Source organism: Danio rerio, chromosome 3 (genome assembly GCF_049306965.1).
Source record: "Danio rerio strain Tuebingen ecotype United States chromosome 3, GRCz12tu, whole genome shotgun sequence".
Classification (NCBI taxonomy): Eukaryota; Metazoa; Chordata; class Actinopteri; order Cypriniformes; family Danionidae; genus Danio; species Danio rerio.
The window spans coordinates 3733538-3855000 of record NC_133178.1 but is presented as its reverse complement, the minus strand read 5'-3'; the positions used below and the strand labels follow the sequence as shown (position 1 = coordinate 3855000).

The 121463-nt window shown below is 39.0% G+C and overlaps 2 protein-coding genes, 3 long non-coding RNA genes and 1 other non-coding gene across 13 annotated transcripts in view; 4 read left to right on the top strand and 2 right to left on the bottom strand.

Annotated features, from left to right (window-relative positions):
- Nucleotides 1-1685, bottom strand: part of LOC141381107 (uncharacterized) — a 7140-nt gene extending 5455 nt beyond the window's left edge. The window contains exon 1 of the long non-coding RNA XR_012400727.1: nucleotides 1478-1685. This is a non-coding gene — a long non-coding RNA (uncharacterized lncRNA). The remainder of the gene's footprint in view (nucleotides 1-1477) is intronic.
- A 4275-nt stretch (nucleotides 1686-5960) lies between these two features.
- trim35-31 (tripartite motif containing 35-31) lies at nucleotides 5961-25324 on the top strand. Its single transcript, NM_001110385.2, is given in 6 exon segments — nucleotides 5961-6480; nucleotides 6663-6758; nucleotides 13041-13294; nucleotides 13377-13495; nucleotides 24255-25256; nucleotides 25283-25324. Coding segments are annotated over 5 exon segments (1368 nt in total). The 5' UTR covers nucleotides 5961-6084; the 3' UTR covers nucleotides 24758-25256; nucleotides 25283-25324.
- Nucleotides 25325-34347: 9023 nt separating this feature from the next.
- On the top strand, nucleotides 34348-38723 carry LOC101886621 (uncharacterized). Its single transcript, XR_012400716.1, has 3 exons — nucleotides 34348-35033; nucleotides 37300-37367; nucleotides 37463-38723. It is a non-coding gene; the product is annotated as an uncharacterized protein (transcript).
- A 13208-nt stretch (nucleotides 38724-51931) lies between these two features.
- LOC141381093 (uncharacterized) lies at nucleotides 51932-58195 on the top strand. 2 transcript variants are annotated; one of them, XM_073943922.1, is made up of 4 exons: nucleotides 51932-51985; nucleotides 52159-52241; nucleotides 54429-54496; nucleotides 54600-58195. In XM_073943922.1, the coding sequence occupies exon 4, from the start codon at nucleotides 54700-54702 to the stop codon at nucleotides 56029-56031; it is 1332 nt and encodes a 443-aa protein (XP_073800023.1). In that variant the 5' UTR covers nucleotides 51932-51985; nucleotides 52159-52241; nucleotides 54429-54496; nucleotides 54600-54699; the 3' UTR covers nucleotides 56032-58195. The 2 variants fall into 2 exon arrangements, with proteins under 2 accessions (XP_073800023.1, XP_073800022.1); XM_073943921.1 differs by lacking the exon at nucleotides 51932-51985 and having other exon boundaries at nucleotides 52048-52241.
- Nucleotides 58196-59177: 982 nt separating this feature from the next.
- Nucleotides 59178-108705, top strand: LOC141381096 (uncharacterized). Of its 7 annotated transcripts, XR_012400706.1 has the most exons (6): nucleotides 59178-59481; nucleotides 80657-80767; nucleotides 80845-81033; nucleotides 96222-96289; nucleotides 102379-102441; nucleotides 102543-108703. It is a non-coding gene; the product is annotated as an uncharacterized lncRNA (long non-coding RNA). The 7 variants fall into 7 exon arrangements; XR_012400707.1 differs by lacking the exon at nucleotides 80657-80767 and having other exon boundaries at nucleotides 59204-59481; XR_012400711.1 differs by lacking the exons at nucleotides 80657-80767; nucleotides 96222-96289 and having other exon boundaries at nucleotides 59413-59481; nucleotides 102543-108345.
- LOC141381102 (uncharacterized) lies at nucleotides 77806-79184 on the bottom strand. The gene is made up of 3 exons (XR_012400721.1): nucleotides 79150-79184; nucleotides 78062-78101; nucleotides 77806-77963 (listed from the first exon to the last, which is right to left on the bottom strand). It is a non-coding gene; the product is annotated as an uncharacterized lncRNA (long non-coding RNA).
- Nucleotides 108706-121463: the final 12758 nt, after the last annotated feature.

Sequence of the window (121463 nt, the reverse complement as noted above, 5' to 3'; positions counted from 1 at the left end):
TGACCCCGGATTAATAAAGGGACTAAGCCGACAAGAAAATGAATGAATTAATTTGCATTTTCAGTGTTTTGAGGCTTAACTCTGATTAGTTAATCATAGATAATTTTAGGTCAAACTATACAAATTATGTGTCTAATTTGACTTTACTTTTAGGCTAAAACACCAATTTTACTAGAAGTTGTCAAATTTGACTTTACTTTTAAATACAAAAATCCATTTTAGCTACTAAAAAAGTGTCTTGTAAACATTTACGATGTCTGTCGATGTCCCCACCCCCCCCTACACCCCCCCCCGCCCCCCCCCCCCCCCCCCCCCCGCGTATTCTGATTGGCGCAAATGATCCTGCACTTTACTTAAATGCGGTAGACTTTTGTAGTAAAAAAAATGTACAAACAAAGTTATTAGATTAATATTTTTCAAAAATAGAGCCTTAAAACCTAGAGGAAATTTTTTTTGGAATGTATATTTCGATGATATTGTGTGGAAAAAAGCTTGGTTGCTTCCTTGTCGTTTTTGCGTAGGTAACAAATACAGGGAACTACATTTAAAAATTATACATAACATTTATGTTAGTAATTAAACATTAACTACATTTACGCACACGGATGGAAACTGTTCATTCTGTTTACATCACCCAGAGACGTTGATTCATCTTTTTTATGATTGTGAATATTCAAAAAATTTTTGGGAAGATCTATCATTGTATGTCAAAAAAAAAAAAAAAATCAGGTTTTAGTTGCAATTTGACCCCCAAAGACGTTATTTTTAATTTTGTTTCAAACAATTTATCTGTGGAATTGTTATTGAATCTTTTAATTTTGTTCGGTAAATTTCATGTTCATAAATGCAGGTTAAATAACTCTAAACCTTGTTTAAAGGTTGCTGTTACAGATTTTCATTTGTATATAGAATCGCTCCAATATATTAACAGCGAAAAATGTATAAATACAATTATTGTGGCAAAGGAGCTGAAGTTAATTGATTAGTATTCTTGCTGTTAATTGATAAGTTAAAATAATATCATTGTAAAGATCTCTGTTGAATTGTCTTTTTATTTGTTTAATTTATGTAATTTATTTTTTAATTTATGTTATTAGTTACTTTTGTATTTTTTGGATGTCATGTTTAAATTGTATATATATTTGTTGTTCAATAAAAAACATACTGATTGGCGCGATCATGCATTCACAATGGTATGAACCCTTTATAGGGGTGGTTAAATGTATATTTATATTATCCTTTGATTATTAATATTATTACCTCCGATAATTATCAAAGAAAACTATTTCTCACTATTAAAGAGCTGAACCCCACTTGTTTTGTCGTCCTTCAGAGAGGATCAAGTATTAATTAGAGGTGTCAATCCCCAAAACCCCCCTGTAATTCGCAGCCTTACTGTATCCCTTCTAACAACCTCTAGTGTGCAGGTCAATCTCTGCATCCTCGCTCCCTCAGTAGTGTCCCACTGTATGTTTACCGCACTTTTCGCCTCATGCTGTCACAGAGAGCCGCCTTGTTCAGCCTCCTTCCCGCCTTTCCACCGGCAGCCCGCAAAAATCCCAGAAATCCCTGTTATTTCCGCACCTGTGTTTGTTTGGCCGCGTAAACAGATGTGAGAACTGAAGCCGAGTGTTCCACGCACAATAACCGCTTCTGTTCCGCTGCCGGTCCCGCCACACAGCGCCCCCTGCCGGACAACTGCATACACTACTGCCACCATTTATAGAGGATCAAAAAAAAAAAAAAAAAAAGGTTAATCTTTGTGTATTTTTCAAATTTACTGCATTTCGTTGTGTTGGTGGCTGCTTTTGCCCTATTTACGTCCATTATAATGACTTTTTAGTGCAAATCCATGTCAGCATATGATCATGCATTGCATTCATTCTTGATTGTTGCTGGTTTTCTCTGGAAGGCTATACAAGAGCTCAGAGTACATGCATACACGTGGGATTAAAGTAAACAATAAAGTATGTATACAGCTGAAGTCAGAATTATTAGCCCCCCTTTGAATATTCTTTTGTAAGTATTTCCTTAAGTGATGTTAAACAGAGCAAGGAAATGTTCACAGTGTGTCTGATAATATTTTTTCTTCTGGAGAAAGTCTGATTTGTTTAATTTCGACTAAAACAAAAGCAGTTTTTAATTTTTTAAACACCATTTTAAGGTCAATATTATTAGCCCCTTTAGGTTATATATTTTTTCAATAGTCTACAGAACAAACCATCATTTTACAATAACTTGCCTAATTTCCCTAACCTGCCTAGTTAAAACCTTTATTTATAAAATAGCCACCTGTCAAAATGTCCTGAGGTATTTATTGATGGTATTAATTAGCTTTAGGATATTCTTTTTGATTTATAAGAACTGTAATTTATTAAGCTGTGCTTGAGACGGTCACATCATAGCACAGTTTTGAGATTTGGCTAAAAAATGTAAAGCAAAAAAATGAAATAACAGCAGTTTTTATAATAAGAGGTCCATGGAAAATATTTTTTAACCATTTACTGCATTTAAGTAATGAGAATACTAATTATATGATTTTGACATCACGTCAACAATCCACACTAGTGGGCGCTGCTGTCGCTGTTAGTATGGAGTCAGTCCAGGGCCATATATACCTGCAACATGAACGTTTTGCAAACAAAATATAAAGTATTGAGCAAAAAACTAAAATAATACAAATCTCAAAAAATCATGCCCCAGTTCCCGACCCCTTGTCAAATCAGGGCCAGAAAGACAAATGCACACAAATGTGAAGTGCAAAAAGAAAAAAGCATAGCAAACATATAGCAAACAAAATTGAGTATTGCAATTGACTTAAGAGGTTTTGTAAGGGCAATACTAGAAAAAACATTTAGCAAATATATGTATATTTAAAAAAATGCAAATATTAAATTTATTTTTTGCACTACTTGATTTTTTTTGTTTGCAAAAAAAAAAAAAAAAAAAAATATATATATATATATATATATATATATATATATATATATATATATATATATATATATATATTGCAGTTTACTTTTTTTGTTTGCATTATTCTTTTTTGTATATTATTATTATTATTTTTTGTTTGCAAAACTTTCTTTCATGTTGCAAGTATATATGGCCCTTGATTGACTCGCAAACAGCGTAAATTCAGACATCAGTGAAATTAGATTCATAAAATACTCGCAAATACCAAACCATATATTGACAAACGTTTCATTGTTTTTTCATTGTTTAAAATAAATAAATAAATAAATAAATATATATATGTGTGTGTGTGTGTGTGTGTGTGTGTGTGTGTGTGTGTGTGTGTGTAATTAAATTCAGAATTATTAGCCCCCCTTTGAATTTTTATTTTTTTTATTTTTACCAAATGATGTTTAACAGATTCCAGAAATTTTCACAGTATGTCTGATAATATTTTTTATTCTAGAGAAAGTCTGATTTGTTTAATTTTGGCAAGAATAAAAGCAGTTTTAAATTTTTAAACGCCATTTTAAGGTCAATATTATCAGCCCCCTTTGAGCTTTATATTTTTTCAATATTCTACAGAACCAACCATCAATATACAATAACTTGCCTAATTACCCTAACCTGCCTAGTTACCCTAGTTAACCTAGTTAAGCCTTTAAATGTCACTTTAAGCTGTATAGAAGTGTCTTGAAGAATATCTAGTTTAATATTATTTACTGTCATCATGACAAAGAGAAAATAAATCAGTTATTAGAGATGAGTTATTAAAACTATTATGATTAGAAATGTGTTGAAAACATCTCTCCGTATAACAGAAATTGGGGAAAAAATAAAATGGAGGCGAATAATTCTGACTTCAACTGTGTATGTATATATATATATATGTGTGTGTGTGTGTGTATCAGCTAATGAACAGTTTCTGTATGTTGTATGTTTTGTTTCTTCCCGGTTGTGAATTGCATAATATTATGATTAAGAAATACTCTTGGCCCTATCATACACCTGGCGCAATATGGTGCAAGACGTGTTTCCACCACGTGTTGCTAGTTTCAGACCAACGCAACCCTAATTTTCCCATTTTCTGCCACTTGTTTAAATAGCTAATTCATTTGCGCCACTTTGTGTACTTATGGGTGTGCTGGTCTGGAAAGGAGGTGTGTTAAGGCGCATTGTTGACGTGTTGCAATTTTAAGGAACTAAGGCCCTGTTTACACTAGTGCGTTTTAGTTTGAAAACGCATAAGTTTTGCTGTCCAAAGACATGCAGTACAGGTGAATTGGGTAGGCCAAAATTGTCCGTAGTGTGTGAATGTGTGTGTGGATGTGTGTGTGGATGTTTCCCAGAGATGGGTTGCGGCTGGAAGGGCATCCGCTACGTAAAAACTTGCTGGATAAGTTGGCGGTTCATTCCGCTGTGGCGACCCCGGATTAATAAAGGGACTAAGCCGACAAGAAAATGAATGAATGAATGCTGCAGTTTATTACAAGGTGTTTGTAGTGTTCATAAAAGACACTTTTAAAACTTTAAGGTTAAAGTTGTTGGAAGAAAGATCAAGATCCCAAAATGCAATTCAAAAGCAGAAATAAATGAGGAAAAATAATAACATGAGTCACAAAATATGGAAAACTGCTAATTTAGGGATATTTTTAACAGTGTACACAGTTGCTCTGCTTCTCTGAATGTATATTTCAATAAATAATGGCTCAATTCATAATGTTCAATCATTCTGATAAATGTGACCTTCTGTAGCTAATATTTTTCAGCAAAACAAATTTGTATAACAAACAAATCTGTTTACTCTGCTCCTCTGGAGTGATTTATGCAGAACTGTTAAATTTCTACACAGTGTTTAAGGCAAGTAGGTTATGAGTAACTGATTAAATTGTCTGGAATGTGAATGAGGGTGGGAGGAAAGTCCTTACCCCAGGTGGAGGAGTTTAAGTATCTTGGGGTTATGTTCATGAGTGGGGGAAGGATGGAGCTTGAGATTGACAGGCGGATCGGTGCCGTAGCAGCAGTAATGCGGTCGATGTACCGGTCCGTTGTGGTGAAAAAGGAGCTGAGCCTAAAGCCAAAGCTCTTGATTTACTGATCAATCTATGTTCCTACTCTCACCTATAGTCATGAGCTTTGGATCATGACCAAAAGGACAAGATCTCTGATACAAGCAGTCGAAATGAGTTTCCTTCGAAGGGTGGCAGGGCGCACTCTTATGGACAGGGTGAGGAGCTCTGACTCCCGGGAGGAGCTCGGAGTAGAGCCGCTGCTCCTCCACATCCAGAGAAGTCAGCTGAGGTGGCTCGAGCATCTGTTTCTGATGCCTCCTGGACGCCTACCTAGAGAGGTGTTCCAGGCATGTCCCACCGAGAGGAGGCCTCGGGGAAGGCCCAGGACACGCTGGAGGGACTATGTCTCTCGGCTGGCCTGGGAACGTCTCGGGATCTCCCCGGAGGAGCTGGAGGAAGTGTCTGGGGAGAGGGAAGTCTGGGGTTCGCTCCTAAGACTGCTGCCCTCGCGACCCGGCCCGGAAAAGGCGTCAGAAAATGAATGAATGAATGAGGGTGTATGGGTGTTTCCCTGTACCGGGTTGCAGCTTGAAGGGCATCCACTGCGTAAAACATATGCTGGAATAGTTGGCAGTTCATTCCGCTGTGGCAACATCTGAAAGAGACAAAATCGAAGGAAAATGAATGTTAAATGTTCCAGTCTTGCGGTCGTCATCAGACATTTAATTTAATAAATCGTTCATCAAGTATTGACAGCATGTGGGATTGCCTGTTATCTTTTCACACACTTTAAATTAATTTTAATCCAATTAATCAAAAGCAGCCTCGAGAAATACGGATGTTTTCTGTCTGACCTGTTTTAAGAAAGCCGCATGATAAGAAAGTACTCCACCCTGTTACAGCACTGCCCTGGGAAAGACTGACTCGCTTTCTCTCCCTTCAGATTTTCAGCAACAAACAGTTTCCGATCTGCGGAAAACACTGGGACATTTCCTGAAAGAGAGTACCTTCAGAATTGACGGCAGATCTTTGGTTTTGTTTTTTCCCCCTAGTGAATTATTTTTGGAGGCATTGTTCGGAAAGAGAAAGTTAAGCTGCTGGAGCTCAAACAGGGAGAATGGCTTCGCTTTCTGAAGAGAATTTTTCTTGTCCCATTTGTCATGAAATCTTCAAGGATCCCGTGGTTTTATCTTGCAGTCACAGTTTCTGTAGAGAGTGTCTTCAGCAGTACTGGAGAGCTGCGGATATCCAGGAGTGTCCCGTCTGCAGGAGGAGATCCTCGAGAGATGATCCTCCAAACAATCTTGTGTTAAAAAACTTGTGCGAGTCCTTCCTGAAGGAGAGAAAAGAGAAACCTTCACCAGGATCAGAGGAGATCTGCAGTTTACACGGTGAGAAACTCAAACTCTTCTGTCTGGAGGACAAGCAGCCGGTGTGTTTGGTGTGCAGAGACTCAGAACAGCACGACAATCACAAATTCAGACCCATCGGTGAAGTGGTTTCATCACACAAGGTAAGACTTATGTCATTTATTCTCATCTACAGATTAGTTAGTCATTAACACTGTTTTCTTCATGTACATGCACTTAAGCTTCTCTGAGTTTCTACTCAACTTCATATGATGCTGTATTCCCATATCAGATCATTCTTTTCACTGTAATCAGGACATTTATACATGTTTATATTTATTTCTAGGACGAGCTCAATACAGGACTCAAGTCCTTACAGGAGAAACTAAGACACAAAGAAACCATTAAAGAAGAGTTTGAGAAAACAGTTCAGCACATCACGGTGAGGAAACACATTTGAGTGTTATTTTTATTACAGATACACTGCAAAAAAAAGGCTTTATACTTAGTTTTTCTCTTGTTTCTAGTCCGAATATTCAAAAATTCTTAAATCGAGAAACATTTTCTGGTCAAGCAAAACATATTGTTTAGTGTTGAGAAATAATATGTCAAAATGAAGTGAGTTTTTCCTTAAAACAAGCAAAGAAATCTGCCAATGGGGTAAGCAAAATAATAAGGGCTCTGTTTTAATGATCTAGGCACAAAGTCTAAAGCACATGCACTGTAAGGGCGTACTCACACTATGCTATCCGAACCATGCCCAGGCCCGTTTCCCGGATCATTTGAGAAGTGTGAGTGCGCTGAATCGGGCTCAGGCACTTTTCATTTGGCCGGCCCTGGCCCGGTTGGAAGAGGTGGGCCTGAGCGCGGTTCACTTGGGCTTTGGCGCGGTACGCTTGTGTGTGAGTGCGAAACGCTCCAAAGCCCGAAACTGAAAGCGAGACGTGACTTTTAAGGGACTGTTTCATATGTACTTATTATCAATCTTACTGTTCAGTGATCGCAAACTGCTGTAGTTTATTAAAGACGCAAACCCCTCACTGCACAACTGCTGCACCTTCAGCAAACCTCCTAATTCCTGCAGCACGAGGGCTTTATGATTGTTTATGAGTGCCAAAAGTGGCGGGATCTGTTCGGCGAAATATCTGACAGCATGTCATCGCATCCCTAAGGAATGTTTGGCGAAATATTTGACAGCATGTCACTGCATATCAAAAGACTGAAACTAAATAACTAGAGAAATCTCCACTGTGCTGAGCGAGAGCGCTTACTGAACAGCGCAGCATCGATGATGTAAGCGTGCCCAAACCCAATTGTAATGTGAGTGCGGGCCGTTGGGGGAGACGGGAGGGAGGACAAGCGTGCTTTGGCCTAGTTCAAGGCAACTGTACATAGTGTGAGTACGGCCTAAATCCCAAAATGTCAAAGTAATTCAAACCATTTGAGGAAACCGATTGCAACAAACAATTTAAGTTAAAAACTAATTCTAATGAGTACTGTGAACTTACTCCATTTGAGTAAACAAAGCAATTTGAGCACAGTAAAACCCAATAAATGAAGAGAACTCAAACCAACTGAGTACTGTAAAACCCAATAAGTTAAGGCAACTCAAACCGTTTGAGGAACTCGATTGCACCCGATTCCAGTGTGGTGCAAAGGCATAAAGGGCAAATCTGAATCCACTTCCGCTATTTTAAGGAGAGAAAAATACACTCTGCTCCCTGGTGCTTGCTCTAACAGGGCTGTGTTTATTCTGTTAATGAGTTCTGGTTGTGTTTTGAGCAAAACGTGCATTAAACTAATCGGACTCTCATCTCACATCCCCTTTAAGAGTCAGTTGCGTCGCATGGCGCATTTGCTATTTACCTAGAGGACTTTGTAAGTGTAAAAACCGAGCACTAACGAGAAAACAGTTAAACAGAGCATCTGCAGCGCAAGAATAAAGAACGAGCCTCCTCCATTCAGCCTCTTTGCTTTCTCTTTACTTTACTTTTACTTTTTACTCCTTTACTTTTGTTGGAATGAGGAAACAGTGCAAACTCACTCCACTGAACACATCCATTAGCCTACATATTTAAAATCCTTTAAGTGCAAAGATTTGTGTAAACTATTTCTAAATTCAGTTCTAATCTTTAGCAAACTAATAAATGAACAGTAATAATGAAGTGTATTCAATAAGTTATGTTCAAGCACACGTCCGTTTCTCATACCCCATATGGTGATGCAGACGTCTCCAAAACCCTACAGGTCGACAAATCTAAACCTCATTCATTTTCTTGTCAGCTTAGTCCCTCTTTTAATCCGGGGTCGCCACAGCGGAATGAACCGCCAACTTATCCAGCAAGTTTTTACGCAGTGGATGCCCTTCCAGCCGCAACCCGTCTCTGGGAAACATCCACACACACACATTCACGCACACACTCATACACTATGGACAATTTAGCCTACCCAATTCACCTGTACCGCATGTCTTTGGTCTGTGGGGGAAACCAGAGCACCCGGAGGAAACCCACGCGAAGGCAGGGAGAACATGCAAACTCCACACAGAAACACCAACTGAGCCGAGGATCGAACCAGCGACCTTCTTGCTGTGAGGCGACAGCACTACCTACTGTGCCACTGCCTCGCCCCAAATCTAAACTTGTTTGTATTAAAACAAATATAAATATACATATGATAAATAATACTGCTACTAATAATAACATTATACTGATGCAGATTATCATGAATAAACTGAAAAAGCCCCCCGAGGTAAAGAAGGCATGGAGACGGTGGTGTTTATGTTGATGTGGAAAATAATAATTTTTATATCGTTTGAATCCTTAAATTGTTTTCATCTTTAAGATATTTGTGTATTGCTGTACATCCTGTCTGTATTAAGCAATGTGCATCTGTTTGGTACATAACTAGGTACGTAACTAACACGTTCTGCGCTGGATTATTATTTTTTTTTTATACATAAAATTTTTAAAAAATTTAAACATTTTACAAATTAAAACATTCAATGACAGCAGCGGTTATTTAAAACAACAACAACAACAAAACAAGTAACACTAGAAGAAAATAAAAACAAATTATATCTGTGATTACCTATATTCCTGCAACTCCTCCAGCATTCCTCTGACGGTGGACTGTTAGCATATTTTGATACCACCAATAGTGTTCCAGTCGAACTCTTTCCAGTTATGGCTATTGATCCCCTTATGAGATTCTGAACATATGTTCTCCCAAATCTCATCCTCATTTTTTTCATTAAGTTCAGATACCCATTTGCCTTAAAAGGTTGTTATCTGTTGAGTCCAGAATTAGTCTGTATACAGTTGAAGTTGTTGAATTATTAGCTCGGCTGTTTATTTTTTTCCCAATTTCTGTTTAACGGAGAGCAGATTGTTTCAACACATTTGTAAACATATTAGTTTAAATAACTCATTTCTAATAACTGATTTATTTTATCTTTGACATGATGACAGTAAATAATATTAGACTAGATATTCTTCAAGACACGTCTATACAGCTTAAAGGCTTAACTAGGTTAATTAGGTTAACTAGGCAGGTTAGGCAAGTTATTGTATAACAATGGTTTGATCTGTCAACTATCGAAAAAATACATCACTTTAAGGGGCTAATAATATTGACCTTAAAATGGTGTTTAAAAAATTAAAAACTGCTTTTTTTCAGGCCGAAATAAAACAAATAAGACTTTCTTCAGAAGAAAAAATATTATCAGACATACTGTGAAAATTTTCTGAATCTGTTAAACATCATTTGGGAAATATTTTAAAAAGAAAATAATTGTGACTTCAGCTGGGTGTGGGATGTCCTTTTTACTTTTTTATATCAATAAAAATACTGTTCCACATTAGTTGGGACTTTTTGAAAAATATTTCCTTTAATTTATGATTTGTAATATAGCTTCTTACTTGCGAGTATGGAAAGAACAACATAAATTGTTTTTAAGATCAGACATTGAGTGCACAGCGTTTTCATTAAATAACTGGACTTTAGAGCTGCTTTTAGTTGGTCAAGGCGCAGTCTATTTCAGTCAAAACGGCGCCAACAACGCGCCTTAACACACCTCCTTTATAGACCAGGGGTCCGTTCTTCGTACCTCGCTTAAATGATCTAAGATGATTTGGCAGATCCTGGATCTTTTCATCTTGATAACTGATCTCTGGCTAATTTGGTTCTTCAAACAAGTTCGCGAATCAGATTAGAATGTCTGGATAAACTGATCTGAGATCGCTGCGTGTGTTGTGAAGGACTGATCTATCGATCCTCGAAATCATGATCAGCAATGCAACGAATGGCTGACGGCACTGCAGCGTAATGACATCATCTGATTAATATTCAATTATCCATGTGAGCAAAATTACATCAAATTAGCAGTAAACGGCTTGTTAAATATGACACGCAATAAACGTCCACATATGTTGTGAGCGGCAGGCTTTACACTTTGATGTGTCAAGAGTATTCATCATGTATTTCAATGCATATCAATGTATTTAGTTCTACATTTAGAAAAGACTTTCTTTATTATAGTAGCTGTTTTTTAATCGGTGTAAAGAATAACTGGATGTTTACAAAAGCATTTTGATATTAGTAAAGGCATCTGCAACTTTTCTGAAGCATCAAATCACTGACATATTAACTATCAAAACATGTTCATAACTGCATAAATGTATTATTGCTTTTAAAAACATCACATATTGTGCATTTCTATTATACACAATTTGTACTAAAGCGATCTAAAAAGTTCATATCAATAAGTTTTCTCTTTGCACCACCTGGTGGCAGTCTTTGTACTTTCATTTCCAGGGTGCAGATTGCATAAGATTTATTAATATGTATAACTTTATTTATTTTATTAATAACTATAACTTTATATATATATATATATATATATATATATATATATATATATATATATATATATATATATATATATATATATATATAGAGTTTAAAATAGTTACTATTTTCCCAAGTGTATGTAACTACTACTGTAAGAAAATATCAGAATTCAGAACATACTTTCTGTATTATATTTGCTTGAACTGAGCCGATCTAATCCTGTTTATATGAATAGAACCTGCTCCCGATCAGGTTTGTCCTAGCAGAACTGTTGCTATGACAACAACTCTCGGATCAGCTTTGAAGAACGAAACGATCCTGGATCATGTCAAATCGTCAATATCCAAATCCAGCTAACTGAGTAATCCACGTACCAAGAACGGACCCCAGCACACCCATGAGTCCACAACACGGTGCAAATAGATTTGCTATTTAAACAGGGTGGCGCAAAACAAGAAAATTAGGGTTGCGCTGGTCTGAAAATAGCAACAAATCGAGCCAAATCTTGCGCCTTATTGCGTCGGGTGTATGATAGGGCCCATAATGTCAAAAGGAAAAACAAGATTGTTTTGTTTACCCCATTGGCAGATTATTTAGCTTTTTTTTTAAAGATTAAACTCACTTAATTTTGACATTATTTCTTAAAACAAGATGATGTCTAGAAAACACTGTCTAGAAAATGCTTTTTCATTAAAGAGTTTTTAGTAGGGGTGTCACGATTCAATTTCGATTATCGAATCAAAAAATAGAATCGTTGATGCTGCCACGCCCCCATGTCACGTCAGCTTGGCTTGCCAAGCGGGAAAAAACAGGCTTGTTGAAGTGCTTGTTAAACTGCAGAAGCAGGAGACCCGTCGACAGAGCTTAAACCCTCTCCTCTTTCAATGAAGTCGCCGGTGTGGAAGCATTTTGGACTTCCAATGAGTTATGTTGACAACGTTCGTGTTGTCGACAAAAAAAACACAGTTTTGCAAGCTCTGCTATGTACGGTTTGTCCGATAGACAACACACTCAGGCCCTGTTTACACTGTCTTTGTTTTTAAATGGCATTTTAGAACGACAACGATTTGACATCCACAGTGGCGTGTAGCATTTCTGAGCAGCCCTCCTTCCTCTCTACCTCTGAAAATGCACATCACGTGATCACACAGACACAGCCATGCGCTTGAGACAGCAGGTCCAGGCAGTCAGAGGACTGCTTCAATCTTTCACTCACTTTTACTTAGTCATTTTAGCGAACACCTCAGATACTGTTGGCTGGTTCCTGTTGGTTGTGCGTCTTTTTAACCGATGCCATTATAACGACACAGATCACTGCCTATTCACGAGTCCCGCAGAAAAAAGTGATTGACAGGTGGTAATTATGTGTGTATCTTGCCTTTATTCATTTACTGTATGATTTGTTTATGGGTAAAACGAAGACCATCCGGGTCAGGTAGTTTAAACGGTAGGCTACAAATAATTAATTGGTCATTAATTAATTATTCATAATCGAAAATCGAATCGAATCATGCCTTTAGAATCGAAAATGTAATCGAATCAGGGATTTGGAGGATCGTGACACCCTTAGTTTTTAGATATTTAGACTTTTAGACAAAACAAAAAAATTCCTCCAACTTGACAGACACACAGGTTGCAAGATTGATGACAGAATTATAATAGGCTAATCTGGCAGTGATCTGGTTATAGAGATCAAAGCAAAGGCAAACATTCCGAAATGGAACCCACATTCTAAAAGCAGAACAACTAACATCAGCATTGTATGCAGTCTATAGGGTCATTATGTATAATTACAATTGGTAAATTAGCATAAGATATTCTTGGTTTAGAATGTTAGATGTTGGGTTATTCAGGGTATCTGATTTTCTTCCAGGCTCAAGCCGACCACAGCGAGCATCAAATTAAACAAGAGTTTGAGAAGCTTCATCAATTTCTCAGAGACAGAGAAAAGGGTACAATCGCTGCACTGAAGAAAGAAGAGAAGCAGAAGATGCAGATGATGAAGGAGAAGCTGGAGGAGATCAACACACACATCTCAGCTCTTTCAGACTCAATCAGAGACACGGAGGAGATGCTGAAAGCCAATGACGTCTGCTTTCTGAAGGAGTTTCCAGGCTTAATGGAAAGGTGAGTGATCTGCTGGTGTCTCTGCTCTCTCTGCTTCTGAAGCCAAAGCCACTGCAGTTCTGACTCCTGAATGTTCTTCCAGAGTCCAGATCTCACAGCCGGATCCACAGACGCCTTCTGGAGCTTTGATTCATGTGTCTCAGTACTTGGGGAACCTGCAGTACAGAGTCTGGAGGAAGATGGAGGACATCGTCCACTACAGTAAGAGTCTACACTACAGCATCTGCTCTTATACAGACAGATTTTATGACAGTAAATGAATTCAGTTTATAGTGAAGATCATATTTAATCACGTTTCTTATTTCTTCACCTACTTAAGTCCAGAAGAGACTCAACAGGTTAAAAGTGAAAATATACTTGAGACTCCTTTAAAAATTCTTCTTACTGAAACATTCATTCATTTTCCTTAAGGCTTATACACACCGGGATGCTTTTCACTGATGTTTATTGTTGACGTTTTTCTGCACAGTTGATTTTCATCAGCGTTAAGCAGATTGAACATGCAGAATCACCCCCTGTCGTTAGATGTCTCTTACTAAAATTGCAAGTCATGAAAGAAACATGAAATGAAACTCACAAACAATCAAATGCCTCAGTGTATCTTCTTCCTCACTGAAAGATAGTGAAACTGTGTTTACCTCGACTGTTTCGCTCTTGAGTGCCTCCAGGGGGTGTTTACTGTAACTTCAGCAGCTCCAGGCAGGTGAACAAAAGTGTCATTCTGATTGGTGGAGAAGTATTTAACGCAGTGAGCATGAGGGGTTTCTTTAAAAATGATCTTTTTACTCCTGGCGTTTTGCGTGTTGGTCACGATCACATTGGCAGCCTTTGTTTAGTCACGAGGCGTTAAACTTTGTCGAAAAAAGCAAGCTAAGAACATCCTGATGTAAATGGGCCTTTAGTCCCTCATTTATCAGGGGTCACCATGGAGGATTGAACCGACAACTATCCCGGCATAGGTTTTAAACAGCAGATGCCCTTACAGCTGCAACCCTGTACTGGGCAACACCCATACACACTCATACTCTATGGCAAATTTAGTTAATCAGTTCCCCTATAGCGCATGTGTTTGGACTTGTGTGGGAAACCGGAGCACCTGGAGGAAACTCATGCCAACATGGGAGAACACGCAAACTCCACACAGAAATGCTAACCCAGTTGGGACTTGAGCCAGCAACCTTCTTGCTGTGAGGCCACAGTGCTAACCACTGAGCCATCATGCCACCCCTCTTACTGAAATATTAAATCCCAAACATTAATTTGTGAAATAAAGGAATTTGAGTTTAAATTTCGAGTTCTTCAAGACATGTGCTGTTTGTCCAAGAATCTGTTGAGAGATTCTTGAGTTCACGAGGAAATTTGACTTTGTAATCGCATAGCTGCAGCCATGTTCACGCACATTAGGAATAAAATCATTGATTTATTCTCATTTCTGCTCGGTTTTCTCATTTGTCTTGAGAAAACAAGTTCGAGTGTCCAGAATTTGTCCCTTAAATCAGCTCATTTGTAGTATTTTGACTGCTATTTTATAATAAATTGTGAAAATAACCCATCGAAAAAGTCTTTAAGACCAAGCGCTCCTGTGTTGGATGTCGGTACAGAATTTGGCAAATTCGGCATCTCAAATTCTAACTGAGGAATGTTGAATAGGCTGGCCAGTTTGTTAGTTGCCTAATAAAATAAAAAAATGTAACATCTTTATTTTTGTATTTTAAAATAAGTATTGTAGTTTTGTTGGCTTCAACGAACATGGACCTCCAGCATGCACTGGGCGGTTTGCTGCCGAGTGTGACGTGGCTGAAATGAGAATCAGCACCCTCAAAGGCCATGGTGCTCCACAGGAAAATTGCAAGAGTATCTGGATCCAGCCTTTATGATGCAAGCTGAGATTGCATTACTTAGCGATGCAATGTCAGACACAATGCACTCAAATGGAGTGAGTGACGTCACTGTGACGGGTAGGGTTAGGGGTGGGGTTAGGTGAGTCCATTAAAAAGCATTGGATGCAGCTCAGATTGCACTGCACCAGGTCTGCATCCAGAACCTTCTCGAAAATTGTGGTTTGCCATCTCCAGGTTGGAGGAAAGTCCTTGCCCCAGGTCCTCCAAGTATCTTGTTTAAGTATCTTGGGATATTGTTCACGAGTGAGGGAAGGATGGAGCGTGAGATTGACAGGCGGATTGGTGCAACAGTAATGCGGTCGATGTACCGGTCCGTTGGGGTAAAGAAGCTGAGCTGAAAGTCAAAGCTCTTGATTTACCAGTCAATCTACATTCCTACTCTCACCTATGGTCATGAGCTTTGGATTATGACAAAAAGGACAAGATCTTGGATACAATGAAATGAGTTTTCTCTGCAGGGTGGCAGGGCGCACCCTTATGGATAGGGTGAGGAGCTCTGACACCCGGGAGGAGGTCAGAGTAGAGCCGCTGCTCCTCCACATCAAGAGAACCTAGCGAGGTGTTCCAGACATGTCCCACTGAGAGGAGGCCTCGGGGAAGACTTAGGAAACGCTGGAGGGACTATGTCTCTTGACTGGCCTGGGAACGCTTTGGGATTTCCCCGGAGGAGCTGGAGAAAGTGTCTAGGGAGAGGGATGTCTGGAGTTCTCTACTAAGACTGCTGCCCCTGCGTCCCAGCCCCTGTAAAATTGGTAGAAAATGAAAGAATGAATGAATGTATTGTTTCTTTATTCAAAAGATTTAGGAAATGCTTTTGGTACATAAAAAAAGCGTGGTCACAATGACCATCCGACAAGCTTTTGTGCAAGTTTAAGAAAATAGAATTTTTAGAATGTCACTTACATGCAGTATTTAAACCTTCTAATTAAATAGAAAATTAGGCAAAAAAGGCCCACTTTTCCAGAAAACAAAAAAAGAAATACCCGTTTTACCAAGCTGGCTATGGGCCTGCTTCATGTGTCTTGGTTTCTCCAGTAATGAAACTCAATGACTCCGATCTGATCAGCTGACGTGTTTACCAGAAGAATGTCTCAGTGAACATTGTAAGCCTTAAGGATGTTGAGTCAGTGTTGTGACTCACTGCCAGGCTGTGATGTGAAACACCCAGAAGAAAAGGAAACTGATTGTTTATTGATGAAGTGGACCAGACAGGAATTTGCCCATCCCTCACCCGCTGAGAACAATCAGTCTATAATTACACTCTGCTCCATACAACTTATGCTGCGGTCACACTAGAGTTTGAGCTTGCGAAATTCTGTTGTACACACTGCGAAAAGGGATGGGAATAAACAAGATGATTAGACATTTTTAAAAGCAAGTGATTGGTCCAATATTTTACATTTCTGTCCAGAGAGGTCATGTTTTGATCTTTGAGCAGTTGAGTGATGCAATTTCGCAGGTCAGAGTTCACCAAGCTTAAACTTTTCAACGCAACGATCTGCGAAACGTGACGCACGAGCTTACGTTTCTAATCTTCTTTACAATGCGTTAAAGGCATTTTATAAGGATGAACAATATATATGACCAACAAAAGAGCATAAGAGAACAATATATTTTTTTTTGTCAAACATATTCACTATTTTAGGCAGGTAGCAGACTAGTGGTACAATACTATTGTAGTTCTAGTTTGTTTAAACATTATTCAGATCAGATTAATAAAGTTGCCACCCAGTACATTTACATGGACACCAATACTCCGCTTTTAATATCATTAAGACAATACTCTGATTAAGACTTATGGAATTAAGACATGTTGAGTATTCCTGTTTTAGTGGCATTATTGAAGTGCTGTTCAGACGCGTAAACATGGACACCAAACTATTAACATTTTGGACTACTTTTCACTACATTTTGGCGCCAAGACATGCACATGGCAGTTGTCAGGCATTTGACGGCAAATAAATGAGAGTGGCTTCAAGCAAGAGAGCAGATTTTTGGTGCAAGTTGGAAATTATGACGAGGCTGAGAATCTGAAAGAAATGGACATTAATTTAATTAAATTCAAACTATTGTTTATAGAGCACTTTAAAAAACAGATGTGAGCCAAAGCGCAGAAAGAATCAACAAAATAAGCATAATAGTACATAGAAGACAATAAATACAGGGTCAAATATCGCTAAAATACCTAGAAAAGCAAATCAATTAAAATAGCTACTTGGTAAAATCAGGTGTCAAAGACCCAGAGCTTAATTTGTGTCGTAACTTACTGGACCCGACACCTCTGAAATCAAATCTGGCACCTCATTTTACTGATCCCACTCCTCAACCGCCCTTCTCTTCCATCCGCTGTTCACTATCTTCCGTGACTCCCTAACATTCTTCACTGTTATCCGCGACACCCCCGCCCTGCTCACTTTCATCCGCGACACCTCTCCACCATCCAACACTAGGGATGTAACGGTATTGTAAATACCGTCATACCGCAATATTAATTTTTTTCGATATTACCGAAGTCGCATGACTCGGTAAAACTATAGGTCTTCTGAGAAAATTTGCTCAGGCGAATGAAGCGAACGGGAGGTAGCGAAAACTACAATCCCCATCATCCCTTGCGGTCTGTTGTCGCTACAGATCCAGTAATGCGGAAATGGAGTGTGCTGCTAGAAGCGGGGATCAAAAAGAGCTGTAAAACTCTAAGGCCCCTTTTACAAGAGTGCATTTTAGTTTTAAAACGGCGTTGTAGAATGAAAACGATCCGCGTCCACACTCGCGTTTTACCAAGCGTTTCTGAACAGCTCTCCGTCCACACCAAAACGCTGAAAACGCACATCACGTGACCACACACACACTCTCGGGCAAGCGCTCCAGCATTTCTACCCAGATGAGAGCTCTGCTTGTCGGACTGCTCATCAAGCATCTCCCGCTGGATCTAATCTCACTATATTTGCTAAACGTGATATTTCATTCATCTTGTTGTCTTTATCTAACGACATAGGCCAATTCCCTGACTTTGGTCATTGGAATCTATTAAGTTACTTGTTCACGGGTAACATGTTTTGGTTAAGCGCAAAGATAAGTTAATGATTAATCCAGATACATTGACTGATCGCTTGCCCTTATTTCCTACAATGTATAAACTTATTGTATGTTATACTTTTATAATTATCAATGATTAAAACTGATATTCAGCAAAAGAGAGGCTGTGTTTCGTATTTTCACTGAAATTGAAAGGAGGCAGTTGTTATCGGCTCCGTTTTGTTATAAATATGCACACAGTGAAGATGACGCTCATATATGCAGCACGACGCCTCAACATTTCTGCTGTCTGTTAAGTTGCTAATATTAAAAAGAAAATAGGCAGTTCCTTATATCATGTTTACATTTTATTGATGAGAAAGTGAAACAACGTAGCCAGGGTGATGTGAATGAATTTATAAAGTACACTGTTCCCTTTGAAGATTTACCCGTGTCCTCGGTATGTTTTCCATATCAAATTGAGAAGGGGGAGACTGCAGCCTTGATCAAACTTGCGAAGTCTTAACTTACAAGAAGAGGATGCAAGACTGAACTGTGTGTGGGCTACTTAATATTGAGGAAAAGCCCCAATCAGATAGGCGAACGTTTGCAGCCCCGCCTCCGTTTTCAGATGTCTCCGTCTTTCCCCATCCACACTTAGACGGAGCAGCAGCGTTTTAGAATGAAAACAGCCTCTCCAGCGTTTCCAAAAAGCTCCGTTTTCGGCGCTCAAGAAATAAGTCATATAAGTCATATCTCTCTTGTCCCAGAAACCTCAGTACCAAATGAGAGGTTTTTTTTTCTGTTGCAGGGGACATTGTAAATGCCCAGAGATACCAGCTTTTACCAGATTATATTTATATGATAATTTTCCTTTAAACCCATCTCTATCTAATTGAGTGAGTGATTAAATGTTGAATGTGAGGAGTTTTCAACAATACTAAATTAAAAACTTAAATTTTTTTTTACATGGTTTAATATTTTTTTTGTTATTAAAATTGAAGTTCCTGTTTCAAAGCTTACAGATAGATGGCTAATTTGTATGTCATTGACACTTTTGGCACTTTTTTGGAGTATTTTCATAAGTTTTGTTTTTTCCTGTAAATGATTCAATAAATACCGTACCGTGACATTGATACCGAGGTATTACCGTACCGTGAAATTCTGATACCGTTACATCCCTATCCAACACCCCCCCCCCCCCCCTCTGCTCCCCACTTTCGTGCGAGACACTTCTCCATCCTCGGGTAACATGCCAGATCTGTTACCCCGATCTGTTCCGGGACCTTGCAATTCACAAATTAAGCATTGCAAAGGCCAATGAAAAAAATAAATAAATGAAGTACTTTGACTCTGAAGCGAGTTTGTCGTGAGGGAATGAATGAAATTGGTTAATAAAATGGCAAAGGCTGCTAAAGAATTTGTATCCAACCTCATCGTCTGTTTGCACGCATATTGTAAGAAATAAACTGCAGTTGAACTTGTCTCAAAATTAAAAACAAAATGGGCAAAATCACATATGGTGCTATCATGACAAACACAAACTGTTGTTGCGTGAAACGCCAGAGGAAACTAGCGTCAAATACTAACGTAATGCATGAACATTCAGGAACATGAAAGGAACATTCAAAAAGCAACTCATGTAAACACCTTAATCATATCATCGCCTTGTGATGCCATCACAGAAAGGCTTTAAGTCACTTTCCAAACCTTTTCATACAATGTTGCCTGCTGGTTGAATAATCTTCCCAATCCCATTCCCTCACAGACTACTGATTCACTGGTATCCTTCAAATGAAATATTAAAAACCCATCTCTTCCAAGAGCACTAATGAATATAACCAAAACTAAGTATAGAAGTACTCTCTCCCTAAAAAGCTTACTCTAGCACTATATTCTGAGCACAAACAAGTTACTTTGTATATCTAGCACTTCTTGTGTGTATTGCCTCTTCTTGTTGAATCCCTGAATACCTCCTCAGTCATAAGTCACTTTGGACAAATCGCCTGGTAAATGACTGAATGACTTGTATTATTGTCATATTCAGATTAAGGCGTAATAATTAGATTTCTAATGTCCATGTAAATGTAATAACTGTTGTAGGATTATGCACTGGAGGGCAGCTCCAACTGATCACAATCAAAGCAAGCTAGACAGGCAACAGTGGCAAGAAACCAAAGCAACAATTGATGGAAATAGAGAAACAAAACTTGTGTACAAACCAGATTCAGTCAGGGGAATAGTTCTCTTCTGGTCAAATGGATAAAAGCCAGAGCTGCAGTCTAGAAAGTTGTCTGTGAAGTGCTTGCTTGGTGGACTCAAGCAGGTAGACTTGACCGTCTTTTATATTTATTCGATGTTCGCCCAAGGGCTGGTGTTTGAATCATATCATACACTAGTTCAGATGGACACGTTGTACTGTTTGATTCAAGCAAATGCACGAAAACCGAAGAGCCAAACCACAGCACAAGACCAAACATGACTCAACACAGAACAAAAAATTAAATGTTCCCAAGCAAATGTGTTGAAAACAAGCGAGGCTATGACTGGAGGAAAAACATTGTTTGAGCAACAGAATGGCTGTCATAACTCATAACAATTTGTTTAAGGGTGCTTTCACACCTAGACATGGGTTTGGGTGTTTTGGAAATTGGCATGTTTTCCCCCTTAACCCATTTCATTTGGGTATATGTGAAATATGTGGGCATATGTAATCATGCTCTTATCCATGCCAAAACAATCAGTCCTAGATCATTTAAACGAGGGCTCGGCTCGATTAAAATGACCTCTGGAGCGCTTGGGTTACAGTGAGAAAGCAACACGATCCAATGAACAAACGGCCCAGACTATATCACAGTGTATTATGGTTTAGTAATAGGCATATATACGGCTATTTTAAGAGAGAATGATGAGTAGTGATATCATTCATCAATCACAAAAGCAAAAACAGGCCCTGATTCACTGTGGTCATCAAAATCCCATGGCACTTCTTGTGAAGATTAGGGGTACACCCCGGTGTCCTGGCCAAATTCCCTCCATCATGGTCTCCCAATCATCCCCATCCACTGAATTGGCTCTATCACAGTTTCTCCATTCCACCTATGGCTGGTGTGTGATGAGTGCACTGGCGTCGTTCTCCTGTGGCTGCCGTCGCATCATCCAAGTGGAGACACCCCCCTTTGTGATTGTGAAGTGCTTTGGGTGTATGACCATACAGGATAAATAAAATGCACGCTATATAAATACACATTACATTACAAGTATTTAAAAAAAATGACTATTTCATTACGTGCCCAATGATTTGGTTGTCGTGGTCTTAACCTTTGACCACCACCTGTTCCACTATACACCGGCCTCTAATGGCTCCCCCTGCAAGTGGTAGGCCTGCAGGAGGATGGTCTCCATAAGGCTCCTTCTGGCTGAACCCAGCTAGGGTGCATTGGATAAAACCCTGGATGCCTACCTAGGGAGGTGTTCCAGGCATGTCATACTGGGAAGAGGCCTCTGGGAAGACCCAGGACACGTTGGAAGGACTCTGTCTTTCGGCTGGCCTGCAAACGCCTTGAGATCCTACTTGAGAAGCGGGAGGAAGTGTCTTGGGAAAGGGAAGGGTGGGGGAAGTCTGCCCCTGCAACCAGGCCCCGGAAAAGCATAGAAAAATAAACGAATGAATGACTCTCTTTCGTATATAGGAATACATATTTTACAACCCCTTGACAATTGAAATAACACTATGTATGAGAAATTCTCACCTTTACCTCAAAATTAAAGCACACCTTTTATCTTATAAATCTGTCATTTCTAATCTTCCTAAATTAAAATAAGAACGTATGACAGCTGAGCTGAATCCCGTGAACAAACCAAACTCTGACCTTCAAGAGTGCACACTAGGCTGATGATTGATAATAAAGCGTGTTTGGCATGCTGTCCTTGAAGAGAGCCCTGAGCTCATAAGATTCTTGAGCCCGGGGCTCCTTCCCACTTGAAAGGCAAGAGGGGAGTTTGAGCTTGGGTAGATCTCGAAAACTCTCCTGGTTTATTTAGGACCCAAGACAAATTATAGGGATTGCTATAGAGAGATAAACTGCTAAATGAAGGCACAGATAGGAGCCAGACTAAGACCTCACCTATTGTGCCAATTTGGTTTAGTCAATTCACTTATGTTGCATGTCTTTGGACTGTGGGGAAAAAAACAGGTAACCCAGGGGGAAACTCACGTGAGCACGGGGAGAACATGTAAACTCCGCACAGAAACATTGGCTGGCCTTGCAAGGAGATGAACCAGTGACATTATTGCTGTGAGGCAACAGTGCTAACCACTGAGCTGCTGTATCACTCTACCTAGGAAAAGGGAGGAGTAGGGGTGGTAGGGGGCATTCTTCAAGATGAAGATAACTAATGGCTCATTTCCACTGACTGGTACAGTACGGTTCGGGTCGCCACGGGTCACCTTTATCAGGCTTGCGTTTCCACTACCAAGGGTACCCTTTTGGTGGGCGTGGTGTATGACAAAGGTTCAGTCGACGTCATTTTCGCTAGAGAAAATGTCTACAATAAAGCTGCACAGGTCGCTTTCATATCATATGAAAAGCACGTCTCACAAAAAAGAGCCTTTACACACATAAATACTTGTGTATAAATGTTTATTACTAACTTTTCTATAACTTTTCTATAAACAGGAGTTGTTTATAACTGCAGATCAATGACGGTGCGAAATAGCCTACTGTAACGTCTGTAATTATATTAAATAAATAAATGAACATAAATGCACACATACAGACCCTTACAGTCTCCGATATGTTACCAACTACATTAGAACTACACAAAGCAGACATTTCGTCGTTAATTAGGTTCAAAACAACACAAAGTATAGCCTACAGTCAGAGTAAACCTCTCATCTGTGTCTGTAATCTTCAGCAGCACATGAAGCCTCTGTTAGAGAGTCATTCCATCATTCCCAGTTCATATTAGTCCAAAAGGTGATAATAAAGATTAAAACAAGGCAGTTTGTTCATGTTTGCTGAAGAAATAACGTGCTCCTTGACTTCGCCTTTTTTTTCGCGCTCCACTCTCGCGTTTGTCCTTTTCTTTCTGAATTTGTCACTCGCGTTTGTCAGCTTCTCACAGGATCGGGTTTCCAAAAGCTTGTAAATAACCAAGTGCATGTTATTATCATCAGCTCAAGAAGTTTGTTATTTCAGATAGAGACGCGCGGCGAGCGCAAGGAAAAAAAGCGAAACCACTCGGGCTTCAGACTGGCTCGTAAAAAACTACACGGCACAGGGTAAATCCACTCTTCTCCATGGCTTTGTGGCTGTTTATCATGACGATGACAGGGTTTGTTTGCAGGATGCATATGGCTGCATATGTATATATAATTCCGCTGTAATCTCTCGTTGTGTATTTCAAACATGGCGGGTCCTTCGTTTACATTCTGGCTTGTTGCGTCTACGAATGACGTATCTCTGTAAACCAATAGCGTTCAGCTGCGTGTAGCTCCACCTTTTGGGACTCTTTCTGCAGTTTGGGACCCTTTCGAAAGGGTCCCGAAAAAGTGGTATGGTACGGTTTGGTTCGGTACGCCTTTTGACAGTGGAAAAGGCCATAAAAGCTTACCAAACCGAACCGTACCGTACCACTCAGTGGAAACGGGCCATAAGGTAAGAAACTCTGGTTATGTATAGTGTGTTAGGAATCATCTGATTGGTGAATCATGATAGCTAATGCAGGATCAGCCATGGTCAATCATAAGCATGTGATCCTCTCGAAATTAGTTTATAAATAAACTTCACAATGTCAGGAGAGTTTTCTCGCAAGCGACTTTTGGTGTAACTATTTTTGTCCGTTGAGCAAATTTGCCATGTGAAAGTGAACCACACCAAGAACAAAAAGAAACACTAACAATTTAAATCCAATTTCCAATTTCAATTCAATTCAATTCCAATCCAATTTCAGAACAAAACGATGCATCTGCATGTGTGTAAACAGCCTAATTCCACTCTTGAGCATGAGAATAACAGCAGCTATTGATTGTGTCTCTTTAGCTCCTGTGATTCTGGACCCAAACACTGCAAATTCGCACATTGTCCTGTCTGAAGATCTGACCAGCGTGAGAGAGAGCGAGAACAAACAGTGGCTTCCTGATAACCCAGAGAGGTTTGACTATCCCTGTGTTCTGGGTTCAGTGGGGTTTTGCTCAGGAAAACACCGCTGGGATGTGGAGGTGAAGGAGAGTCGATGCTGGAGTGTCGGAGTAACCACAGCGTCAAACCAGAGGAAGAGAGATGTTTTCTTTAACACTGATGTGTGGAGTGTGTGGCACGACCCGTACGGACTAATCAAAAGTTCTTCGAATGAGTTTCATGTCGAGCAGTACCTGGAGTGTGTGCGAGTGGAGCTGGACTATGACAGAGGAACTGTGTGTTTCTCTGATCCTGTAAATAACACACATCTACACACATTCACAACCACCTTCACTGACACCGTCTTTCCTTTCTTGTGGTGTGACTTGTTCTCTTCACTAAGGATCTTACCATTTAATCGCTAGTATACATTGTACATGTTGGTCTGTGCCGAGTTGTGTAAAGCACCTTACATTTATTCCTGTAGGGCCCCGATATACTTCAAATAAAATAAAAGAGCTGAAATTAGGTCATTTTGAACAAAATCTATTTTATTATGTACAGTTTGAAACATCTGACCAAAACAAACTCTTTGCGTTAGTACATTTTAGGCCCTGTTTACACTAATACGTAGGGATGGGTACCAAAACTCAGTACTTTATTGGTATACTCTGATGTTAACGGTTCTGCTATCAGTACTGGAGAATTACTGCTGTAAAAACATTACTTACAGAAGCATAAATTAACTGACCATCCTTTTCTAATTTGTGAAATTTGATATTCGTCTGCACAGTCGGCAATCTCACATTAGAAATGCTCGTGTTTAGTGCATTAACTGCAATGCAAACTGCCTAGCTACTAACGGTAACTTTACATCATCCACATTGTTATGTCAGCAGTCAATCACCTAAATTAGTATATTAATAGTTAAATAACCACACACATTCGGTTACAATGAAAACAGTATTTTTTTTTGCGGTAGCCTAAATAAAAAAAAAAAAATTAAAAATGCTTTTATATCAGCTGTATTTACAAATATAACCTACACTGTAAAAAAATGTGTAATTGGTCCAACTTTATATTAAGTGGCCTTAACTAATATGTACTTAGCAAGGATTTAATAGTTGGTTACAATGTACTTATTGTGTAAAAACATGTATTTACTGTGTACTTATGCTTGATTAAATACCCACATGTAATTACATCTGTAAATAACTTCTGTAATTACATTTGTAAATACACTGTTGACCATTCCCTACACCTTAACCCACCCTTAAACCTACCCATGCCACCAAACCTGTCCATAACCCAAACCCCTATCCCAACTCAAGAGCACCACAAGTGTTCTCAAATACATTATAAACACAGTAAGTACATTGTATTTATTTTTTGATGCAAGTACATAGTAGTTAAGGACACTTAATATAAAGTGGGACCCTGTAATTTTATGGTTTATTTCCGGCAGCTGGGGTGCCGGAAAAAATATGTGAAATAACGGCCGTTAAATTACAGAAATTTACTAGAAATTAAAATTTGAGGAAATTTCTGTAATTTAACGTTCATTATTTTATGGTACATTTCTAAAATTTAACGCCCGTTTTTTTTTACGTTTACCATAAAATTACAGATTTTTTTTACAGTATATAAATAGCCTAATAATAAACTGTTTATTAAGATTATATTTAAAAACAGCTTATTTTTACATTGCAAAATGCTCCAAAACTGTATTAAATACACATTAACATTTAACAACATGGGTCATTTATGTGAATGCGTTAATGAAAAATCATAAACATTATCTCATTTAACTGCATTTTGCACCTCAAAGAGGGTATTTTCAACTGCAGGGAGAACAATAAACCAAGAAAGATCCCGACTTCTGCCAGAAAGTCAAACATGTTGATTTTTTTGAGTCATTTTCCTTCGAACTATTGTACATTCTTTTATAGGAATTTGTTTAATTTACTCTAAAACTTAATAATAAAATAATTTATTTTTTCATTAAAAAAAATACAAAAAGTACAGATTAAGGGAACCGTTAAAGTACTCAACTGATAAGTCGTATCGCTAGAACCTTAACCATACCCATCCCTACTAATACGTTTGTTTTAAAATGGGGTTTTAGAATAAATATAATCCACGTCATGGCGTTTCATCTAGCGTTTCTAAACAACTCTCCGTCCACACTAATATCGCTGTAAACGCACGTGAAAAAAATCACATACATATGACCATACACACACTCTTGCATTCGCTGAAAGACGCATTTTTGCGTCAGCTCCTGGCAGTCAGTTAAAGCTCTAAGCACACCTGCCCGAGAGCAGCCGACCATCAGCCAGTCCATTTTTATACACTGACATTGTGTCAGATAGCCTGACATTAGCACATATTGCCAAAACAACACAGTGGAATGTTTAATATTTTTTGCGATGAAAATGAAAGAAGGCAGTTGTTAGGCTTAGTTTTGCTATACAGTTGCATACAGAGAAGATGACAGCAAAATAAATATGTACTTATTGATGCTTTTACATTTTTGGTGGCTGTTATGTTTAAGTTTTTAATATAAAAATGAAAAGAGACAGCGCTTTGGTCATATGTTTTCATTTTATTATTAAGCCAGGGTGAATGACATTATAAATGTCCTCTGCCGTTACGCTTGAAGATTTACCCAAAGTGTCTTCACGTTCTCTGGAGTTCATTATAAACTTGCAAAGTCTAAACTTACAAGGAAAGGATGCAAATGTGCTAATTTTGCACCAGATATTGAGAAAAAAACCCAATCAGAGAGGTGAATGTCTGCAACCATGCCTCAGTTTTTAGATTTCTCATTTTCAGATTTCGTTTTCCCCCCATCCACACTAACATGAAGCAGCATTTTAAAATAAAAACGGCCTCTTTACCGTTTCCAAAATGCTCAATTTTCGGATAGCGTAACCGTGGCAAACTTGTGCGTTTTAAAACTCAAACATATTAGTGCAAACAGTGCCTTAAGGCTGATTTATAATTCTGCGTCAAGCACACGTGTATGCTACGGCGCAGCCTACGCATGAGTGCAAAAGCCCTCACCGTGGCCATCGGCGTCGATGATGCGCACCTTTTAAAAAAATGTAACTACTTGCTTGAAACGACGCATAGTGCAAGCTCTGTGATTGGTCGGCTTGGAAACGCTGACAAGTGTGGGTGGGACCGAAAGCCGCGCGAGTCCGTTGGAGCGGTTGTTTACAAGTGTTGATTGTTTACAAGGAGCTCGGTATGGAGACTGTTGCTTTGTGTTTACCTCATAGTTACAGTTGTTGCACGTCCGCCAGTTCCTGCCTCAAAATGAGCGTGTTTAAACCACTTGTACGTTAAGGAAGCATTCAGAAAAAACAAATCACCAGCGAAGAAACTCGACACAGAGGAACATAAACTCCTACTGTCAGCTAGCGTTTCGGAAATGTTATTGCAGAGCAACAAAAACAGCGCGCAGAAGTATACATGTACAGCTACACCCATTGCATGCGCTGTGGGTTACGCTGATCTCTTGACGCACAAGTATAAACCAGGTTTTAGTCCTAAATACCTTTGACCTACTATTGGTCTGTGACGATTACACAATCTGTGTTTTTAAAACACAGCTCACCTCGAGGGTGTCAGAAGATTCAGTTTAGCAACACTCTGCCTTTTCAAACTCTTTTTACCTTAAAATGAAGAGCGAAAAAGATATTAGTTTGAAGTATACTGGTGCCTTTAAATATGACATTTAGGCCCTGTCCACATGAAAATGTAGTATCAAGTGATTAAAAACGCAACATTCTGAAAACTCCGGCCAGAGTGAAGGTTTTCAGAAACTCTGAGTACAGTGTGGTCATGTGGACACTACTAGGGAAGAAACGAATATAGGTTTTGGTTGTATTACTATGTATTACTATTTATAAATAGTACTATTTACTATAACACGATTACTATGCATTCATTAGTTTCAAAGTGGGGTTTATTTTTAAACTAATTTCGAGAGGTTCACATGCTTATGATCAACACGGCTGGCTCCTCATTAGCTCCGTACTCTGCCCTATTAGATGATTACAGAAGCATTATAAATAACCAGAGTTTTTCACTCCAGTTATCTTCGTCTTGAAGTTTCCCCCCTTCCACCCCTACTTCCCATCATTTTTCCGATAGGGCGACAGGGCAGCCCAGTGGCTACCACTGTTGCCTCACAGCAAGAACACCGCCGGTCCAACCTCCTATCGGGCCGGTCGATGTTTCTGTGCAAAGTTTACACGTTCTCCCCTTGTTTGCGTGGGTTTTCCCCGGGTTCCCCGGTTTCCTCCCACCATCCAAAAACATTCACCATAGCTAATCGACTAAACCAAATTATAACCCAAGACAACCTTAGTTTACACTTCTCTGACGGCGACAAGCACGGGAGTTCTCGAGACCTACCTGAGCTCAAACTACCCTCTCGCCCTTCTATTGGGAGGGAGCCCCAGGCTCGAGGATATTACGAGCTCAGGGCTCTCTCCCGGGACAGCATGCAAATTACACTTTATTGATTATCAGCTGTAAACGCAGTGGCACAGTAGGTAGTGCTGTCGCCTCACAAAAAGAAGGTTTCTGGTTTGAGCTTCGGCTGGCGTTTCTGTGTGGAGTTTGCATGTAGGCACCCCCTCTTCCCCCAGTGGGCACTTTAATTCAATTTTGAGGGGTACTTTACAAACTGGATTGTAAATAAATCAAATTAACATTTTTATAATAGTCAATAATATCTCTGAAATTAAAATAAAATTTTTATAAATATACATATACACAAGTAAATAAATAGACTCAATGATAGGCTGGGAACCTGCGGAAATCAGCGGATTTCTGCACACGCAGATTCCGTGTGGGACTAATCATGACCAATATTTAATTCAATGTGAGGTTCAAAGTAATAGCTCTTAATGCTGAGCACAGCCTGACGTCAAATACACAATCACATTGACTAAACTCATGCAAGTAATTATTTTCCCTCTGCTGTCTTCATGTTCAGAAGTGGATGCGCACATGATTCCACATGCTTCCATATAGTTTACAGCTTCACACACTTTATATATTCTTGTGTTTGATATGTTAGATTATTGTCTGAGTGTGTTTTGAGTCTGTCCAATGTTATCCGGCCAACCCAAACAGGGTATCCTGTTCATGACACCATCTAACCATGCAAAGCCTAACCGTAGGCTGATAATCCATTGTTTGTGTTGAATGTGATAAAAGAATGGACTGGAATAACAGGAAATGTAGGAAAGTGACTCATTATGCATGTTATTTTGCACAGATTCTCAACATATTATGGGTGAAATATGTGTATATATGAAGATGCAGTTCTATTTTGACTTGTACTTTTCCGTTTTTTGGTATGCTCCGTTAGAGAAGTTAGATCTCCTATGTAGATGGAACTAAGATCAAGCCGTTTTGCTGTTTTAATAAGCCCATGGCTGCGTCTGAAACCGCCTACTACTCAGTAGGGACTGCATTTGAATTTAAACGTACTACTCGGCCGTTAGAAAAGTACGTTCTATACAGTATGAATGTGAAAAGTATGAATGGAATTCGGACGTACTACATCCGCCATTTTGTCATGGTCACGTGACCTACCTGCGTCAGTTGCGTCGCTTTACTTCCATTCATGAATTCGCTCGCGGGGCATCATGGGATAGCGCAGCATGCATGGGATGCGCATTCCAGAATCTCATCGGTAGTAGTAAGTCATCCGGGTACTTCTCGCATACTGATTTTCGAATTTTATAATCTGGACGAACCTAGTCCTTTTTGCAAAATGATTAAATACAACCATTTCACAAACTTACTGTTATAGGTGGGCCAGCATTTAGATTTCATTTCATTTTTCACACTTTTTTGTCTTTTTTATCTTCCTGTAGCAGCCCTTGATTTTCTTTAAACGAAGCAGAGAGTCTCTGACGGGTGTAAAGTGATTTATTCTGGAACCAGCATAAACACCGTGAAAACTGGAAGTAAACACACAAATTGCAAAGCAAATTTACAATAAATTACTACACATTTACAGTGCATTATCATGCATCTGCACACAGAATAACAAAGGAGCTCTGTAAAGCAACATATACACAATAATTCACTTAGTTGACAATTTCAAAACACAAAAGTTTCCAAAAATTGACCATTTAGACATTTACATCATAATTTGAAACACAAACATAAATTACACACCTCACTTCGCTCACCAAGGGATGCTAGCCTAAACAGTAGCTTCTAAGTAATGTGATGGTCATCTGGCTTAACACATGAATGTAAACATGAGATAATGCAACAAAAAACAAACAAACAGCATTATAATGCACACGATCGTGCTTAGAGAACTTGCGTTAACTTACATTTCTCACGGGAATTTAAGCAAGCTTCTGGGATCGTTTTGATGAGTGTGGCATGGTATAAGTATACAGGTTCCAGGGTTTGCTTTAAAGCCATTAACCTGAATAAAGTGAGTGACAATTAACAACCTATAGCGACCTCTTGTGGCCCTTTACACTTCCCTTTTGGACAACAGTGGCCAATATAGGTTTATGAATTTCATAGTTGTTCACAGTGGTAATATGGCATTTAAAAATATGGACTTTTTAGATACAGATGCATATTTTAAAAAGGCTTTATACAATCTCATCTCATTTTCATCTGCTTTTCGGGGGAAGGGTCACAGGCGCAGCAATCTTAAAGGGCCATGAAACCCCCTTGTTTCAGCAGGGTGTTTTCACACCTCTACTTTGGAAAAAGTCAGAAAAGTGGGCGTGTCCAGCTCTGTTTAGGGGGGAGTGTAGGAGGAACTAAAGTGGGAGGGTGTGGGAGTGTCTATTTGGGCACGCTCGAGTTTCAGTCAAAATACTCACACACATGAGAAAGGGATGGTGTTTAACCTACATGGACATCTGTAGTCGAATTATTAGCCAAATTATTAAATGTTGGACTTTAACTGCAGTTTGGCTCTTTCATTCAGGGAATTCATTCATGCCCCTCGCGACAAACGCGATATTTGATTCGAGGATCTGCTCTAAGCGTGTATTTTTCATGCAATGTTTGATACCGCACGGTGAATGAGAGAAAAGAAACCTCAGCATTTCTCGGAAACTTAGATGCACACGGCAGGTAGTGTCAGAAAGCCGCGTGTGTTATTCCGGTCACTAAATGCGGTGCTAACATTTCTGCACTCAGTGCAATAGTTAACTTAATTCGATACGAACAAACTGAATAAACAAAGAGCACTGGTCGCTCACTTACCAAATCTGTAGAGACAGAACAATCACCAGCAACTAGAGCCGCGTCTTTATTAAGAGGAGACTACAAGCAAATCCAGATTTCAGCGTTTGCAGATGAGAACAGCTCTCAGGTAAACAATAATCCTCCTTAGACACGTAAGTTATTGTTGTCGAGCGTCGCGTACACTGTTAATCCACACGTGATCCAGATAAGCTCTCACAGAGAGAAAATGAAAACGAAACTTAACGGCAGCAAACTATAAAAGCAACACTTCACGCTTGTTTTGCCAACACAACGTGGTGTGTCTGTAGTCTAAGCACTGTGACAGTAATGAATATTAATGAAGTTGCACAATAGAGCGCGCTGATTGGTTTGAACCAAGCCTTACTCATGCATTAATGCAACACACTGTAAGACGTAATAAGACTCACTCTGGCACAGACGTCCAGTCTGCACACTGGAATACACGCTATTATGTCATGACCGTGACGCAGCTTCAAAAATTCGTTTCAAACAGGAAGTACGAATTTGCTTGAAATAACGCAAAAACAACACATTTACACTTTTAAGTGAAATATAGGTGTCCTAATAGTGTTTTTAGCAGTGTGGGACACATATACGACTGTCAACAGCTCAAACACATGTGTTTTGGTGTTTCGTGACCCTTTAAAAGAGAAACCCAGATTTCCCTCTCCGCAGACACTTTCTCCAGCTCCTCAGGGAGGATCCTGAGGTGTTCCCAGGCCAGCCTAGAGACATAGTCCCTCCAGTGTGTCCTGGGTCTTCCCTGAGGCCTCCTCCCAGTGGCACATGTCTTGAACACCTCCTTAGGAATCCAGGAAGCATCTGAAACAGATGCCCGAGCCACCTCAGCTGACTTCTCTCGATGTGGAGGAGAAACTCATTTCAGTAGCTTGTATCCAAGATCTTGTCCTTTCTTTCATGACCCAAAGCTCATGGCCATAGGTGCGAGTAGGAACGTAAATTGACTGGTAAATCAAGAGCTTGGCTGATACATCGACCGCATTATTGCTGCCGCTACACCGATCCTCCTGTCAGTCTCACGCTTCATCCTTCCCTCACTGGTGAACAAAACCCCAAGATACTTGAACTCCTCCACCTGGGGTAAGGACCTTCCTCCAACCTGGAGTTGGCAAACCACCTTTTTTCAGTGGAGCAGCATGGCCTCTGACTTAGAGGTGCTGATTCTCATCCCAGTCACATCACACTCTGCAGCAAACCGCCCCAGTACATGCTGAAGATCCATGTTGGAAAAAGCCAACAGAACAGCTTTGTCTGCGAACAACAGAGATGAAATCGTGTGGATGCCAAGCCGGACCCCCTTCAGCCCAAGGCTGCACTTTGTACATGTCCATAAAAGTCATGAACAAAATTGGTGACAAAGGGCAGCCCTGCACAGAAACTTAGCACAATGTATGATAATAGACATGACTTACTGAATAGTATCTGAATAATAGACCTGTTTGGAAGTCAAGCACACATTTTGACGGTTAATATGCCGGTGATTTTGATGCTTCGCAAAAGTTGCAGATAATTTCCCATATCAAAATGTTTGTTTTATTTATTTAATTTTAACTGTTGAAAAATTGTATAAAATTGAATACTATCCTAAAGAAAATCTGCTGTTAAATGTAAAATGAAATAAATTGCTACTCTCGACACGAAAAGTGTAAAGCATGCAGTTTACAATACATGTGGAAAGTTATTGTGTATAATATTTAACAAATTGTTTACTAAGAATATCATGTAATTTTGCTTACATGGATAATTGAATATTAATCAGATGATGTCATTATGCTGCTGTGCCAGCAGCTAATTATTGCAATGCCCTTCCAGCTGCAACCCATCACTGGGAATCACCCATACACACTTGGAGCACCTGGAGGAAACCCACGGCAACATGGGGAGAACATGCAAACTCCATAAAGTAATGCCAAATGACTCAGCCGAGGCTCAAAACATTTCTCAATCAAATTGATATAATATCTGATCACTGTTGCAATGTTGTAAATGTAAACTCAGAGAGCAATGCTGTCAGACAAGGAAGACGTTTGTTTTGGTTTGCCTGAGAAGATGAAGCTGCAGCTCTCAAAGGGTTTTTCTCTGGTTTCGCTGGTGTGTGTTCTCGGAACAGGAAATGGTTGTTTGTGCTCTGTACATTTATAGAGCTTATAGAATGGAAAAGTGAGGTTTAGTTCAAGAGAAAACAAACAATGTATGCAAAGTTTTTTAAAAAGATAATTTAGACAAGAAGGATTTGAATATATATATATATATATATATATATATATATATATATATATATATATATATATATATATATATATATATATATATATATATATTTATATATATAGTTGAACTCAGAATTATTAGCTCCCCTTTGATTTTTTTTGATTTTTTAAATATTTCCTAAATAATGTTTAACAGAGCAAGGACATTTTTATTATTATTATTATTATTATTTACTGTCATCATGGCAAAGAGAAAATACATCAGTTATTAGAGATGACTTCTTAAAACTATAATGATTAGAAATGTGTTGAAAAATTCTCTTCATTAAACAGAAATTGGGGGGACAAAATAAACAGGGGGGGAAATAATTCAGGGGAGCTAATAATTCTTACTTCAACATAGCAACCAAAGTAATCCACACATTCAATGAAAACAGAACTAATTAATTTAGATGTTAAGTTGAAATAACACATTAAAAAATGAATGACACATGGACAAATTATTTAACACGTATAGCTGTATTTGAAACATTAGATGTATATTATAGAACAGTGCTCTAATAAATCTTTAGTGATTTGATTAGACAAGGTTTCCAGAAGAGACACCAAAAGAGATGAAGCAGAGGAACTGAACTGCATCTTCCCATGAGAGGATCATCTCTAACATACAGTAGTTGACACATTTACTTTAAAAGCAGGGAATAAAGAAATTAGTGTATTGATTTGAATTGTTAATGGTGAGGTTGAAGCTCTAAATGTAAAGAGGCCTCAGCACCATTTTACAAACTATACATCCCTCAAGTCAGAAAAACAGGAAGAGGCCACTATGATATGTGGCTTTCTTTTGCATGCAAAGTTGGTATAGAAACAAAATGTTTTTCTGCTTATATATCCTATGTACCCACAACAGGTATGTACTGTATGCAAGTTTTTTTTTTTTTTCAAGTTGCAGCATTAGCAAGAAAAGGGTTGAACTAGACGCATGTCCAAAAAAGGCATTCATGCTAACTAAGAAACTGTGTCCAGAAGAGTATATATAGCAAATTGTCAGAGTAATTTCTGTCTTAATAATATTTTATCTGAGCCTGAACACTTTAGTCTTATCCAGCCCTAAGAAGCAGAACCTGCCTGTAGCTGTACAGACACCACAGACATCACCCAGGGTTGCTGAATAGCTGACGACACTGTCAAGTAAAAGGTGAGAACTAATTATTTTCATGTCAATTAAAGCTTAATGCATTGTGGAGATGTTAAAGGCAAAATTATTCACCTTATTAAATTTTTTTAAAAATATTTTTATATCCATGTGTGGTTTTACAGAGAGAATAATTTTTAATGCATAGATTTTTTAAAACAAAATTACTTTTAATAACTAAATTCTTCTGCTACAATTATATAATATTACACTAGATATTTTGCAAGATTCTAGTGTTCAGCTATTGTGTGATTTAAAGGCTTAACTAGGTTAATTGGTTATATGCACAGCTAGTGGTTTTTTCCCTAAATGTCTTAAATGTCTGGTAGAAGCTTAATGTGATTATTTTCAATTTCAAAAGGTTTCTTTCTTTCCTTCTTTCAGGAGGTTTCTCTCCTGCTTTTCAAGGTTGCATTTATTTAATCAAAAATACAGTACAAATAGTAAAATTGTGAAATGTTATTGCACTATAAAATAACAGTTTAACAGTAGTTTATCATTATATTTATTTGTTTATTTCAGTGATTTTAAAGATAAATTTTCAGCTTCATTACTCCAGTCTTCAGTCACGTGATCCTTCCGAAATCACTAATATTAATTATTATTGTTGCTATTATTATTATTATTATTATTATTAATATTATTGTTAATGGTAATAGTAATAAAAGTTCAAGTTCAAGTTGGCTTAATTGTTATTTCAACAATATACAGTGCAGTATACAGTGAAACGAAACAATGTTCCTCCAGGACCAAAGTGCTACATCAAACAACATAAATTGACAACATGACACAGGACTGGGCACTACTATAAAATATCTATAGAATAAAATGAAATAAGATAATATAAAAAATAAATAAGCAAATGAAATAACTATGGATAAGAGTGCAAAGTGCGGTTTGTACAACATTTAGTGCAAATAGGACAGGACAGGAAACAGTAATGCTGAAAAGCAATAATGACTGGAGTAATAATTTAATTTGAAACTACATACAATGAGAAAGTGATTATTTACAATTTTAATAAATATTTAACAATTTAATAATTTTTTCATTTAATAAATGCCGTTCTGATGAACAGAATCATTAAAAAAAACATTTAAAAAAATGAATAAAAATGACCCCAAACTTTTGACCAGCAGTGTATGTATATAAATAAACAAATAAATAATAATTTAATTGAAAATAAAGTAGAAAACATAATAGAGAGTGTTAAAAAAGGAATATTTAAATGATTGTTGAGAGACTAAAGAACAGAAGTAATATAAATCAACAAAAGAACAATAATAAATGTTATGACTATTACCAGTTTTACCAAACACATTACACAGAACAAAAACATTTTTTTGTCATATATTTACAATTAATGAGTGAGTTTTAATTTTATTTTTACTGTATTTTGATCAAATAAATGACAGCTTTGAGTCCCTGAAAACTGCTACAGGTACTTATTAAATACTGTGAAATACAGTGTTTCCATATGCAGTAGGTAAAGCAGGTAAATTGCATTATTTTCAAAATGATATTCAGGCTTTCAGCACACCCTAAAAAATGCTTGGGTTGTCATACAGTTCATCCGGAAAGTATTAATAGCGCTTCACTTTTTCCACCTTTTTTATGTTACAGCCTTATTCCAAAATGGATTAAATTCATTGATTTCCTCAACATCCTACACAACTGGGTGCTCTGGTTTCCCCCACAGTCCAAAGACATGTGGTACAGGTGAATTGGATAGGCTTAATTGTCTGTGGTGTGTGTGTGTGTGTGAATGTGTGTGAGGATGTTTCCCAGAGATGGGTTGCCGCTGGAAGGGCATCAGCTGTGTAAAAAACTTGCTAGATAGGTTGGCGGTTCATTCCGCTGTGGCAACCCCGGATTAATAAAGAGACTAAGAAAATGAATGAATGAATATTTGACACTATAGCGCATGTGTTTGGACTGTGGGGGAAACCGGAGCACCCGGAGGAAACCCACACTAACACGGGGAGAACATGCAAACTCCACACAGAAATGCCAACTGACACAGCCGGAACTCTAACCAGCGACCTTCTTGCTGTGAGGCTACAGTGCTAACCATGAGCCACTGAGTGTTATTTATCTTTGACCTGATGTTCATATTTGACCCAACTTGGGTTATGACAGACTTTATAAATTGTATTATTGAAACTAAAGTCATACAGCGAGTGTTATAGATAATATTATTCTCCAGCCTAAAATTACTTTTAAGCCAGAAGGTTCTTTCATAACCCATATAATATGTGTGTGTTTGTAGGAGAGCAAAAGCTGGTGTAAAATCAGCACAGCAGACGTGTGTGTTCATCTGACCTTCAGTCTGTTCATGTGAGTCCATCTTTACTTCACTTCTCAACCAATCAAGGAATAAAGGAGAATTTTGACAATGTTGTTTTTTTCTGTCCTTGTGCACGTTGTTTTAGTCTGGCCGGAGGAGAAGATCCTTGAAGAAATTGAAGAAGTGAAATTATTAAGCTCCTACAAGAGCTCTTTCTGTTCCTGTAATTTGTGTCCAGATTTCCTCAAGATGGCATCAGCTAAGTGCAGTCATGGTGGATCTACAAGTTCTTCATCCATCGGCATCAAGATCCCACTCTCAGAGCTGTTTGGTAGGGAAGCCACCTCTAAACAAACTGGAACAGTCCCATCAGATTATAAATTAATTAATGGATGCCCTTCAAGAAGAGAAATAAGGAGAAAAAAATCGTACGTCATGTCATACAATAGAAACACCAAGAATGCTGAATGGGTGTATGAGATATTAAACAACGACACTTTAGCCATGAAGCAAAAAATTAGACGTGAATTAAGTGTCCATAGTAAAGTCGCAGGCTACACTCGAGGTCATCTTGCTGCGGCGGCCAATCACGGTTGGTGTCAGGAAGCCTATGATGAGACTTTTTTGTTCAGCAACATTTCACCACAGTGTGCGGAGTTAAATAAACGCATGATGAACGCTTTAGAGGAATTGTGTCGTAAAAACGTAAAAGACAAGATCCGTAACATCCACGTGTACACTGGACCAATAATAACAGCAAAATCTGATTTCCAAATATGCAGTGCCTTAGAGAAAGTAGTGCCTGATTCTTTCTTTAAGGTGATTATTAAAGAAAACCGTGATGGCACAGTGTCAAAGCCGATCGGCTATCTGATTACCAATGATGAAACTACATTAAAGGAGGATGCTATAGATAAACTAAAATATATGATGCCAATAGCTAATTTTGTGGAAAAAAAGTACAAGAAATCAGTCAGGGATATCGAGAGGATCTCTGGGCTGAAGTTCTGTGAAACGGGCGTTCAGATGGTCAATGAGGAGATGAGGAGTGTGACGTGGACAGGAGAAGATGTAATAGGGGAATCATGCAGAGCTTACATAAAAGTCAGAGTAGGAAAACAGTTACAGAGAGGATCCTGCTGAGCCTGAAGAAGAGCTTAAGATCTTCCCTCATTGGGTTTGTGTGAATGATCAGATCATCTGTAGCTGAACAGAGAAGATGAGTATCCGAGTGAATCTGCCTTGAATTCACCAGTGGCTAATAATAGAGACGAAATATGTGATTAAAAACTAATTAACATTTATTTCATATACAAGATTAACAGTAATAATTTGGGCACCGAATGTTTCGCATATATCCAGACTACATTCAATATGTGTGCTATAATAAAAGGAAGTTTAAACAGTCGTTTGCATTCATTCACATTTACTATCTACTTTATATCCTTTTACCTTTATTCATTTACATTTATTCCTGTTTATTAATGTACATTTATTTTTAATGTTTATTTACTTACACACATTCATTTACATTTATTTGTTTATTTAGATTTATTAATGATTATTCACTTATGCTTATTCAATTACATTTATTTATTTTTGTTTTATCTTTTATTTTTCTCTGTAACAAAGGAAAGATTTAATGCAATGTAGAGAACAGTGATCATGCCATGAAATGTTATATCCTCTGTTCTGCTCTCTGCCTGATTTATGGAATATATTCTCGGACAAAACTGAAATATTGTTCTCTGACATTATTCCTGTTCATCTTTGTGAATCAGCTTTCACAGTCTAAACAGTGCTGTGGAAACAAAGATGACTTGACTAAATAAACTCTTGTGCTTCTTTGTTTTGGGGGAGAATGTCTTTAAATTGAGATCCTGTGATTAAAGCTCATTTACATGTTTTATGTAGATCAGATACACAAAGGAAAAAACTACCACATACTTCTGTATACAAAACATTTACTACATTATTCTGAATTACATACATGTGTGTGTGTGTGTGTGTGTGTGTGTGTGTGTGTGTGTGTGTGTGTGTATTTATATATATATATATATATATATATATATATATATATATATATATATATATATATATATATATATATATATATATTCATTCATTTATTCATTCATCTTTTTCGGCTTAGTCCGTTTATTAATCTGGGGTCGCCACAGCGGAATGAACCGCCAACTTATCCAGTACATTTTTACGCAGCGGATGCCCTTCCAGCCACAATCCGTCGTGCCCAACTGAGTCTGGTTCTCTCAAGGTTTTTTTTCTTCACTCCTATCAGGTGAAGTTTTTTTTCCCTCTCCGCTGTTGCCACTGGCTCGCATGGTTCAGGATTGGTAGAGCTACGCATCGATGAATTTGCTCTTCAGTGTTTGAACTCTCAGTAATGATTAAATCACACTGAACTGAGCTAAACTGAACTGAACTTAAACACTAAAAACTGAACCACACTGTTCCAGTTACTATGACCATTTATGTGAAGCTGCTTTGACACAATCTACATTGTAAAAGCGCTATACAAATAAAGCTGAATTGAATTGAATTGAACCCATCTCTGGGAAACAACGGTACACATTCATTCACACACACACACACTATGGACAATTAAGCCTATCCAATTCACTTGTACCACATGTCTTTGGACTGTGGGGGAAACCAGAGCACCTGCAGGAAACCCACGCGAACGCAAAGGAAACGCTACACAGAAACACAAACTGACCCAGCCAAGGCTCGAACCAGCGACCTTCTTGCTGAGGCGACAGCACTACCTACTGCACCACTGCGTCGCCTATCTATCTATCTATCTATCTATCTATCTATCTATCTATCTATCTATCTATCTATCTATCTATCTATATATATATATATATATATATATATATATATATATATATATGGGGAGAGATTTATGCTGTTCAAAAATCCTTTGCATGATCTTTAAAAAAAACCACTTACTGCTTGTTTTTGTTATTATTTTTGCATTAACAGCAACAGGATGACTAGTATTGTCTGTTTTACACCATACATGACTCTGATCTTCTGGTTGAAGTGAGGAAAAGTCAAAGACAATGTTAGTTTTTCTTTTATCTAGAATAAACATTTCTCAGTAAAACAGTTTAATTATGCTGTTTTCACTTCAGATCATAATGGAAAATACATTTGGGCTGATTACGTTGTCAATGTTTTCCACATTATATATTGATTTGAGACACTGTTTACTTGTATAATTCCCTTTAAAAAATTCTTGATCCAATTGAACATTTTCTCCAAGTCAGATGTCAAATGTCATTTATTTCATTACGCACAGCCACTTCATATCATAGGCCTTTACCTAGTGAAAAATAATAATGCCATTACCGCCCCCTTGTTTACGTCTACTTCCTTCATCGTATTACTTCCTTTTTTAAATTCACCTTGGCAAATATTCATAACACACACACACACACACACACACATATATATATATATATATATATATATATATATATATATATATATATATATATATATATATATATATATATATATATACATACATACATGCAACAGTTCTGTCTGGATCTCAAATCTTTAAGTAATATCAGCATGCGTAAAGCCTCTTTACTCTTTGTGTATTACTTCGCCCACATACAGCCAGCAACAAGCAGACACTACTGCTGTTACACAACAAAATATACTTTTGAGACTTTTTTAGTGTGTTGTTTTTTAGAATGTAGTTGTTTAGATTGCAAATATGCAGTTAATTTGTAAGAATAGTGCCTATTTAAAAATGTTTACATTTTCTGAGAACTTGTCGGCAACGGTTGACGTTTTATTTCCGCAAGATGGCGACAGAACCGCATAATAAGCCCTTACGCTTAGAAAATATAACAATCTGATGTCTAACTATAGCAGATCAAATCAATATTAAACTGGTAAGCAATACCTGCCAACACTTCCATTTTTCATGGGAGTATCCCGTATTTCAGAGCAGTCTCCCACAAACATCCCGTTTTTATTTCTTCCTAAAAAACTCCTGTAATTTCACCCCACCCTCTCTTTGGTACAGTCTGTAAACTAAACACCCCCGGGTTTCCAACTCTGGTACAGTACCCGATCGAATCGGCCGCCCAAAACCTGCTGCATCCTGTTCTCAACCTCACCCCCGAACACCCTCTCCCCCCCGGTCTCCTGAGTTTTCAGAGACATGTTTGCAGGTTAGATGATCTCTCTCTTTTGTATGTTGTAGTGTTGTGTTTATACAGATTTGTGCGAATATCAGGAATGTGTGTTGTGTTGGCAAATTTAAATAAGCAAAGTCTGCATGTGTTTAGAGTTTTTCCTTATCACAAACACAACAGCATGCTGGTAACGTTAGTGGATTTGTTGTTTTTTCAAGGTTAATTATTGTGAAATCCCGATTGCAACAGAGAAGTACTGTAGACTGTAACACTGTAAGAAGATATCTCTGTAAATGGACTCACACACACACACACACACATATATATATATATATATATATATATATATATATATATATATATATATATATATATATATATATATATATATATATATATTTCCCAAATGATGTTTAACAGAGTAAGGAAATTTTCACAGTATTTCCGATGATATTTTTTTCTTCTCATCAAAACTATTAGCCCCTTTAAGCTTTTTTTTTTCTTTTTCTCGATAGTCTACAATACAAACCATCATTATACAATAACTTGCCTAATTACCCTAACCTGCCTAGTTACCCTAATTAACCTAGTTAAGCCTTTAAATGTCACTTTAAGCTATATAAAAGTGTCTTGAAGAATATCAAGTCAAATATTATGTGCTGTCATCATGGCAAAGATAAAATAAATCAGTTATTAGAAATGAGTTATTAAAACTATTATGATTATAAATGTGTTGACATTTTTTTTCATTTTTATTATTAATTCATTTATTTATTTAGTAAATTATGAAAATTGTACTATCTTTAGCTATATTAAATTGAAAGATCAGAAATATTAGCTGTTAGATGTCCATGTCGTTTACAGTGCGTATGCACTTTCCTTCATTCTCTTTCTCTTTGCCTGCACTGCTGATTCAGTTGGCACTAGAACTAGCAAAAACTGAGCAAAATTCAGTCAGATATCGCACAAAAAGAGCAAAACAAATTTTAACTTGTGTATAACTTCCAAATGACCATGGAATAAGCAGTATAATCAACAGCTTGCTGTGCATTATTTGATTTTAAATGCACTCTGCTTCGCGTCAGGGGTTAATTGCCTCCACATCTTGCATTTAAAATCCTTTAACACATGTTAATCTGTGGATTATCTCTTACATATCCTAATATAGGATAACTTTAATATAGTAGCTACTGTTTACATACTGTTTACATTTTTCTTTGAGTAAAATGAAGGCCAGTGATTGAGAAATCAAGCAGGTTGACACATCAGAATTTATAAAAAGCTTTGAGAAAGAGCTGAATCTGAGCTGATGAGAGTTTCTCAGTCTGTTTCTCAATCAGACTTAAATAAAATATCTGATCACTGTTGCAATGTTGTAAATGTAAACTCAGAGAGCAATGCTGTCAGACAAGGAAGACGTTTGTTTTGGTTTGCATGAGAAGATGAAGCTGCAGCTCTTCTGAGGTTTTTTATCTGGTTTTGCTGTTGGTGTTCTCGGAACAGGAGATGGTTGTTTGTGCTCTGTACATTTATAGAGCTTATAGAACGGAAAAGTGAGGTTTAGTTCAAGAGGAAACCGACAATGCAGGCAAAGTTTAGTTTTTTTCTTTTTAAATTCAAAGAGATCAGAATAACAGCAGACCTATTTTAACGCATCCCACCAGTGCTGATAAACAGACACATCGCACTTCTACGAGTGTGATATTGTGTTTATACCACAGTTCAACTGCATAATCATGTATATAAAAAAGAAAATCAAACATGGACAGTCTAAAACCCTATTGTATGAGGAACACTCAGGTTACGGAAGTAACCCTCTTTTTCCTAAAATCAAATCCACTTATAGCATTGGAGTTCCTCACCCAAAGAGGAACTACTTTCTTCCGCCATTCATTCACATCTGAAGCTGACGTCAAAACAGCAGAAACCGTTACTGCTTCACCAACGTCACTTCAGAGTTAGTGTTTGAATGATTCTCTAGCGTAATGTCTAAAGTGATGACAAAACAGGTAACTTTGCTCACAGTTTCAGATTATAAGGCTGAGCGGCATGAATCACTCTACAGACATGAGTGCTGTTACTGGCAGAATATCGAACAGCTATCAGCCAATCAGATTCAAGAACGAGACAGAATTGTTGTATGTGCACTATTGCAAAGCATTTGATTTGCAGTTCAAATCCAATCCTGCCTCCAATCTTCAGTGCTAAATTCACCCTCATGCTCCATCATAACATCACAACTCACAAGACAACTTCTCACCTCGACGATAAATCTCGCAAGATCTCGTCATACAAGATCTTGTCACATCCCTATTATATATATATATATATATATATATATATATATATATATATATATATATATATATATATATATATATATATATATATATATTAGGGATGCACGATATATCGGCAGCCATATCGTTATCGGCCGATAAATGCTATTTTTAAGATTATCGTTATCGATCCGATGTCTAAATTAGGCCGATATCTTTAAGCCGATAAATTACGTAATTGTACAGACCTGCGTGCCGCGCACGCGTGGGGGGAACTTGTTCAGACTTGCCCAGTGCACTATAATGGATCTCTCCCACACTGTTTATTCCTTCAAAGTCTGTCATTTCTTCATGTGGTATTGCTGTTCGTTAATAAGTCAGTAAGTAACCACGTTCCTTATCATTGTAGATGTGTTTGATTAAGTTTCATTGTGTATTTTGCTTTAAATCGCCTCAGGAAAAATATTACATGTGTGAACCTTTCCTGCTCTGTCTCTTTGTTGTGTAAAGATAGCAGAGGATCTTAACTTATTACTCCAGGGCCGAATAATATTAGTTTCATGGTGAATTGCCTTCTTTTTTAGTTGCAGTAGGTGAATGAACAAGGATGCATGTAACTTGGTCCAAAATATTTATTATTTTCCGTGTGGTAAAACAAATGTCACCTAAAAAAGTCTCATTGCCCAAAATCCGCTCCTCCTAGTCTCCCTCTCCGCTACACACACACACACCCCAAACTGCAGCTGGACCCGCACATTTTACAACACGTGTAAACATAGCGGTTGTTTGTAATCTGATTATTTGTTATTATCAACGCGTTGCTTGTCATGTGTTGTTGATGTAAGATGTATTCAGTTTGATCGGAATATTCATATTGATTAAGATGAGCGCGCGAGCTGTCACCGCACACACACACACACACACACACTGTAGCACGGGGGAGAGGTGAATCCAGTCATAGAGGCTCTCGACCAGCCTGTGTTTGCCATAAAGTCAGCTCAATGCAGGTTTTGTATGAAAATCTGACTCTGATGGCAACTCTGCCTCTTCAGTTAAGTGAAACTCTCAGCGGTTTATCATGAACTTTTCATCGATCATTTTCCCCGCAATTGACAGCAAGAACGAGTGCAGAATCGCTGTCTGATTGACAAGCAGCAGCTACATAATCAAAAGAATCTAAAACGCCAAATAGGATGAATCTGTGCCGCATTTTCTAAACTTACTATATATATTTAGCTGTTGGCTTGTACGGTGGCTCTGAACTGTCAAAACACATCTAAAAAGGCTTTTTCGGACATGACGTATTTGTACATGTGTACATCACTGTAACACGTTTTATTCAAGAACATTTGAGCTGGTTTCAGTCCTTAGCTCTTTCATTTTCATCTTATTTAAATATATTTTACTTGCTTGTTGATTAAATCCCATTTTGTTATTTAACCTTATTAATTTTATGCAACAGTCAAGTTGCATGTTAATTTGCTATGAAGAAAAGGAAGTTATGTATTTTTTGCATTGCTGATTTATGTGAAATCGTGAATATAAGTCTATAATCACCATGCAATTTTGAAGTTAAAGCTTTTTTGCTTTGAGAATAGACTATTCAGTTCATAAGAGCAGTTTAATCGTTTATGAAGTTTGCTGTATAAAAATATATCATGTTGAAATATTTATAAATATCGGCCTATACATATCGGCTATCGGCCTCCAAGTCTGAAGAATTATCGGTTATCGGTATCGGCCAAAAAATCCATATCGGTGCATCCCTAATATCACACACACACACACACACACACATATATATATATATATATATATATATATATATATATATATATATATATATATATATATATATATATATATATWWTTATATATTAATCTTTAGTTAGTCATCAAACACAGGATGAGTATGCAGGCATGGGTCAGAGGCAGGCGTCTAGTATCAGAGTCGGTAAGCAGGCCAGAGTTCAAAGGCAGGATCAAAGTCGGGATTCAGGCTGAAGTACAAGGCAGGTGGCAGGCTGGACTGGGTCAGTAAAGGAAGCAGGATCACAACGGGAAAGCAGGCAAGGATGAGAACGCTCAGTAGTGTTAGCCGGGGCAGAACAAGACTTCGCAATGAAGCAGCGTGTGTGTGTGTGCTGCTTATATGTGTGTGGAGGGTGATTGCTGGATGCCTGTCAGGTGTGTCTGCAATCAGTGTAAGTGGAAGACTTAATGTCAATAGTCCGGTGATGATAACCTCTGCTGGCCAGCGAGGGGAATGACTGGGACCGAGTCGGTGACACTGTGAAAATTTCATTGCTCTGTTAAACATCATTTGGTTAATATTTAAAAAAGAAGAAAAAAATCAAAGGGGGGCAAAAAATTCGAGACACTGCTCGCTGCAGAGCCATTTGAGCAGGGCTGAGCTCCAGCGAGGGGGAGCATGAGCTCTCGCTCCTCCTCCTATAAGCTGTTTTAATGAGTACACCAACCCCACCCCTAACCCTACCCCCAGTGACATCACTCGTAGAAGAAGTGCAAGAAAGGAGGAGCGATAGCTCAAGTTCCCCCTCGCTGGAGCTCAGCTCTGCCCAAATGGCTCTGCAGTGAGCACCACTTGAAAAAATCCGACTTCAACTATATATATATATATATATATATATATATATATATATATATATATATATATATATATATATATATATATATATATATATATATATATATAATTCAGACCTGTTTGTGTTTTTTTCTTTTTTGATGAACATGTAAGAAGATATTTTTGAAAAGCATAAAATGCTCCAAAATAACTTTGTTCTTGGTCTCTTGTATTCAACAACAACAACAACCTATAACCACTTTGAAACAAGCAAAGGAGTAAATAGTGGGAGCCCCTTTAACTATCTCTTTAAGCTAACTGACAATTGTTTCCTGATCCCATTGAATAGTAGCGAAAAGTAGACAGATAGCATATACTTTAACTGGCATTAGCTGTATGCTATCTTTCATAACCACGAGTGTCTGATCTGCACCATAGATCTGCATGCGCTTTTCACAGAGATAATTTAAACGCTATACTGAATGTTTGTTTATTCACAGTCTGACTGACTAACCAATGCATATTGATCTTAATATTGAGTAATTACGTAAAACATTATATTTTAGATTTTGCATAGCTTAGACAGGCCTCATGTGAACATCATGATGTGAAACTGCTTGTTTATGATTTAAAAGAAAGACATGTCATAATACAGTCAGTTCTGTACAATGAGGTGAGAAATGAATGTACGTTTGTTAAGTTTTTAATCATCCCTGAATAAATGTCATATTTTTAATAGATACTTTGTTCAAGTGATTAATTGGTGCTGAGGAAATTAAACATCTGTGGCGTGTGATGGAACAAATCTGGATGTTCAGTTTATGCTGCTGTAGACCAACATTAAAATAATTTTAAATATAACATGTACAGTATGAATACTACATTTTAAACCTAGCACAGGCTGTTTCTGTATCTGAATCTTTGTGCCAGTGTGATCTCTGTGTGTGTGTCTGTGATTCATTGATTGAAACACTGCGTTATTTGAGATGTAATTGTTTATATTGTGATTTTTCTCAAGTAAAAAAGTGGATTTATTGCGGTCGTATCAGCAGCACACACACAATTATCAAAATTTTGAGTGAATGTAAAGGCATTGAATTATATTTTCACTCCCACTTTTGTCTGAAGACTCGACTGGAAAAACCAAAGCCCTGGGACGTCCGCCTACCAGATTTTGTGAGCCATGATATATATATTATATTTCAACACATTTCTAATCATAATAGTGTTAATAACTCATTTCTAATAACTGATTTATTTTTTCTTTGTCATGATGACATTAAATAATATTAGACTAGATATTCTTCAAGACACTTCTATACAGCTTAAAGTGACATTTAAAGGCTTAACTAGGTTAATTAGGTTAACTAGGCAGGTTAGGGTAATTAGGCAAGTTATTGTATAATGATGGTTTGTTCTGTAGACTATTGACAAAATATATAGCTTAAAGGGGCTAAGACATACTGTGAAAATTTCCTGAGGTAGTTAAAAATCATTTGGAAAATATTTAAAAAAGAAAAAAAAATCAAAGGGGGGCTAATAATTCTGACTTCAACTGTAGATAGATAGATAGATAGATAGATAGATAGATAGATAGATAGATAGATAGATAGATAGATAGATAGATAGATAGATAGATAGATAGATAGATAGATAGATAGATAAGAGAGTGTTTTCAGAGAGTGCAGAAAGACTTGCAGTAGATCACCTGTTTAATGGCCTAAATCTTGATGCAAAAGGCTAAATGTAAAATCTAACACTGTAGACATTATCGCCAAAGTTAAAACTGAATCTGATGCTAATGACAAAGAACAGTACTGAGCAGGAGGTCACTGCAAGATTCCTGTAATGCACCACTCATTTATGACTCACCTGTTTTTTTCACACACACAAAAAAATGTAAATTAGCGCATAACGAGACTTAGCATTTAACATGACACAAACCAAAACCTTTAAAGAGTGGTAGAAGTGAAACTTTTCTTCCTTTCCCTTGTTACGTTCTTCTCTTGAGATGCATAATATGTTTCTATTACTGATGACCGCTTTGCAGCTTTGAATGGAATGATTTATTATAATCTTATGTTTATGTTTGTAGCAGAAATATTATTGATTAAATTGACATGCATATAAAAACAATAGTACAAAATAAATATTTCTTGCTGCAATGCTTCATTTTTGTTTGATGCAAGCCATAAACTTATTTTTTACAAAGTAACAGTAGGAATTTTTTTTTAGCAGATAACTCTGATTCAAGCACATTCAGGGCAGAATGATAATGAGAAATGTCATTCATTGTTAGTATTATTGTCATCATCAATATTTTATAGTTATTTACATTCATTTTGGAATTATTACGCAAATATCAGGTCATCACAGCATTAGTTTGTTGTTTCTGGTTTTTGTTAGTGCTGATTGACGTTGTTTTCAAATACAATAAATCTGTTCATATACAATTTGCAGTGGTACTCATTCATTGTTGGCGGGAGCTTCTAAATTTTTTAAGGTTAGGAGTACCGGTGCTACCAAGTAAAAAGGTTAATTTTGAGCCCTGGCTATGTTACTTGGTGCCATAAAAAATATTTAGTTTGTTTGTAATCAGTGGCGGTTCAAGCTTAAATGGTACCCTGAGCGAATCACCCCATACACCCCCTCCCCCAACATCACCCCCCAATTTTGTTTTAACCAGACTTTGGGTAAAATATGGACAAAACCAGAATTGAGATTATTAAAAACATTTATATTGATTATAAATAAAATTATTATTAATATTATACAATTATTATTCTAAATAAATAACAGAAAACAATCCTAAATGTAACTGGAGAACAACATAAAGACAAAACTGGAGTGATATGCAAAGACCTCGAGAATTGTTTTTCATGGATATTAATTTGACTTTTATAGAATACAAAAAATATATACTGCATGTTTTATAGAATTTTCTGTTTGTCTTAGAGCCAACTCAAGGCTGGGAATTAATGTTATTAAGTCTTACTACTCTAACTCTATCCCTCCTTTCTGCTTCATAGCCATGATTAGTCAAAATAAGATCATCATCTTATAAGCTTTAGTGTCATAAAAGTAACAGAAAAAGCCTTTAACGTTACTCCGATTTCACAGCCATGAGTGGTGTATATTTTATCGGTGTGCATGTAAACAAGAGCAGGAACAGTGTGTGAGGCGCATGGAATGGTGTGCATGCATCCGCTTGTTTTTTTCACCAGCGTTGTTTGGGTTGCACATAGAGAATAACAAACTTGTGCATACAAAAGAGGCCAATGCAAATGTACCCTAACATCCTTATTCTGGGATAACCACTCTAAATTAATACATTTACATAAAGTAAATTGTATTTCTAAAAGGATACTGGAGCACAGATGATTTTTACTGAGGCATGATTTATACTGGGGATGGTGGGTGGGGGATTTTGCACCATCTCTCGGTGCCGTCCACAGCAGCTGCTCTTATGTGCTGAAACACTTAACAATTTTCTTTACTTAAGATCATTGAATAATATGCAACATCCTTAAATGAAGGGGAATCATCTATTAAGTGTTATATAGCCTAGGGAAAAATAATATGTTTTAGGTCTCTGCATTTGGGCTGAATGTTTGAAGACGTCTATCAAAACGAGGATATTGTGAAATCTGTGTGCTTTTTATTCAATTATACGTGATGTCATTTTTAGACAATTTAAATATAAAGATAATAATAATTATATATGGTGGCGACTATTTGCTAAAAGGAAAATATAGAGTTGTCTAAGCAATATGTGCTTTTTTACAGAGAAAGAGCTACTTTTAATAGGGCATGTGCCATAAATGTTCTTTAAGCAGAGCCATGAGGTCGGAGAATATGGGTAAAGCAGGACGGCTAACATTGTAAATACAAATTAATTATATTAAGATGTCGCTAACATTTAACACCAGGTGGAAAATAACTGTTTATAGAATGTTTATTATTCTTAATATCCTTATTAAATACCCATGAGTCACTTGTGACTTTATATCTCATTTTATATATTTTATACTTTATTTCAATTTTTAAACAAAAAAATATTTCCTATCTATTAAAAAAAATGTATGTCTAATCTGATGTGTTCACCAGATGCTGGATTCGAACCGGGTTCATGATCGATCGCCTTATAGCTTGTTGTCATGCGCTTTACGAGCTAGGCCACTCACTCTGCTGTCAGTTGGGCTCTTTGGTTTTGTTGTCTCTGTTGATCAAATGGTGATGGCAAGAAGCACTTAACTACCTATTTCCAGCGAGGTGCACTATTTGCACTTAGCCTAAATAGGCACTCCAAAATTGGCATTTTAAACAGTTAAACGATATAGTATAACACACAAAGCTCCCTAAAGAATGTCATTTTTCACACCGCTTACAGGTAGTTCACACGCTCTGGCTGCTACAGTAAATCAGTTCAGTATGCCCACTATTTTACATAGCCATGTATTTCTTGTGTTAAACCATGTTTTACTGCAGTTTACTGCGGAAATGTGCAAAATAAACAAATGAATGTTTGTAATAATTTTTCAAAAATATGATAAACCAAATGGTTGATTTGGTACTTTATGGTAAACATAAGAGAGCAAAACTAATGAGAAATGAGAGTGAATGTAAAGGTTAACGTGTGTTTGCTGAGAAATATTCACTTTTGATCATTCAATAAATACGACAAAGCTTGTTATTTATTCATGAGTAAAGTGAGAGAATTTCTGAAGTATATATATATATATATATATATATATATATATATATATATATATATTCAACAGTTTTAGGATATTTTTGGAGTAAATATGAATTCTTAGAATTAATGTGTAAAAATCACAATTTTCAGAGATGATTACGTCTTAAATGGCAAATGCTGGTGTTCGAGCATCAGTACAATTGTAAGGGATTGATGATTGTTTGTTTGTTTTTTTGCAGTTATTTGATTGATGTCAGCAGTTTCTATGCTACAAGAACGCACATCCATCAGGTCCTTTTACCAGAAAATGTTTTTTTGTGAATTGTGGGGACCTTACATAGGTTACAATTGTTTTTATACTGTACAAACTATTTTCTATTGCCCTAACCCCAATCCTATCGCAATAACCCGACTCTTACAGGTACAGTATTACTTTCTGAAAAACAAGATCATTGATTGAATGTCATATATAATGTTCCCATATTTTTCAATGTTTTATATTGTTTGAAGAATGACTGTTTTTAATAATGGCTTGCACACAGCATTGATTTTGGTTTTATCGTAAAAAAAAAAACAAAAAAACAAGAACACATGTAACACTGTAAATTACTGTGTTAAATGAGAATCTGAAATATTTTATTGCATACTTCAATAAATAAAGGTGATTTAGTATTTAAAAAATGTTTCATTGTTTACCATAAACTGACATATCTACCATTTGGTAAAGACTGATATTTTAGAAATTATGGGATGCATTGAGTGTGTTAACTAGCGACATTAGGAGTTAAGAAATGCCATCCAAACATGTTTCTATTGCTTTTTTCTTGGTGGGGCAGTTAAAGGGTTAAGTTGAATACTAGTATAAGAAAAACAAGATGATGGTACTGATATGGCAAGCAAAGGTAATCTCCCTTCTTACCCACAACAGGTATGTATGCATGTTTTTCTTTTTTCTTTTCCTCAAGTTACAGCATCAGCAAGAAAAGGGCTGAACTAGACGTTTGTGTTCGTATGTACAGGGTTTGTAGAAGAGTATATATAGCGAATTGTCAGAATAATTTCTGTCTGAGCCTGAACACTTTACTCTTATCCAATCTTAAGAAGCAGAACCTGCCTGTAGCTGTACAGACACCACAGACATCACCCAGGGTTGCTGAATAGCTGACGACACTCTCAAGTAAAAGGTGAGAACTAATTATTTTCATGTCAACCAGAGCTTTATTAAAAGCAAGATTATTCACCCTCCTATTATTTTTTTATTCTTTTTCAAATACTTCACTAAGTGCTGTTTAACAGAGAGAAGATTTTTCAATACATTTTAACCATAATAGTATTAATAACTAATTACTTGCCATGATGCAGTACATCATACATTAAAATATAATTTAGCTTAAAGTGCAGTTTAAGGTTTGTGCAAGTTTAAGGCTTGGTAAGACAACAGTAGTTTGTTCAAAAAAAAATAAAATAAAAACAATCACCTAATGGGGCAAATAATATTGAACTTAGCAGTTTTTACTTTCATTTTTTAAGATTTTCTTTAGAAGAAAAATATAATAGGGGAGAGCGGGGCACAAAGTAACTCTTTTTGGTTTTGGCCAAATAATGAACAAAGTAATGGGGTTAGACAAACCATTTGTTTTTTAACAACACACAAGCCTCTCCTACAAATGAGCACTGAATGTATGAACATCAGAACTGTTGTTTCTGTGCAGTATTGCCAAAAGTGCCAGGAGTAAAAATGTTACTTTTTATCCTACCTGCGGGGCAAGTTGCAACAGACAGAGGGTTAGTTGTAACACATGCTTAAAAGGCAGATTTCACAAAGTTAATTTAACTCCAGTTTACTTAAAATAGTAGCTATAGTCCCTCAGTACTTAACTCATTTTATTTTTTATTCTACGTAGCACAACATGTTTATTTATTTATCTGATGGATAAACACATTTGGATTTATTTGGATTATTATCCATTATTATACAATGCATTTAGTAGGTCTATTAGCTTTGAAACAAAAGAAAATTGAAAAGGAAAGAGAGAGCAAAACTGGCCAGAAACATTATTACAGACCATTTGATAGAACATACAGTTGTGTATTGTATTTTCTTACATTTTCAATTATAATATATATTTTCATTATCTGTTTAATGTTCAAATAAGTTATTTTGTGTATAATATTTGTGTTTGTATGTATCAAAACTGTTGTTTTTATGAATTTTATTATTATTATTATTATTATTATTATGTAAGCCGTTTGCATTTGGAGAACATATATTTTTTTATGTGTGAAATATAAAGGATTTTATAGATACTTGTATTGAACAGTTTATTCGGCGCCCAATGTGCGCGGGCGCCGAGCGCGTTCACATGAGAGTATTTACCAGGCTGTTTGTGTGTCCAATCCGCCTGTGGAAGCGAGTTCAAGCCAAACAGTGAGAACAGCGCATACTAGGGTCATTGTATGCGATGGTCACAGAATTTTATGTAACACCTGGACCTCGCAATTCACAAATTAAGCACTGGTTACATCTTTTGGCCTAGAAGATGGTAAACACAACAATATAAGATTTTACATGCATACTTTAAAATAAAAAAAATATATAGACTATAATAAAAAAATACTTTTATGCTGCAAAAATGGTTTCTCCTGTGTTTCTCATCCAAATTTTGCCGAACTTTTTCAATAATTGGCAGAAAGACGTCTGCCAACAATGTGGTGAAAACCTTGGATGCTATGGTTAACCCTTTCCTCCGGGTGCTTCGGTTTCCCGAAGTCCAAACAACTAAATTGTCTGTAGTGTATGTGTGTGAATGAGTGTCTATGGATGTTTTCCAGTGATGGGTTGCAGCTGGAAGGGCATCCGCTGCGTAAAACATATGCTGGATAAGTTGCTGGTTCATTCTGCTGTAGTGACCCCTGATTAATAAAGGGACTAAGCCGAAAAGAAAATGAATGAATGAATTATTATATATGATTATTAACTGCATTGTATTTTAATTAAATAAATGAAGCTTGTGATGCGCAAATGATCAATTTGATCAACAAATTATCCCAAACTCTTGAGCTTTGCTTCAGATTTAATGATTTTAAAAATGTTTTGATTTCCCATATAAGATCTGACAATAGTGTAAATCCAGTAATCAAGAAATTCAGTAAAATACAGCGTTTTTAGGGGCTGTTGTAATCAGGTAAAGCACACTGGTGTCACAATAATATTCATTCTTTCAGCATTTCATTATATACATGTAGACAGAGAGATAAAGTGTGTGTGATAAATACTGTTTTAAACTCTTTATAAAACATGAACATATTTAAGTACTGAATGTGCTTTGCTTTATTAAATAGTGAATGTGTTTTTGTGTGTGTGTTTGTAGGAGAGCAAAATCTGGTGTAAAATCAGAACAGCAGACGTGTGTGTTCATCTGACCTTCAGTCTGTTCATGTGAGTCAATCTTTACCTCACTTCTCAATCAGTTACCATCCTGAATGAAGGAGACATTTGACATTAGGTTTGTTTTTTCCATCTGTCTGCACATTTGTTTTAGTCTGGTCAGAAGAGAAGATCCTTGAAGACCTCTGAGAAGTGAAACTAAATCACACAAGAGCTCTTCCTGTTCCTCAAATTTGTGTCCAGATTTCATCAAGATGGCAGCAGACTTACCTGAGGACTCTTTAGAGGACATGGCTGAGTGTTTGTTATCGTTTAAGAATACGTTTCAGTGGTTTGATGGCATTAAAGAGGAGATAGAAAAAAAATGTCATATTAAAACAGAGCATTGTTGGACATATAATGACATTAGACGAGCTTGGGAAGAAACACCGAAAATTGAAATAAATTACATAAGATACCAATGGGCGTATGTAATAACATTCCAGGAGATGAAAATGTTTGATGATGATAAACATGATTCAACAGAGTCTGATCTTACTGAATGTGAACAGGAAGAGCAGCCATGTAGCAGTGTGACAAAAAAGGATTCATCTGATAGACCGGCACAAAAAGTATCTCAGCGCATTATTGCACGCAAACGTAGTCTAGAAGAAGGTATTTCTGAAAGTAAAAAGGCACAAAACCTAGCTGGTAGTTCTCCAACCATCGGCATTAAAATTCCTCTCTCAGAGCTGTTTGGTAGTGAAGCCACCTCTAAACAAACTAAAACCGCCACATCCAAATATAAATTAATAGATGGATGCCCTTCAAGAAGAGAAATAAGGAAGAAAAAAACATACGTCATGTCATACAATAGAAACACCAAGAATGCTGAATGGGTGTATGAGATATTAAACAAGGGCACTTTAGCCATGAAGGACAAAGTAAAACTTAAATTAAGTGTCCATAGTAAAGTCTCAGACTACACTCAATGTCATCTTGCTGCGGCGGCCAATCACAGGTGGTGTCAGAAAGCCTATTATGACACTTATTTGTTCAGCAACATGTCACCAAAGCGTTCTGAGATTAATAGAGGTGTGATGAAAGCTTTGGAGAAAATGATTTATGATGACATAACAAACAATAACATCCTCAACGTCCACGTCTACACTGGACCAATAATCGATTCAAAATCTGCAACCCAAAAAAGCAAAGGCTCAAAAAAAGCAGTGCCACATTCCTTCTTTAAAGTATCTATTGTGGAGAATAAAAATGGGACAGTATCAGAGCCAAAGTGCTATCTGATTCACAATAGTGATAAGTTTAAGGCTAGAGACTATAAAGGGAGTGAGGACCCTAAGAACCCTGTTTACAAAGTAGGCACTGTGCACCTTAAGAAAATTCAGGAGTGTTTGCAGATTGTGGACATTGAGAAAATTGAGCGCCTCTCTGGGCTTAAATTCAGAAGTACTGATGTTCAGCAGTACACAGATGAGATCAGGAGTGTGACAGGAAAGGACGGAAAAGGAAAATCAGGATATAAAGTCAGAATAACCATCCCAGAAATTAAAGATAATGTTGTGACCAAGCGCAGAAAATTACTGTAAGATCTCGTTGAACCTGAAGAAGAGTTTTCTATTAATCTTCACTCTTTAGGTTTGTATTGATGATCAGATCATCTACAGCTGAACAGAGAAAAAGAGGAATTTGATTGGATCTGCAGTAAATTCACTAGCGGCTAATAATTGAGAAGGATTATCTGATTAATAACTAATTAACATTGATTTCATATAGGTTTAACTGTAATATTTTGATGACAGAATTTTTGTGATATATCTACACCAGGGGTGTCCAAACTCGGTCCTGGAGGGCCGATGTTCTGGAGAGTTTATCTCCAACTTGCTTCAACACACCTACCAGGAAGTTTCTAGTATATCTAGTAAGAGCTTAATTAGCTGGTTCAGGTGTGTTTGATTAGGGTTGGAGCTAAATTCTTCAAGACACCGGCCCTCCAGGAACGAGTTTGAACACCCCCGATCTAGACTAAAGTTAAAGGTGCAGTAGGCAATCTAATTGGTTAGCAAAATATGTTTGAAACACAATTCCTGCCATCCAAAGCAAAATCACACACGCGCACATTAAGGATAACAGAGGCCCACTAGATCTTGTCATTCGTCAGTTAGAAAACTTTATAGTATTTTATAATACTACAATTCCCAACAAAAAAACTGTATTATATCAGCACGCCTCATTTTCAGTTGTGTAGCAGCAAAACTTATATTACATAATGTGCAATATTTCATGCATGCAAGGATTGCTGGTCTCACTCTCTCACACGATTTGTCCTAAAGCCACTACTGTATGCTTAGTGGTTGGCCGGTGACATGCAGGAATTACACTTATGACTAAGTCATACTTGCATGCTATTTCAGAGCAAATATTCTGAGTAGCGGTAAACAATATCAGGAGTGTATCACAGGCTGTCATTGACCAAAAATGACCCAATGTGAATATATAAGCAACTTGAGCTCAATAAAGCAGGCTAGGCGGAATAGCGCTATTCACTGATGTTTTGTTGTTAAACTGAATATAAATTGACATTATCGATACTGTAAAAGGACCTTATGAAACTGAAAATAGTCACATCAGTCTATCGCAGAGAGATTTCAGTGGCTAAACAACACTTCTGTGCATATAACCTATTCATAACAACACAATCTATTTCAGCTTTGAGTGACTAAAATAGTTTTAAAACAGAATACCTGTCTAAGGGAAATCCTTCAGCCATGGTGTCGTCCTTCCTCCAGTGCGCAAAAGTAACCCCAATATTGATTCAGGATTTTAACAAGTTTTGATTTAGCATTTGTTTTCACCAGCAGTTAAACGGCGGATCTGTGAACAGAGGTGCGCAGTTATACAAATCTACATTTGCTGACAGACAGTTTGAGCTACTTATCAGAATTATGGGAATTATCAGCCTGACTGTATTTAACTGGATGAACATGTTTTAGTCTTCTTCCATTATCCAAAATATAAAAATACATATAAACACATTTAGATCATTTACTTTAATCAGTACTATTGGACTGTGAGGAGACTTTAAACCAGCACAACAACACGTTTCTGAAGACAATCACATACTGCACCTTTAGTACGTGTGTGTGTTATAATAAGAATGAAAAAAAGTAGTTTAGACAATCGTATGCATGAATTCATTTACACACTTAATAATTTAGTCGACATTAATTAATTGTACCTTTATTCATTTACATTTATTCACTCACGTTCATTTTATATTTGTTCAAAACGAATCATTTATGTTTATTCATGTTTATTAATTTACGTTTATTAATGTTTAGTCACTTATGCTTATTCATTTACATTTATTCACGTTTTTATTATATATATATATCCAGCTGCAACCCATCACTGGGAAATACCCATACACTTTCATTTACACTCATACACTACGAACAATTTAGCTTCTTTATCAACAAATACCTTTTTTTTCCTCAGTAACAAAGAACAGAATCAATGACATTTAAAGAAAGTTTTAAGAAAGTCATGCCTTGTAATGTGAAATGTGTATATCTATTATATCCTATATCCTCTATTCTGCTCTCTGACTGATTTATTGAATATATTGTCAGACAAAATTGAAATATTGTTCTCTGACTTTTTATTATTGTCCTGTTAATCCTTGTGAATTAGCTTTGACCATCTACAGTGTATAGAGTGCTGTAGAAATAAAGATGACTTGACTAAATAAACTCTTTGTTTTGGGGGAGAATTTCTTTAAATGGAGATCCTGTTATTAAAGCTTATTCAGATGTTTTATTTAGATCAGATACACAGAGAAAAAAAACTACCTCGTACTTCTGTATATATACTTCTTTATATAGAGAGAGATTTGTGCTGTTCAAAATACTCTGCAGGATTTCATAAAAAACACTCACTGTGTGCTTTTATTTTCTCAATCACAGCAACAGACTGAACAATAATGTCTGTTTTACACTATACATAACAGACAATCTAGTGTTCACTGCACTCCTTTACCCTTTGTTTTACATTTGCTATTGTAATATTAAATATTTCCTCTTCCTGGCATTTTTGTAATAATAATAATAATAATATTATTATTATTATTTATTATAACATTGCTTTGGCAATATTGTAAACACAATCATGACATTTTAGCAACAAACTGTTCTGGTTGAAAATACATTTGATTAAATGTAGTGAGGAAAAGCCAAAAACAATGTTAAATTGTTTTTCTTCTTCTAAGTAGAATAAACATCTCTCAGTAAACGGGTTTAATTATGCTGTTCATTAATTCAGATCGTAATAAAAAATTGGCTTATTACATTTACTTGTCATGTCCTGTTTTTTTTTATTGATTTGAGAAGACTGACACCATGTTTGCTTGTTTAATTCTCTTTAAGAAATCCTTGATCCAATTTCTCCAACTCAGACTTAATGTAATTTTTAATTAAATGTAATTTATTTAATTACACAATCTTTCTAGTTCATCCCTGCAGAAAAATCCAGCTTAAACCAGCCTAGGCTGTCTTTTTCAGTAGGGATATCATACGCCTTAGCGGAAAAAATAATAATGGCATTACTGACTCCTTGTTAACTTCTACTTCCTCTATTGTATTATTTCCTTTCCTAAATCCACCTTGGCAAGTATCCATTATATATGCAGAAGTTATGAACCTGCCTCTTTATTATGTAATAAATCTGCCCATGTAACATGCACATCCCTTCCCGTTTAGCTCTGACCATCGAGTCTGTGGCACAGTGTGAAACTACTGCTGCGTCTCAATTAGCATACTATCTATCCTAAATTGTATTCGAAAATATAACTAGTGCGTCCCAAACCTTAGTATGTTGAAATAGTATGCCAAAGGTTCCGGTCGAGTATTTCTTGTAGAAGCGTCCATATGTAATTGCCATGCATTGTACGTTGCACGTGACCTCGGGTAAAAAGTGTAAACAAAACCAATGGCGGACATGCGGGACCAACAGCAAAGAGCTTGCTCTTTGCCAACAGTCAGGTAGGGTAAAGATGTTTGAATGACTATTATTTAATATGTAGCAAACTGGAAAATATTTAAATTACATTTTCATTGTTATATGGCAACAATGTGAACTTCTATAAAGACGTGTTTGGACATTAACTTCTGATTATAATTATCTAAACACCTGAGCAGATTTATCTGCATGAAAGGCGCGTGAATGGCAGATTAACTTGCTGGTGATGAATCTACAATAATAAGATAGGAGATTAAATATGACAGAAATGTGGATGATGTGTTGAGTGGATTGACCGGTCTCGTAAGCAACATAATTGGGCTAAAGTTTGTCCCAACGTTTGCAAGTAACTACTTTTCTTCACGCAAAAAAAAAAAAAAAAAAAAAAAAAAAAAAAAAAAACAGGGGGTCGGATGGTTTCTGCATTGAGAGCACATAGTGTAAATGTCCACTAGAGGTCACTGTATGCATTTCATTCTTAGTTCATCAATAGCTTTATGAGGAGAAACCCCAGAACCTGTAGACATACAACACTTCACTCATCTCAAAACTCTTATCAGCTCTTTGATATATGTCAGTGACATACGTAAGTTAACACAAGTCACATTTCAATATTTGTCATAAGATTTATCCTGTTTCCAATTTTCTGCTCAAGCAGGTTAAATGTGACAGGACGGGTTGTGCTTTTACTGATGAATCTTTAGACCGCTCATATTCTGCCTGCTTCATTTCATGCTGGTTCTGGAGTGATGTTAGAGAATGGCTGACAAACATCCCTGAATTTAACATCAACTACTATACCGATAAACTTCCAGTGAACAGTCAATGAGACTTTTTCAATTTTATATAGTTCGTTTTACAGCATCGATGTTGTAATGTAATTTAAAATATAATCAGTTAAATAGACTTCAGTGTTCATTTAGTCGCTTAAGTGGAATACGAGATGAAAAGATGTTTACATGGCAGTCAGAAATGCATTAGAAAACAATAAATTACATGAAATACAACCTGAAGTTTCACACAGAATTTTAAGACATTTTAAGAATCGATTTGATCAAGTCGTTTTACCAGATGTCGTATTGGGCATACGAGAATAACACATGGTTTTTTGCTCCAAGGTGAAAACCCTACTCAGTGTTTGTGCTGCAAAACTCCTCTTACTGTAAAACATATTTTACAGGACTGTCCTGCTTTTACTGATTCCAGAAGGACTTTTTATGAAATGAACTCTTTTAAGGAGATTTTTGACAAAGTGAAACCAAAAAAGATTTTAGAATTTTTATCATGTATTAACACAAAAAATCTTATTTAATTTTTGTTTTATTTTGTTTGTTGATTTTTAAATTGTATATTTATTGTTGAAAGATTCCTGCCATGAAGATAGCCTTGGTTGCTGACATGGCACTAAATAAAAAAATACATTACATTACATTACATGGCAGTCAGAATTAGCAGGTAAATGCAGAAACACCTTTGAAAATACTGGAGTAACATGTACTGGAGTAAATGTTCATATTTTAAAGACATGGCGGGGGAAAATGTAATTTAATGCAGTGTATTTTGTACGATATTAGACCCACTTTTTATCGGATATCAATCAGGCAGTGAAGATCATTCATTTTTAAAGAAATCAGATCTTAAACGCACCGATTTTGTAACGGTACAGTCCACCAAAAGCACTTGACCCAGCTTACTGACAAATTAAGTCCTGCATATACCTTTTAGTCACATCGCAGGATGTTGAGTTGGGAACTTGGGATTACAATTAACTAAAAATCACAGTTTAGCACACATGATCTGTTGAGTCATTTTGAATTTCAACCATAGTCTATTGGTGTGAATTAAATGAATCATTGATTTAATGATTGAATAATTATGAAAATTGTGAGATTTAAAGGGTCCCGAAACACCAAAACACATGTGTTTGAGCTGTTGACCATCGTATATGCGTCCCACACTGCTAAAAACACTATTAGGACACCTATATTTCACTAAAAAGTGTAAATTGGTTGTTTTTGCGTTATTTCAAGCAAATTTGTACTTCCGGTTTGAAACGAATTTTTGAAGCTGCGTCACGGTCATGACATAATAGCGTGTATTCCAGCGTGCAGACTGGACGTCTGTGCCAGAGTGAGTCTTATTACGTCTTACAGTGTGATACATTAATGCATGAGTAAGGCTTGGTTCAAACCAATCAGCGTGCTCTATTGAGCAACTTCATTAATATTCATTACTGTCACAGTGTAGACGACAGAGACGCCACGTTGTGTTGGCAAAACAAGCGTGAAGTGTTGCTTTTATAGTTTGCTGCCGTTAAGTTTTGTTTTCTTTTTCTCTCCGTGAGAGCTCAGCTGGAGTCACGTGTGGATTAACAGTGTACGTGACGCTCAACAACAATAACTTACGTGTCTAAGGAGGTTTATTGTTTACCTGAGAGCTGTTCTCATCTGCAAACGCTGAGATCCAGATTAGCTTGTAGTCTCCTCTTAATAAAGACGCGGCTCTAGTTGCTGGTGATTGTTCTGTCTCTACAGATTTGGTAAGTGAGCGACCAGTGCTCTTTGTTTATTCAGTTTGTTCGTATCGAACTAAGTTAACTATTGCACCGAGTGTAAACATGTTAGCACCACAACCTTAACCTTAACAACAACTTTAACCTCGTGTAGGGTTTTTACCGCATTTTGTGACCGGAATAACACACGCGGCTTTCTGACGCTACCTGCCGTGTGCATTTAAGTTTCCGGGAAATGCGGAGTTTTTTTTTTCTCTTATTCGCTGTACGGTATCAAACATTGCAAGAAAATACACGCTTAGAGCAGTTCCTCGAATCAAATATCTTGTTTGTCGCGAGGGACATGAATGAATTCCCTGAATGAAAGAACCAAACTGCAGTTAAAGTCCACCATTTAATAATTTTGCAAATAATTTCTCCTGCGTGTGTGTGTGTGTGTGTGTGTGTGTGTGTGTGTGTGTGTGTGTGTGTGTGTGTTTGTGTGTGTGTATTTTGACTCTGAAACTTGCGCGTGCCCAAATAGACACTCCCACACCTAACAGAGCTGGACACGCCCACTTTTCTGACTTTTTCCAAAGTAGAGGTGTGAAATCACCCTGCTGAAACGAGGGGGTTTCATGGCCCTTTAAAGGGTCATGAAACACCAAAACACATTTTTTGAGCTGTTGACAGTCGTATATGTGTCCCACACTGCTAAAAACACTATTAGGACACCTATATTTCACTAAAAAGTGTAAATTGGTTGTTTTTGCGTTATTTCAAGCAAATTCGTACTTCCGGTTTGAAACAAATTTTTAAAGCTGCATCACGGTCATGACATAATAGCGTGTATTCCAGCGTGCAGACTGGACGTCTGTGCCAGAGTGTGTCTAATTACATCTTACAGTGTGATGCATTAATGCATGAGTAAGGCTTGGTTCAAACCAATCAGCGCGCTCTATTGTGCAACTTCATTAATATTCATTAGTGTCACCGTCTTTACACCACAGAGACGCCACGTTGTGTTGGCAAAACAAGCGTGAAGTGTTGCTTTAATAGTTTGCTGCAGTTAAGTTTTGTTTTCATTTTCTCTCTGTAAGAGCTCAGCTGGAGTCACGTGTGGATTAAAAGTGTACCCGACGCTCGACAACAATAACTTGCGTGTCTAAGGAGGAACATTGTTTACCTGAGAGCTGTTCTCCTCTGCAAACGCTGAAATCCGGATTCGCTTGTAGTCTTCTCTTAATAAAGACGCGGCTCTAGTTGCTAGTGATTGTCCTACAGATTTGGTAAGTGAGCGATCAGTGCTCTTTGTTTATTCAGTTTGTTCGTATCGAACTAAGTTAACTATTGCACCGAGTCACCGAGTGTAAACACGTTAGCATCACAACCAAACTTTAACCTCGTGTAGGGTTTTTAACGAATTTTGTGACCGGAATAACACACGCGGCTTTCTGACGCTATCTGTCGTGTGCATCTAAGTTTCTGGGAAATGCTGAGGTTTTTTTTCTCTCATTCGCCGTGCGGTATCAAACATTGCATGAAAAATACACGCTTAGAGCAGATCCTCGAATCAAATATCTCTTTTGTCGCGAGGGACATGAATGAATTCCCTGAATGAAAGAACCAAACTGCAGTTAAAGTCCACCATTTAATAATTTGGCAAATAATTCGACTACAGATGTCCATGTAGGTTAAACACCATCACTTTCTTCTGTGTGTGTGGGTGTGTATTTGACTCTGAAACTTGCTCGTGCACAAATAGACACTCCCACACCATCCCACTTTAGATCCTCCGACACTCCCCCTTAAATAGAGCTGGACACGCCCACTTTTCTGACTTTTTCCAAAGTAGAGGTGTGAAAACACCCTGCTGAAACGAGGGGGTTTCATGGCCCTTTAAGGTAGGCCTATAGTGCAGAGATCTGGTCGCCGCGTCAGGTCAGGGTGCACCCGTATATAGCCTTTAAAACGAAGTAGGCACACTCTAATCCAGGGGTCACCAAACTTGTTCCTGGAGGGCCGGTGTCCTAAAGATTTTAGCTACAACCCTAATCAAACACACCTGGACAAGCTAATCAAGGTCTTACTAGGTATACTTGAAATCCAGGCAGGTGTGTTGAGGCAAGTTGGAGCCAAAACCTGCAGGGACACCGGCCCTCCAGAACCGAGATTGGTGACCCCTGCTCTAAACTCACAAGGGAAAAAAACTGGACTAGTGAGTGACGTGAAGGCAAGCAGCCTAATTCATTTTATGTTTTGGTTAACTAATTCTTTAAATACAGCTCTCTTGAGCTCGAAAGAGGAAAAACCCAGAAGAAATTTGCTGTTAAATTAATTCTAGCAAAAACGCAACTGCCAGTCATTTTCACATTAGTTATTCAGTTAGAGGATAAATATGTTTAGTTCACTGCACAGTCCCACAGTAGTCTGCACTATTATTAATATTTAAATGTATTATATTCATTATTAATATTATTAAAATTAAGCTAAAATTGATAAAACGCAGAAGCCTTTTAAACGTTTGCTTTCATTTTCAAATCGCTAAAGCGCACTTTTAAGAAACATCTCGTTATGCAGCAGCATTCTCAAGTTAGGACACCTAAAAATTTCTTTGAAGTCTTAAAATGATCAGCCTTCAAAGTCAAGTTTACAGTGTTATAAATGAAATATAGTGCGTAAGTAAGTGGATTTGCTGTGGACCAACTTCTCGCATGCGCTGCAGGTAGGGTGAATAATAATCTTTCAAAAATATGCAATATAAGCTACTGCTAGTGTAACGGAGGCCAGCTAGTTGGTGCTGTGCTGGTAAACATCACTACTCTGACCTCTAAAGGCTGATTTATACTTCTGCGTCATACGCCGGCGTATGCTACGGCGCTGACGCATAGCCCTTCGCCGTGGCTGTCGGCGTCGCTGACGTGCACCTCTCAAAAAAATGTAACTACACGTCGCAACGACGCATAGCGTAAGCTCTGTGATTGGTCGGCTTGGTAGCGCTGACGAGTCTGGGCGGGACCGAGAGCCGCGTGAATGGTGCAAGCCTGATGGAGCGATTGTTTACAAGTGTGGAGTCCCATGAAGGAGCTCTGGATGGAAAGTTTTGTTTCGTTTTTACCTCATAGTTAAAGTTGTTGCACTACCGCCGGTTTCTGCCTCAAAATGAGCGAGTTTGAACCACTTGTACATCCCGGAAGTGTTCAGGAAAACAAAACAGCAGCGAAGAAACTCGACACAGAGGAACATTTACACTTCACTGCCAACTAGCGTTTCAGAAGTGCAGACCAACAGAGACAGCGTGCAGAAGTATAAATGCACAGCTGCGCGCGTTGCATGCGCCATGGGTTACGCCGGTCACTTGACGCAGAAGTATAAACCAGGCTTTAGGGTGCCCTAGTGACAAATGCTAAGGGCCATGGTCTTTAGCCTCCTTGTTAGAGCATCCGACTCCCATGTGGAAGGTGACAGGTTCGATACCAGCTCGGAGCGGGTTGGGTGGCGTAGGACTGGCGGGCTTACACTAGAAATTACACTGTAGGTCTATTTTACCAGCTAAAATACAGGTTGCATATCGATTTTATTTTGACTCGTTAGCTCATGGCCCTGAAAATGAAAATGTAGCCTAAAATAGGTTAAATAAAAAATGTAACTAGAAATGCAGAATTCTCTTCTCTTTGCTGTTTGCTGTGACATCTCTCTGTCTCACAATTCAATTAAAGTCCTTTACAGTAATCTGAGGAAACGTATAAACAGCGAGTGTAATCTGTCTGTCATCCTCTCCTGAGACATCCATATACAGTGTGCTGCACTGGAAGTAACCATGCGGGCACCTCCACGCGGAGGTGATCATGCGTAGAGTCCATTTTGAGGTGAGGTGTTGTATAACTTGCAGCGGTTGGGAGTTTGAAACCATTGTTAAGTCTGTATTTAACAGTGATGAGGCTGTTTGAGTCTGGAGTAATCATGAACAGAACAGGAGAATGGCCAATACCTTGATCATTTTAATACAACATATTAATAATGAGGGCGACGCAGTGGCACAGTAGGTAGTGCTGTCGCCTCACAGCAAGAAGGTCGCTGGTTTGAGCTTCGGCTGGCTCAGTTGGCGTTTCTGTGTGGAGTTTGCATGTTCTCCCTGCGTTCAAGTATGTTTCCTCCGGGTGCTCCGGTTTCCCCCACAGTCCAAAGACATGCGGTACCGGTGAATTGGGTAGGCTAAATTGTCTGTAGCGTATGTGTGTGAATAGATGTTTCCCAGAAATGGTTTGTAGCTGGAAGGGCATCCACTGCTTAAAACATGTCCTGGATAAGTTGGCGCTTCCGTCTGCTAAGCCGATAAGAAAATGAATAAATGAAATCAGTTAAATAGACTTAAACATTTATTTGGTTGTTAAAGCATAAAAAGAGACATAGAAGTATTTAAATGCAGGCGCCATCATTAGCCGCAGAAATTCCATAAAAAATTCTGGAGTAAAATTTATTTCCATATTTTAAAGACATTTATTGATTATATTTTAATTACATTACAACATCGATTGGTCACACTTTACAATAACGTTCATTAGTTAATGTTAATTAATGCATTTACTAACATGAACAAACAATGAACAATACATTTACTACTGTATTTGTTCATGTTAGTTAACGTTAGTTAATGAAAATACTGTAGTTCATTGTTAGTTCATGTTAACTCATGGTGCATTAACTAATGTTAACAAGAACGGACTTGGATGTTTACAATGCATTTGTAAATGTTCAATTATGATTAATAAATGCTGTACAAGTGTTGTTCATGATTAGTTCATGTTAGTAAATGCATTAACTAATGAACCTTATTGTAAAGTGTTACCCATCGATTAATAGTCACCAGAAATTCATCATTGGCTGAAAAACACTAGCTGTGCATATCGTCAATTGCTTTATTTAAATAAAAGAATGTCCAAGACAAAGCTATTAAGCTTTTATGAGTATATGTACACTATTACAGGCTGGGCCTGCATAAACCTGTTATACCCCTCCCAACAAATGCATCCTGCTTTTCTCTTAAAGCTCGCAAACATTTAGTGTCTGCAACATTTTTACCATTGATTAACTATGGGGCTGTTAATGCTTCAACCAAATGTCTTCAGCCGTTAAACTCAGTCTATCACAGTGCTCTAAGGTTTGTTACAGGCTGTCAGAGACTTACTCACCATTGTGAACTGTGTGCCGAAGCTGAGTGGCCTTCTCTGTATGTAAGAAGGTTCACCCACTGGATACCTCTGGTCTAAAAGGCTCTTCTGGGTCTGGTGCCTTCATACCTAAGTTCCCTTCTTCATAAGTCAAAAAGCCAGTATGCCCTATGTTCAAATAAATTTTATCCAATCATTATTCAAACTAAAATAAGAAAAGCGAGCCTTTAGTCATGCCGCCCCCTCATCCTGGAATACTCTTCAGTCTAAAGATATCTGAGCTCATCCCAATGACATCGTTTCGCTCTATGCTTTTTAACAACCAACAACAGTCCAATTCTCAATGTATGTGTTTTTAATATATTGTAACGGGGTATAGCTGATCAACTAAACTGTATTTTTGTATTATATAAATTTTTCTATTTATTATTAATATTATTATTTTTTTAATAGTTTTTTTTTTCATAAGTGGTGTGTTGCGGACCTCTTGGCCAGGTCACCCTTGTAAACGAAATCTTGATCTCAATGGGTTTTTACCTGGTTAAATAAAGAAACATATAAATGTAAAACTCTGCAACATCACATCAGGCAAAACCTCAAAAAAAAAAAAAATTCAACTCTGCAGTTTAATTTTAGTAATCGGAAATAATATGTGTAAGAAAATAATATCTAGAGAAATAAGAGTGTAAAATAACAGAGAATGTGCTGACAGTTATTACAGGTTATATACAACACCAACCCAAACAATATAGCACTGCAGACTATTACACATGACAATAAAAGTCACTTTTTACAACTTTTCAAGGTTGAAAGTTGATGAAAAGATCAAAATCCTGTAACATAATTCAAAAGCAGAAACTAATTGGGGGGAAATTGAAACAAGAATCATAAAATACAAAATAAAATAAAAAAAAGCTAATTTACGGATATTTTTACTGTGCACGTACATACAAGTTTTGAGCCATGTGATCACTTTCCTCACAAAAGACATTTCTCAAGGTGCCGTTCTCTTGAAATATTCTCCAGATCAACAACCAAAGTAATCTAAACATACAATGACTATGAATCATCTTTTAAGCATTAGCAAAGAGTAAATTCATTATCTATAAATCATTAACTCTACATTAATAGATGTTGGTAAGCAGTTTTTTATCTAAAGCCACAAATGCTCAGCTAAGTCGTTTCCTTTTTTCCTGTTTAGAATATAAGTGAGCCTTTACCTATCATTTATAGGGGATTTATAGTAAAGGCATAAACAGTTCTCATTTTAGATTATAGGTCACAGAACTACAGAACTAGATGAAGTTGAGTTAATAAAGCATTTATTAATATACAAATTAATTTTTACTAAATGCCTGAATAATAAGAAGTAAAAATGTTGACCTGAATAATTTTAATAATCATTTACTTAAGTGTTCTGAATAATCTTAGAAAGCTACCAACTACTCTTAAACAACTGGACTCAAAACGCAGGACTTAATTTAGAAATGAAAAAATAATCATTACCAAAGTGTGAAAACACAATCATTAAGCCCTTTATACATGTGAATAAAAGTCAAGAATGGAGCATTTGTAGCTGTATTTATAAACTGCTTACCAACATCTGTTAATGTAAAGTTAATGCTTAACAAATTATTAATTAAGTACTTGCTAATGCTTAATAGAAGGTTAGTGTGTAATTATAACGTGTCACAGAACAGTGCTTTGAACAAGTTTTACAGAATAAACACCAGAGACACTAAAAAAAGAAGAGCTGCAATTATTAGCCCCTTTGAATTTTTCCTTCTGCTTTAAATATTTCCCAAATGATGTTTAGAGCAATTAAATTTTCACAGTATGTCTAATAATATTTTGTCTTCTGGAGAAAGTCTGATTTGTTTTATTTTGGCTAGAATAAAAGAAGTTTTAAATTTTTTAAAAGCCATTTTAAGGTCATTATTATCAGCACCTTTAAGCTTTATATTTTTTGATAATCTACAGATCAAACCATCGTTATAATAACCTGCCTAATTACCCTAACCTGCCTAGTTAACCTAATTAACTTAGTTAATCCTTTAAATGTCACTTTAAGCTGTATAGAAGTGTCTTGAAGAATATCTCAACACGTTCTCACTCCCAACTCGTCATATACTGACGCTTGGTCAGGAACCCTCGGCGTAGGTTTTTTTTTTTTTTTTTTTTTTTCAGCGTCAATTTTTTTTTTTTTTTTTTTTTTTTTATTGCTTCAAGAAACTGTATAATACAATTTAGAATATAGTAAAAGATAACAGTTCTTTTACACAACAATCACATTACATACACAAGATAAGAGTAAAACTAAAACACAGTACATAAAAAAAATAAAATATAAATAAAAATAAAAAAAGACAGTATAATAAAAAAAGAAATAAATATTCAAGTAGCATGAAAGATCTCATCATATTTGCTCAAGAAAGAAGTACATTTCTTATTTTCAATTAATCTAAGAGATTTAATTAAATGTTCTATTTCACATAAAAAGTCAATAAAGATTGGATTTTTTTTAAGAAACCTCTGTTTGTGAAAATAAAATTTCCCAGCAAGTATAAGAAAGTTCACAGTGGCTTCTAACGCCTTGTTTTGGTTTTCAAAATAGCAAATAACATCCTTAAGGTACAAATTACCACTTATATTAACCTTGGAGAAACAGTATGAGCTTAAATCATCCCAAAACAGTGATGATACATCGCAAGAAAAAAATAAGTGACAAATGTCTTCACTCTCATTCTTACAAAATGTGCAAATATCAGTAACATCACAATATTTGGATAAAAGTGCATTACATGGGTAAATATTGTGCAAAATTTTAAAGTGCACCTCTTTCATTTTATTAGGAATACAGAATTTATATGGTAATAACCATGTTTTCCTCCATTGAATATTAACAATTATGGATCCCCAAAAAAACTTTCCTCTAGGAGTGATTGCGTTATGTGACTGGGACACTTGACGTATAAACTTATTATTGCATTCTTTACTAAGAATAGATTTTCCTCCTAGGAGTAACTGTGACAATTGTTTGGTACCTGCCTCATAACTAAGAGCAGCTTTCATCAGACATAATAATCCACTAGGTATAGCCTTTATAATTGACTTGAATTCCATATAGCGAATAGGGAATTGATACATGTTTATAAAACTCTCATAAGTTAAAAGATCACCGTTACTGTTAAAAAGATCAGAAACAAAAATAATGTTTTTGTTAAACCATTTATCCCAGAAAAAAGATTTATTATTTATCTTAATGTCACCATTATTCCATAGAATGGTTTTGTGGGGTGAGAAGTTGTGGCTGTAAGTCAGTTTCCAGGCTAAAAGAGCTTGTTGATGGAATTGAGCTAATTTAATAGGTAATTTACCAATGGAGTAATTGCACTTCATTAAAAAAGAAAGGCCACCAATCTTTTTAAATATATTGTTTGGAATAAAATACCACATAGAGTCTGAACCAAGCAAACATCTCTTTAGCCAATTGATTTTAAAAGTATTATTGGTGTCATCAAAATTTAGGACTTCAAGACCCCCCTCACTCCTTTTATTTGATAATAAATGTTTCTTCAATTTGTGAGGCTTATTATTCCAAATAAAATCAAGAAAAATTTTGTCAATTTTTTTAGAGGTCTGATTATCTACTGCTAAAGATAATGAGGGGTATACAAATCTAGATAACCCATCTGTTTTGGTTAAGAAGACTCTGCCTAGAATTGATAAATCTCTTTGGAGCCAACTATTAAAAATATATTTTACTTTAGATAATCTTGTTGAGAAATTTAAAAACTGTCTGCTAATTAGATTTTTTGTTATATTAATTCCTAAGTATTTTACTTCCTCTTTGATCGGTATATTTTCAATTTTTGCATCTAAGGTGTCATACAAGCAAATAATTTCACATTTTAATAAATTTAGTTTGAGTCCAGAAGCATCTGAGAATGCATTAATAATGGTTAAAACAGGAGACACTTGATCTTTATCCTTTAAAAATAGTGTAGTGTCATCTGCCAATTGTGATATGCGAATCTCTCTGTTAAAGATATTAATACCAACCAAATTATTATTGTGTAGAATATCTATAGATAGAGTTTCTACAACAAATAAAAATAAGAATGGGCTCAAGGGACAGCCCTGTCGTATACCACGAAGCACAGGAAATCTTGGTGAAGTACATGAATTTAGAATTACACAACTATTAATATCTTTGTAGAACATTTGTACCACATTAAGAAATTTTAAGGGGAATCCAAAGGCTTTCAAAGAGTCTAAAAGGAATTCATGCTTTACGGTGTCGAAAGCCTTGTAAAAATCGAGGAATAGGATAATAGCATCAGAGTCTATTTCATTTTTATAATCAATTAGATCCAGCACAAGTCGAGTATTACAACTAATATGACGCCCTTTTATAAATCCAGTCTGCGTTTCATTTATAATATAATGTAAATGTCGTTTTAATCTTTTGGCAAATATGGAAGCAAGTAATTTATAATCAAAATTTAGAAGTGTAATAGGACGCCAATTGTCAATAATAGTTGGATCTTTGTCTGGTTTGGGAATGAGAGATATCACACCTTGTTTCATAGTAGGGGTCATTGTTTCATTCTCTAAACACTCTTGAAGCATTAAAAGAAAGGGTTGCTCTAAAAATTCCCAAAAATGTATAAAAAATTCTAATGTTAGGCCATCAGAGCCAGGCGACTTCCCTTTTTTCATTAATTTCATTGCATCCCTAATTTCATTTAAAGAAATTGGAGCTTCACATAATACTTTAAACTCATTACTTATCTGAGGTATATAGTTTTCTATTTGTTGTAGGTAAGATCCGTTTTCGCTTGCATGAGAGTCAAGAGAATATAGGTTTCTATAAAAATTTGAAATAAAATTTCCAATGTCTTCCTGATTTTTTGATAAGGAATTATTTATTTGTAGAGCAGAAATACTCTTTCTTTTAAAATTTCTTTTCTCAAGTGAGAAAAAGAAGCTTGTATTTTTCTCTCCTTGCTCAATCCACTTTGCTCTGGATCTAACAAAGGCACCTTTAACAATTTCTATATACAACTGGTCTAATTCTAATTGACAGGATTTTAACTGAGTAATTTCTTGAACAGAGAGATTTTCTTTTCTAATCAAGGCATTTATATTATTTAATAAATTAGCTTCCTTACTGGCATTAACCACTCTTAAGGCTTTAGATCGGTTTATAGCTAGAGTTCTAGCTTTAAATTTAAAATAATCCCAATCAGCAGCATGTGACTTACTCACACAATTTGAGAATATTTCATTAGCTAAATGTTTAATCTGACTATTAAAAATTTTATCGTTTAACAAATTATTATTCAATTTCCAGTAACCACGTAAGGTATTCTCCTTACGATTCGTTTGCAGAACTAGTCTAATTGCTAAGTGATCAGAAAATGGAGCATACTGGTGACTTACATCAAATACAAATTGTAACAGCTGTTGAGAAACAAGGAAAAAATCTATTCTAGATTTATAAGTTTGCAGATTATTACTCCATGTGTATTCCTTCACATCAGGATGAAAATGTCGCCAAGCATCTGTTATTTGAAGATAATCACACAGAGTATAAATAATGTCATTACTGCGACTCATTTTTGGGGGATATCGGTCATATGAATTATCTAAAACCTCATTAAAGTCTCCAGCAAATATAACAAAAGCCTGATGATATTTATTCTTTAAAGCTTCAATTTTTATCTGTAGTAAAGAAATAAATGCTTTATTGACGGAAGTTAAATTGTGGCCATATATATTAACTATTATAAAGACTGCATTATCAAGTTTAGTGACAAGAATAACCCATCTACCCTCTGTAGAGGCTAGAGATTCAACAATATCTCCTTTAAATTTATTGATGAGAGTGATAACACCCGCTGAATGATTAGACCCATGACTAAAATAGGCCCTATCACCCCACTGTGATTTCCAAAAACGAACATCATTCTCACAAGAATGGGTTTCTTGTAAAAGTATTAAGTCAACATTCATTTTCCTACAATATAAAAATAAAGCCTTTCTTTTTGTAAGATCTCTCAAGCCACGGGTATTTAACAAAACAATACTCAAAGAGTTAAACTCAAAGTTTTTAACATTCATATAAAAAAATAATAATAATAACTAGAAACAGAGATAAAAGAGAAAACTAGAATAAAGTTGAATGCAAATAGAACAAGATTAACAATGCACACTTCTTGAACTTACCGCTGTAAACGAGTAACGGCAAAGAGGAGAATAAAGCTAACATGAACCTTAGCCAGTAGTGCAATTACTTATGAAGGAACAAATTACATATAAAATATAGTCATGACAGTCAATAGGGAAAAAGAAAAGTCTCAGATATACCGTTAGTTATTCTTCAATTGGAGATTGCTTAGATAACTAAAAAATTACGTTCGGCTACATATGCTCCGTAAAGTTTTTAGGGAATAAGTTCAAGTTTTTTTCCAGCAACAAAAGCATAGGGGCCATTCCACGAAACCTTTTTGCCTTCCTCACGAGCCTTCTTCACTAAAGGCCATAACTTGGCTCTAGCATCCACATCCTGTTTGATTAACGCCTCCTTGATGCGAATTCTGTTTTCCGCTAGATAGCGAGACTCTTTTGCAGCTCGCCATACAATGTCCCTGTAGGTACGCATAGTAAAACGCATCACGATGTTACGAGGTGCTCCGTCAGACCTCCTTAGCCCCAGGCGGTGAGCAACATCAATTACATCTTCCATCTTGTCTTGTATGCCAGGGACCACCTGTTTCAGGATGCTGATCGTCACACTTCTCGTGTCTTCTCCGTCGCGCTCTGGAACCCCTTGTAACTTAAGATTCCATCGCCGGGAGTAGCGCTGCATTTCGTCAAAGTTCTCTTTTAGACGTAGATTTTCTGCCCACAATTCTTTATTCTCCTTCTCAATTAGAGCTATTTTAACGCCATGCGTCTTGATCTCTTCACTCATGTGGGAGACTTTTTCAGACAATTTATCTAGTTTTTCACAGGAGACTGCGACCGTATTGTCAATGGAAATCACTTTGTCGTGCGTTTCATCCATTTTAGCGGTTAGCTTCTGAATCGCGTCAAGGAGTGTAGATAAGGATATTTCATCCGTACCTTTTGATCTCGTATGATTCTTGGATGGAGTAGAACAAATAGGCTTTGCAAAAACCTCTTCATTGGCACCAATTTCTGTCTCAAGATCGATATTTTCCAAGTTTGCAGACTCCATGTCCCCTTCTTCCACGAGGTATCCAGCCAATATAGCACTTTCCTGAAGGGACTGATTCTTTCTTTTTTTCCCCATTGTCACGTCAGAAATTAAAAATGTCCGTTAAAAATATTCAGGAACACATACACTTTCAAAATTTAAGATTCTACATGCAAAATAACCATTTTGTTAACTTTAAAACTCCTCGTAGTACCTAAGCGCTAAAAAACGTGACCATTCACTCCGCTGCCATCTTGGCTCCCTTCCACCCTCGGCGTAGGTTATTGACGCACAGGGTACCCCTTTAGCGTCATATTTAGACGTGCAGGGATTCCCTATAGAATCTGTGCCTGAGCCTGAGGCGTCATAGGGAGACGCTGGAGGCTCGTATAATTACCAATAGATGTCAACGCAATTTTTAAAACCTGATTTACGCCTATTATCGCAGTTTTTTATTTTAAAAATATGTAATTTTTATTTTGTTCATGAAAAGCGTCTGTAAACTGGGTCGAAACTACTGTATGAATAAACTTCGGTCCACGTGACATCCCTTCACGGTGAGTTTAACGCTGCTCTGCTATTGGTCAAACTGCATCAGCGGTGAGTTCTCAGATGAGTTCAACTGTCAACATTAAATATTACGTTAATGCTGCATAATATATTTTTATTGGAGATTAGTTGGTGTTTATAAATATGTTATCATTTACTTCAAATTTAATGAGTGAAATTATATTCGGTTGCCCAGTTTAGGGTAACTATGCCTAATAAAACTTTGATTCATTCATATTATTTATTGTTTTTTTACTTTAAGAAATATAAAATTTCAAGTACTAAGTTTAAAAAATGTTTTTGGCTGATCTTTTTCATTTTAAATTATTTATTGAAGTTCGGGTCATTGTATGTGGCGATCTATTTTTTACAGTCTATGGTCGCGACCCCAAGGTTCATTGCGATCCCAAGGTTCACTGCGGTTTTCCACAAGGTACAGTAAGTAAAAAGTAAACAAATAAAGACGATTTGTTGATAAAGCATGTATTGTAAACTAGAGACGTTATACATCAAGTTCATTTATTAAAAAAATACTTTTTCTTCACATATAACGTTGGTCATGCATAGCTCAAAACAATAACGTTATATACATTTTAAGATGAGGAACAGTGTTACCAGATTGTTGTTTTCCACAATAGAATTCGTGCAAAATCTATATATAATATGCAATTTACATCTCTAATAATACAAATGTATTCATAGTTGTTTCAATATTAAAGCAAATCAAGTGTTTCCAAAGGTTTAAAGGCTACATTGTAAAAACAATTATTTTCCATGCCTTAAAAGGAAAAAAGGCAGAAATTTTGCCCGTCTGAGCACATTTTATTCACTGTACAACACAAAACTAAACAAAAAAAACAGCTTAATCTACCTCACACACACACACACACACACACACACACACACACACACACACACACACACATATATATATATATATATATATATATACAGGTGTAAATTATAAGGTGTTCACTGTTCAGATATGAATATTTTCTCTTTGCTTTTTTCAGGTTCTTTAGATTACTTTAAAAATCCAATTTAGTTTTCTAATAAGCTAAAAGTAATGTCACTTTACCAATGTCTATATGTTAAATTGCACTTGTCTCTCTCTCTATCTCTGTTAACACATTTGTATTTGTTTGATTAATTCTTGTGTCTTTCAGCCTGTTTCTGCCTATCACCACGAGTGATTCCTTGATACTCAGATTTATCATCAAGATCTCAATTATAAGCTCAAGTCTTGATGACAACTTGATGATCTGCAGGAAGCACCACCATGTAAAGACGGCCAAGACCACTCTGGAATCAGTCAAGGGTTAGGGAAGTTTTTCATTCCATGTATTTTAAATATCTACATTGTTTAGGCATATATGATTGTATAAGATGAAATGCATTTATTCTTTCACTACTATTGTAATAACAGAAAGAGACGCATTAGTTTTACTATTACTATTGTTTATGAAAAACATTGTAAACTACAGTATAAGAGAGTGAGAGAATATCAGCAAGACTATTACCTATGCTATGTTTAATAAATAATGTTGGATATAATAGTCTGATATATACTGATCAAGTCAACAAAAGCTGTTTTAAAAAATACTCATTGTAAAATAACAAATTTATGCCAGGCTTTCATATATGTCATGAATATATGCAAAATTACCTTATTCAGATACTCTTTAGTTCATTAAAAATTGTATTTATTCAATTTTATTAAAAAAAGGCTTTAAACTACATTACCCACAATCCTTTGTCACTGTATAGATGGGACGGGAAAGACATGGCGGTACAAAATGTAGTTTATTGAAAGGTGTAGTTAGGGTTAAGTTTAGGGTTACGATCTTGGTTAATCGGTAACTATTTGAAACACAGCGATAACTCATTGATAAAGGACACAGTTAGTAAAGAGATCAGGATAGTGACTGCACTTCTCATTATGAACACCCTTATACTTCTCAAACATTTTTATCACCACTGATGTCCACTGCTGTATTTTTCATTGAAGGGAATGCTGACACAAATTCCAGCAAGTTTTTTTAAATAGCAGAATATGGGTATTATTGGGCCAAAACCTTAAAAAATATAAGATGCAAGATTTGAATCTTGATGAACATATTGTTAGTTTACTTCTTGCAATTTAAAACACACATCTCATGTTTGACTTATCAATTATATGAAAACTACAACAGCATACTGTGCTCCACCCTAAAAATATTTCTAAATTATAACAAGCTTATTGCTTTACAAGGCTAAACATTAATTTCATGCCTGCATGATTCACTGCTATAACTGTAACCCATTACACTCTTAACCCAAACTAGTTGACTTTATTAGAAAACTGCATAGAAACCTGTTGCCTTAAACCCTTTATGTTTTTACACAACTAAACTAAAACAGCCCTCATCAACTAAAACATTGTTTTTACAATGTAGTGAAACTAAACAGCCCTCTTTAAATTAACTTAGAACCTTTACAATCTTCTTGGACTTACAGTAATATTTTAATTCAAGTACGGCTGTTAAGTTGTACCTGAAAAGCTGAAACCATATAATAGGAAAAAACAAATACTATGGAAGTCAGTGTTTGCAGGTTTTCATCTTTCTTTAAAATATATATTTTTGTGTTTAACTGAAGAAAGCAACTCAGACATATTTGGAACAAGTGAAGTATGAGTCATTAATGACAGAATTTTCATTTTTGGATGAATCTCTTTAAGAGTATACTGAAAGAAATATCCTACTCAATGAAGCTAACTTCAGCTGGATGTGTAGCCCCATGAGTACTTATCTAGAAATCAAAACAATGATCACGTCAGTCCCATTTTAGGCCCTTTATATCATATTGACCAAAGAATGGACTACTTAGTGTTGCAATAAAATAAAAAAAAAATTATAAAACTATGACTTACCACACAATACAAGACAAACAGTGAATTTTCATCTCTGCCTTTGCTGTACACAAGATGAGGTTCCAGCTTTAAAATGGCACCATAACACTGATCATGAGTGGAGCGGTTGTGCTGCTCTGTGGGGTTGTGACTGTTCAGATGAAGTGCTGTGAAGAGTTCTTTGTTAAAAGAAAGTACATTCTTTTAAAATCTGTACATATTAACAATGAAAATACAATGATTTTAAATAATGATTAATTCTGAACAAAAACCTTACCCTTAGTCAAGATGAATTCATATGTCAAAAGTTTCTGCATCTGAAATGAATAAAAACAGATGTGACATTAGTTAAACCCACTAAACTACAAGATACATCAGTACTGCATTAAGCAGTTGTAAAGTAATGTAAGTGTAGTCCAAAATGAGCCTTAATCTGTTTAAGATAATGATTTAAAAAATGTTGCTTGTGTTGAAAACAATCCTGCCACTTGTAATACATATGATGGTCAATGGTAAATTTCTGATAAGGTGCCAGGTAATCCATGAGTTTTACCATTACCATCATGACTGACATAATATTTGACAAAGACAGCTTGTTGTGCCTCTTTACCACAATTTAGAGATGAAAGATTCTTTCTTTTATTAAATAAATTGGTAAAGGCCAAATTATACTGGTAATAGTGTATGATATTCATTGTGTGACATACATCAGCTTAAGTTACACTTGAGCTTTTGTTATGCTTCAAATACTTTTACTTGAAATGGGTAAATTTACTACTGAAATAAGGGCATAATCAATTACATGCCCAGCAGTTTTGCTTTTCTCAACAGACTTATACCATATTATAAAAAATAAATAATAAAAAAATATATACAGTTTATACAGTATATATATATATATATATATATATATATATATATATATATATATATATATATATATATATATATATATATRTGTATATGTGTGTGTGTGTGTGTGTGTGTGTGTGTGTGTGTGTGTGTGTGTGTGTGTTTGTTTTAAGGCATGGAAAATAATTGTTTTTACAATGTAGCCTTTAAACCTTTGGAAACACTTGATTTGCTTTAATATTGAAACAATTATGAATACATTTGTATTATTAGAGATGTAAATTGCATATTATATATAGATTTTGCACGAATTCTATTGTGGAAAACAACAATCTGGTAACACTGTTCCTCATCTTAAAATGTATATAACGTTATTGTTTTGAGCTATGCATGACCAACGTTATATGTGAAGAAAAAGTATTTTTTTAATAAATGAACTTGATGTATAACGTCTCTAGTTTACAATACATGCTTTATCAACAAATCGTCTTTATTTGTTTACTTTTTACTTACCTTGTGGAAAACCGCAGTGAACCTTGGGATCGCAATGAACCTTGGGGTCGCGACCATAGACTGTAAAAAATAGATCGCCACATACAATGACCCGAACTTCAATAAATAATTTAAAATGAAAAAGATCAGCCAAAAACATTTTTTAAACTTAGTACTTGAAATTTTATATTTCTTAAAGTAAAAAAACAATAAATAATATGAATGAATCAAAGTTTTATTAGGCATAGTTACCCTAAACTGGGCAACCGAATATAATTTCACTCATTAAATTTGAAGTAAATGATAACATATTTATAAACACCAACTAATCTCCAATAAAAATACATTATGCAGCATTAACACACTATTTAATGTTGACAGTTGAACTCATCTGAGAACTCACCGCTGATGCAGTTTGACCAATAGCAGAGCAGCGTTAAACTCACCGTGAAGGGATGTCACGTGGACCGAAGTTTATTCATACAGTAGTTTCGACCCAGTTTACAGACGCTTTTCATGAACAAAATAAAATTTACATATTTTTAAAATAAGAAAACTGCGATAATAGGCGTAAATCAGGTTTTAAAAATTGCGTTGACATCTATTGGTAATTATACGAGCCTCCAGCGTCTCCCTATGACGCTAAAGGGGTACCCTGTGCGTCAATAACCTACGCCGAGGGTTCCTGACCAGGCGTCAGTATATGACGAGTTGGGAGTGAGAACGTGTTGGTTTTTCTACAAACGTAACGCCTGGCATTCACTCCAAAGAGTTCAATTTGAGTCTCATCAGAGCAGAGAGTTTAGTTTCTTATGGTCTAAAGGTCCTTCAGATGCCTTTCAGCAGATTGGATTGCTGCACAGACGGTTGTCATTCTGTAAGGTTCTCCTCCCTCCACAGAAGAACGCTGGAGCTTAGACACTGTGACCATCGGGTTATTGATCACGCATCCTAGATGATTATTCAGCTCTAGCAAGAGTCCTGGTGGTCCAAACATCTGCTGCTTAGGAATGATGGAGGCCACATGTGCTGATTGGAACTTTCAGAGCAGCAGAAATGTTTCTGAAACCTTCCCCAGCCTTTTGCCTGGAGACCATCCTGTCTCGGAGGTTTACAGACAATTCCTTTGTCTTCATGCTTGGTTTGTGCTTTGACATGCACTCTCAACCCTAGGCCCTTATATAGACAGGGGTATGCCTTTTCAGATCATGTCCAATCAGCTGAATTGACCACAGGTGAACTCCAGTTGTCCCCTCCTGATGCAGGGGAGAAAGACAGTGACTACATGGATATCAGTAATCAAATTGTTTGCCTTAATCTGAAAAAGACAATAATATGATGAAGGTGTTTACATGAGTTGCCTTTTGAATGTTTCTTTCATGATCTCATTTTACATGTTATAGCACATAATTCGCTTAACATCATTGCCACGCTATTGACATTTCCTCCAGAGTTTCATGTAATTTCGGGTGTTTCGTTTTTAATTTGTGGACTTTCACTGCCGTTTGGCACTTTCACTTTCATTCAGGAACATTTGACATTGGTGTTTTGTGACCCTTCAAAGCCCTGAATGTCCTTGGCTCATCTATGAGTTTCACATCCTGCCTTTTAGAAAAACAGGAAGAAGGAAAAAAGAAAGGTAAACAGACGAGAACACAGTGTACGTGACTTTCATCTCCATGGAAAACAAGACGCTTGACTGCTCATCTCTTCTAGGTATCTGAATCAGCAACAAGCAAAGGGTCAAACTGGACTTATAACCAAAAAAGGCATTAATGCTGGAACTGAGTATATATATTTCTGGCTTAATAAGCCATTTTCAGTAGCTAAACACTTCGAGCCCCAAGAAGCTGTACAGACACCGCCCAGGGTTGAGGAATCGCAGAATACAATCTTAATTATAAGGTGAGAACTAATTATTTCAATGTAAATAATGGTGTGTGTGTGTGTTTGTGTGTGTGTGTTCATATATATATATATATAAATGTAATATGAAAACTGCAAGATTTTTCTGTGCTTTTTATATGCATAGAAGGGCAAGTCTCTCTCTCTCTCTCTCTCTCTTAGGTTTTAAAGGATAAAATAGGACTTAAATCATTTTTGTTAGAAGATTAAAGTTCTGTTATGTAAATATAAAGAAGACAAAATCAAGAATGAATAAAATAATTAATTTAAATTAGTTTTAATGTAGAAAAGATACAACAGAATCAAGATTAGACAGTGATTGTGTCAGAGGACCATTTATAAATGTGGCATATGCGCCAAACACGGATGGAAATGTGTGTATGCCACTTCCCACACAAAAGTTGTTATCTATAATAAACTGACATGAGAATGTACGCAGCTGTAAATAAACTCTAAGTAAACATATTTACTTCAATATTAACTTAATGGCATCATTTTAAATCGTCATCATGAGCCATATTGCTTAACAAATAAAAGTTATTCTGGTGTGCGTTCACTTTTAGGAAGGTCTCTATGCACATTTTATAAATCAACTCCCGAGCATTTCATTTAGAGTAGAGAAAAGAGAGAGTGTTATAAAATAGGAGTGTTGATAAAAAGAGAAATCTTTAGAGGATTCTTGAGACAGAAAAAAAAACTGAAATGACAAGTTACGCTAAACCCATTACACTGAACAAGGGTTTCACATGTGAGTGTTAAATAAGTGACTTTTTACAGTATATTAACATTGAAAGCTCTTCATAAATCCTTTATGATTACAAACTCCTCAGCTTTGTAGAGTTTTGGTTTCCCATATCAGATGTTAAATAACTTTTTTCCATATTATACAGTTGTGATAAGGCCATTAATAATAATAATAATAATAATAATAATAATAATAATAATTCCTTCCACTATTATGGCACTTTTCTGGACACTCAAAGCACTTTACACATTGGGGGAATCTCCTCATCCACCACCAGTGTGCAGCATCCAGCTGGATGACGCAACAGCAGCCATATTCAATTCAATTCAGCTTTATTTGTATAGCGCTTTTACAATGTAGATTGTGTCAAAGCAGCTCATATTGTGCCAGACCACACACCAGCTGATTGGTGGAGAGGAGACCGAGCAAAGAAGAATGATATGGGGATGGTTAGGAAGCCATGTTGGACATAGTCTAGTGGGCAAATTTGGCAAATGATGCCAGGATTATTAACAACCATATAGAGTCAGGAGCTTGGTTTAACGTCTTATCTGAAAGACGGGTAAAGTAATATGTAGTCAAAATAATATACATTTTTTGCATTTTATCCACTAATACCCTTATCCTCCAGCTCAAAAACTCTTTGCAAAGCTTTCTAAACCACCCAAAATAAGGGGCAGTTCACTCACTCAAAAGTGCAAATTTTATCACTGTTTACTCTCCCTCAAGTGTTTCCAAACCTAATACGACGTTTTATAATACATTTTATTTATAATGCGCTTTTCTAAGACCCAAAGTGCTACAATAACAGAGAAATAAAAGTAGTGGTTAGTGCTTCGACAAATGCACTCTGTTGCTCACGGTGACCCGAGTTCGATTCCCGCCTTGCAGTCCTATGCCGATCCTTCCCCTCTCTCTGCTCCTCATGCTTTCTTGTCAATTCTCTCTACTGTCCTATCCAATAAAGGTGAAAGACCCGACATTTTTTTTTAATTAATTAAACATGCAATAAAATACAACTATACATGAAAAAAAGTTCATATAAACACAGATCAGGGGCGGATTGGCCATCGGGCAATTCTGGCAAATGCTTCAAGGGCCGGACCATTTTTTAAATGTGGGCTGGTCAGTTTAAAAAAAATAATGATAAAATTTATATATATATATATATATATATATGTATGTATGTATGTATGTATGAATGTATTGTTTTTAATTGCAGGCAGCTTTTAACTCTTGCAAGATCTGAAAATATTATGATGATGATGATAATTATAGTAATAATAATAATATTAATTAAATAATTGTTAATCGCACTGGTGGGTGGTTGGTTGGGGGAATGCGTGTTTTTTATTTATTTATTTATTTATTTATTTATTCATTTATTTTTTATTAGTATTAAGTAATTATTATTTTTATGACTGTTTTTTGTTGTTGTTGTTGTTTTCAATTATTATTATATTTTATTGTTTGAATGCAAGTTTTATGTTTATGTCTACAAAACGTGTATTTCCAAGTAAATGTCAATGAAATTTTCTGATAATAAAAATATTGAAAACAAAAAAACATTATTGTTAAGCATTTGGCCCAATCAGTGACCGCCGGCTGGTTTTGAGAGGGGACCGACCCAATCAGAGGTTACGTGAACATAATCAAAATCTGGCAAAAATCTGTCTATAATTGTCAGAGATGGACCATAAAAAAAGGAAAGGCGGTGCTAAAAAGTTCCAACAAAGCAAAAAAATCAGACGCTGCAATAATTAACTGAAATAATCTCAAAAGGTTTCAATTCGGCTGCTGCATCAGGAGACAACAGCGCGCTGTTGAGGAAAAAATACTAAAAGATAAAAGTCATTATCCTAAAATATACTAAGTAATTATGACACCATTCATGCTACTTCTGACAGATTTGACAGTAACCTGCACTCTGTTTAACAGTTGTAAGCTTAGCGTAGAACTCCCGTACATTTAAAAATGTCATTATCAGCAGATAATGTGGCAAGAGGGTACACAGAATGCTGTATGCTACTGTACTAGAAATATAGTCTAACATGCAAAGCTATAGCCTGGAGGCATTTGTAGGGATACATCTAGTCTTTATAGTAAGCGTTAAATACATGCATAGGTTACAGTATGCATTTAATAGAGGCACGGAGAATGACAACGGGTTGTTTTTGTTTTGTTTTGTGTGGTAATGTGGGCTGGTCCGCCCCTGACATAGATTAATCAAGAATCTAAACATGCAGTCTTAAAAAGATGAGTTTTAGCATCTTCTTAAATCTAGCTAGTGTGGAAGCTTTTCTTACAGAGTAAGGGAGAGCATTCCAGAACCTGGGTGCAGCAACAGAGAAAGCTCTCTCCCCTATTGATTTTAGTCTACAGGGTGGTTGTTGAAGGCCGAGAGTATCAGCAGGGAGCGAGAAGGTGTATACTGAGAGACAATGTCACAGATATAGGAAGAAGCGGTACCATGTAAAGCTTTATATGCAAGTGTGAGTGTTTTTAAAATGATACGGGACTGAACTGGGAGCCAATGCAAGCTATAAAGCACAGCAGTAATGTGCTGCCGTGGTGGAGCGCGTGTGAGAATGTGTGCTGCTGAGTTTTGAATGTACTGTAGCTGTTTGATTCATTTAGCAGGTAAACCAACACAGAGCGCATTACAAGAGTTGTTGGAAAATAGGAATCTTTTTATTATTATTTTTGTCTCTTTTTCTTTTAATCAAACAGTTATTTGTATTGGTCATGTAAGGGTCATATACTTCTACTGTTGTGTGTGAGTGCTGTGCATACTAATTAGCATTTTTGCAGAAGTAGATAGAAGCGGTTCCAAAATTAAATTCAGCTCTGCAGAAGCTTCCTGTCTGAGGAGAGGTGTTAAAACTGAACACAGAGCACAGAAATTTGTATGCTTTTTTTTTGTGCAGAGGATTCGTAGAAAATAGGAAGTATGTCTGGGGTGCGGCCAATGGAGGACTGAACAATGACTGACAAATGACGAATTCCACTAAACTCCACCTGTGACTATCAGCTGCCTGTATAAGTTGAAGTCGGGGAAAGAAAGTTGTTGCGCACCTCCTTAATGTAACTTCTGCATTGCATTGAGGATAACAGAATTCTGTGAATCGAATTATTCATTCGTATCCTATATATTGTTAAGATTTTTGACATTGAAGAAAAACCTCTCCTGACCTTTTTTCTTGAACACGCATGGAATTGATTTAATATTCCAACATAGTCAATCCTGGAAGTGACAAATGCATGAATGAGTCTTTCAGCATCTGGTTGAGTAAGGTAGGACCTAATTTTCGCAATGTTTCTCAGATGATGAAAAGCAGATTTTGTAATGCTTTTGATGTGTGAGTCAAAAATGACACCAAGGTTACGTGCTTTGGTAGATGGACAGACAACAGCATTATCCAGATTCAATTTAAACTCACTGTCTTTGAGAGTGGCTGCTGGTGTGCCAATAGGGAATACCTCTGTTTTAGAACAGTTCAATTTTAGAAAATTTTAATGCATCCACATTTTAATTTCCAACACACTCTGAGGATTGAAGCAGTAACAGACAGATTGGAATTTGAGCTGATATAAATTTGGGTATCATCAGCAAAAAAGTGGTGTCTCAGTCCATATTTGCTGATGATATTCCCCAGTGGAAGCATCTAAATGCTAAAAAGTATGGGACCTATGACCGACCCCTGAGGGACACCATGGCAGACCCGTCCAACATCAGATTGATTATTTTCCATGACCACTAATTGCATACGATCACAAGAAAACCAGCCACAATATATCACAATTTTGGTAAATGAAGGGGGAAAATGCATCAAAAATGTATGATGAATTTCTTTTATAAACATGCATTTATAGAATTGCAACAATGTAAAACAAGTGCACATCTGTCAAACAAGCTTAAAAATGCTGATGTGCAGAGAGCAGTTTATGACTGAAGAGAGCACATCTCTATCACAGCAGCAGAATCTCAATTTAGTGGAATATGCATTTAAGAAAAAAAACTGCCAAAATAGTAATTTATTACTTATTATTATTTATTAAAACACTTATTACAACTTGACCAACTAATTTTATGTAAACATGGAAACGCTCTGGTTACTAAAGTAACCCTCATTTCCCGAGGAGGGGAACGGAAATGCTATTGGTGGATTTGATTCTAGGAAAATCCACGAATGGGAGGATTCGGTTCAGAAACCAATTGTCTGAAAGAGTATGGAACGGGCCAATGAATGCCAATGAATTGGCAGCGTAAGCCTGCGCACGTGTGCTTCATTGACAATTATCAACGCATATAAGCACAGGTGGAGCAAGCATTCGCTATCAGACTTAACGGCTCCCTGGCCAGGGGGGGCTGCCTGCTTCCGAGGTGCTCGATGCTCCCGCTTTGCCGGAGGCGCAGGCGGGGGCAGCACTCATTGGCGGGCGCCCTCGGCGAGGAGCAGCGGAGGTGGATGGCTCGGCGGGCGGAGCGAGCTTACAATCCCGCCGATAGATGACATTGCCCATCGAATCTGACTGCTCTCTTACCGCCTTGAATTCCTGGGTGCATTCACCGACAGTGTCGCCGAACAGGCCAGCTTGGGATATGGGGGAGTCAAGAAAGCGGACTTTGACGGCTTCGCGCATATCAGCCAGGTTTAGCCAGAGGTGGCGTTCCTGGACCACTAGTGTGGACATCGTCCTCCCCAGCGCACATGCGGCGGACTTAGTAGTCCGAAGAGCATAGTCGGTCGTGGTGCGCTGCTCGTTTAACGGGCCTGGGTTAGACCCGCCCTCGTGCAGCTCGGCCAGCACCTGCGCTTGGTAGCTCTGGTAGGTGGCCATCGCGTGCAAGGCGGAAGCAGCCTGGCCCGCAGCCTTGTAAGCTCTGGCTCCGAGGGAGGCAGATAACCTACAGGCTTTGGACAGGAGACAGGGCGGACCCCGCCAAGTAGAGGCGCCATGCGAACAAAGATTGACCGCGATAGCGTGCTCCACCGGCGGGATTGCCTCATACCCCCTGGCAGCTCCACCGTCAAGGGCGGTAAGGAGGACTGCGTGAGCCTACTGTGCACCTCCGGGAAGAAGGGTACGAGAGGCTTTGAGGGCTTCGCCTTCTGATCCTCTACATAGCACCCATCTAGTCGGTCCGGCCGCGGAGTTGGGGGATGAACCATCTCCAACCCCACGGCCGAAGCAGCCCGGGAAAGCACGGCTAACATATCCGCCTCAGGATCCATTTTGACGGCGCTCACCTGCCCTGAGGGGGCGAGCGGGTCTATATCTTCATCGGACAGTGAAAGCCCACCCTCCGATGCTGCTATAAACGTCTGATCTCCAGTGTCAGTGAGCGTGAGAGCTACCATTTGATAAGATGGATCATTCCCACTGCCCGAAGCTTGGATGGAGCGCCTGGAGGAGCAGGAGGTCTGCGAGCCCGTGGGTGGCGGATTATCTCCCGCTGAGACCCTCAGATCTGCCCGAGTGCCCGCTGCAGAGCAGGGGACAGCTGGGGTGGTTCGCTCTCCTACGAAAGCTAGCTGAGATCTTAGCTTTGCAAGGGTCATGGCATCGCAATGACGACATGGACCGCCCGCGAGTACCACATTAACATGCTGGACCCCCAAACTTGTAATGCAGTGATCGTGCCCATTATCCGGAGACAGGAAACCCCCGCATCCAGAATCGCACAGTCGGAGCGCCATCCTGAAAAGGACGTGCTGCGCGACTGTGTTGCTCTTTTAGGAAAGAAATGCAACTTAAACGCACCGCTCTGGAGGACCGAACCCAAAGAACGCCAGGCATGGGAGAATCCCAGCTCAACCGTCTGCCGCCGCGTATACCCACTCTGGACCGGGAGACACTGGTTCGCTCGGATATCGCTGTACTCAGCAAGAGGAACCCTCATCGACTCGATCAGAAAGTCTCTGAAGCGAAAAGGATAGCTAATGCTTGCTCCACCTGTGCTTATATGCGGAGATAATTGTCAATAAAGCACACGTGCGCAGGCTTATGCTGCCAATTCATTAGCATTCATTGGCCCGTTCCATACGCTTTCAGACAATTAGCTTCTGAACCGAATCCTCCCATTCGTGGATTTTCCTAGAATCATATCCACCAATAGCATTGGAGTTCCCCACCCGAAGGGGAAAATTTTATGCTTAGCCCTGGTTTATTTTTAATAAAAAAATATGTATTCCCACAATTTTTTCAACTGATCAGAATGCTCTGAGAGGTGAGCACAGACTCCTCTGACCACATATGTTTTCAGCAGTGGAGAACATTAGTTCCCCTTCGGGGGGAACTTCAGCACTATAAGTGGATTTGATTGTAAAATCCACGCATTTGGAGGTTCGGTTCAGAAGCTACTCGTCTGAAAGAGTATTGAACGGGCCAATTAAGAATGAATTGGCAGCGCAAGCCTGCGCAGGTGAGCGGCATAAGCAATCAACTGAGTATATAAGCTCACCTGGCGCAGCAGACGCTATCCTTTTCGCTTCAGAGACTTTCTGATCGAGTCGATGAGGGTTCCTCCTGCTGTGACCAGCGATTCTGAGCGAACGAGAGCATTCTCCCGGTCCAGAGTGTGTACACGCAGTGGCAGACGGTCGAGCTGGGTTTCTCCCTTGCCTGGCGTTCTTTGGGTCCGGTCCTCCAGAGCGGTGCGTATAAAGTTGCAAACTTCACAGAAAGAGCAACACAGTCGTGCAGCACGTCCTTATCAGGACGGCGCTCCGACTGTGCGTTTCTGGATGCGGTGGTTTCCTGTCCTCGGATGATGGGCGCGGGCACTGTGTTACATGTCTGGGGGTCCAGCATGTTAATGCGCTGCTCGCGGGCAGTTCATGTCGTCATTGCGATGCCATGACTGTTGCGCAAGATCGCGGTTAGCCTTTGCAAAAAGGCGAACCACCCCAGTTGTCCCCTGCTCTGCAGCGGGCACTCGGGCAGATCTGAGGGTTTCAGCGAGAGATAATCCGTCGCCCACGGGCCCGCGGACCTCCCGCTCCTCTAAGCGCTCCATCCAAGCTTCGGGCGGGGGAAGCGATCCGTCTAACAGATGGTAGCCCTTACGCCCGATGACACCGGAGACCAGATGTCCACCGCGGCATCGGAGGGTGGGCTTTCATTGTCCGATGATGATCCAGACCCGCTCGCCCCCTTCGGGCTGGTGAGCGCTGTCACTACGGATCCTGAAACGGACATGTTAGCCGTGCTTTCCCGGGCTGCTTCGGCCGTGGGTTGGAGATGGTTTATCCCCCAGCTCCGCGGCCGGACCGACTAGAGGGGCGTTCCCTTCTTCCCGGAGGTGCACAGTAGGCTCACGCGGTCTTGTAAAGCACTTTTTTCTGCTCGTGCTGCGTGTTCCTCCACCCTAACCACTCTTGACGGTGAAACAGCCAGGGGGTATGTGGCAATTCCTCAGGTTGAGTGCGCGATGGCGGTAAATCCGCGCGGCGCCTCTTCTTGGCGGGTTCGCCTCGTCTCCCATCCAAAGCCTGTAAGTTATCTACCTCCCTCGGAGCTAGAGCTTACATAGCTGCGGGCCAGGCTGCTTCCGCCTTGCATGCGATAGCCACCTACCAGCGCTACCAAGCGCAGGCGCTGGCCGAGCTGCACGAGAGTGGGTCCAACCCAGGCTTATGAGCTTCGCACCGCCGCCGACTTAGCTCTTCGGACTACTGAGTCCGCTGCGTGTGCGTTGGGGAGGACGATGTCCACATTAGTGGTCCAGGAGCGCCACCCCTGGCTGATATGCGCAAAGTCGATAAAGTCCGCTTTCTTGACTTCCCCATATCCCCAGCCAGGTTCGGCGACACTGTCTGTGAATTCACCCAGGAATTCAAGGCGGTGAGAGAGCAGTTGGTGGGTGATGTCTTATCGGCGGTCCGTAGCCCGCTCCGCCCGCCGTGCCATTCATACCTGCTCCTCGCCGAAGGCGCCCGCCTACGAGAGCTGCTCCGCCCCCGCACACGCCTCCGGCGAAGCGAGCGCGTCGGGCACCTCGGAAGCAGGCAGCCCCCCTGCCCAGAACGCCGCTAAGTCCGGCAACGGACCGCGAAGCGCCCCTGGGACAGGCCATCTGGAGAAGAGGGAACTTGCTCTTTCCCCGCTGGAGGGCGGGGCCCCATTTCCAACGGCACTTTTTACTGCCATGAAAACATTATGAAAGGGCACTTTTCACTTCCCCAGATGTGACAGCCCGAAATCTGGCAGTCTGGGACGCTATGCTTTCTAGCTTGCAGATTCGGTGCGTTTCGCCAGTGGCTCACGAGCGCTGGGAGGACGGTCTCCTTTCTCCCACCCCTCGAGCCTCCCCTCCGGAGCTCGGGTTTGGAGTGAGAGCAAATATCTCACCTCCAGCTTTTCCGTGGGACCCGCGAGCTTCCCGGATCAGCACACCCACTCCGCGCTGCCCCACTGCTGGTACGTCAGCGATTGTAGCGATGAGTCCATTAGCGAGAGCTCTGCCTGCCTGGTTAGCGCGGGCCAGCTCTTCGCGGTGGCTCATACGCACAATCAGACTCGGCTATGCGATTCAGTTCGCGAAACGGCCCCCCAAGTCACGGGTGTGTATTCACCAGGGTCAGCCCCCTGTCCGCCCCTGTCTTGCGAGAGGAGATTGCTGTCCTCCTGGCGAAGGATGCAATCGAGCCGCTCCCTCCAGCCGAGATGGAGAGCGGGTTTTACAGCCCACGCTTCATCGTGCCCAAAAAGAGCGGTGGGTCACGGCCAATCCTAGATCTGCGCGTTTTGAACCGCTGCCTGCACAAGCTGCCGTTCAGAATGCTCACGCAGAAGCGCATCCTCAGGTGCGTTCGTCCTCTGGGTTGGTCTGCAGCATTAGACCTGATGGACGCGTATTTCCATGTCTCCACTCTTCCTCGCCACCGACAGTTTCTGCGGTTTGCGTTGAAGGTCGAGCTTGGCAATACAAAGCCCTCCCCTTCGGGCTCTCTCTGTCTCCGCGGGTCCTCACCAAGCCCGCGGAGGGTGCCTCAGCGCCCCTTCGGCTCGCGGGCATCTGCATACTCAATTTCTTTACGACTGGCTGAATTGCCCTCTCTTTTGATTATGCACAGAGTTGATTATGCACAGAGACAAAGTGCTCTGGCACTTCCACCTGTGGGGGTTTCAGGTCAACCGAGAAAAGAGCAAACTCGCCCCCGTGCAGAGGATCTCTTCTCTCGGGCTGGAGCTGGACTCGGTCACCATGGCAGCGCGCCTCTCCGGAGAGCGCGCTCAGCTGATGCTGTACTGTCTGAGAGAGCTCGACAGTAAAATAGTGGTCCCACTGAAACTATTTCAGAGGCTCCTGGGGCATATGGCATCCGCAGCCGCTTCATGCCGCTCGGATTATTCTATATGAGACCACTTCAGCACTGGCTTCACGATCGAGTCCCCAGACGCGCATGGCACGCGCGCGCACACCGAGTCTCTGTTACTGCGCTGTGTCGCCGCGCCCTCAGCCCTTGGAGCGACCCCTCGTTCCTACAGGCCTGGGTGTCTCTAGAACAGGCGTCCAGTCTTGTTGGCGTTTCAGCAGACGCTTCCAACACGGGCTGGGGGGCTGTGCGTTGCGGGCATGCGGCTGCGGACCTGTGGAAAGGTACCCAGTTGCATTGGCATATCGCCTGGAGCTGTTGGCAGTGTTCCCCGCTCCCCACCGTTTTTTTCCGGTGTTGGAGCGGCAACACGTGCTGGTCAGGACGGACAGTACGGCGGCGGTGGCGTATATCAGCCGTATAGGGGGTATGCGCTCTCGCCGCATGTCTCAGCTCGCCCGCCGTCTGCTCCTCTGGAGTCATCCGCGGCTGAAATTGCTGCACGCCATTCATATTCAGGCAAGCTCAACCGTGCAGCCGATGCGCTCTCACGGCAGCCTTGCGTCCTGGAGAATGGAAACTCCACCCCGAGTCTGTTCAGCTGATATGGGCGCGATTCGGGGAAGCCCAGATCGATCTGTTGCTTCCCCCGAGATCGCTCATTGCCAGTTGTTCTTTCCCTGACCGAGTGCTCTCGGCACGGATGCACTGGCTTACAGCTGGCCTCGGGGCACGCGCAATACGCGTTTCCCCCAGTGAGCCTGCTCGCGCAGTTACTGTGCATGGTCAGGGAGGACGAGGAACAGGTTGCTGGTTGCGCCCCTCTGGCTCAACCGGACCTGGATGTCAGAGCTCTCCCTCGCGATAGCCCTCCCCTGGCAGTCCCTTCGAGAGAGCACCTACTCTCTCAGGGACAGGGCACCACCTGGCACCCTCGCCGATCTTTGAAGAGATTTTTAGACGCGAGGAAGACTTAGGTAACCTCCGATTGCGGTGGCTAATACCGTCACTCGGGCTAGAGCCCCCTCCCCGAGCGCGCCTATGCCCTGACGTGGAGTCTATTCACTGAATGGTGTGTCTCTCGCTGAGAAGACCCCCGTAATTTGCCAGATCAGCGTTGTGCTTTCTTTACGCCGAGAGAAGTTGGAGAGCAGGCTGTCGCCCTCCACACTCAAGGTTACGTGGCTGCCATCTCCGCTCTTATAACGCGGTGGCTGGCAGCACCGTGGGAACGCATAACCTCATCATCCGGTTCCTCAGGGGCGTTAAGCGAATTAATCCACCCCGCCCCCTCTCATGCCCTCTTAGGATCTCGCCCTCGCTACACAAGCCGCGTCAGATCCCTTCGATCCTCGACTCAGTATATTTCTGTCCCTGAAGACAGCTCTGCTGGTCGCGTTGATATCGATTAGAGGGTCGGGGACCCGGAGGCATTTTTCGGTCAGTGACTCGTGCCTGTAATTGGGCTGGCTTCTCTCACGTATGAGACCCCGCCCGCGATATGTGCCCAAGGTTCCTACCACTCCGTTTTAATACGAGGTAGTGAGCCTGCAAGCGCTGCCCTCGGAGGAGGCAGACCCAGCCCTTATTTATTGTCCAGTTCGCGTTTTGCGTATTATCCGGACCGCACTCAGAGTTTAGATTATCTGAGCAGCTCTTCGTCTGTTATAGCGGTCGGCAGCAGGGAAGTGCCGTACCGAAATAAGTTCCCACTAGATTGTGGATGCCTTTCTTTCACTATCAGAGCCGAGATGAGCCGCGTCCCCCGAGAGCGCGTGCGCACTCCACTCGGAGCTTCGCATCCTCTCGAGCGCGCGCACGCGGCGCCCCTCTAACAGACATCTGTAGAGCTGCGGGCTGGGTGACACCCAACACATTTGCAAGGTTTTACAATCTGCGAGTGGAGCCGGTTTCCTCAAGGGTATTAGGTAACCCTTGGTGATTGAGGAAACAATTCGGTAGGGTGTTGAAACACGCTTGCTGCGCCATTTTCCCTAACACGGAGATACGTGCGCCTTTTTATCTGTCAGTAAAGTTCCCCATCAGGTGAGCCCTGCAGATTCCTCCGTGGCCCCCAGCACTGACTCAGCGGAGGAGTCACTTGCTGGCCCACTACGTTGTAGGTCTGCCCACTGGTCAGCCCGCGTTTTGGGTAAAGGTGCCTGCTATGCGTGGTCCCCACTAGGCGATCCCATATGCTTATTCAGCCACGGTTAAGTCCCCCCCCCCCTGGGCGGACCCGTGTCTTCCCTCCCCGCTAACCACTCTTTTGCTATGCGTACTCCCCCTTTTTAGGGCTAGTCCATATGTAAATTCTGCCATCTATCCCCCCTTGGGTAACGGATGGCCTCCGCAGCGTCCTCCCTATCGGGATTGCACGCTTCCCAACGTACTGTCGTATTTTCCTAGAATTATCTAGATGCTCATGACTTCCCAAAAAATATATATAAATCCGTAAAACTTCTGTTGAAGTAGGATAAATTAGGGCCAGGGACACGTTGGAGGACCGCGCCCCCCATGATGTGGGTGCGTCACGCTTGCTTGACTATCTCCTCATCGGGGGTGTTGGTAAGGTGCAGTCATTATGGCGCTTTCAATGGGCTCCCAATGCGTGGATTTTACAATCAAATCCACTTATAGTGCTGAAGTTCCCCCCGAAGGGGAACGTTCGAGGTTACTAAAGTAACCCTTCGTTCCCCGAGGAGGGGAACGGAAGCACTATACTCCGTCGCCATAATGACTGTCCCTTAGCTGTTGAAAGTCTCTTCAGCTTAAAAAGGATAGCGTCTGCTGCGCCAGGTGAGCTTATATACTCAGTTTATTGCTTATGCCGCTCACCTGCGCAGGCTTGCGCTGCCAATTCATTCTTAATTGGCCCGTTCAATACTCTTTCAGACGAGTAGCTTCTGAACCGAACCTCCCAATGCGTGGATTTTACAATCAAATCCACTTATAGTGCTTCCGTTCCCCTCCTCGGGGAACGAAGGGTTACTTTAGTAACCTCGAACGTTATTTACTTATCTATTTAAGTTATTTAATTTCCCTAATATTTTTTTGCCAAAATACCATCTACAAGACTTTGACAAGGGGTCCGTTCTTCGTACGTGGATTACTCAGTTAGCTGGATTTTGATATTGACGATTTGACACGATCCAGGATCGTTACGTTCTTCAAAGCTGATCCGAGAGTTGTTGTCATAGCAACAGTTCTGCTAGGTCAAACCTGATCGGGAGCAGGTTCAGTTCATATAAACAGGATTAGATCGGCTTAGTTCAAGCAAAGATAATACAGAAAGTATGTTCCCAATTCTGATATTTTCTTACAGTAGTAGTTATATACACTTAGGAAAATGGTACATATTTTTTAACTATATATATAAAGTTATAGTTATTAATAAAATAAATAAAGGTATACATATTAATAAAACGTATGCAAGCTGCACCCTTGAAATGAAAGTACAAAGACTGCCACCTGCTGCAAAGAGAAAACTTATAGATTGATTTTTTTAGGTCGCTTTAGTACAAATTGTGTATAATAGAAATGCACAATATGTGACTTTTTTTAAAGCAATAATACATTTATGCAGTCATAAACATGTTTTGATAGTTAATATGCCAGTGATTTGATGCTTCACAAAAGTTGCAGACGCCTTTACCAATATCAAAATGCTTTTGTAAACAACCAGTTATTCTTTACACCGATTAAAAAACGGCTACTATAATAAAGAAAATCTTTTCTAAATGTAAAACTAAATACACTGATTTGCATTGAAATACATGATGAAGACTCTTGACACATGAAAGTGGAAAGCCTGCAGCTCACAACAAATGTGGACGTTTATTGCGTGTCATACTTAACAAACGGTTTACTGCTAATTTGACGTAATTTTGCTCACATGGATAATTGAATATTAATCAGATGATGTCATTACGCTGCTGTGCCGTCAGCCAATCGTTGCATTGCTGATCATGATTTCGAGGATCGATAGATCTGTCCTTCAAAACACACGCAGCGATCTCAGATCAGTTTATCCAGACATTCTAATCTAATTCACGAACTTGTTTGAAGAACCAAATTAGCGAGAGATCAGTTATCAAGATTAAAAGATCCAGGATCTGCCAAATCATCTTAGATCATTTAAGCGAGGTACGAAGAACGGACCCCAGGTCTGTAAGAGTCAAACAAACGCAAGGCCCTTCTAATTAAATGTTTATGTCCTATTGATATCTTTATATATTTTGGCGGAGTTAAAAAGTTTGAGCACATAGGAAGTTGCACTGGCCGCGGGCACGCGCGAGCGATATAGCGAAGTGAAAGCGTGTCTGTTAGAAAGAAACTAGTGGCAAATTTGAGGGAACTGGATGTCTGAAACACACAAATACTGTATGCCTGAGATTTTCACCATTGCAATGGCTCATCTGTCAGTTGTTTACATGACGCTGGTGTATGTCTAATGATCCGCCATTACGGGAAGCGCCACCTAGTGGTGGCTGGGTGTATTGTAGCTAAAGCGGTTATCTGCTGCAGTCAGTGTGGAAAACTGATTAATTAAACCAGATCTTTTGTAATTTTAGGTAAATATTTTGGCGCCTGTGTATGTATCGCGGTCAGAAATAACACTATAAATGGGCATATATTTTGTCCCACCACTAATCCACAACTCAACAAACTAAAACGAAAGTCACACAATAATTTCAAGCACTTTTGGGGGCCCCCTGGTGGCCTCGGGACACTAAGCAGCCGCTTAGTTCGCTTATGCCTTGGGCTGGCTCTGTGTATGAGTGTGTGTATGAATGAGTGTGTATGGTTGTTTACCAGTACTGGGTTGCGGCTGGCTGGGAATCCGCTGTGTTAAACATATGCTGGAATAGTCTGTTCATTCTGCTGTGTCGACCACTGATGAACAAAGGGAATACGCCAAAGGAAAATGAAAGAATGACTTCCATAGAAAAAGCAGATGATATGGAAGTCAAGGTTACTCAACAGAAGAAAAAACTCAAACAGGTTTTGACCAAGTGAAGGAAGAGTAAATTAGGATAATTTCAGTTTTGGGTGAAGTGTCCCTTTACTTAATTGAATAGTAATAACACATTATATAATGTGTTTGTGTGTGTTTGTAGGAGAGCAAATGCTGGTGTAAAATCCTCCCAGCAGACGTGTGTGTTCATCTGACCTTCAGTTTGTTCATGTGAGTCCATCTTTATCTTTGTTTTTCCTATTTGTCTGCACATTTGTTTTAGCCTGGTCAGAGGAGAAGATCCCTTGAAGACCTCTGAAAAGTTAAATTAAATCACACAAGAGCTGAAACAGAACAGAAAAGTTCCTCAACTTTGTGTCCAAAAAGCTGTCATGACTGTCTTGGACCACCAGATGGCACTGTAGTTCACCAACAAACTCTCATAGGGAACTACAGTTGTTTAAGAACTACAAGCCCATACATTCCCTCGTGCACACACCCGTTCTTCCTTTTATACTGATTGCAATACACAGCTGTCTCCGTTTCCGTTTGATTTCCTGGACTATTTATACACCTTGCACCCGTTGTACGGAGTCGTTTGTCTTTCTTGTCTGGTATTTCCTATTAAGTGGTATGTTGTTCCTGAGCCTTGTTCTAGTTTATCTCGCCATAGCTCCTTGTTTTGTTTTGTTTTGTTTTGTTCGTTATTGTTATTTTGATACTTTGCTTTTTGGATGTTTTGTTTTTCTGCTATCTGCACTCTCATTAAAACTGTGCTTGGATCCTACACCCTTTTTGTCTCCGTCCCTCAACATACCGTGACAAAAGCACAATGATGGCATCAGTCAGCAATATTTTGATCAAGGACTCTTTCATGTATGTTGTCAAGAGTTTGTTTCCTAACAGGGGTCAGTTATTTTTAACAAAAGAAAAGATTGAAAATACATGTGACATTACACCAGGTTATTACTGGACAGATGATGAAATTATAAAAGCTTGGAAAGAAAAACTGAAAATTACAATGCTTAAACAACAGGAAAGACAACGCTGGGATCGTGTGATGAAGATTCAAATAAGTTCAATTGTTCTGTAAAGAATTAAGTTAAATTGCAGAAGCACAGTCTGATGTGATTAAAAGTCGAAACAAAACCAAGCCATGTTACAAATTTAAGCCAAAAAGCAGATTTCCTAAACCAAAGAGGAGGCCAAAGACACCCTGAGGAAGAAAGAGAAAAGATGGAGATGAACACTTCATATAAAGACACAAGATTTTCACACAGCAGACAAGCTGAGCAAGACAACTCAGGAAAAGAATCTGAAGTTGAATTTGTCGATGAATTAAATGATGGATGTCCTTCAAGACAAGAAATGAAAGAAATTGCAAATGAAGCCAATCCATGTGACACATTGATGCCCACTCCATCTGATGGACCAGAAAGCAGAATTTCTAAATCAGAGAGGAGGACACAGACACCCCAAGGAGGAAAGAGAAGAGATGAAGAACTCTCTTTTGATACGGAAAGAAAATCTTCCCTTGAGTCACACATCAGACAAGCTGAGGAAGACAACTCAGGAAAAAAATCTGAAGAAGATGAATTTGACTATAAATTAATTGATGGATGTCCTTCAAGACAAGAAGAGATAGAAAGTGGAAACGAAGCCACGCCAGGTGATGAATTGACACCTATATGTAAACTATCTAAAACCATCGCCATAATGATCCCACTCTCAAAACTGTTTGGTAGCGAAGCCCCCTCTAGAAAAAATGATGAAATAAGGGGAAAAAAACTTCTGTCCTGTCATACAACAGTGACACCAGGACAACTTCTCCAATGAGGAAAGATCCTTCTGACTATTTAGACAAAATGGCCGAGGGTTTGCTCTTGTTTTTTAACCGTTTTCAGTGGTTTGAAGTTAAAAGTGAGATTGAAGAGGCCCTTGGTATTAAAGCAGAGCATTTATGGTCAGTTGATGAAATTAGACGAGCTTGGGAAATTGCATCAATACATGAAGATCACACCAGACAGCAGTGGGCCTGTGTGATAACGTTTGAGATTTTGAAAAGGATGTTATGATGAAGAGGCAGAAGACCCATCTGATAGCCCAGCAGATAGACCAGCCACAAGCCATAAAAAATGTAAGATTCAGTCGAGAACTGATGAGAAAGATGAGTAGGAGTTCGGTTTTCATGCCATTAAACGCAAACAAGCAGCAGATTTTTCTGACAGTTAAACAGCTCTGGACAGTGGGTTTGTGAGTTCTCCAGCCATCGGTGTAAAAATCCCACTCACCGAGCTGTTAGGTAGGAAAGCCCTTTCTGAACAATCTGAAACAGTCACATCTGCCTATAAATTAATTGATGGATGTCCTTCAAGAAAAGAAATTTAAAAAACAAAAACATACGTCATGTCATACAACGAAAACACCAAGAATGCAGAATGGGTGTATGAGATATTAAACTACGAGACTTTACTTAAGAATTATGAAGCATCTTGTCATTGTAAAACGCTTCTAGATATCAAAGACCACCATCAAGTTCCTTTTGCTGCAGCGGCCAATAACAGGTGGTGTGAGAAGGTTTATAAAGACACTTTTTAAGACTCTAATATGTCACCACAGTACTGCAAGTTAAACCAAGGCCGGTGGAAAGATTTGGAGAAAATGTGTCGTGATAAAATAAATGAAATCAGGATCCGTAATGTCCATATGTACACTGGACCAATATAAGACTCAAAATCTGCAATCCAAAGATGCAGTGCCTCAGGGAAAGCAGTGCCGGATTACTTCTATAAAGTGATTGAGGAAAATCATGACGGCACAGTGTCAGAGCCGATCTGCTCTGTGTTTTCCAATGACAAAATGAAAGTAAAACATGACATTAAGCTTGTGGGGGAGACTTACTGTAGGAACCCATGCATGACTTTCTGAGGAGGTACAAAAGGTCAGTGAAGGATCTTGAGAATAACTCTGAGCTGAACTTCTGTATGTGGGCTGTTCAGATACACAGAAATGAGATCAGGCGTGTGACATGGACAGGAAAAGACGGAGGAGAACGTTGAAGTTAGAATTAGCATCTCAGAAAAATCAGCATTGAATGTTGCTGATGATGATCTGGCGGAGTACAGTCAATCACTGAGACTTTAGTAGACACACAGTGAAGCCCCCTCCCCCGCTCCGTCTACTAATCAACAAACGAGAACACCCTAGCAACCGCCTAGCAACTACTTGGAACGTGAATTGTTTAGGCTCAATCCCAGTTCTACCCCTTAGCCCTTCAACTCGTTTTGCACAGGCACGTGAAGGGGTAGGAGTGTCCCAATTCTCTTTAGCTTAAAGGCATAAAGCTAAAGGCAACGGGTAGATACCTCATCGAATAGAGATTTTTCAAGACAACACTTGAATCCCAGGGGTAAGAAAATTTTCCAGAATACACCAGCCACAACGGCAGGATAGCTGAACTCGGAAGTGAGGAGATCCACAAATTAGTATTTTTCACCATTATTATTAATTTTTACAACAAACAAAAACATGTTTTAACATATTCATAACCGCGTTCGAGTTTTACCGTCATGTTTTAAAAAAACACTAAAATAAACCCGCTAAATTTTGCGATCTATAATTCATAATGATAACTCTTATACAGCATCCCACAACATTCTTACACCTAATGACACTCGAATCCCCTGTCAGAAAAGTCTAGTAGGGATGTGCACATCGTTGCTCGAGTATTAATATAATGATACTCAGAGGCTTTTTATTTGGGATCCATATTTTTTAAAAGTATAGATATTTTAAATATATTTAGTAATTTCTGCATGAATAAATGTTTTAGCGCTGTGTACAGAATTGTCAGTGATGCTTTGTATACAAGACTTTTTTCGTATATGAATTTTTATCAATATAGAGTCAGGACCTTGGTTCAACATCTTATCTGAGGCCGTACTCAAACTAGGTACAGTTGCCTCGCACCAGGCCAAAGCACGCTTGTCCCCCCTCCCGTCTCCCCCGACGGCCCGCACTCACACCACAATCGGGCCTGGGCATGCTTACGTCATCACTGCTGTGATATTCAGTGAGAAGCACTCTCTCACTCAGCAGCACAGTGGAGATTTCTCTAGTTATATCGTTTCAGTCGTTTGTTATGCAGTGACATGCAGTCAAATATTTCGCCAAACAGTCCTAAGGGATGCGGTGACACGCAGTCAGATATTTCGCCGAACAGATCCGCCACTTTTGGCGCTCATAAACAGTCATAAAGTCGTGCTGCAGGAATGAGGAGGTTTGCTGAAGGTGCAGCTGTCGTGCAGTGAGGGGTTTGTGTGTTTAATAAACTACGGCAGTTTGCGTTCACTGAACAGTAAGAATGATTAATAAATCCATATAAAACAGTCCCTAAAAGTCACGTCTCGCTTTCAGTCTCGGGCTTTGTCGCGTTTTGCACTCACACTACAAACGTACCGCGCCAAAGCCCAAGTGAACCGCGCTCAGGCACACCTCTTCCAACCGGGCCAGGGTCGACCAAGTGAACCATGCTTGGGCCCGATTCAGCGCACTCACACTTCTCAAACGATCCGGGAAACGGGCCTGGGCATGGTGCGGATGGCATAGTGTGAGTAGGCCCTAAAAGATGGGTAAAGTAATGTGTAGTCAAAAGAAATTTTTTTTTTTTTTTTGCATTTTATCCACTAATACCACTATCCTCCAGCTCGAAAACTCTTTGCAAAGCTCTCTAAACAACCCATAAAAGAGGCAGTTTACTCACTTAAAAATGAAAATTTAATCAATGTTTACTCTCCCTCATATGTTTCCAAACCTTTATAAGTTTCTTTCTTCTGTTGCACATGTAAGAATCAGCTCTTTGGTTTAAATCATAGAATTATTTAAAGTTTACACTTAACTTAAGTATTTGTCCAGCAAATAGAACGTTTAGTGTAAAGCAATTCTGTATTATATTATTACGTGGCCAACAATAACAATATAAAAACAGTATCTAATCATCTAATGAGCAAGGTAGCAGTATCTGAAGCTGAGGCATTAACTTGTAAAGCACACAACACACCAACACGGATCTTAAAACGAAACAAAAGTTTATTGCTACTCTATAACACAAAGTACTAATCTACGTAAAACAAACAAATGCACATACATACACACACGCACAAGCAGTTTGAGGAGAGTTTTGACTGAGTGGATTCAACTTCTAGCCTTTGCTAAGTTCTTAGCATTGCAACCTGAGAGAAACCATAAAAGCAGAGAATTTCGCTATTCTTTACTACTTAAACATAATTCACACCAGTGTCAGCAATGGATAGAAACCTTGTTTGTGCTACTTGCGTTCTGATGGAATTTTGGTTTCCTCGACTGGTCCAAAGGGAAATCCCGGCGAAGCTGATTGGTCAGCGTAGTAACTTCAGTGACGTGATGGAATTCCCTTGTCGGTGAAGAGGGGTTTCCTTAGTCGGTTGCTAGGGATACGGATGTTGGACTAGGCGGCGTTCGAAGTCCTTCCTGGGTTTCTGTAGTTACGATGAGTTTCAGAGTTTGGATGTGTTGACCCGATGGCTTGTTGTTGAGTCTTCCGGTGAGGCGATGTAACGGCCACAGCACGAGAAGAGCAACGTCCGGGCAGCGACGGCTTGACGGCTGGCAAAGATGACTGGCAAAAGACAGACGACGAAATTTCCTAGTTCAAAGTTTTATAGGCTTTGGTAGAGGCTGGGTCTACACAATACTTGTCCAATCAGAGAAGGTGCGGGGTGGAGTCACACCCCAATTCTGCCCTCTAGAAGGCCGGGTTGGCAAATTGTGTCGGTGCTGCTTTGATAGCATAGTTGTTAAAATAAAGTCTCATAACATGGACACCTTTCATAATATGGTTTCTTCTTATAAAACAATGCATTTGAAACTTTCCTAGCTTTCAATCAATACCAAACATGAAGTATTTCACAAACATTCTGTAGATTTCATTTGTCACTGAGGGCTATAACTCAATAACTATCCATAACAGTTTTGTTAAACCCATGAAACATGTACACACAAAAACCTACAGAAACATAAAGCAAACATACATTACTCAAATAAACACAGTTTTACTGTATGTCCATTTAAAGTTTGGAAGCATGTGATCGCTTCTTTGTGAGCCTAGAATGCATGTTGAAATATTTCATCAAAGTGAAGGAAGAGTAAATTATGACAATTTCAGTTTTGCGTAAAGTGTCCCTGAAAGTGCTTTGCTTCATTGAATAGTAATAACCCATTATATAATGTAAAATGTGTATGTATTGAATAGTATTAATGCATTATATCTTGTGTGTTAGTAGGAAAGCAAAAGCTGGTGTAAAATCAGCACTGCAGACGTGTGTTCATCTGACCTGTCTGTTCATGTAAGTCCATCTTTACCTTTCTTTTCTATCAATTAATATCCTGAATGAAGGAGACATTGACATAATGGTGTTTTTTTCTGTTCTTGTGCACATTGTTTTAGTCTGGTCAGAGGAGAAGATCCTTGAAGACCTCTGAGAAGTGAACTAACTCACACAAGAGCTCTGTTCTTCTGTTTTTTCTGTTCCTGAACTTTGTGTTCAAGAAACATCAAGATGTCCAGCATCAAGCAAACTGATTCTGGTTCAAAGATGGTAGATAAACCTTGCAGCTGTTTAAAATGTATAGCTGAGCAATTGTTGTTTGATAACAGGGATTGGAGAATAAAACTTAAAAATGAGATTGAAAAGGCATGTGACATTAAAACAAAGCATTTATGGTCAGATGATGAAATTAATAGAGCTTTGGAAATAAGACAGACATTTAAATCAAGACTACTAAAAGGCAAAAGGAAACGTTGGGGTCGTGTGATAACATTTCAGATCATGGAACGATTGTATTATGAATCACATAAAAGTATAGAAGAAAGTAAGGACAATAGTCCAGATCGTGTATCTGTAAAATCTCTGAGCATCAACACAAACATCCCACACTCAGAAATGTTTAGCGGTGAAGCCACACCTGGTGAAAATGGCTCAGTAAAAAACACTGAAGAAGTTGAGTCCACCTGTAAGTCATCTGATGAATGTCCATCAATACTAGTATATACATCAAGAGGAAATGAAGCCCAGCCAGGTAGCAAATTCATTGCTTCATCTGATGAAGTAGAAAACAGTAGGAGAAAATTTCCAGACCAAGAAGGAACAAATGCACATGAAGAGCTCCCTTCACAAGAAGCAAAAGAAAAAAAAACAGTTTCAAGTCGTGTAACCATCAACACAAACATCCCACACTCAGAAGTGTTTGACAGTGAAGCCACACCTGGGGAAGACGGCTCAGTCAAAAAGCCTGAAGAAGTTGAGCCCACCTGTAAGTCATCTGATGAATGTCCATCACTACTAGCACCATCTTCAAGTAAGAGAAATATTTTACACCTAGAAGGAACAGATACAGAAAAAGTGCTCGCTTCAATAGAAACAAAGAGAAAAAAAGATAGTCCTGTAACCATCTACATAAAAATCCCATTCTCAGAAATGTTTGGTAGTGAATTCATCTCAGAAACAAAATCAAATGAACTCACAATAATAAAAAATGGACCCATCTACAAATTAATTGATGGCTGTCCTTCGAGAAAGGAAATAAGGAAAAAAAAAACTTATGTCATGTCATACGACAAGGACACCAAGAATGCTGAATGGGTGTATGAGATTCTGAACTCGGAAACAGTCAAGAAAAATGCAGTTAATTTGAAATCAAAAACGTGTTTTCAAAAATGTAAAGATTATGAACAAGGTCATCTTGCTATGGCGGCCAATCACACCTGGTGTCAGGAAGCCTATAATGGCACTATGGTTTTCAGCAACTTTGTACCACAGGAACGTGGGATTAACAGAGGCATGTGGAGGTCTTTGGAGGAGGACTGTCAAAAAATTGTCAAGGAGAAAAAACAAGAGATTCGAAACATCCATGTGTACACTGGACCAATATATCTAGACAAAAAAGAGAGCAATGAGACGAAAGCAGTGCCAGATTTTTTATTTAAAGTAATTATTAAAGAGAATGAAGATGGGACAGTATCAGAGCCAGAGTGCTATCAGATTCCCAACTTTCTAAATAAGGATAAGAAAACTGGGAAACCTGTGATCAAGGACACTGATGACAAGGTCACTGAAGACAAGGACACTGAGGATGCTGAGAACCCTAAGGACCCTGATTACACTGACAGTAAGAGCCCTAAGAAAACTAGATACAAAACAAATATTGAGAAAATTGAGAATGAATCTAAACTGAATTTCAGAAGTACTGATGTTCAACAGTACTCAGATGAGAACAGGAATATGATGTGGACAGGAGAAGACAAAAATGGGGAAATGCGTAGTGTTCACATAAAAGTCAGACTAAATTATATTGATGACGTGACCAAGCAGAAAAAAAACTCTCTGGAAGCTTTTCCCCCTGAAGAGTAGAGTTTGCTTGAATCTTCTCTCATGAGTGTGTTTGGATAATCTTATCATCTGTAGCTGTAAATAGAGAGATAGAGTATCTGAGTGAGTCTGCAACTGGTCCTCCAGAGCGGTTTGTACTGTTGCGAAATTCCTAAAAGAGCAACACAGTTGTGAAGCCGTATTTTTCAATACGTCGCTCCGACTCTGTGCTTCTGGATGATGTGGTTTCCTGTCCCCGGATGATGGGCACAAGCACTGCGTTTCATGTCTGGGGGTCCAGCATGTTAATGCAGTGCTCGCGGGCAGTGTATGCCGTCACTGCGGTGGCATGTCTGTTGCACGGTTAAGATCGCGGCTTGCTCTTGCAAAAGAGCCACCCACCCCAGTTGTCTCCCGCTCTATGGTGGGCACTCAGGCAGATCTGAGGGTTACAATGGGAGTAAATCCGCTGCCCTTGGGCTTGCGGACCTCTCGCTCCTCCACATGCTCCATCCAAGCTTCAAGTGAGAAGCGATCCATCCTCAGATGGCCGTCTTCTTATTTGATGATACCGAGGCTCAGATGTCCACCGCTTGGACATCGATGGGTTATCATTGTCTGATAAAGGATGCGAACCCGCTCCCTCCCTATTAGTGGAGCAGCCAGGGAGTGCTAGTCGATTCCCCAGATTGAGAGTGCCATTGCGGGCCAGCGTGGTGCCTCTTTCTGCTGGAGTCAGCCTCGTCTCCCATCCAAGGAGTATCAGTTATCTGCCTTCCTCAGAGCCAGAGCCTACTTCCACCCTGCACGCTAGGGACCATGCGCAGGCGCTGCCCCAGCTGCAGGTGGGTGGTTCCAACCCAGGCTAGATACAAGCCCCGCACCCGACTGAGCTCCACGGATCTCAAGTTCACTGCATGTGCCCTGGGAAGGACGATGGCCACATTATTGGCCTGGCAGGTATGTGCGAAGTCGACAAAGTTCACTTTCTTGACTCCTCTATCTCCCTCTATTTCTATCACAAGCTGTGTGAGAGAAAGGAGACTGTCCTCCCACTGCTCGTGAGCCAATGGCGAAGTGCACCGATCCTGCAAGCTCCTCCAGCCCCTCCCCTCCGGAGTCTGGGTGCAAAGTGAGAGTGAACCTCTCGCCTTCATCTCTTCTGCATGACAGCGCGCCTATTCGGAGAGTGCACTCAGCTTATCCTGAACTGTCTGAGAGAGTTCGACAGAAAAATAGTGGCCCCCCTGAAATCTTTCAGAGGCCCCTGGGGCATATAGCATCTGCAGCCACTGTCACGCCGCATGTTGTTTTGACAGATGCTTCCAGGATGGGCTGGGGGCCATGTGTTGAGGGAATGCAGCTGCGGGCCTGTGGAAAGGAACCCAATTGCATTGGCATATCAATCACCTAGAGCTGTTGGCATATTTCTCACTCATCACCGTTTTTTACCGGTGCTGGATCGACAACATTTGCTGGTCAGGACGGACAGCACGGCGACAGTAATGTATAACAACTGTATGGGGGGTATCCGATCTCACTAAATGTCTCAGCTTGCTTGTCTTCTGCTCCTTTGGAGTCATACATGGCTGAAATAGCTGCGCACCATTCATATTCCGGGCAAGCTCAACCATGCAGCCATTGCACTCTCACCGCAGCCTTTACATCTAGGAGATTGGAGACTCCACCCTGAGTCTGTGCAGGTGATATGGGTGCAATTCGGGAAAGCCCGATTGATCTGTTGCTTCCCCCGAGAATGCTAATTGTCAGTGTTTTTTTCCCTGACTGAGGGCTCTCTCAGCACGAATGCACTGACACACAGCTGGCCTTGGGGAATGCGCAAATATGCATTTCCCCCAGTGAGCCTGCTCACTCAGTTACTATGAAAGGTCAGGGATGACGAGGAGCAGGTCTTGCTAGTTGCACCTCTCTGGCCCAATCGGACCTGGATATCAGTACTCTCCCTCCTCGCGACAGCCCCGGCAAATCCCTTTGAGAGAGGACCTGCTCTCTCAGGGACAGGGCACCATCTGGCACCCTTGCCCAGATCTTTGGAACCTCCATGTGTGGTCCTTGGAGGAAGACTTGGGTAACCTACTGATGTTGGTGGTTTATACCATCACTCAGCCTAGAGCCCCCTCTATGAGGCATGCCTAGTCGGGGACCTGGGGCATTTTCAGTCAGTGACTCATGCCTGGAATTCAGGCCGGCCTACTCTCACCATATAAGGACCAGGTAGTAAGCCTGCAAGCACTGCCCATGGAGGAGGCAGAAGCAGCCCTATCATTATTGTGTCCAGTTAGCGCTTGCGAATTTATGTGGACAATATTCAGAGCTTTAGATCATCTGAGCAGCTCTTTGTCTGTTATGGTGGTCTGCAGAAGGGAAGTGCTGTATCGAAACAGAGGTTGGCCCACTGGATAGTGGATGCCATCTCCCTCGCTTACCAAAGCCATCGTGAGCTGTGTCCCCCAGGAGTTCGAGCACACTCCACTCTGAGCATCACATCCTCTTGGGCACGTGCATGCGGCGCTTGTCTATCAAACATCTGTACAGCTGCGGGCTGGGTGACACTTAATACATTTGCAAGATTTTATAATCTGCGAGTGGAGCCGGTTTCCTCAAGGGTATTAGGAAACCTTTGGTGATTGAGTAAACACTAGTAAAGGTGTTATAACACACTTACTGCGCCATTCTCCCTAACATGGAGATACGTGCACTTTATTCGATCTGTCAGTAAAGTTACCCGCTTGGCAAACCCTGCAGAGATTCCTCCGAGATCCCCAGCATCTGACTCAGCAGAGAAGTCAGGCGCTGGCCCGTTACGTTGTTGGTATGCCTGATGGTGAGCCCGCATTCTGGGTATAGGTGCCTGCTATGTGCAATCCCCTATGCTTATTCTGTTATGATGCAGTCCCCTTACACAGGCTGACCCGTGTTTTTCTTCACTGATAACCATCTTACTCTCATATGTGTACTTCCCCTTCTCAGGGCTAGTCCGTCTGACTTTTTGCCACCAGGTCTCCCCCACTGGGGCAGCAGGTGGCCTCCACAGCATCCTCCCTATCAGGACTGCATGCTTTCCCAACCTAATGTTGTATTAATTTGTAGAATGAACAGGATTCATTGCGACTCCTAAAAAGCATATCTAAATCGGTAAAGCTTTTGTTGAAGTGGGATAATTAGGGCCAGGGAACACATTGGAAGACTGCGCCTCTGGTGATGCAGGTGAGCTCACACTCTCTCTGCTTGGCATAACCTCTTATCAGAGGAGAGGTAGTGTTCAATCATTGTGGCATTTTCCATACATTTTCCCATAGTGGAAGTTTTTCCACATAGCATTGAAGTTCCCCTCCCGAAGGCGAATGCTCCGGTTACTAAAGTAACCCTCATTCCTAGAGGGGGGAATGGAAATGCTATGTTTCTTTGCCACAATGATTACCCCTTAGCTGTTGAGTGTGAAAGTCTCTTCAGTTAGAAAAGAATGCTCTGCTTTAAACGCACTGCGCTCTTATTGCCAAATTGATTGCAACGAGCTTCAGCTATGCAAGCTGACGCTGCCAACTCATTGGCATTTAATTGGCCCGTTTACATACTCTTTCAGATGACTGGCTTTCTGACGAAATGCCCATAGTGGAAGTTTTCCACATGGCATTTCCGTTTCCTTCCTTGAGGAAAGAGTTACTTTACTACTCAGAGCATTCTCTGCCCTTTTATTATGGTTCTGCTTTTCCTTGTAAATTAGCTGTGACCGTCTACACTGTATAAAGTGCTGTGGAAATAAAGCTGACTTGACTAAATAAACTCTTGTACTTCTTTGTTTTTGTGGAGAATGTCTTGAATTGAAGATACTGCTGGCTGTGATTAAAGCTCATTCAAATGTATTATTTTAATGGAGTCTTATTTTAAAATACATAATTCATGAAGCCCTATTTAAGTAAGTCCCAGGTGCAAAGGGAAAAAAAACTACCAAATGTATTCATTGGCATCCCAGCAGAAAGATTAATGTCTAAACATCATCAAATTGACATTAAGCATGAAGACAAAAATGCAGATTTAATGTTAAAACCATTTGACATCCACACATTGATGTCTTTATGATCTATTAAATAACACAAAAGTAGCTTAGCTATTATGATACTAGAAAAGTTATCTAAAAAGCTTCAATTCTAAATTTACACTGTATTTTGTGTCCCTACAATGCATGTAAATGGAAACTGATTATTAAATGAGAAAACAGTGGGTGTGGCTTGTTTTTTTGTACTGTGAGCTGATTGGCTGTTGTAAAGTAGGCATTTCATTCAGAAAGATGGTAAAAAGAGTTTAGGGAGACGACTCCTGGGGCACGTTCTTCGTATGTGGATTACTCAATTAGTTGGATTTGGTTATTGACGATTTGACACAATCCAGAATCATTTCGTTCTTCAAAACTCATCCTAAAGTTGTTGTCATAGCAACAGGTCTGGTAGCTCAAACCTTCTCAGGAGCAGGCTCATTTCATATAAACAGGATTAGATCAGGTCTTTTGAAGCAATAATAACACATGTTAACGCATGCGATTAATTTGGAAAAATTGAAGTTTGAAAGTTTGAAATTTAAAGGAAAGTTTCAGTATAAAACAATTAATGTTGCATTACCAGGCTATCCAGAGTTTCCTCCAACGTTTCATCTAATTTTTTATGTTTCATTTTTAATCTTTCGACTTTTGTTTTAATGGAATTTGATACCGCATGGCGAACAGAAAGAATCCGTTCTTTTAGGGTAATCAAAAAATGCTGTTTACATGGTAGACTCTTAAAAAGAGTATTATCTTAATCATATTAAAATCTGAGTATTGGTGTCCATGTAAATGTATCAGTGAAAGTGCCAGATGATGTCGTGAGCTGTTCTTCTGTTTCAGCATGCGCCCTTAAATGTGTCATTAGTTTGACATGTTTCCCCCTTACACGTGTCCTCGTGAAATACAGTCATACTTTAGAGTGCTTAGTTTAAGCACATTTGATGAACGCGATCATGCGTGTTGAATCTGAAGGCAGTTGCTTCGGCTGCCCTGTCCTGCATGCATTGTGTGTGTGTGTGTGTGTGTGAGCGCAAACCAATGACTGTAAAAAATATGGACGACGCGACAGCCCTTTTCCCCATTGAACGCCTTGAGGGCAAAACGCCTGCTTGACGGGCACAAACTGTCGCAAAAGACTGCTGAAATTGGAGCCAGACATGCGCAGAAGGATTGTCTGATGGAGCCAGAGGAGGAGCCGCGAAAATGAGCGGAGTCGAGCTTCCAATCAAACGCTTTATGTAAAATCAACCACGCCCCCCAAACTTCTCAGCATGCGTTTGCTGTCATATCAACACTAATGGATGTAATAACGTTAACAAATATGAGTGTTTTATATATTCAATCGCGCCAGCTCCAGGCCGCAGCGCATAACTTACTCGCGGCGTCGCGGGCTGATTCCGGCTCGCATGCGGCAGCGCCGGCTCGCTCGGCCGCCGCATCTGGCTCGATTGACTCTGGCTGGAATCGGGTAGTGAGTCCAGGCATCCGGAGTAGGTCCAGCAGAGGTAACATTAGTCAGTCTGAGCTCTAAGAGATAAGTCTCCGGCAGGCGAGAATCTAGCCGGAACTGTGTTTTGCTATCTGGGTGGCTAGGCGTGTATCAGCAAACTAATAAAGCCCGAAAAAAGCCCTGAACTTAGCGAATAAACAGTGTTCCACCAGGATCATGTATGTCAAAAACTATAATTTACTGCTGAACTCATTTTGTCATGGTAAAATAACACAGAAATCGAATAATAACATTTCAGTCTACTTCAGTCTCCTGCCGAAGCTCAGACGCGCTGCTTTGAGAAACTGTCAATCACAGCTGTCAATCACGATGACACGCCCAGCATTAAATTACTGCTAAAAACAAACTGTTTACAAAAATGAAGATCTGCACCTATTTCAGCACAATAACCAGTGCCTTAATCGACCAGAACTATCTTTCGGGACATTTTATTGCAAGTGTAATATTTTTTTTTATTTGGGCTCAAGTCTCCTTCATTAACACGGAGGAGGCGGGCTTTATGACTTGTACTGCAGCCAGCCCCCAGGGGGCGATCTAACGGCCGAAACCTTCACTCAAACGTAGGCTTGCGGCACACTTGGCGCAAACAAATGCCTAAACGTTGCTGTCCATATCCCACAAAGATGTTTAAATGTTTAGAGATGGTGTAATTTAGAATTAGTCTTCGGCGTTGACAACACGTACTTGTGTGTGCCTTTGATGCACCCTATGATGCTTACGTCCTTGTCGCAGCACCAGTGGCAACAAAATTAGGCACCGAAATGCATATCCTGATTCAGTGATCCTGCTTGTGAGCAAGGCCGGCTCATGGCATAGGCAGTATAGCAGGACACTCCTGTCGTTCCAACCTTTAGAACACACATTTAAATATTTTAAAATATATGATATAGCAATTAAATTATGAAAATTGTGAGATTAAAGCTGGTCCAGAGATCCGTTCCCCGTCTCAGGTCAGGTGCGCACACACGGCGATGGAGGTGCACTCAACTCACAAGGGAGAAAAGTAGGTGACATGAGACGATCAGCTTAATTAATTACATGTTTTGGTCAACTAAATCTTTAAACACAACTCTCTTGAGCTCTAAAAGGAAGAAACGCAGAAGAAATTTGCTGTTAAATTAATTTTAGCTGTACAACTGCCAGTCAATTATTAGTTATTCGGGAAGATGTAGTCTAATAAAATGTTTTAATAAAAAAAAAAAATAGTTCACCGCACAGTCCCACAGAAGGCTAAATAATATTTTAATTAATTTATTAATATTATTGTTAATAATATTACAATTAAGCTAAAATTGACAAAACGCTGAACCCTTTGAATGTTTGCTTTCATTTTGACATTGCTAAAAAGCGCACTTTTACAGTTGTGTAGAGAAACATCCCATTATGCAGCAGCATTCTAGGTATAATAAATTCCTTTTGCATTTAAAGATGATCAGCCTGCAAAGTCAAGTTTGCAGTGTTATAAATGGAATAGGTATATTAAGTGCAATTACCGCGGATCAACCGAGAAACCTCTTACATGCTGCAGATAGGCTGGATAATAATCTTTTAAAAATATGTAATTAAGGCTATACTGCTATTTGCTCATGCAAAATTAAACAACATTAAATATATATAATAAACCTACAGCATATCGAATTTGTTTTGACTTATAGCTCATGGCCCTAAAATAAAAATAACCTGAAAACAAGCTATTAAAATTTATTATAAATTAATAAATAAAATGACGGGTAGGCCTAGTAACCTAATGGTTTATGATGGTTTACAAATGACAAGCATTCAATATCACGAAAAAAAACCCACTTATGATAGCCTAAGATAAGTCTTTATTTTTACATTTAAAATGAGGAAAAAAGTTTTTTAGCCTATTGATTGCCTGTTATCTGTGCCAAACAAAATTTCACGGTAATAAATGTGAATTTAGGCATCTTTTTTAGGTATTTTTCTGGCTAAACTAATGCCTTAAAATGTAACTAAGTAATTGTTTTGAATGACATTAGATTGTAACATTTAGCTTTTTCCTAACACTGATGTTGGTTGGATAATAGGCTACGTGAAGCGGGATGACTCGGTTTAGCTGATTTTACTATATTTATTTACCGGTCATACGAATAGTCTGATCGTGGGTCAGCTTGCATGTGTGGGCATAATTTGACGTCTTTACCTAAAACTTTAAACATTCATATGCCTGCTATTTGAAATAAAATTGCAAAAAATAAGAAGAATAACATATGATTTAAAGCACTTGTTTGGCACTAAAGCCATGATCCGTCTGCATTAATAAGCGGTATCGTTGCATTACTGTCATAAATAAAATCAGTAATAGCGAAACTGTGCATATTATTATTACTATTAAAACGTATATTACTGCCTGTCACCGGCTCGGTCCCAGCTATTCCCCCCACTAACCAGCAGAGGTCATCATCACCGGACTATTGACATTACGTCATCCATCTACACTGGTTGCAGACACACCTGACACACATCTACAATCACCTTCCACACACATATAAGCAGCACAGTTCGCTGCTTCAGTGCGAAGTCTTGTTTTGCCCCGCAGACATTTCTGAGCGTTTTCTCCTGATCCTGATTACTTCTTGTTGCCAACACGGACTGTTTCTCGACCTTGCATTTATATCGCCACCTGCCCTGAACCTTGCCTGCTTTTGGACTCTGAATCTCTGCCGCCAGCCCTGATCCCAGCCTGTTATCCGATGCTGATTGCTAGCCGCCTATCTACTAACCCGTACTCTCCTGCTGTACACTTGAGTATACACTTTTTCCTGTTTAATCTCATTTGTATAATAAACTTACTGCACATGGATCCATCTCTGTCTGAGCATTCGTTACACTGCCTTAGGTCAGTAACAAAGTAAAGTAGTAATAAATGTGAATAAATAAATGTAAGGAACACCAGAGACCAAAATCAGCCACCAGGTCTAGTGCCCCCCTATGGATTTAAAATGCCCCCTCAGTTCTGACATCCTGTCGCCGGGCGTGAAGTATAGGCAAATGCTAAGGACGCTGTAGATCCAGGGGGGTGCCAGAAATGAGGCAAGGAAAGGAAAAAAAAGTGTAACTTTACTATTCATAAAACTATTTGGTATTATGACTTCAGAAAAGAATATCGCATAGTGCAAAACCTAAGTAATATTATTATTATTAATAATAATAATAATATAGCCTACTCGCCTACGACGCCCCCTTTTCCTAATAATTAGACTACCTGCTACGCTGTAAATTTTTTAATGGGATATCAAGCTCAACATGTCAAAACATGAAGAAAAAAAAAGAGGAAAAACGCGACAAAGACAAAGGTAATGTTACGATAAAGATGATTATTTTGCTGTATCCCAACTATGATTGATAACGGCATTAACCATTAGCATGATATATGCCTGTCAACTCTCCAGTTTTTGCCCGCTATCATCCCGTTCAAACAAAACAACGGGTCTCATTTACTTATCATGCATACACACAAATTCATGCGTAAAATGTGCTTGTGGACATTTTCCCAAATAAATCATGATTCATCAAAATTTTAGATAGATACTTTATTCGATTCAGCTTAAAGTTACATTTTCGCACTAAAGATTTTTCTAAAATGTATGAATAAGTTCAAGAACAACTTATATCACAAGCAGGGCTTGACATTAACTTTTTTTATCACCAGCCACTGTGACTGGTAGTTATTCAACATCACTAGCAATAATTTTGTTGTTGGGAAAATATATATTTATATGCATAAATTGCATTACTAAATAACATCATCTAGATTTTGTGTTATGTTCGCATGCCTTATTCATTTTGTGTGTTGAGTATGACCTTGCTAAATGAGCATGAGCAAATGGGTAGTGGTTTCATGATGTTGCATTGCAATTAGTTTTTATTTGACATGATTTCAAGGCTCAACATTAAGGATTTACCAAATGTGTTTCTGGCCACACCAAAAATAAACAAACAAATAACAAATTATTCTTTAGCTACAAATTTTAACTAATCCAAAAATAAAAACAAAATAAAAATAGCTGTATAAACTCTTTCTATTCAACAAAACCCAACTTAAAAAAAGACATTTTAAAAAGAATTATTGTCATGTATTTAACCAGTTAACGATACATAAATGGGAAGATAATCTCCTATAAAAGCAATGTTATTGTAAAGGATGATAATTCAAGCATAAATAATAAAAACAATTAAGCAAAAGAAAGCTGGTAAAAAACATACCGTGTGGGTAAATAAAAGATGATGATCACTTGCACATAGTTAACATTAGGCCCATTAATAATCTGTTCAAATGATCTCTAAAGCGAAAGCGGCAACAGCTGCTGCTTACAAAAATACATTTTCTGTAAAGAATTTGGAGATCTTGAAAGCAGCAGGTCTGTGGGCTCTTCATCACTTTTTGTCAAGTCAACGAGACCGCCCGCTCCCGTTCAAATTACACCAGAGTTACCGACTGCTCCTGCTCTTTATTTGCAAATTTTTTCCTGAATGCAGACTTTTAGTTCGTATTTACCACGTCTTCCTTCTCATTCGGTCGAAACCCGAAACACTGCCAAACTGCAGAGGTTGTGTTCTTTTTCAAGACCAGAACCAGAAAGAGTTTTATTGCCAGGTATGTTTACACATACGAGGAATTTGTTATGATGACAGAGATTCTACAGTGCAACAGAATTACAGAGACCAGACAAAACAACAGATAATAAATATATTTTAAAAATAGAAGTAAGTAGTGAACGCAAATATACAAATTAACAAGTATTATAACAAGTACTATATACAACGTAGGGAAGGACGATGTTGACCAATTTGGCATTGTACGTTGTCTAATGTGAAACATCGCAATGGTGTGCGACTTATTTGAGGACCGAGAGGGAGACGTGCGATTTCCGGGAGATTATCACTCTTTTGCGGGCATTATGAGTCCCGCAAATGCATAGAAACTCGAGGAACTTCCGGGAGACTTGGGATGTCTGAATATCACGTTTAACAACTATAGTGAGACGCGATCCAGGGGTACATCCTACATAAACTGTCCGACGTGCACTTCTCTCTGGAGCTCAGAGGAGCGCATGAGTGTGTGTGTGTGTGTTTGTGCATTTTCAGCAGACGGAGGGCTGTTCAGAAATGCTAGGTAAAACACGGTGTGGATGTGGATCATTTTTGTTCTAAAATGCCATTTTAACACTAAGACGTATGAGTGTAAACAGGAGGATTGGCGATGCCGGCTCAGCATCGTGTTGTCTATTGGTCATCGGCGATCGATGATGGCATCGTCTATCGGCCCAACCCTAATACAACGTTATATGTGCAGCTGGTATGTGCAAATTAGTATGTAAAGTGTGTTCTTATATATGTGTATATGTGTATAAAGTGTATAGCAAGTAGTGATGTTGGTTCCACAATTATTTTCAATCAAGTGTTAATGAGATGGGTTGCCTGAGGGAAGAAACCATTTCTGTGTGGGACTGTTCTGGTGCGAGGTGCTCTGTAGCATCGACCAGAAGGTAAGAGTTTAAAGAGGCAGTGTGCTGGGTGTGAGGGGTCCAGAGTGATTTTGCCAGCCCTTCTGCTCGCTCTGGATAAGTACAGTTCTTGGGGAGTTGGGGGGTTGTACCAATGATTCGCTCAGCAGTCCGAACTATTCGATGTAGTCTTCGGAGGTCGGATTTGTTAGCTGAGCTAAACCAGACAGTTATTAAAGTGCAGATGACTGATTCAATGACCAGGTCACTTATTGCGCGACTCACCATCTTACCTCACCTCTCTCTCTCTCCTCCACTCTGTCCAATGATGACAATCACGCATGCTTGTCGGTATAACGGTATAAAAACTGACACCTTGCTATTTTTAGATCCTGCGCTATACCATATTACCACCCAAGCCTAACGCAAGCTTTATAAACACTCACATCGCGCAACACTTAAAGCCCACTTCAATGTTTGAAGAAAGCCTGGGTCTCACTGTGCGCATGATCATCCTCTTATTTGGTATTCACCTGCTTTTTTTTACTCGCGTGAACAATTATTTTTGTTAGTCTTGCTGCTTCTCCATAAACTACAATTTAAAATCATATCCAACCAGCCAAAGTGGCTAGTGGGAGCAGCTCTCTAATGCTCTCTAGTAGTAATGTCAAGCCCTGACCACATGTATGCAATGATCATGTGTGCCTGGGGCCTTATAAACATGTATAAAAAATCTACATATAATTAGATTTGTTAAAGGGCCATGAAACCCCCTCGTTTCAGCAGGATGTTTTCACACCTTTACTTTGGAAAAAGTCAGAAAAGTGGGCGTGTCCAGCTCTGTTTAAGGGGAAGTGTCGGAGGAGGAAACGAGGGATGGTGTGGGAGTGTCTATTTGGGCACGCGCTGAGTTTTAGAGTCAAAACTCACACACACACACACACACACACAGGGGAGAAAGTGACTGTGTTTACATCTGTAGTCGAATTATTTGCCAAATTATTAAATGGTGGACTTTAACTGCAGTTTGGCTCTTTCATTCAGGGAATTCATTCATGTCCCTCGCGACAAACGAGATATTTGATTCGAGGAACTGCTCTAAGCGTGTATTTTTCATGCAATGTTTGATACCGCACGGCGAATGAGAGAAAAAAACCTCAGCATTTCCCGGAAACTTAGATGCACACGGCAGGTAGTGTCAGAAAGCCGCGTGTGTTATTCCGGTCACTAAATGCAGTAAAAACCCTACACGAGGTTAAAGTTTGGTTTTGGTGCTAACATGTTTACACTCGGTGTAGTAGTTAGTTCGATATGAACAAACTGTATAAACAAAGAGCACTGGTCTCTCACTTACCAAATCTGTAGAGACAGGACAATCACCAGCAACTAGACCCGCGTCTTTATGAAGAGAAGACTACAAGCGAATCCGGATCTCAGCGTTTGCAGATGAGAACAGCTCTCAGGTAAACAATAATCCTCCTTAGACACGTAAGTTATTGTTGTCGAGCGTCGCTTACACTGTTAATCCACACGTGACTTCAGCTGCGCTCTCACAGAGAGAAAATGAAAACAAAACTTAACTGCAGCAACCTATAAAAGCAACACTTCACGCTTGTTTTGCCAACACAACGTGACGTCTCTCTGCCATATACACTGTAATATTAATGAATATTAATGAAGTTGCACAATAGAGCGCGCTGATTGGTTTGAACCAGGCCTTACTCATGCATTAATGCAACGCACTCGAAGACGTAATACAGTACTCCCAAGCACAAACGTCCAGTCTACATGCTGGAATACACACTAAGATCTCATGGCGGCTTTAAAAATTTGTTTCAAACCGAAAGTACGAATTTGCTTGAAATAACGCAAAAACAACTAATTTACACTTTTTCAAGAGATTACACTTAGATATTGCTTGACAGCTGTAAGCAGGTTTGGCATGCTGTCCCGGGAGAGAACCCTGAGCTCGGAGATAGTTGAGCCCAGGGCTCCCGCCAGGTCCATAGAGCATGTGAGGGGAGTACGAGATCAGGTGGTTCTCGAGAGCTCCCCAAATGCATGAAGCTCGGGACAGCAGCCGTGTATTCGAAGAAACTCCCTAAAAGGCTTGAAATGCTATATCTGGCTGCTGGATATAGTTAATTGAAAAAGAAAAGGTAAAGAGGGCTCCTTTGGAGCAAAGGGTGAAACAGGTTCCTGCGGGAACCCGAGCAGAGTTGGCTTGGGCTGTGAATACTCCTGCTGGAGTAGAGACTCTGGGAGACCCCTGCGGGGGTCAGAGCCATGGGGTGGGCGGGAATCCTGCTGGAGTCATTATAAGGGAAGGGGAAGGAAGGACTCCGGCTGGAGAGGGGGGTGAAGGGGGGCAGGGCGGGTGGGGACTCCGAAGGAGTAATTTGCTCGAGGAACAATATTTGCGGAGATAGAGCTGGGAGGTGGCAGCACTATATATAATTATATATTTATATGAAACATATAGATATATAAATATATAATGGGGTAATCTAGGGCCTTGGGGGGGCGTTTTTAATGACTCTTGCGAGAGTCGAAGCTCTTGGCTCTCCTGCGGGAGAGAGAGCTGTATGTGCCATCTCCAGCTGGAGTCGGGAAAAGGAATGGTCGGTGAAGCCCCAGCTGGAGGGTGAAATGGCAGTTGGGCGAGTACCCCTGCGGGGGTCCGGTGCTCGGGATTAACTCTGCGGGAGTTAGAGCTTGAGGGTGACAGCACTATATATAAATATATATTTATATGCGTGGGTGCATATATATATATATACATATATATAAATAAATTTTAAAAATAAAAGATAAGTGTGAGAAATAAACAAAAATAAACATAAATAAAAGCTAGGGCCGGGGAGGGTCGGTGACATGACTCGTGTCACAGCTCGGGGTTGGGTGAGCTATTTAGCTGGCTCCGGTAGGAGTCGGGAAAGATGAGGGGGAGGTGAAGACTCTTACTGGAGGGTGACGGGCGGTATAGGTGCTTTGGGGGTGTTCCTGCGGGAACAGAGCGTGAGGCTGACAGCACTATATATAAATTAATATTTATATGCGTGGGTGCATATAGATATAAATTTATATAAATAAAATCAAATAGAGAGAAAAATAAATAGTGCTATACTATATGTCATCATGGAATGACATATAATATAAAAAGCTAAGGCCAGGGCAGTGAGATGATTCCTGCGGGAATCGAAGCTCGAGGTAACGCCCCTGCAGGGGCCAGAGCCATGGGGGGCGGGGTCCTACAGAAGTTAGAAAAGTTGGGGGGCAGTGAAAACTTCTTTGACAGCGGGTGGGGGGGGGGGTTAGGTCGGGGGTGACAGGGGGGCCTGGGCAGGGAGAGAACTCCTGCTGGAGTTAGGTGAGTGAAAAGGGGGAGAAGGCTGAGTGCAAATCAGCTGGAAGGAAGAAAAGAACCTAGATGGCTGGGTCATGCCAGCGCCCTTGGGAGACTGGGTAGTTCCTCTGCCCTCGGGAAGCTGGTATGGTTGGGTCGTATTCTCTCCCTGGACTAGGCCCATGCCCTTGGCCGCTGGGATTACTGCGTCTGCTGGTGAGGGTCCTCTGAGCTTCCCTGAGATGGCTGTGGCTGAGTCAGATATAAGATTTGAAGGCGTCGTGAGACCACCTTCCTAGTGTTTTTGAATGCTGACGCAAATTGTGTATGCTGTGGTTATGGGATTATCATCTTAAAAGGAGAGATGGAGTCAGCTGCGGCTCTGCTTCTGATACCAGTTTCTGAAAATAAAGCAAAAAGAGAGTCAGTGATTTCCTATGCAACTAGGAACATGTACAACAGTAAAAAAATTTATTTATTTATTTATTTATTTATTTATTTATTTATTTATTTTTATTTTATTTTATTTTTTATTTTATTTTTTTATTTTATTTATTTTTTTATTTATTTTTTATTTTCTTTTTTTATTTATTTATTTATTATTTTTTTTTTTATTTTTTTTTTTTTCCAGAATGTATTGACGATATTGCCCGTTAGAAGCGCATCGGCGGCCCTGATAATATACCCCACGGAGGGGGCAGCATCTGTGTAAAAAGGATATACTGAGGATGAATTTGGATAGCTAATAAATGAATGGCTTCTATTCCAGCGCTTAAGGAAGGAAAGCATAAGCGGGTCGCATGCTTTAAGCACCACCTGATGGTTACAAACCTTTATGAATTTCTTTTCTGTTAAACCAGGAGTCACCAAACATGGTACCGGTGGGCACCAGGTAGCCCACGAGGCTCTCGTGTTGCTCACAGGCCTGTTCTAAAAATAGCTCACCATAGCGCCACTTACAAGTAAGCTTTCTCTAATATAGAAGTAATCATTTAAAAATGTAAATATTTGCAAAGATAAATAAAATAGTGTTGCACATTGATATATTAATTACAGGGTATTTCCTACTGTTGAGCTTGGAGTGCGTAGCTTAAGCACTAAACAGAACGACTCGTTTTGTCAGCGTCTTTTATTACTCACTTTTACATGCTCTCTCTGTACAGCATGAACACGAGACGGTAAAACTTCCATACAACAACAGTACAACGTGGTGACGTAAAGCACGTAAACAACATGACGTCATCGCTTCAGTACCGTAATACACTGAAACATAATTATGAACCCTTCAGTGATTATATTAATACAATGAGCAAGAGTGCCAGTACTTTAACACCTACCCTGTTAAATCATTGTTGGTAACTTTGAGAGAATCATAACATGATCAGTGACTTCACCTGGATGAATATTATTAATTATTACCAAAAACTTGAATTATAATTATAAGTAAATTGAGCAACTTGTTATTTGAGAAGTGTTTATCAAACTGGTAGCCCTCCACGTTAATCGGTGCCCAAGAAGTAGCTCTTAGTTTCATAGAGGTTGGTGACTCCCGTGTTAAACGTTAAAGATGACATTTTGAAGAAAGCTGAAAACCTGTAACCATTGACTTTCACAGGAAGGAAATAAATACTAAGGAAGTCAATGCGGCTGTCCGTAGTGCCCAGCCACAATTCATGACACTTCGTATTCTGCCGCGCCGCAAAGCGCTATTTGTATAATTGATTAGTTTATTTTGATAAAGTATGAATGCGTGAGTCTGGTGTGCATTAATCTACTATTCTCTGTCGTAAGCGCGCCGCGTCACCGCACCGTCGGCACCTCTGGTGCGCGACGCCCTTCAGGCAGAGTTTGTTACGGCCAAGATCGGATTTATATAATTTCTCTTCTATTCCGGAGATTAATGCTGCGAGATGAAGTAGGTGAGTGACGAAAAGGCATCCCTGCGGGATAATGCGCATGTGTGTTTGATGTTCTAAGATGGAGAGCAGTTTATGCTTAGCGTGATATTTCTTCCAGAATATAAAAGGGGACTAATTTGTCGATTTATTCAAGTGGCTTATTAATGCTTGAAATTCTGTCACTCCAAATTGATGCTTAAGAATTCTATAGAAGTGCTTAAGCCGGAGGTTCTTCCGCGATGGGAATGCAAATATTAGAAAACCGGTCACTAGTTTAGCTGGAGGATATTAGAGAGAGAGAAACGGGGAACTTGTAGATGAATTACGTGCAAACGCCGTAGTTATTGGCGAAATCCAGCGGATCGTTTTTAAGCATAAATGTGTGGGCTACTTCTGCATCCGAATGTTAAACGGACTACGAATATAATTGTGACCTCCGATTAAAGCCAGAAATCGGGTGGCAGGTATAATGTTGATTGCAACCGAGCGTTGCAGCCGTCTAGATTAGAGAGATTGCTTGGTTTATAACATGCTAATTTAAGCATATTCATCAGGCAGAATCATGCTGTTAAAGCTGAAAAAGGCAGAATTATGAGGAGATGAAAGAGCCGTTATTAGACGTTTTTAGAAACGTTCTAATGCCCATTTCAGTAGGGCTGGTATGGATGTGCTTAACAGGGAATTGCTCTGTGAGTTCTGTTCTAGCGTTGGTGGACGG

What these genes read in the sequence shown, in the direction of transcription:
- LOC141381093 (XM_073943922.1), top strand. Translation starts at nt 54,700, where the DNA reads ATGGCAGCAGACTTACCTGAGGACTCTTTAGAGGACATGGCTGAGTGT.